The 144179-nt window shown below is 37.6% G+C and overlaps 11 protein-coding genes and 1 long non-coding RNA gene across 12 annotated transcripts; 5 read left to right on the top strand and 7 right to left on the bottom strand.

Moving 5' to 3' along the window:
- Nucleotides 1–15722: 15722 nt before the first annotated feature.
- Nucleotides 15723–17876, top strand: LOC142554755 (uncharacterized). Its single transcript, XM_075665432.1, has 3 exons — nt 15723–16590; nt 16693–17677; nt 17747–17876. Exons 1-3 carry the CDS (start codon nt 15723–15725, stop codon nt 17874–17876), a joined length of 1983 nt encoding a protein of 660 aa, XP_075521547.1.
- A 5127-nt stretch (nt 17877–23003) lies between these two features.
- Nucleotides 23004–24681, top strand: LOC142552531 (cyclin-D1-1-like). Its single transcript, XM_075662220.1, has 5 exons — nt 23004–23506; nt 23578–23664; nt 23745–24048; nt 24126–24235; nt 24331–24681. Exons 1-5 carry the CDS (start codon nt 23126–23128, stop codon nt 24586–24588), a joined length of 1140 nt encoding a protein of 379 aa, XP_075518335.1. The 5' UTR covers nt 23004–23125; the 3' UTR covers nt 24589–24681.
- A 27009-nt stretch (nt 24682–51690) lies between these two features.
- LOC142554754 (uncharacterized) lies at nt 51691–57023 on the top strand. Its single transcript, XM_075665431.1, is given in 10 exon segments — nt 51691–52154; nt 52156–52947; nt 53068–53328; nt 53330–53480; nt 53947–54470; nt 54561–54989; nt 55223–55245; nt 55838–56205; nt 56259–56404; nt 57009–57023. Coding segments are annotated over 10 exon segments (3132 nt in total). The 5' UTR covers nt 51691–51731.
- Nucleotides 57024–61595: 4572 nt separating this feature from the next.
- On the bottom strand, nt 61596–62112 carry LOC142552530 (uncharacterized). The gene has a single exon (XM_075662218.1). It carries the CDS (start codon nt 62003–62005, stop codon nt 61808–61810), a length of 198 nt encoding a protein of 65 aa, XP_075518333.1. The 5' UTR covers nt 62006–62112; the 3' UTR covers nt 61596–61807.
- A 14976-nt stretch (nt 62113–77088) lies between these two features.
- On the bottom strand, nt 77089–77784 carry LOC142552529 (uncharacterized). The gene has a single exon (XM_075662217.1). The coding sequence runs from the start codon at nt 77691–77693 to the stop codon at nt 77259–77261; it is 435 nt and encodes a 144-aa protein (XP_075518332.1). The 5' UTR covers nt 77694–77784; the 3' UTR covers nt 77089–77258.
- Nucleotides 77785–80374: 2590 nt separating this feature from the next.
- On the bottom strand, nt 80375–81406 carry LOC142554752 (protein ANTAGONIST OF LIKE HETEROCHROMATIN PROTEIN 1-like). The gene has a single exon (XM_075665428.1). It carries the CDS (start codon nt 81404–81406, stop codon nt 80375–80377), a length of 1032 nt encoding a protein of 343 aa, XP_075521543.1.
- Nucleotides 81407–88407: 7001 nt separating this feature from the next.
- On the top strand, nt 88408–89734 carry LOC142554751 (uncharacterized). The gene is made up of 2 exons (XM_075665427.1): nt 88408–89037; nt 89144–89734. The coding sequence occupies exons 1-2, from the start codon at nt 88408–88410 to the stop codon at nt 89732–89734; spliced, it is 1221 nt and encodes a 406-aa protein (XP_075521542.1).
- A 506-nt stretch (nt 89735–90240) lies between these two features.
- On the bottom strand, nt 90241–91734 carry LOC142552528 (uncharacterized). The gene is made up of 2 exons (XR_012821829.1): nt 91495–91734; nt 90241–90563 (listed from the first exon to the last, which is right to left on the bottom strand). It is a non-coding gene; the product is annotated as an uncharacterized LOC142552528 (long non-coding RNA).
- A 2379-nt stretch (nt 91735–94113) lies between these two features.
- LOC142554071 (uncharacterized) lies at nt 94114–97067 on the bottom strand. Its single transcript, XM_075664689.1, has 4 exons — nt 96739–97067; nt 95126–95358; nt 94778–94885; nt 94114–94384 (listed from the first exon to the last, which is right to left on the bottom strand). The coding sequence occupies exons 1-4, from the start codon at nt 96944–96946 to the stop codon at nt 94262–94264; spliced, it is 672 nt and encodes a 223-aa protein (XP_075520804.1). The 5' UTR covers nt 96947–97067; the 3' UTR covers nt 94114–94261.
- A 20581-nt stretch (nt 97068–117648) lies between these two features.
- On the bottom strand, nt 117649–118206 carry LOC142554750 (uncharacterized). The gene has a single exon (XM_075665425.1). The coding sequence runs from the start codon at nt 118204–118206 to the stop codon at nt 117649–117651; it is 558 nt and encodes a 185-aa protein (XP_075521540.1).
- A 1978-nt stretch (nt 118207–120184) lies between these two features.
- On the bottom strand, nt 120185–123161 carry LOC142554070 (pyruvate kinase isozyme A, chloroplastic-like). The gene is made up of 7 exons (XM_075664687.1): nt 122462–123161; nt 122260–122347; nt 121989–122179; nt 121765–121883; nt 121336–121579; nt 120989–121223; nt 120185–120727 (listed from the first exon to the last, which is right to left on the bottom strand). The coding sequence occupies exons 1-7, from the start codon at nt 123002–123004 to the stop codon at nt 120399–120401; spliced, it is 1749 nt and encodes a 582-aa protein (XP_075520802.1). The 5' UTR covers nt 123005–123161; the 3' UTR covers nt 120185–120398.
- A 4028-nt stretch (nt 123162–127189) lies between these two features.
- Nucleotides 127190–127894, top strand: LOC142554749 (agamous-like MADS-box protein AGL62). Its single transcript, XM_075665424.1, has one exon. The coding sequence runs from the start codon at nt 127190–127192 to the stop codon at nt 127892–127894; it is 705 nt and encodes a 234-aa protein (XP_075521539.1).
- Nucleotides 127895–144179: the final 16285 nt, after the last annotated feature.

Genomic DNA, 144179 nt, shown 5'->3' with positions numbered 1-144179 from the left:
AGCTCAAATTGTAGCCTTAACTGCTACGAATATATCAAGTAAGAGTGAGCTAAGATTTTGACAAAGTAACAGCAAGCTTTTTCAATAGTATTGACTCTCTCTTTTTTTAAGCTGTTCTTCTGTGATATTTATAAGCTTCTTTTCTCCAACGGTAACAAGAGATGAATTTGAATCTTTGTATCCGTTGATTTCTTCTTGATTGTTCCTTGGACATTGTTTGCTTCATTTATTGTGATGCGGCATCTTAATTGCTTTCGCCGAAATGCGTTTTTCTAAGCTGTATTGATTGAAGTGCGGCGTTGCAATCTTCTATGTCTCTTGACGGTTGAATGTTCTTTCCCGAGACATGTTCAGTTGACGGGTGCTTAGCATACGGCTGAATATATCAACTGATCAGTTTCCAACTGATCAGTCTTCTTTATTAGATCAGCTGATTTCAGTTGTTAAGTCCAGTTGTTGAGTTCAGTTTACTTGATCAGTTGGTTCGTATTTTCAGTTGGTTCGTATTTTGTCAAACGCCGGAATTTAGTTCCCAACAATTTCCCCCTTTATGGTGTTTGACAAAACTAAGTAAATATTAACTGAACATCTGAACTCATTGTAGATAAAATAATAGATTGAATTTCTTGAACTGAAAGGGATCTTGATTTAATAACAGTTGAATCTAATAATCTGATTAACTGCTTCTGCTGTTTCTCAAGATGCTCTTTGATCCTTGATTTCTTCCCCCTTTTTGTCAAACAAATCCATCTTCTCAGATAATTTTCGAACGTCAGTGGAAAGAATTTTGACATCTGCGGAGATACTTGAGACAGCAGTTTGTAAACAAGTCTGTAGCAATTCCATTTTATTAGAAACAGAAGTTTCCAATCGCTCAACTCGTTGACTGATTATATCCTGAGTTGTATAGAGACTTTGAGCTAGACCTCTGTTATTCTTCATCTCAAGTACAGTTCGGGTAAGAGACTCCATGTTTGCTTGAATGGCTTTCAGTTTTGCGGAGTCATGTTCAATTGAAGAATCCAATTTGACAGTATGAGAGAATTGTGTGGATTGAATTTTCTTGATTTCAGTAATCATCTGCTGCATATTGTGCTGCATATTCTGGATTTCTTCAAGAACAAGATCCATTTCTGTGGATTGAAGAGGAGGTGACTGATTAGATGTTATTGGTTCATGTGAGACTTGATCAAAGACCACCATGGTCCTATCAGATAATATCGTTTCAGAAACAGTCTGTGCTAGAATGTCTGTTGCAGCAATTTCTTCGTGAATTTGAGGTGGTGAAAGTGGATTTTGATCAACAAATAACGCTTGGTCAGTTTCCACTGGTGCCTCTTGTTGAGAGTTTACTGAACTTGGTTCTGGCTCCTTTGTTTGAGTGAGCAATCGACTCACCACATTTTCAGCAACTGCTTGACCTGGAGATTTTTCTAGATCATCAGTTTAAGTGACTTGTTCAGCAGAGATTTCTAGGCTGAACTGGTGCTTCTTGTTGTTCTTGCATTGAATCTGGGACTGGCTCTTCAGCAGTAAGTGGTTCAACTAGTTCTTCAGCTGGTATCTGAACTTCTTGTTCTGGTTGTTCAGTTGAAGGAGCAACTGATTCAGAATGTATTTCTTCTAGCTGAGCTTCCAGAGCTACAGCCTGAATGATTTCATCAATGTTTGCAAAAGATAGTTCAGTTTTAGAATACATCTGATGTTCAACCTGAGAAGATTGAGGCATATCCTGAACTGGCTTTTCATCAGCCGGTTGTGGAGATGGCTCGTTCTGTTGGGAGGAGGATGAATCTTTTTCTGCATTTGAATTGGAGGATTTCTCAGGAAGAACCAATTCCTGATCTTTTTCCCAAAATCTGATTTCCTTTTGTAGGCTACTAAGATCTGAGTCCAGTTGGGTGAACACATCTCTATCATTATATGCAGTTGGACCTATGGAATTGTAATTGGATTTCAGCTTTTCAACCATTCTTGTCAGCTTTTTGGCTCGAATTTGATCAAAGAAATATTTTTGTCTTTCCAATGCCTGGCCAATAGTAGCAGCTTTGACTATTTTCAGCACAATTGCTTCAAGTTTAATAAACTTTTTCAGTTGGGATTTGTGCTTCAACTCTTTGGCAAAAATTTCAGTCCTAAAACTCTTCCAGCTATCAAAAGATTTTAGTTTCGATGTGGCAAATGCATTTACCTGTTCCCAAACCAGGTCAATGTGAGTTTGGATGGTATTAGATGGCCTTGGTTCTTCAACTAGCTTGCCCTTTCCTTTTTCAGTTGTGAGAATGTGAGGAATATCCAAACCAGAGTGAGTGGTTTCCACTGGTTGCCTCAATATAACACCTTTAGATCTGGCCCGAGACAAAATGGTAGGTCGATTTACATGAGTCAAAGGAGCTCTTACCTTAGTGGGTGCCTTTTCTTTAATAACTGAATCATCAGGTGGGACTACCTGCAAAGGGATAGCCTGAATAGGCTGTTGGGCAGCTGGTTGAGTAATTTTCTCAGTTGGGATGACTTCCATCGCTGTTATTGGTTTAGTTCTTTGCGTCCTCGGTCTCTTGACAAGTTTAGGAGAAGGAGTTTTCTCCGAATCTAATTCACTGATAATCAGTTTTCGTTTTGCAGTCTTCAGTTGGGCCAAAGTTTTGGTCTTCTTGATTGGTGTTGGAGCAGGTGGTTGCATTCCAACCTCCTGTTTGGTTTTGAAAAACTGTTTGGGAGAAATGTCCAGTTTGGTCTTTGGCGGTAAGATGTTCTTGGCATTGAATATCTTGAACTTTGATGATTTTCCAGCATTGTCAGCTACCAATCCTTTTAGTTTCAGAAGATAACTGATTGGAATAGCAAAGCCTCTTGACTGTTTGGTAGATTGAAGCATATTCCTCAGAATATTGAAAATAATATGCCTCCAGTTTGCTTTCTTCTCTCCCATGATGATGGTCATTACTTGGAATTTTTCAAGAGTAAGGGCAGCATAGGAGCCAGCCTTAGCCAATATGCCTTTTGCCACAATGTCGGCTAATAATTGAATTTCTGATTTCAGCTCTTTCTTTGGATCGATAACTTTGATTTTCCGCCCATCAGCAGACAGCAAAGATTGCATTTCCTCAATGTCAGATGTTTTGACTTCAGAAAAACTGACGTACCCATCAGTTGGCAAAGAGAAAATTTCTCCAAAATCCTCTTCAGATAGGATCAACAGTTGATTATTGAAGGTTACAAAGATACTTCCATCAGTAGTGACGAACCCCTTCAGATAGAATTCATTTACTTCCTTGGGGTATATCTCCTGCGAAGATTGTCCCAAAAACATCCTGAGACCAGTAGATTCAATCTTCAGAAAAACGTTCTTAACTTCTGCTTCTTGAACTGATAAAACTGAGTCAAAATCGATGGCCATAGCGTTCAATATGTGAGCTGGGATTTGATTCGCCATTTCGACAGATAAAATGATCTGAAATTCGTAAACGATAAGCTCTGGAATTAGTATGCTATTAGAAACTGATTGTATGCGTAAGAAGATAACTGAATTGAAGCGGGCTTAGTACAGTTGTTTGTGACTGTTCAAATTCGGGACACGTGTCAGTCCATTAAAAATTTTGAGTAAAACTATGTGTACGTGTGCTGTGGACGTTTGTGAAAAAGATGAACGGTTTAAAATAGGCCACGTTATGAATCTGCAGTCACATCAGTTGATTTGGAATATAATAAGTTTTAAATTTGTTAACTTATGTGAGAAGATTTGTAAAATATCCAGTTGAACGATCAGTTGGGAAACTGATTCATTTCAGTTGAGAGTTCACAAACAATTGTCTTCTCAGTTAACCTCTTCAAAACTGATATTCCCCCTTAATCGATGCATAAAATAATTAAAGCGACGATATAAAATAAATTTAAAGGTCAGAAAGATTATCGTTTGCTGAAACGATAACGACCCTTCATCTTCCATGACTCTTGGCTATAAGTAGAAGTGACATGGTTAGTTTCAGTCATATTAAAAAAAACATATTCAAAGTAAAAAGAATGGCAGATGCTAGTAGCTTGTGTGCTTCGCCATTTTCTTTGGAGACTAGGAAGGCTGTGATAGAAGATGAAGTCTTCTATGAGAGTCTTCACTACTAGGAGAAGCTTCAGAAGCTTGAGTTCCTGTATAATACTAGCGAGGCTACCACTCCCGAGCTGATGGCAGAGTTGAGAAAAGTGCGGGAGCACTTGCACATAGCTGTGTGGGTGGATATCTTCACAGATGGTCATATCTATCAGCTGATGCTTCGAAAGGAGCTGAAGATCCTTAGGCGCATAGCTGGTTCTCACAGCTTTTCCAAGACATCTACTGGACCTTTATCTGCTTGGTTGAAGATGTGGATAATTGTTGTAGAAGAGAAATATAATGATGTAATCCAAGCAAATATTTATGGTTAAATGAAACATTTATTTTGGCTTAACTTTGTTTTTCTTTTTCCTGCAAATAATAAGTTTCATTAGTTATTATATATGAATTACGATCATAAACAGATGAACTGATGACTGGTTAAGCGTTAAATAATAAATGTCAAACTGATATCAGTTGATAATGATCAACTAATAGTTAAGAAGCCTCGGTAAATGAGAATGACGCTTCTGTTGATTTTAGACTCTTCAGTTTCTTCAACATTTAAATTTCATCTGTCTATAAATAAGATGATAGAATGTGAGACAATAACAGTTCAATATGTCGGATTCAAGTAACTCTGATGCATGCAGTAGTTTGCATATTCAAGTTAATGAGCAATTAAGTACTTATTTAGAAGAATTGAAGAAGACAATGGAAGAATATGTCTTGATGAAAGTGATGTCAACATGGTTCAAGATTCATGATTTGTAGAGGGTAAGTAGTAGTGGTGCTGTTCCTACTCGTGCTCAAGAAGCAACAGCAAGAAAATACATTGATCGTTTTGAAGTTAGGCATGTTACAGATCTGATTGATGACAAATGTCTGTTAGAAGCAATGTTATGGAAGGAATGACATGTGGTTGAGAAGATTTCTACAACTAGGTCATTTTCTAGAATCCAAATTTATGAGTTGAATAATTGGATTAGAGAATGGCAGGATTCAGTTGGTTCTATGATATCTTCTGTAAACTGTGATCGATGGTATTCTTAATAAAGTATCATTTTCAATTTGTTGTGTTCTTATTTTCTGCAGATAATTCTATTAGTAAAGCAACATTAGTAATAATTTTAAGATAGATCAATTAGACTAAGAATATTGCGAAAGAAAGAAAACTTAGTCTCGGGTAATGGTTTGGTGAAGATGTCAGCTGCTTGTTGCTCAGTTGATATATACTCCAGTCTAATGTCCTTCTTCAAAGCATGATCTCTAATGAAGTGGTGTCTGACATCTATATGCTTTGTCCTTGAGTGAAGAACTGGATTATAGGTGATGGCAATTGTACTCGTATTGTCACAAAATATGGGCGAATTATTTGTAATTACTCCATAATCTCTCAGTTGTTGCTGGATCCAGATCAGTTGTGCACAGCAACTACCAGCAGCAAGGTATTTTGCTTCAGTTGTTGAGGTAGCTATAGATGTCTGCTTCTTGCTGAACCAAGAGATCAGCCTGTCTCCTAGAAACTGACAAGATCCACTTGTACTTTTACGATCAAGCTTACATCCTGCATAATCTGCATCTGAATATCCAACTAAATTGAAAGCAGAGTCTTTAGAATACCATAACCCAACATTTTGTGTACCCTTAAGATATCTCAAAATTCTTTTAGCAGCTGAGAAATGTGATTGCTTAGGATTTGCTTGAAATCTAGCACACATATAGACATCAAATAAAATATCAGGACGACTGGCAGTTAGGTATAACAATGATCCTATTAAACCTCGATATAATGTCGCCTCAACTGATATTCCCCCTTGATCAGTGTCCAATTTTACTGATGAGCTCATGGGAGTATTTGCAGCTGAACATGATTCCATGCCAAATTTCTTCAGCAGCTCCTTTGTATATTTAGTCTGATTGATGAATATGCCAGTTTCCAGTTGCTTCACTTGTAGTCCAAGAAAGAATGTCAGTTCACCCATCATGCTCATTTCAAATTTATCCTGCATTAGCTTAGCAAATTTCTCGCATAATTTGGGGTTAGTTGACCCAAATATGATATCATCAACATAAATTTGAACTAATAAAATGTGATCATTCTTAGTAAATTTGAACAAGGTCTTATCAACTGATCCATCAGAAAAATCATGATCAGTTATGAATTTTGAAAGAGTTTCGTACCAAGCTCTGGGAGCTTGTTTAAGACCATATAAGGCTTTGTTCAAATGATATACATGATCAGGAAAGTTGTGATTTACAAAACCTGGGGGTTGTTCAACATATACTTCCTCTTGTAGTTGACCGTTCAGGAATGCACTCTTTACATCCATCTGAAAGATCTTGAAATTCTTGTATGATGCATAAGCAAGAAACATTCTGATTGCTTCCAGTCTTGCAACTGGAGCATATGTCTCATCATAGTCAATTCCTTCTTCTTGTCTATATCTTTGTGCTACTAATCTTGCTTTGTTGCGTCCAACTGAACCATCTTCGTTCAGTTTGTTCCTGAAAACCCATTTTGTACCTATGACAGTTTTTGAAATCGGTCTTGGAACTAAATTCCAGACATTGTTATGAGTAAACTGATTTAGCTCTTCTTGCATTGCATTTACCCAGTTAGGATCAGCAAGAGCTTTATCAGTTTTCTTCGGTTCTAGTTGTGAAACAAAAGCTGAATGGATAAATAAGTTTAGCATTTGATTTCGAGTTCTTACTGGATCTGATGGATTTCCTATTACCAGTTCAGGTGGATGTGATTTTTTCCATCTGTACTCAGTATTTTTTGTATCAGCAATTCCTTCAGTTGGTAACTGAACACAGTTTTCAGTCTCAGTTGGTGCTTCGTCAACTGATATTTGAATGTTATCATTATGCTCTATCAACTTATCATTAGCAACGACTTTCTGTGCATCTGATTTATCCAGTACTTCTGGTTCAGGTGTTTGAAGTATGTTTTGATTATTATGACATTCATTTTTGTCATCATCTTCCAAACTGATATCTGTAAATCGATCAACTAGCTCAACTTGATCAGTTGGCTTATCAGTTAGTTCAGTTTCATCGAAATCAACATGAGCTGATTCTTCAACATTTAGGGCTTTCTTGTTGAAGACTCTATAAGCTATACTAACTGATGAGTATCCAAGAAATATTCCCTCTGCAGATTTAGCATCAAACGCTTTTAAATAATTTTTACCATTATCAAGGATAAAACATCTGCAGCCGAATATTTTGAAATAAGTAATTATACTTTTTCTTCCATGCCAGATCTCATATGGTGTTTTCATATGATTCTTATTAATCATTGATCTGCTCTGAGTATAACACGCAGTGTTTACTGCCTCTGCCCAAAACCTTTGAGAAATACCAGAATCAGCAAGCATTGTTCTAGCAGCTTCTTTAAGGGTTCGATTTCTTCTCTCAGCTACACCATTTTGCTGAGGAGTTCTGGCTGCTGAGAGCTCATGCTTAATTCCAGCATTCTCTAGAAAATTTGAAAGAGTTTGATTGATGAATTCAGTTCCTTGATCTGATCTGATTCGATCAATTCCAACTGATTTTTCATTTAAAAGTCTTTTGAAGAGCTTTATCAGTTGTGAAGCAGTATGGTCTTTAGATTTGAGAAAAATAACCCAATTAAATCTTGAAAAATCATCTACGACTACCAAGATGTATTTCATTCCCCCTAAGCTCATGACTGGTATAGGACCAAAGAGATCCATGTGCAACAGTTCTAAGCATCGGGATGAAGATTTACAACCCTTGTTTTTAAAAGAAGATCGTACTTGTTTACCATACTGACATGCTGAGCAAAGTTTTTCTTTTGAAAAGTCTATTTTGGGCAAACCAGTTACAAGTTCATGTTTACTCATATAGGAAATGGTTTTAAAGTTTAAATGGTTTAGTCTCTTATGCCACAACCATTTTTTAGATGATTTGGAAGCAATTAAACAAACTGGTGCATAAGTTTGGTCATTCCAACTGATTTTATATGTGTTTTCACAACGTTTGCCAGTTAGTTTGATTTCATTAGTTGAAGTTTTGACTGAACATGAGTTTTTGTCAAAATGTACTGAGAATCCACTGTCGCATAACTGACTGATGCTGATCAAGTTATACTTCAGGTTTTCTACTAATAGAACATCTTTAAAAGTAAAGTTACCATGGATAAGCTTACCATTACCCACAATTCTACCTTTGGAATTATCCCCAAAACTGATATTTGGACCACTGTATTTGATCAGTTGAGATAGCACACTTGCATCTCCTGTCATATGTCGCGAACATCCACTGTCCAGATACCATATTGAGTTCTTGTTTGTACCTGTTACCTGCAGTCACACACATGATATAATTTGGTACCCATATCTATTTGGGTCCTGAACTGATTAGTTCTTTAAGAACCCATACTTGGATTAGTCTAACAGACTTTCCAGTAACTGTATTCCAAATGGTTTTTCTCGGCTTTTGTGTGCTTGTGTAGTGTACGGATGATACAATATGTGTTTTAGCTTTATTCAACTGATTGTTCAGTCTATATATCTTCTGAACTGGCTTGCAGTTATAGTATTTGGAATAGCCATTCGAATAGTTTTTGTAAAATCTCGTTGATGACTGACTTTGTAAATCAGTTGAGAATTTTTGACTATAACCAATCCCATATCTTCTAGCCTTGTTCATATTCTCAGTAGGTTGCTCAATCAGTTTACTGGGCTCAATTTGTTCTTGTACCACTGCTGATTTGACAAAGTGAATGTATTTCCCTTTGTCTATTGTTAGCTTTGGTTGAGTATTATTTGGATACATTTCTCCTTGAGTGTTGTACCCTAAACCAGTTTTATCAGAAACTGATTTTTGTGAAATTTGCATCTCATTTAGTGCAGTAGATGATTTGTTCCAAGACTGAATAAGCTCAGTTTGTTTTGAGTTTTCAAGCATCAACTTCTGTATTAATGACTGATTTTTGTTTCTTTCTGCTTTTAACTCAGCAATTTCCCTTTTTAGACTCAACCCATCGACTGATTCATCAGTTTTGGTTTTATTGTCTGTGGGATCAGTTTGCTTTGTTATGATTTCTTCAAATGATGATGCAAGCTTTTGATACTCATTTACCATGTCATGTAGTGTTAGAATGAGTTCTTCTCGTGTGAAATCAGTTGAGCTGAAATCAAATACATGTTGGTTAGATGATTCTTCTGCTGCATCATTAGCCATCAAGCACTTTACTTCCTCATCATCACTAGAACTGCATGAGCTTTCTGGTTCCGACTCTTCACTATCAGTTTCTGCCCATTTAGATTTGTTTTCTTCAGCTAAGAGTACCTCATGTTTCTTTCTGAAGACCTTCTTATCTTCCTTGGGTCTTCTTTTGTGTTCATATGATTTCTTTCTTCTATCAGTTGAGCCTTGACTGTCCTTCTTGGATTTAGGACAATCAGCAATGAAATGACCTGATTTGCCACAGTTATAGCAGGCATTTGGTTCATCTTTGGAATTGTTCCTTTGGTATGGTTTCTGGAAGTTCCCTTGATTCTTTCTCATGAACCTTTCAAATTTTTTGATGAACAATGACATAGCATCATTACTCAACTGATCAGCAGATTTTTCGACTGAACTGATTGGTTCAGTTCTGACAGCAGCTAGAGCAGTTGTGACTGCAGAGGTAGATGATTCTCCTTCTCTGGTCTGCAGCTCAAATTAATAGGCCTTTAAATCAGCAAACAGATCATGAAGTTCGATTTGGTTCAGATCTTTGGACTCCCTCATTGCCATGGTCTTGACATCCCATTCCTTGGGAAAACCTCTTATTACCTTTAGTGCAATCTCTTTGTTGGTATACACTTTTCCAAGTGCATTTAGCTCATTGATGATACTGCTTACTCTTTCATCATACTCGTGCATCGATTCTCCTGCTTTCATTTTGATGTTATCAAACTTTTGCACTGCAACAGAAAGTTTATTTTCTTTGGTTTGATCATTTCCTTCACACAGTTGGATCAGCTTTTCCCAAATTTCTTTGGCTGTCTTACACATTTTTATTTTGCTGAAGGTTACTTTGTCCAGCGTTTTGTACAGAATGTCTTTAGCCACATTATCAAGATTTGCTTTTCTTTTATCTTCAGTTGTCCATTCATCTCTGGGCTTTTCTATTCTTTGTGGTGCTCCTTCTGTAATGGCAACTGCTGTATTTGTTTTTAGAATCTTCATGGGTCCATCAGTTATGACATACCACATGTCATCATCTTGTGCAGCCAAATGAGCCTGCATTCTGATTTTCCAATCATCAAATTCTTCTCTGGAGAACATGGGAATTTTGTTGAATGAAGTCATGTTGGCAAGTTTTTAAATCAAAAGTATTCAAGAACAACATTCAACCGCTCTGATACCACATGATAGGATCGATTAACGTATCAAGAGTGTTTAGAAGGGGGGGTTGAATAAACACTCCCAGTTAAAACTGGTCTTTTCTAATTTTGAGTTCAGTTTGGTGACAAATTGATTATCGGAATCTTGTTGGTCAATGACAATCAGTTAAACTAAAGTAGTTGCGGAAAATAACTGACTGAAAGATAGAATACGAAACTGAAATAAAGTAGGCAAGGGTTGTTTCTGGATGTTCGGAGAATTTAATTACTCCTATGTCACCCCTTCTATCTCAAGGATAGGATATCCACTAAAAGACTTTGATCAAATACAAGAATTGTACTGACCCACTTCAGTTTGGACTTAACACTGCCAAAAACTGAAACTCTTAGTTTAACAGAATGTTCTCAGTGCGTAACTGATCTTAGCACTATCGAATTTCAACGATTATTACAACTTGCTAGTGAGCTCAAATTGTAGCCTTAACTGCTACGAATATATCAAGTAAGAGTGAGCTAAGATTTTGACAGAGTAACAGCAAGCTTTTTTAATAGTATTGACTCTCTCTTTTTTTTAGATGTTCTTCTGTGATATTTATAAGCTTCTTTTCTCCAACGGTAACCAGAGATGAATTTGAATCTTTGTATCAATTGATTTCTTCTTGATTATTCCTTGGACATTGTTTGCTTCATTTATTGTGATGCGGCGTCTTAATTGCTTTCGCCGAAATGCATTTTTCTAAGCTGTATTGATTGAAGTGCGGCGTTGCAATCTTCTATGTCTCTTGTCGGTTGAATGTTCTTTCCCGAGACATGTTCAGTTGACGGGTGCTTAGCATACGGCTGAATATATCAACTGATCAGTTTCCAACTGATCAGTCTTCTTTATTAGATCAGCTGATTTCAGTCGTTAAGTCCAGTTGCTGAGTTCAGTTTACTTGATCAGTTGATTCGTATTTTCAGTTGGTTCGTATTTTGTCAAACGCCGGAATTTAGTTCCCAACATACACACACACACACACCAGTCATAATCACTTCATTTGAACTCGTGACTTGTCATAAATCATCAAATCTCCTGTACCATCGCCTAGGTGCTTGTTTTATTTCGATTTTTTTAGAAGAAAAACCATGGGTTTAACCGTATCAGCTTCAAACATTTCTGGTTGTATCATATAAATCACTTCATCCAAGTCTCTATATAGGAATGCTATCTTCACATCAAGTTCCAGATCTTCTTTAACAACTATGGACATCATTGTTCTAATGGATCGATGGTTTATAACTTGTGAGGATATTTAATGATGATAATTCCCTCAACTTTAGCAAATCTTTTTGCAACTACCCTAGCTTTATACCTTGGTTGTTCAACCACGGGGATTCCATCCTTTCTCTTAAAAATACATTTTGCTCCCACAATTTTCTGCCCCTTGGGTTTAGGAACTAGCTCTCACATTTTATTCTTTATTAGGGAATTCACTTTATCTTGCATTTCTTGAAGCCAGTGATCTTTGTCTTTTGAGCTTAATGTCTAATTAACAGAAGTAGGTTCTGTTGGATCTCGGTTTTCTCATGTCCAAACGCAGCGGAAGTTTTAAAATTTTTATTTTATTTTGACATTCAAAATATATTTGTTTTGAGCACTCGTATGGTTTATTTAATCAAACAGTCATTGGACGTTAGAATTTTATACCTTTGGTGAAATGTTCACACGGCTCCAACTATTCCGGGGTTAGCGGATATAGCTCTTGATGAATTCCCTACGAACGTTCTTCAGAAACTCCTTTTACTATTCTTCTAATCAGGTCCACGGCTAGATGATTTGTTCCTCTTCTAATTTGCATTAAAAAAATTAGAAGAAATTTTTACGTTGGAGATCGAAATTTGAGAGGCGGCTCAAACTTCTTTTGCAAAAAAAGTGGCCGAAAATTTGAGGCTTGAGGAGTTCTGCTTTTCGAAAATCACAATGGGGTTGGAGGCTAGGGTTATGGCTTGATTACTCCTATTTATAATTAAGCCATGACCTTATATTTATAATTAACATTAATGAGCTTGATTAATTAATTGTGCTAGTCCAACTAGTTTAATTAATTAATCAAAGTCCATTAAAACTTTAATTATTTAGTATGTTGAACTTGTACTCCCACAAGCCCGTTAAACATACTTTCCACTATGTTTAATTTAATATCTAATAAACTCAACTTTTGAGCTTAATAAATTAAATTCATTATAAATTCAACAATTGAATTTAATATTTAAATTATAAATTCAATTCTTTGAATTTATCACCTGCAAAAATTTAATATTTAATAAAATCAACTTTTGAGTTTAATAAATTAAATTCTCAAATTTTATAAATTCAACTCCTTGAATTTATTCTCTCAAAATTTAATTATCATAAATTCAACTCCTTGAATTTACTATATCATAATATAAATTCAACTCCTTGAATTTATTCTCTCTCAACGGGAACAAACGATCCAGTGCTTGTGTGACCCTCAATGGTTCAGGGATATAGCTAGCCGTGGGTTCACAACTGCTTATGATTCAGGACATAATCCTTTATTCGGGCTTACCCATATTTGCCCCATTCTTTGTATCAACAATTGATCATGAGAATGTCAGAAATCATATTCCTGATTAAACCCATTGAATTATGGTAAGAGCGTACAGTAGTATCGACCCATTATTCCCTAGGTATCATTGATAGTGTCTGCAAGAACTAGTAGATTATGATTAGCGTACAGTACGGTCCCTTCATCTCATATATCCCGATCGAATCTGTAACCATTGGTTCATCGAGGGTTGCATATTAATTCGATGACTATGTGATACATATAATAGTGGCATCGCATGTACCATTGGAAAACTCCTTCTCCAATGTACATCTCATACTCTGGCCAGAGATTCCACGCACTATTATTTCATTAGATCACATAGGATATCCACACCCGTAGGTGAGCGGTGAATCCCCGACTACAATTCATTGGCTCCTATATGTGTCGCAATTGTACCCAACCTCGTCACCTGAAGACTCTCATGGAGTCGGTAAACGAGTCAAAGCACAGCCCTAGCATATAGAGCATCAGTGTTGTCCCGGGTCGTAAGGACTAATAATGTACAATCATAACCACGGACTTATCCTCTCGATGAATGATAACCACTTGGAAAGTCCGAAGGAGGGTAGTTCGATATAATCATCATATGACTACCCATCTGCATGTTTGGACCTCTCTATGCCCTTACCGAGAAACACAGTAAACAACATCACAGATTCTAGTCTCGAGCTCAAGCGGCCTTTATCCTTATTTTAGGCGGCTGAATCGACTAGTAACGAATTTAGAATATGCATTTTTTACAAATGAGTTTCAACATCAAATTACGATTCATTTGCATTAAAGCATAATCAAGGACTTTATCTATGCTGATTGCATGGGTATACAGATAAAGTAAAACGAAACCATTAAAAGTTAAATTAAATTAAAATAAAGATTGTTTATTACAACTGAGTCAATAAATTTCCTAGCCAATAGTTGGCTTACAAGGCATCTACTCTAACATGTTCATCTCCACAAATATTTGAAAATACTGGAAAAGCATAAGAGACCAAATCTGCATGTCCAAACCTCTTAGGTGATTTGATTATTCTTATGGCTCTGTCTCTTATTAATTGATAATCATTGCCTCAAGCCTCTCTTTGTAAGGATGGACCAGGAGATTCAGGGCCAACATTGCCATCTAAGCATCTTTCTTGATGACGTTGTTCTGAAGTAGTGAGATCCACCTCGACTAATGTACTCTTTTGAGTATTATATATGGAACTTGAAAAGATTGTGTGCTCTTTGTTTTGTAAGGGAAATCATCTTCTTTAAACACAATATCTCGGCTTATTATCGTCTTGTGCATATTTGGCTCTATGCACCACAATTAATAACCCTTCATGATCTCAGGATACCCTAAGAAGACATATTTGATTGCCCTTGCATCTGGCTTTCCTACTTTGATATGAGCATATGCTGCACACCCAGGGGTGGAGCTATATATGGGGCTGGGTTGGGCTCCAGCCCCACCTAAATTTTTTTTTAAAAAAATAAATATATTTATTTTAAAAATTTTGTTAATTAGCCCCAAGACTCAATCTGTGATACCAAACAATTTGACTAAAAACATTAAAATCTATGTTGGGATATCAAACAAAATCTGTGATACCTTGGTTAGGTCGATCTACGATGTTTTTTGGCCGACCGCATTTTTTGGTCAACCAGCTTTGGGTAGACCCAAGCTTTGGGTCTAAAGCTTTTGTCTACCAGCTCCAAGCTTGGTAGACCCAATTACCAAAGCTTTGGGTCGACCCAAATCCCCAATCTCTTAACCCTTCCCCTACTCCCGTCAGTGTTCTGCATCCCGACTCCAATCACCGCTGTGTGTTGTCCTGTCACCGGAGATCGGAGCGCAGTAGCCAGCAACCACGAGTTTTTCCCTCGTTTTCGGTGAGTGTGTCTCTCGATTTCTTTGTTATTTAGTGTTTTAAAATTTGGGTATTTTGGTTTTTTTGAATTCCGCTAATTGATATATATTAAATTGTTGATTGTATGTACTATATTTGAATCGATTGATGGTATTGATAATTTTTTAGAATTTATTTGAGCATTATTTCGAATTTTCAGATTTTATATTGAGGATTGTCGATTAATAGTGTTGATTATTTATTATTTGGATGTTTATATGCTATAGAAAATATAAATGCGAATTTATAGAATTTTGTAGGAATTTTTGAAAAATTGAGAATTATGTAAATGGGATTTTCGAACTTATAAGGCTGTAAAAATTTTATATTTAAATATATCATGCCTTAAGATTGTCAAATGTTAACTTCGGAATTATTTTGGAATAATTATAATTGTTCGAGGTTTATTGGATTAAAGTAACAATTATTTAGTGTTGGTAATGTTGATTTGATTCAGTTAGCCATAATAAGTTAAACTAAAGTTATATTTTATGGTGTAGACGACATCAAGGAGAAAAGAAACTCAAGAATGAAGAAAAGAAAAACCATCGACTCATTTTTTAAAACAAAAAGACCAGACATCGGCAATTCAGGACCATTCTCCGTCCAATATTGATTCTCAAATCCCAGTGATCAACAGCTTAACAAATCTCCTAGAATTGATGTTGATGTGAGTTCTCTTGAACCTGATCCGGCATTACGTACTCCGATATGGAAATATCATGTTAATCAAATGGATGAAATTATACGATCTTATATCAAGATGGGGCCATATCAACCAATTCAGAAAGAGTATCCACCGACCAAATTTGAAAGTCAAAATCGACGATTCCAAAGTCAGTGGTTCAAAAAATTTACTTGGTTAGAGTACTCTCCTTCGAAAGATGCTGCATTTTGTTTTCCATGCTTCTTGTTTGAACATAAGCATCCTCGTAATCCTGCATTTACAATTGATGGATTCAAATATTGGAAGCGAGTTAATGATGGCAATAGATGCGCATTTTTGATGCATATAGGATGCAATAATTCACCACATAACAATGCTGTGGAATATCTTGATAATTTGATGAATATACCTCGTCATATTGACAAAGTGATAAATGCACAATCTTCAGAAGAAAAAGAGAAGAATAGATTGCGCCTTACTGCAACTATTGAAAGCATTCGATGGCTCACTTTGCAAGCATGCGCATTTAGAGGGCGTGATGAATCTCCATCTTCTAATAATCATGGAAATTTTAACGAGATGATAAATTTTATAGGAAAAATGAATAAGAGTATTGGGGACATCGTCTTAGAGAAAGCTCCTAAGAATGCAAAGTATACTTCACCAGATATTCAGAAAAATATCTTGAATATCATTTCCAACCAAGTGAGAGCCAAGATTCGTAAAGAAATTGGGGATGCAAAATTCTGCATTTTAGTTGATGAAGCGAGAGATGCATCTAACAAGGAGCAGATGGCTATTGTATTAAGATTTGTGGATACTGAAGGCTTTTTACGAGAGCGATTCTTTGCCATTGTACACGTGACAGATACAACTGTTGCAACACTTAAGAAAGAAATATCTGATGCACTTGGTCGTTATGACTTGCATATTCACAACATGCGTGGACAGGGATATGATGGTGGTAGCAATATGCGCGGTTCTTGGAATGGATTGTAGGCTCTTTTCTTGAAAGATTGCTCGTGTGCATATTATGTACATTGTTTTGCTCATCGGCTTCAACTAGCATTAACTGCAGCTGTTGAAAAAGAGGTATCCATTTGGTTATTCTTTTCAAAATTGAATTCCATTTGTAATCTCATCCATGCATCTCCTAAACGGCACGGTGAGTTACATTCTGCTCAAAGAATTGAAGTTGTGCATATGGTAGCTACTGGTGAACGTGATACAAGTAGAGGATGTAATCAAATTGGAAATTTATTACGACCTGGAAAGACTCGTTGGAGTTCTAATTTCGACTCACTTTGTAGCATGATTGATATGTATAGCTCTGTGATTACCGTGTTAGAAAATATGGTTAATGATGGAGCTTCAAATTCCATTCGTGGTGAAGCTAGTGGTGCATTGATTGTGATGAAGTCTTTTGATTTCATATTCATATTACACTTGATGCATAAGATAATGGGAATAACAAATCTGTTTAGTCGAGCATTGCAAGAGAAATCTCTAGATATTTTAAGTGCAATGGATTATGTTTCAACGACTAAAACTTTGCTTCGTAATTTGAGAGAAAAAGGATTCGATCTCCTACTTAGTCATGTGAAAGAGTTTTGTGTCAAGTATGACATTGAGATACCTCACGTGGAAGCTCGTTATAAATCTGGTACAGGCCGTTCTTGTCAACATAATGATTCAATCACAGTTGAGCACCACTATCGATTTGATGTATTTACAGCTGCAATAGATTTTCAACTTGAAGAGCTTAATAATAGATTCAAGGATGAGGCAGTTGAACTTCTTAAACTTAGTTCTGCTTTGGAACCTAAAGAAAACTTTAAACTTCTTAATGTTGATCATATCAATCGACTTGCTGAGAAATTCTATTATCTTGATTTCGATTCACAAGATTTGCATCACTTGAGAATGCAATTGGATCACTATAAACTTGATGTTGCTGGCCATAAAATATTTCAGAATTTATCAACTATTTCTGAATTATGTCGAAGATTATTTGAGACAAATAAGTCAGGAACCTACAATTTGATTGATAGGTGATTTATATATTTTTATCTACGTCGTTTACTTAGTTATCGAATCTGATATATTTATTTAATTGACAGGATGATTCGTCTTGTTTTAACTTTCTCTGTTTCTACATCAACAACGGAACGAGCATTTTCAGCAATGAAACTTGTTAAAACAGCTCTTTGTAACAAGATGGAGGCAGAGTTTTCGGAGATTCTATGGTAATCTACATCGAACGAGATTTCGTTGAAAAAATTGAATGATTTAATAATTAATGAGTTTTATTCTAAGAAGAATCGAATAGCACAACTTCAGTAGTGTTTTAGCTCCATGTTTTGAAGGTATTAAATATTAAATACTCTTGTTCTATGTTTTCATGAAGTCAATCTTTACATATTTTTTATTTTAAATTTTTTAGTTAATTATTAATTTTATTAAATACAGTACGGAGCCAGCCTCAGGTAATTTTGAATCCTAGCTCCGCCCCTGCACACCCAAAGACTTTAAGGTGTTCCACTGCAGATGCTTCAGCAGACCAAGCGGGGAGTCTTGAAGCCTATAGGAACAGATGAACTTCTGTTGATTAGGTAGCATGCAGTCATTGCACTTTCTGCTCAGAATGACTTGGGCAATCCTGAAGAAGACAGCAAACATCTGACCCCTTCAAGTAATGTTCTATTCATCCTCTTCGAAAGGCCATTTTGTGAGGTGTCTCTGCCACTATCAGATGCCTTGCCTTTCCTACACTCTTACAATATGCAATGAACTCATTTGAACAATATTCAGGCTCATTGCCAGTATTAAGTTTCATTATTTTCCTTCATGTCTGGTTCTGAAGTAGTTTGTGTCATTCTTTGAACTTATCCAAGGATTCTCTCTTGTGTTTCAGTATATGTAGCTAAACTCTTCATGTGCAATCATCTATTATTTTCATGAAGAATTTGGCTCCTCCCAAGGTAGTGGTTCTTGATGGCCTCACAAATATAAATGAATGTAATCCAGAGGTACCTTTGATATATGATGATCCTTAGCAAATTTAACTCTAGTGGATTTTCCTTTAACACAATCTTCACATGATTCCAAGGGAGTGAAAGGCTTGCTCCCTAATATCCTTTGTTTGTGAAGTTCCATCGAGCCTCTTTCATTGACATGTCCCAGGTGAAGGTGCCATATCTTGGTATCACATAAGTCCCTTATGACTGATGCAGCTGATCCAAACATAGATTTTCCTGATAAAATATACAGGACATTTACTCTTAATCCTTTCATTATGACCAATAGACCTCTAGAGACAATTAACTTCCATTTTCTGCCTTGAAGGAGTATCCCAGTTAATCTAAAGTTCCAAGAGAGACTAGATTCCTCTTGAGCTCTGGAACATATATTACATTATGAAGAATTTGTTCTGTAGTGTCTTGCATTTTCAACTTTATGGTTCCACATCCAAGGACTTTGCAAGTCTTGTTGTTCCCTAGAATTAATTGTCCACCATCCAGTTCTTGAAAGGTTCTTGAAAGGATTCAAACCATGAAAAAGCAGCCATTGTCCATCACCCAGCATTCATCGTCCTTCGAATCCGAAATGCAAAGAACGTCTGAACTACTGTACCCATCTTCTGTAATATCTATTTCTCCCTTATCCTTGAACTTTTCAGATTGTTTCTTCCTTTCTAGACAATCTTTTGAAGTGTCCAATTTTATGACAATGAAGACACTTCAGATTCTTGAGTTTTCCAGGTGATTTGCTCCTTCCTCGCTATTTGTTCTTATTATTTTATTATTTTCCTTTAATTTTCAGACTATCTCCCCAATATTGGATGTTTGTGTAGAGTTCTGAGTATCAGTTTCTTTAGACTTCAGGGCCACTACAACATCATCGAATGATAAGGTTTTTCTTACATATTTCATGGTATCAACAAATGTGGAATAATACCTTGGTAAAGAACTCAATAAAATATTTTTTTTATCCTCATCTTCCACTTTTATATCAATGTTTTCAAGATCAATTATTAGCTTGTCGAAGTCATCCAATTTTTCCCTGATCGATCTTGATTCAATCATCTCGAAAGAGAAAAGTTTACCTTTCAAGTATATCCTATCTTTGAGTGATTCTGTCGCGTATAGTTATTCGAGAATTGCGCAGATTCCAGACGCACTCTTCTCATATGGCACCTAGCACAACACTTTATCATCAAGGTGGAATGTCAAGGAACTGAATGTCAACTCCATCATGTCACTCTTTTCATCATCAGTGAGATTTTCAGGGAGTTATCCTTCTACGCCATAGCCCAAAATCGCCATTTCCATCGAACCGCTCCACCCCAATCTTGGTTGTCATGTTTTTGTTTTCGATCGAGTGAATCTTGAACTTGGCTCTGATGCCAGTCGTTTGTGAATCAAATCTCCTTTTAGCCCTTTAGATTTCAGAACAACTCCAAGATTAGCCCTTAAATATCTTTTAGTATGTAATGTAATGATTTGTTCTCAATCGAATGTGAGAACAGTTGATTCAACATGATATATACATATATCAAGCATTCCAAGAAACAACAATATATAACACCTTCACTTTAGGTGGTTCGGCCCAAAAACACTGGCCTACGTTCACCAGAGATATCACTATCTTGATTCAATGAATGGTGTACATACACGTTGAGTTACAAAGCTTCATCTGGAATTCACTCTTGATCATTTTCACTCAATTACACACAAAAAGAAACTATCTTGAATTCTACCAGAAATAATCTGAAAGCTTTCTTGGAAAAATGTTGTATTGTTTCCTCCGGTCACACCACGCATTGACCAATTTTCTGAATTAACTACACTTTGGTTCAACTTAATCTATCCACTTCGTATATAAAATCTGAATCTAAGTATTTGTTTAAAGAGAACAAAAAAGAACATCCATGCTTCGTATCAGCTTGAAAAATGGGAACAACTCCGACTAGATCGACTCGGGACACAAAGCTAAAATAGTGCTGAAACAGCACTAGGTTGGAGCAAAGCTATACAGAGTTGCACTACGTAGCCGACCCCATAACTAACAAGAATGTGTCATGATGATAGATTGTTTCAATCAATTACTTGTTTTGATATTTTAATGAATGTGTGAATAAGTATTTAATGGAATAAATCAGTTTTTGTAGATAAAATAACAGGAAATATTTCTTTTAGCGTGGAGTTCAAAATTTTCGATTTGGTGCAGAAATTATACTATTTTAAAGTTAGTATTAATGCACTTAAATAAAGTAATAGGTTGAACATGACATGAAGCTAATATCAATAAGGTTCCGTTTGGACAAATACTTATAAATGTTTTTTTATAAAAGTGTTTTTACAAAATATTTTAAAAGTTGGTTTAAAAATAAATATGTGTTTGGACAACTATTATATAAAAAATTTATACAATTAAAGAATAATGTATTTCTAATTTCATCATTATCTCCATTTCTAAAAACATCGAACAACACATTTTTTAATTGTCCTTTAAAAACTATACTTAGATAACACTTCTTTTAAGAAAAAAGAAAAAAATTTAAATTTTTAAAATTTTTTTTATCTAAACACATAGTTTAATTCTAAAAATATTTTTCCAAAGTGAAACTAAGATCTACTTCACCTTTTAGCAATCACGTCCTTGTCGATCCTAAGTTGCATATTAGTCATTCGAGATGTTGGGAAATAGTGATATGTGAATCTCTTGATCATCAGCTGGGGAATCAATATTAGCTACGGGTGGGCGTTTTTTTTTTTTTTTTTGGATTCGGGTACCCAAATCGATCGGGTCCGAACAGTTTTTTTTAAAAAAAAAATGTTGGGTTCATGTAATTTCATATTGGTGTCGGGTTTTTTTTTCCGAAACCAGAATAGTTAATTTTTGGATTTGTGTTTTTTTATTTTAATTTTTTAAATTAAGTACCCCATTTGTTAATATTTAAATTAAATATCATGTTTAATTTTTTTTTTTTAAAAAAAAAGAAAACTACATAGTATCAACTATTGACCACATTAAATTTAGATTCTCACTTTTTTTTATTATTAGTATCTCACTTTTAATCACATGTATTTTTTGTTTATTTTATTTTTTTTAGTGGATATTTGCATTCTATTTTTTGTTTTACGTTCTATTTGTTGATAAATTTGACACATTTTAGGTAGAGTGTAAATGACACAAATTGAAATGTAAATATCAACTATTTTTCTTTTTTAGTTTATGATTTTTATCCATAAAATTCCAGGTGCTTGACAATACTTGAATTCTGAAGCTCAAAAGTTGGGTAGTGATTTTTTTCCTGGCATCTGAAAGTCACGATAGTAAGAACATTATCCGATTTTTCGGGCAATCCAACCGGAGAAAACTAACCCGACGCCCATTAACTAATGTTTTTTTTTACAAGAAAAACTTGTAGATTTTATTAAGAAGGCAAATCGTCATGTACAAGTTTTGTTAACCAAATAGCAAAATTCTCGTACACCCACAAAACAGAAAAGAAGAAGAAATAGAAAATTTTGTTAGAATAAAAAAAGGTCGAAACTGTCTGAACACCTAAAAATTTCTTTAATTTCATCCGCACAATAATAACAAGTTAACGTTGGAGCTCCAAAACGATAATATAAACTTCTCAATAAAAAAATTTATACAATATTTAATTAGTATTTGAGCTTATCGAAATCGATCCGAATTCAAATATATTTGAACTTTTTTTAATCGAACTCGAGCCCAATTTAGTTTGTTCGATAGTTCACGAACCGCTCGCGAGCCTTAATATTTTACTAATGTAATATAATTATCTATTAAATAAATTAATTTCAAGCATTTTGAGTATTTATTTTCGAACAATAATTCAAATAGTTCGCGAATATATTCGAATCTTTCAAATCGAACTCGAAAAAAAAATTTTAAATTCTCAAACTTTAAATCGATCTCGAATAAAATTAATTCGAATCAAAATCCAAATTTTCATAATATTTGGGTAAAAACTTGTATGAGACGGTCTCACGGGTCGTATTTTGTGAGACGGATCTCTTATTTGGGTCATCCATGAAAAAACATTATTTTTTACGCTAAGAGTATTACTTTTTATTGTGAATATCGGTAAGGTTGACCCGTCTCATAGATAAATATTCGTGAGACCGTCTCACAAGAGACCTACTCTAATATTTGAGGACAAAAATTTGTGTGAGACGATCTCACATGTCGTATTTTGTGAAACATATATCTTATTTGAGTTATCCATGAAAATCATTATTTTTTACGCTAAAAGTATTACTTTTTATAATGAATATCGATGTGATTGACATGTCTCACACATAAAGATTCGTGAGATTATCTCAAAAAAAATATATTTATATTTGAGTCGATTCAGATAATTTATGGCCCAGTTCGATTCATTGTACACGTATTATTAGACAAGAATATATGAAGAAAACAAATGTAACGTCACACGTAGTGAATGTGTGCCAGTGAGGGAGAGAATGTCCCCTCGAGTATTTCTCCACATACCGTCACCTGCCATGAGTTTACATTCCCGACCAAACTCCCCCTTGCCCCCCGCCGCCACCAATGCCGTTCATCTGCCGCCGTTAACTTCATCCTCTATCGCCACAACAATGACCGACCACTCTTCAGATAGCCTTTACTGCAACGAAGAATTATCCGACGCCGACTCCCCCACCTCCCCGCACCCGCCTACATATTATCCGGAAACGGCATCAGAATCCGATGATTCTTCACTCATCGCCAGGTTACTCGACTCCGAGTGCCACCACATACCCGGCCAAGATTACCTCCGCCTCTGCCATAGCCGCCCGAATCACCTCACATCTCGCCAGAGTTCCGTCAATTACATACTCAAGGTATGTGCATTAGAATCTGCACTCGCAAGATATTATTAACAAAGCTTTGAAATTCCATGGATCCCGTTCAGGTTCATGCAGCCTATCGATTCAAACCAGTCACCGCCTTCCTCTCCGTCAACTACTTCGACCGTTTCCTCTCTTCCCATACACTTCCGGTACTTTATATATCATCTCAGAATCTATGGCAGTTTCAAGTATTTATACAGGATTATTGAGTATTAATGGAACTTTTCAGGAAAGTATGTGGCCGTTTCAGCTTTTATCGGTGGCGTGCCTCTCCCTGGCCGCGAAAATGGAGGAGATGTACGTTCCTTTGCTAATGGACCTGCAAATTTCCGAACCCACTTATATTTTCGAGCCAAAAACAGTTCAGAGAATGGAGCTCTGCGTAATGGCGACTCTCGACTGGAGACTTCGCTCCGTCACTCCCTTCGACTACCTCCATCACTTCACCTCTAAGCTCCCATCCTCCTCCGCCGAATCTAAATTCGACTCAATCACATCACTCGCCTCCGATCTTATCCTGAACTCCACCCGTGGTAAATCTTGATGCATTTTTCATTTCGTAATTTGTTGAGGTTTTCTATGTGAGGACTCTGGTGTGGTTTAATTTCAGTCATTGATTTCGTGACGTTCCCACCGTCGGTGATGGCGGTGGCGGCCTTGATCTCAGCCGCCGGCAATAGCCTGAGCCGCTCAGAAACTTTGCACGAAAGCGTAGACAGAGTAGGTAATCTGAGTATGAACTATAATTATGAAATATTTGGGGCAGAGAATGTAATTAAAGAGCGACGTATTAATTTCTCCACTCTCGGGGACAGGAAATGGTGACTAGCTGTCATCAACTAATGGACCAATATTTAGTCGACACGTGCACCACGGGACACCTGCTGCTTCAGCGGGCCCCGCCACCTAGTCCCATCGGTGTCCTTGACGCGGCGGCGCGTGCCAGCTGCGAAACCGGCTCCGAAAACCCTGCCGGCGGATCCGGCATTGCGTCCGGGTTAGTGGCCAATGGCAGAGCGGAGCCCGGAATGAAGCGTCAGCGATCTTCTGCATCGGGTGTACATGAACCATGAGCATAGATAGAAATACTATACAATTAAGTTATTAATTAATGATATATTAATTGATATATTATTTATTAATGAATTGAAAAAAAAAATGGAAATTTTGTTCATGTAATTCTTTGTCACACGAGTTGCTAGATTGTTTTTACTATTCTTTATACCATAATCAATACTTATGTGAATTTTTTTATATATTCGTCTGTCACTTTATGAGAATAAACGAATTAAGTTGAATTCGTCTGGAATTGTAGTTTTAAAGACTTTTGAACTTGTAAAAATCAAAAATGAGATTCAATTGGATAAATTAAAAACGATAATGTTAAAAGCACAATCAATATATTATATATGGCAAAAACTTGTGTGAGACGGTTTCACGGGTCGTATTTTGTGAGACGTATCTTTTATTTGGGTAATCCATGAAAAAATATTACTTTTTAAACTAAAAGTATTACTATTTATTATGAATATCGGTAGGGTTGACCCGTCTCACAGATAAAGATTGTCTTACAAAAAAAATACTCATCATATAATGATATCTATATCAATTATAACTTAAAATTTTGCTATTATATCGTGAAGTTTTGTATTTAATATATCATGATATTTTGAAAAATTGAAATTTTCATGGTATAAAAATTATAGTACAAATATTATTATACATTCACCATAACTCAATTAAAATTCGTTATTCGATTCCTTTCGGTGGAAAGAAAAAGAAAGGTAAGCTTTCGAAACTTTATAAATATTTAATAATCATTTTACGTATCCATTTCTTTTTTAACATTATTTAATTAAAAACATATGATTCCAAAACTTGGGATTAGTGAATCAAACATTCAAGGTTTTGTTTATTCTATTTTTTGCGATAAAATCGAAATAATTCATGACTATATTGAACTGATCAAGAAAGAGCTTCTTAAACCTTAATCTGACTGGAATTTGTCCTTGTATGAACAAATCTCGATCTTTGGTTGCAATATCATACAGGGGGACTTATACAAAACTTATCATAAGCTTATTTTTTTTTTATATTTAAATAGCCAAAATTTGATGTTAGTTCAATAATTTTTTTTCTCGTTTTTAATCATTTTCATTATAATGTTGATGCAGTGATATGTGACATTTAAATGATAACACCATGTAAATGCTCATTAGGAAAAAAAAAATTATTACACTATAAACAAAGAGAAATTTGGAGAAAAATGCATCTGCAGATATATTATTTAGGATTCAGTCTCTAATTTTTGTTTTTTTGTGTTTTAATACCTGACAAAACTCAAATGATTTTTACTCCTCTTTCATCCATTTTTACATTTTTATCATTTTTCAATTATTTTTTTAAAATCCCAATTATTAATGAGTTTTCTCACACACGCTTTGCCTCCCTCTTTCCCTTTCGGATGAAACTCTCTCCTATGTACGCACTTGTTGTCCTCCCTTCTTCTCGCCATTTTTTCACAACCCCTTTCCCGTCCGTTTTTATTCGTTGTCGTCCAAAACAATTTTCTCGGCCCCAAAAAAAACCATCAGCACCCCTATCCCCGAGCACTAGTGACATTTTCGGAAGTGAAAGAGTTCAAGATGGCAGCAAGCAAAGTTTAGGGCTGCGATTTGCGCGAAGAATCTTGAATTTACGTCAGAAAATTTGCTCAGACAAACACCATTTGCGCAAAGAAGCTTAAACAAGTTAATATTCATCTCATTTAATATTTTTTTTGTAAAAAAAAATATACCCAACTAAGCATGAAAATTTTAAAAAACTTTGTTTTATTTGAGAAGTACCTAATTTCGGATTGCAAATACATGATTTGGTACATGAGATACTCATAAATAAAAATAGAATACTGCATATTTGAATATGCAACGTAAGTTCATTAAGTGTTGGTTTTTCCATGGAACGTGCATATTGGATGACTATATTCATTCAATTAAATATTTTTTTGTAAAAAAGAAAGAAAGAAAAAGAAAAATTCCTGACCAATTATGGAAATTTTAAAGTACTTATTTTTACTTGAAAGTGCCTAATTTCAGATTGCAAATACTTGATTTGGTACATGAGATACTCATATTATGTAATAAAATGCTGGATATTCGAATATGCAACGTAAGGTCATCAAGTGTTGATCTTTCCATGGAAGACGTATTTGGATGACATATTCATCTCTTTTAATTTTTTTTTTTTGCAAAAAAAAAAAAAAAAAAAAACCATATTTACAACTAAGAATGAAAATTTTAAAATACTTAATTTTACTCGATAAGCATCTAATTTCATATTGCAAATACTTGATTTGGTACATTAGATACTCATAATATATAATAGAATATTGGATATTCGAATATGCAATAGTAATTCAGCAAGTGTTGGTCTTTCCATGAAAGATGCATTTAGATGACATATTCATATCATTTAATATTTTATTGGGGAAAAAAAACAAATTCTCAACTACAAATGAAAATTTTTAAGTGCTTATTTTTACTTGAGAAGTACCTACTTTAGATTGAAAATATTTGATTTGATACATTAGATACTCATAATATGTAATAGAATAATGGATATTCGAATATGCAAAATAAGTTCACCAAATGTTGGTATTTCAATGGAAGATGCACTTGGATGACATTTTCATCTCATTGAATATTTTTTTAAAAACAAAAAAACAAAACAAATTTTCAACTAAGAATGTAAATTTTAAAGTACTTAGTTTTACTTGAGAAGTACCTAATCCGAGTTTCCAAATACTTGATTCGTTAAATGAGATACTCATAATATGTAATAGAATACTGGATATTCGAGCGATCATAAATTCAATCATCGTTGATCTTTCCATGTGAAATGCAATATAATGCATTTTCTATGTAATTGAAATTTTAACAAAAACATTATCCATCATCTAAAATCGTCCATACACAATTTGTTTCATTTGACGATTTTAGAGGATGTGGGCTGCATATTTGACAGGGAGAGATCCAAATGCTTATTTCATGGAAATACTAACACTTGGTGAAATTACGTTGCCTATTCGAATATATAATATTTTAATACATATTGTGAGTATCTCATTTTCGATATTAAGTATTTGCAAACTCAAATTATGTACTTCTCAAGTAAAACCAAGTACTTTAAAATTTTCATGCTTAGTTGAAAATTATTTTTTTACAAAAAAAATTAAATGAGATGAATATGTCAGCTAAATCCATCTTCCATAGAAATACCAACATTTTGTGAACTTACGTTACCTATTCGAATATCCAGTTTTTTAATACATATTGTGAGTATATTATTTACGAAATCGAGTATTTGCAAACTCAAAATAGGTACTTCTCAAGTAAAACTAAGTATCTTGAAATTTTCATGCTTAGTTGGGAATTCGTTATTTTTTTAACAAAAAAAATATTAAATGAGAACGTCCATATGTAACATCTCTGTACAAAAATAAAAAACAACACATGGTTCGAACTAAATTTTAGGTAATCAAACAAAACTTGCGTAATAATTAAATCAATCAATAACCACAAAATATTATCCAACAACATTCCTGAAAGGAATGTTGCTCATAAACGTACAGAAAATAAGTTAAAACATTATAATGTGTGTATCAGAAGTTAGTGTTATGCTCTGGTGTTGTTAACACGAGCACACAACATGCAGCGGAAATTAAGTATTAACACACAAATATAACTTTAATAAATTAACACCAGATTTAAATTATGCACAAGTACGAATACTTGTGCGATGCCTCATGACAAAAATTTCACTAGAAAAATATGTAAATCGTTTACACCAAAACAATACTAGTGAAAATAACAAAATTAAATTCCTTGACACTCCAAAGAAATTAAAACATGCATCAAAAACACAAATCAAATCTAGATACATAAAACAAACACGTATTGGTCAAAACCAAACGAAACCACTCTTTCGATCAGCACTCTGCGTCAGTGTTGTTCTTCGAGTGTTGGCAACACAAATCAGCAACACGGCAAAGTCCTGTGACTCAATAACACAAAGTCTTCAACATTAAAATATTCTTCAGTAATCTCTGTAAAAAGACTATGCACTAAATCCACTGAAAAACCACACAGAGATCACACACGAGAAAACTCACGAAGACACAAAAGAACACTCTTCAAAACCACGAAAGGAGACTCTCCAAAAGATCACTCAAAAGATCACAAAAAGGTCTCCACGAAGAGTCTGACTTCGCTCTCTCTCCAAAGCTCTTCTCTCTCTAAGCCTCTCTGCCACTCAAGCCTTTTCACTCTCTACAACCCCACTTGTCTCTCAAAAGTTTTTTTTTCTCTCTCTCAAAAAAATCTTGTACGGCTGTAAGGCTATACATCTTTATATCAATGGCTTGACCTAAAAGTTATTCCATAGAAGAGTCCTAGAAAATATGGAAACAATATTTTCATTAGTTATAAAACACTTTCAAACAAGGATAAAATATATTGGAGATAAAAATTATATTAAAAACAAATCTTATAATATCTAGATATAAATCAATCAATATCTTATAATCTAGAAATAAATCAAGTAAGATTTCATAATCTAGAAAGGCAAAATCGTAAAGGAATAAAATATTCCTTTCAATTCCCTCGTAGGTTCCTTGTCTTTAGCCTTGGCAAGCTGTTGAGGTGACATATCAAAAGAATTGTAGCATTCTTAACTTCAGCAACATTGACTGATGATACTCCGGGATGTACCGGGCCATGGATAGTGTCCGGATCAGGAAGATGGATTATCCCCGGGTCGTGGGCGACTCAAGGCAGCAGGACAGACCGGCAAAGGAAGCTCGGATCTCGGACGACCCGGAACCGTGGAGAAGTAAATTGACATGGAAAATCTGTGAAGAGGCTCATCGAAGGGCCGGGCCGTTGAACACTAGGGACGTAATCTCCCCGAGCTATTGGATGCCCGAGATCTCATGTGAATTCCCGGGAGGCATTCTACCCCAGCCGCTTCGATATGCGTGCCACATTTAATTACGCCGACAAAGTAGGGTGTGTGCGGTCGACCTATCTCTGACACCAATACAAGTGGTTGACAAAATCAGATAGGCTGGATGTGACTAGTATGAGATTTGCATTGTCAGAATAATAGGGTATAATCAGCCGCCCTACTATAATTAATGAGCAACACAAAAAACAAGGTCATCATTACATCATCTACTATAAATATCAGGTTCCCTCTTTGCATTTACTATCTATTCAGATATTGAATACACTCATTTATTGTACATTTACTACTCACCTTCCACACCAATCTCACAACCATCATCTGGTTACATTGGTTTATATCTTGGGTCCTCCACTGACTTAAGCATCGGAATGGTCATACCGGATACCCCTCCGGCGCCCATTCACGTGGTTCCTTTCTTGTCTGCAGATCTCCTCGGCTGCCTAAGGAAGAAAGCTTATGTTCCGAACACTTTGCTCATTTTCGTGAACAACATTATTGATTTGATCCGGTGGAGCACCCGACCTGGCTCATCCTTTTCACCTAGATCGCATCATTGGCGCCGTCTGTGGGAATTTGAGTTATAAGACGTTGATATGGCTCCTACTAGGAGGGCGAACCAAGACACTTCTCGGATCCAGGAAGTGAATAACACCAGACTTTCTGGTGTAGGTGGCCCGCCACCTAATGATCCCCAGCCTACCATCAATTTAACACCTGGGGAATTGACTAAGATTGTAACTGATGCTGTGAAGGCAGTCATGGCGAAGAAAGCCTCTACTCATCACTCCACCCATCCAGAGCAGGAGCGTGAGCAGCTGCAAGAGGATCGAGAGGAAGAGGTAAGAGAAGAAGAGAGGGAGTCGAGTGTTGGTTCTAAATCTCCTACTGTGGAAAAAGAGTTGGAAGAGTTGAGGAGGAAGGTGAAAGTGTTAGAGGGACAGGTCGGCTCTAAGAGCAGCGCTCAAGTTGTTACTAAAGGTTGCCCGTTCTCTTATATCATTGTCCGGGAACCGCTTCTCGGGCACTTCAAATCAGCCAGGATTAAGGACTATGATGGGAGTTCCGACCCTGTGGAGGATCTTGCCAGATTCGAAAATATGGCTATGCTACCTTGTTACGGGGATCAAATCAAGTGTAAAGTATTTCTGACCACCCTGGTCGACTCGGCCCAAATATGGTTCGAAAGGTTAGCACCTCAAAGCATTCAATCCTTCGAAGACTTCCAGAAAGTATTCTTGCATCAATTCAGTAGTAGAAAGAAATACAAGAAGACTGCTTTCGGCCTGTTTGAGGTGAAGCAAGGCCAAGATGAAACTTTAAGAGCGTATATCAAGAGATTTAATCGATTAGTTTTGGATGTCCCCGCCTGTGCCCCCGAGACAAAAAAATACTGCTTTTATGCAAGGGTTGTGGGAGGGAGATTTCTTTCGATCTCTGACCAAAAAATTGTCCGGGGACTTTGAAGATCTCTTATCCCGGGCAGAGAAATACATCAATATGGAAGAAGCCCAGAACCAAAAAAAAGGTGCCTTGAAAAGATCCAGGGGAGACTGGGTTGTCAGGCCCGAGGAGAGAGTTCCCAAGAAGGGTGGTTCAGGGCAGTTCTCTCATGTCCCTTTGAGAATTGCCCGGGATCGAGAAATTCAAGAATGTAGCTCGGATATGGCCCCTTGTTCAATGGCGCGACTGCCAAGACCAGAGAAGAAAAGGCTTTTCACCCTTCACAAAGAATGTTCCCATGACACTAATGAGTGTCGAACTTTGAAAAAAGAGTCACATCGGTGTTCTGCGCCAACACCTCGTACATATAGTGAGCCGAGGCAACCACCCTGGTTAATGCGGCGCCCGGGGCCTAACAACTCGAGAAGATTGGCAGATGTACCGAGTGGGAGCATGAGAGAGGAAGAAGGTTCCCGAGAGCAGCGAAATAAACCACCAGAGAAGAAAGACGCTTCTCCGATTCGGGGAGTAATAAAAATGATTTCTGGAGGATCCACTGATGATGACTCTAACCGTGCGAGGAAATCTAGGAGTAGGGGGGATTGCATGGAAGTGGAGGGGATAAGAAGGAATGAGACGGTAATCAGCTTTGACCTGGAGGATTTGAAGGGAGTAAATCTTCCCCATAATGATGCCCTAGTCATCCAAGCCCGAGTGGCCAACTATGATGTCATGAGGGTCTTTATTGACTCGGGAAGTTCTGTGAATATAATCTTTAAAGAGGGCCTCATACAGATGGACTTGCAGGGTTGTCATTTAGAAGCTGTGGAGACTGCGCTCTTTGGCTTTGCTGGTCATGTGGTTTATCCGAAATGGGAGATTGTCTTGCCACTAACTTTGGGCTCCCGAGATCTTAAAAAGACAGTGATGACCTCTTTCACTGTGGTAGACTCCCCATCATCGTATAACATCATTTTGGGGAGGTCGGCTATGAATGGGTTGAGGGCCGTGGCATCCACCTACCACCAAAAGATCAAGTTTCCGGTGGGAGCCCGGGTAGGAGAAGTCCGGGGAGATCAGTCTTCTTCTCGAAAATGCTATGTGGAAGCAGTTCGGGCTGATCAAAGTAAAATCAAGAAGGAGGGAAAAAAGGCAAGAGTTGATGAAGTAGGAGGGGGAGTAGTGGAGAAGGGGGAAGTGCATTGTGTGGCGGATGAAGAACAAGAAATGGTGGAAGTTGAGCCAGGGAAACATATCCGGGTGGCCCGAGACCTTGAAGTTTCCACCCGAATAAGTCTCTTAAACTGTTTAAAAGCTAACATCAATGTTTTCACTTGGTCTCAACAGGAACTAGTCGGGATCTCCCTCTCGTGGCTGAACATAAATTGAATATTATCCCGGGATCCCGGCCTGTGAAGCAGAAGCAAAAGGCATTTTGGTCCTGATAAGGACAAAGTCATTGATGAACAGTTAAGAGTTGTTGCGGGCCGGCCACGTGCGGGAGGTACAATTCCCCACTTGGCTCTCGAATGTGGTCCTTGTTCCTAAAGCTACCTGGAAATGGAGAATGTGCGTAGATTTCCTGGATCTGAACAAAGCTTGTCCCAAAGATTGTTATCCACTTCCTCGGATTGATCAATTAGTGGATTCAATGTCCGGGTTCGAATTATTGAGCTTTATGGATGCTTATCAAGGATACCATCAAATCTCCTTGGCCCGGGAAGATCAAGATAAAGCCATCTTTATCACCTCTGGGGGCACTTTTTGCTATGTGGTTATGCCCTTTGGACTAAAGAATGTTGGAGCCACATACCAACGTCTGATGAATCAGGTCTTTCAGAAGCAGATAGGCAGGAATGTGGAAGTTTATTTAGATGATATTTTGGTTAAGACCCGGGAAGTTTCTTGCTTTGTTGCTGATCTGACCCAGACCTTTGCCACCCTGAAACAATATGGATTGAAGCTCAACCCGGCCAAATGTGTGTTCGGGGTCAAAAGTGGAAAATTCTTGGGTTTCCTGGTAACAGATAGAGGAATTGAAGTAAATCCCGAGAAGGTTAAAGCAATAATCGACATGTTTTCTCCTCAATCTATCCGGGAAGTGCAGAAGTTAACAAGGAGAAACGCTGCCCTGTCTCGATTCATTTCCCGGTCTGCCCATAAGAGCCACCCATTTTTTCAAGTCTTGAGGAAAGCACATAAATTTGGATGGGATGAGAAGTGCGAATAGGATTTTCAAGATTTAAAGAAGCATTTATCCGAACTACCCGTCCTTGTCAAGCCTAAGCCTGGGGAAAAGCTGTGGGTCTATTTGTCCACCACGGAATATGCTGTCAGCTCTGTACTTATCCGAGAGGAGAGGGACCGACCAGAAACCAGTGTATTATGTCAGTCATACCCTCAGAGGAGCCGAGTTGAATTACAGTGAAGTAGAAAAAATAGCCCTGGCCCTGGTAGTGACTGTCCCGAAAGTTGAGACCCTATTTTCTCTCACATCCTATTGTGGTTCTCACTAACTCCCTGCTTGGGAGGATCATGACACATGCTGAAGTATCGGGCATAATGGTTAAATGGACAATAGAGCTCGGGGAGTATGACATTGAATACAAACCTCGAGTTGCTATAAAAGCCCAGGCATTAACAGACTTATTGATAGAGATGATTCAACCAAGAGAAGAGGAAGTATGAAGAGTTTTTGTTGATGGTGCGTCGAATTTGTCAGGGTGTGGAGTCGGAGTGGTTTTGGTTGCTCCATCTGGAGAGAAGATTAAATTGGCCCTGAGAATCGACTCTCGGGTCACCAATAATGAAGCTGAGTATGAAGCCGTTCTGGCAGGATTGCAAGCTGCCCGGGAAATCGGCGCTTCCCGGGTCATTATTTACTCTGATTCTCAAATGGTCGCCCAGCAGATAAAAGGAACATACGAGGCCAAGAATAAAAAAATGCTCAAATATCTGGGGCTCATCACGGCCCGGGCAGCATATCTAATCGACTGGAGCATCGAACAAATTCCTAGGGAAGAGAATGGAGAGGCTGATACCTTAGCCAAATTAGCCGCCTCTATGTCAGACATAAGCACCTGGGAAGTCATGTGTTTTACCCGGTTAGTGCTCTCTGTTAATGAAAAAGTGCCGGTTATTCGGGAAAATTCATGGATGACTCCTCTAATCTAGTATATAGTCCATGCTAAGCTTCCTGAAAATCGAGCTCAAGCTCTAAAAATCAAAAAACAAGCACCCAGGTTTGTCCTTTTAAATGATGTTTTATACAGACGATCATATCAGGGCCCTTTGCTCCAGTGTTTATCAGAAAACGAGGTAGACTATGTCCTTCGGGAAATTCACGAGGGGTGTTGTGGTGAACATCTCGGTGGGACTGCCCTGGCTCGAATAACAATATTAGCCGGATTCTGGTGGCCTCGGATGAATCAAGATGCTGCTCAACTAGTTCATACCTTTAAAAGCTGTCAGTATCATTCCACATTTCAACATAACCTAACTAAGAGTATGCAGCCAATCTCAGGATCATGTCCTTTTGATCAATGGGGCATGGATATCGTAGGCCCATTTCCCATAGCCCGGGCACAGAAAAATTCCTTCTTGTGGCTGTAGATTATTTCTCTAAATAGGTGGAGGCTGAACCCTTGGCCAAAATTACTGAGGAAGAGGTGATGAAATTTCTCTGGAAAAATATTGTTTGCAGATTTGGCATCCCGAGAAGATTAATTTCAGTCAATGGGAGACAATTCCAGGGAAAGAAAATCACATTTTGGTGTCAAGAAATGAAGATCACTCAATCTTTAACCTCAGTGGCCTACCCCCAAGCCAATGGCCAAACTGAGGTAATCAACAAGATCATTGTACAAGCACTAAAAGCCCTGACTTCATGGGAAAGGTAAAGATTGGGTAGAAGAATTGCCAAGTATATTGTGGGCATATCGGACCACACCTCGAACAGCTACCCGGGAAACTCCTTACAGTTTAGTATACGGTTCAGAAGCAGTCTTACCTGTGGAGATCGGACAATCTTCTACTCGGATAGAATCTTATCCGAGTAACAATTATCAGACCCGGGCAATTGAGCTTGATTTAGTCGAAGAAAAGAGAGATCAGGGCAGCCATTCGAATGGAAGCCTATCGAAGCCGAGTAATGAAATCCTACAATAAACACGTTCGAGCACGGGATTACCAGGTCGGAGATCTATTTATGAAAAAGGTGAAGTCAGTAGGAGATGTGGAGAAATTAGAAGCACGATGGGAAGAACCTTTCAAAGTAATTCAGCGAGTCAGCTCGGGTGCAGCTTACTACCTGGAAGATCCTCATGGGCACACCCTTAAGAGACCGTGGAATGCATTTCATTTCAAGAAATATTATGTTTAAAAGTATCTGTATCTGTTACTTGCATCAAATAAAGAAAATATTCAAGGAAATGTCTACTAAGTCCAAGGACCCGTACCCTGGACCGAGGACCCGCACCCCGATCATATGCTAAGTCCAAGGACTCGTACCCTGGCCCGGGGACCCGCACCCCAGGTCATATGCTAAGTCCAGGGGCCCGTACCCTGTCTCGAGGACCCGCACCCCGGTCATATGTTAAGTCCATGGACCCGTACCCTGGCTCGAAGACCCACACCCCGGTCATATGCTAAGTCCAGGGACCCGTACCCTAGCCCGGGGACCCGCCCCCTGGTCATCTATTCAACTCAGAAACTCATGCCGCAATTATTGAACCTGATTACATGTTCAAAATATTCTGAGTGTGAATATATGGGAAAATTTGAGCCGTTTTTAACAAGTATTCTCAATTACTTATCAAATGCAGGGAAAGTAAAAGAAATATATTTCATTAAAAAGAGAAAAATTTATAAGGAGCCTGGAAGCCCGGGAATAATAAAAGAAATATATTCTACCGGATCTTGTTTCTCCTCTTCCTCATCCTCCGGGAAAGAGGCTGCAGCTTTGACCAATTCTGGGAAGTCCTCCCGTTCAGATGGAACCAGTCCTGCCTCCTGGAACTGCTCAAGACATTTGTTGAAGCCCAGGTCAAAGTAGGGGAAGGCCTTATCAGCCACCATCTTCTTAAACTCCCGGGACTTCAAGAATTGGGCCATCTTCTCATCTTGAGCAGTCTTCACTGAGCTCCAAAGCAGTTATCGCCTCATCAGCTCGGGCCTGGGAGGATTCTGCTTCTTCTCTAGCCGCCTGCACTTCTAACTTGGCAGCTGCAGAGTGGTCATCCAGGGCTTTCCGGGGACTCGGCCAGTTCTCTCTGGACCAGGTGCACTTGCTGTTTCCAGCCAGCTTTCTCCCGGGCCAGGACATGTTCATGAACCTCCGCCATCCGGCTCAACTCTCCCTGGAGCTTATCAAGAATTTCCCGGGCCGTGGAGGCCTGGAGATTTGCTTTTTTGGCCGCCAGAGCCACCTGTTCATAGGCAGATATGAGCATCTGCAAGCCCTGCAATCGAAGGAAGGGTAAAAAATGGGAAGTACATAATCAAAAAAGAGAAGAGAAGAGAAGAACTTACGGAAAAGGATCGGGAAACCCTTCATACAATTTCTGGTTCGGATGAAGTCTCTTGAGATGATCCACCTCAATGGGACGAAAAAGACCTCGCACCATCTTGGTCAGATCCGTGCTTACCTCATCGCCAAAAAGGTTTGGCAAATCTAAGGGAGCTCCACCCGGGAGATTGGGGCCAGCAGAGGAACCGGGATGAATAGATGATTGGACAGGTACCTCGGGATTCTCCTCCACAGTGATTGTCTCTACGACTGGATCCATTGCCGCCTTCCTATCTCTGTGATTTAAAGGAGCTGGGTCCTCTTTGCTAACCAGGGGGCAGTCTCCTCCCTGGCCTCAGCCTCCTCCCGGGCTTGGCGTTCCTCTTGCTCTCGAGCCTCCCAAGCCTTCTTCTCTGCCCGGGCTTGCCTTTGATCAGCCTTTTTCTTGATAGCTGCTTCCAGAAGGCTGGCCTTGATCGTTTTTGCTTCGGCTGCATCAAAGAAAAAATTCAGAAAAATAAAACAAAAAAAAAATATAATAGAACTAAGGAGAGTAATTTACCAGCCTGGCCAAACTCATCTATCATCTGGTCCACAGGGTCTTCAGGCCGGTGCCCGATTCCATAATAAACCAGATTGTCCCCCCCGATCAATACTGAGGATAGAAAAGATTGGCCCTCTATGGCATCCCGGGCATGAGTAAAAGGGGGAAGAAGTTTGAAATCGCGTGGAAGCTCGGGTTGCGTGGGCATCGAGAGCAAAAAGCCTGTTGCACAGGTTAGGGAAATTGGGGGTCGCAGAAAGAAAAATTTAGTCTGCCACCCCTTCAGTGATGAAGGGATGTCAGTCTAGAATCGGTAATGCATCCGGGCCATGAAAAAAAAGACCACGTCATTAAACCGACATGAGTAGAAATAATGAAAGATGGAAGAGTTGATGGGGATGTTTTTCATACGGAATAAAATGAAAGTAGCGGCCATGATTCGAAAAGCGTTGGGATGAAGGTGATTGATCGGGAGCCCAAAGAATCGGGCAACCCCTTCGAAGAAATGGTGAACCTGGAACCAGAGCCCGCTCTTGAGTTGTTCCATGAAGAAAGTTTGAAAGCCCGAGGGTGGGGTGTCCGGGTGATCGCTAGGCTTAGGAATTACTATTTTGTAAGTGGAAGGGATTGAACCTAGTGACCTAATTTCGTCAAGGTTGCCCGGGAGAAGAGTGGAAGTTACAGTAGAGAAACACAAAGGCCATGTAACCTTCTCTTTACCTTTGCCCTGGGGTCCAGAAGGTCGGGAGGAAGAGGCTTTGGTTTTTAGTTTTGAGATAAGACGGGAAGAAGGGATAGGAATGCCTATGAGGATAGGGACAGAGGTTTCAGAGGGAGTCGGGGAATTATCCTCCGACCGACCTCTGACGTTTTGACCAGACGTAGAAGAAGTAGAATGGGACATGATGAAAAGGAAGAAGCTATAGGAAGGAAGTAAAGAAAACTAACGAGGTGAAGGAGGTAGCTAGTGGCTGGTAACAGAAAGATCGTCTAAGGTAGATTTGCGTCGCCGGAGAAGAAGAAGTTCGAAGTGAAAGCACAAGAAGTTAAAAAGTAAAAATGAATTTGGAGCAAGAGTATATATAGAATAGGGAAACTAATATGAGCCGTTGATCGTGAAACTAATGGACGGATAAGATTAGCCTTGAAAATCGCGCTAGTATATTTGAAAAGACAGGCGCGGGATTCGAGGCGCCATGATGATTTATCTTCTCAGAAAACGAAGAGTGTCTGACAAGATTTTAATTCTAGGGCTTACGTCAGCACCAATAGAGTGACATCATTCCTATCATCTCGGGGAGACTAAACGACAAACTATTTATCCTGACCGAGCATACAAGAATAATCGGGACAGCGAGTAGGACTCTAGCCCGACTATTTAAGTAGGGAGTGATGATACCCCGGGATGTCCCGGGCCATAGATAATGCCCGGGATGTCCCGGGCCATGGATAGTGCCCGGGTCAGGAAGATGGATTATCCCCGGGTCGTGGGCGACCCAAGGCAGCAGGACAGGCCGGCAAAGAAAGCTCGGATCTCGGACGACCCGAAACCGCGGAGAAGTAACTTGACAGGGAGAATCTGTGAAGAGGTCCATCGAAGGGTCGGGCCGTTGAACACCCGGGACGTAATCTCCCCAAGCTATTGGATGCCCGAGCTCTCATGTGAATTCTCGGGAGGCATTCTACCCGAGCCGTTTCGATATGCGTGCCACATTTAATTATGCCGACAAAGTAGGGTGTGTGCGGTCGACCTATCTCTGACACCAATACAAATGGTTTTCAAAAATCAGGTAGGCTGGATGTGACTAGTATGAGATTTGACATGTCAGAATAATATGGTATAATCAGCCGCCCTACTATAGTTAATGAGCAACACAAAAAACGAGGTCATCATTACATCCTCTACTATAAATATCAGGTTCCCTCTTTGCATTTATTATCTATTCAGATATTGAATAAACTCATTTATTGTGCATTTACTACTCACATTCCACACCAATCTCACAACCATCATCTGGTTACATTGGTTTATAGCTTGGGTCCTCCACTGACTTAAGCATCGGAGTGGTCACGTCGGACACCCCTCCGACGCCCATTGACGTGGTTCCTTTCTTGTCTGCAGATCTCCTCGGCTGCCTAAGGAATAAAGCTTCTGTTCCAAACACTTTGCTCATTTTCGTGAACAACTTTATTGATTTGATCCGGTGAAGCACCTGACCCGGCTCATCATTTTCACGCGGATTGCATCAATGACCGTTCCTGAGCCTCTCCCAAACAGCAACAACATTCATACCATTATTATTCAAAATTTAATGATTGTTCCTGTCTATGTACAAAATTTACCGTTTTGAAAGTATTGGCTTCAAACATTTCCAACTCTTTTAAATGATTCTACAGTCTTGTGATAATCTATCAAGTGGCTCAAAATTCAATCCTCTTAACTCTTGCTTTGACTTGAGGAGAAGAGAAGTTTACTGATTCACTCTACGAGGGACAAAGAAAGCAGTTGAAGTTCATAATAATCACGTAATGTTAACATTTCAATGTTCCCAAATGCTTCTACGTTAAAAAAACACTAACCAAAGCAATTGAAATATGGAACATAATTAAACTAACAGTTTGCACAATTTCCAAAACGTGACATCTGAATTAAAATCGAGATATGGTTGAAACGCAAAACAAAATCATAACAATAAAACGCAATCGGCTTAATTCGCTTCTCACAACTAAAACAAATTATCAAATATATAAAATGCATGAAATATGACCAACAATAGACTCATATTCCTGAAAATTACTTAAACAAAATCGGAATAAGAGATTGATATTTACCTTCAATCACTATTTTGAAAGGGGATCGGTTACGGTGACCGGAAGCGCAACGGAAGTTTAAAAATCGAATTTTTACAAGAAAATTTTGGCCACCTCATTGTTTGTGTAGCAAATACAATAAAACACCAATATCATACATAGGGTGTTGAGAAAATCGTTATCTATCAACCTCTTGAGGTTGATGATGGCACCAACCAAGTTGTAAACAACTTGGCTCTTCAAGGATGACAAATCTACAAGCTCTCCTTCCTTCAAAATTAGGCCCACCACTTGCTAGATAAATCCCCTCTTAATTTGCACTAGAAAATTAAGAGAATTTTTCAAGGAGAAGAATATTTCTTCCTCAACACTTGAAGAAGAAAAGAAGAGGAAAAACTTGGAGAGAAAATAGGCTCAAGATTTCGGCCAACACATGACATCAATGAGGGAGGATGAGTTGTCTAGGTTGTGGGAAAAGTTGATCCAAAAGGTTGCATGCCATGCCAATTTTTTAATCAAAAGTATTCCCCAACTCTTCACCTCCCAAGCATGCAATGTGATTTGGGCTTGTAACTATTACAAGGCCCATGGACTATTTAAATTGTCTCAAACATATTTGAGCCCAATTAGACTTTTCTTGATTTTACTCAAGCCCATTAGTTAAATAATATTTCCAATTGGGCTCTACAAGGCCCAATGTTATCTAATTAATTCAACACTTGAATTAATTTAATTATTTGGACTCTACTAGGCCCACTAGTGTTTAATTAATTCAACACTTGAATTAATTTAATTTAGTCCATAATAATGTTTATGAAAATCACAATTTTCAAATACATTATTTACTTGGCCTATTTTTAATTTAGTAACACATTCATTAATTAAAAAATTACATTTCTCTCATAGAAGTCATACTTCTATTTTTCTCAACGCTTATAAACTCATTTATAAGACGTTCAACACATTGAACTATTTTTACTTCTCAACGGGATCTAAAAAGCTAGTACTTGTGTGGCCCTCAACGGTTCATTGATACAACTAGCCGTGGGTTCACATCTCCATGTGATTCGGACTAAACATGTCCTTATTTGAGCATACCCCAATTGCTCCATTCTTACTTATCAACTCCTTGATAACAAGAACGTCAGAACTAAAGTCTGATAGTACCCAATCAATCATGTTAAACGCCTAGCAGCATCCGTAGGTATCAAATGATAGTGCCTGCAAGAACCATTCTATTATGGTTAGCGTACAGTACGGTCCCTTCAACTCATATATCCCGACCGATTCGACAACCATTGGTTTATCGAGAGTTGTCAATGAATCGATAATATGTGTCATGTCGTAGTTGCATCGATGGTGTAATCTATGAAACCCCTTTCATAATTACGAACATACTCTAATCAGATATTTCAACCTACATACACATGATAACACATAGAATATCCATACCCGAAGGTAAGCGGTGAATCCCCGACTACAATGCATCGACTCCTATATGTTTCGACAGAACACCCAACCTTGCCACCTGATGACCCCATGAGAGTCGGTAAACAAGTCAAAGTGTAATTCTAGCACATAGAGTCTCAATGTTGTCCCGGGTCATAAGGACTAATGGTGTACAACCATAAACTAGGACTTTCCACTCGATAAGTGAGAACCACTTGGAAAGTCCTTTTATGGAGGGTTGTTCAGTGCACTCTACAAGGAGCACCTATCTGCATGCTCGGACATCAAAATGTCCTCTACCAATGAAACATGGTACTCACATCGCAGATACTAGTCTCGAACTCGAGCGGCCTATATCCTTCTTAGTGGCGGCTGAATCGACTAGGAACTGTTTAGAATATACAGTATTCCAAATATGTGTTTCATGATACTCATCATATGAGCATCTCATATTCTTTCTACTATTTGTATATTCAATGACTTTATCTATGCAACTAGCATGGGTATACAGATAAAGAAGTGCCAAAATGATAAATTCAAATATTATTAAAATAAAGACTGTTCATACATAGAGTTTAATCATGAACCCTCGGCCAACACTTCGCTCGACGGGCACCTACTCTAACAATCTCCCACTTGCACTAGAGCCAACTACCCATATGCTTCAAACCCATCGATTCGCGATGCTTCTCGAACAATGGTCCAGGTAAAGGCTTAGTTAGTGGATCAGCAACATTATCTGCGGAGCCGACCTTGTCAATCGTGACATCTTCTCTTTCCACGATCTCTCTGAGGATGTGGTACTTTCTCAATACGTGTTTGGACTTCTGATGAGACCTCGGCTCCTTTGCTTGAGCAATGGCTCCCGTGTTGTCACAAAACACCGGGACAGGAGCAACTCCATTAGGAATGACGCCCAACTCTTGGACGAAATTCCTTATCCAAACAGCCTCCTTTGCTGCAGCTGATGCAGCAATATATTCTGCCTCAGTGGTGGAATCCGCTGTACTGTCTTGCTTGGAACTCTTCCAAGAGACAGCAGCACCATTGAGTATGAATATGAATCCAGAGGTTGACTTCGAGTCATCGATATCGCTTTGGAAGCTAGAGTCGGTATAGCCTTCCAATTTCAGTTCTCCACCCCCATAGACCAAGAACAATTTATTGGTCCTTATCAAATACTTGAGGATGTCTTTCACAGCTTTCCAGTGTGGAAGACCAGGGTTGGATTGATATCTACTTACTACACTTAGTGCAAAAGCCACGTCAGGACATGCAGATATCATCCCATACATGATGCTACCTATCGCAGATGCATAAGGAATGCTGGTCATCGCCGCTATCTCTGCATCAGTCTTGGGAGACATAGACTTGGATAGGGACACGCCATGACACATTGGCAGATGTCCTCTCTTGGACTCATCCATCGAGAACCGCTTCACGATGGTATCAATGTATGTGGACTGGGTGAGACCAAGCAATCTTTTTGATCTATCTCTATAGATCTGTATTCCCAATACAAAAGATGCTTCACCCAAGTCCTGCATCGAGAACTTACTCGCTAACCATATCTTCGTTGATTGCAACATTCCTACATCATTCCCAATGAGTAAAATGTCATCAACATACAACACCAGGAATGTCACAGCACTCCCACTGACCTTCTTATACACACAGGGTTCCTCAGGATTCTTAGCAAAACCAAACTCTTTGATTGTACTATCAAATCTGAGGTTCCAACTCCTAGATGCCTGCTTTAGACCATAAATAGATCTTTGAAGTTTGCATACCATATGCTCACTTCCGATAGATGTAAACCCTTCGGGTTGAGACATGTAAATCTCTTCCTTAATATCCCCATTAAGAAAGGCTGTCTTAACATCCATCTGCCATATCTCATAGTCATACCATGCAGCTATGGCTAGCAAAATCCTTATGGACTTGAACATTGCAACTGGAGAAAAGGTTTTCTCAAAGTCAACTCCTTGTCTTTGAGTATATCCTTTTGCCACCAATCGTGCCTTGAAGGTCAATACCTCCCCATCCGCCCCAAGTTTCCTCTTGTAAATCCATTTACACCCTATGGGAACAATTCCCTCAGGTGGATCCACGAGATTCCACACTTGGTTCGAATGCATGGAATTCATCTCAGATTCCATCGCTTCAAGCCACTTGGATGAATCGGCATCAGATAATGCTTCCTTGAAGGTCCTTGGATCACATCCATGGTTAGGCTCATCATGGCCCTCTTCAAGAAGCAGACCATACCTCATAGGTGGTCTCGAGACTCTCTCGGATCTTCTAGGAGCTTGTATCTCCTCTCTTGGCTCTTCGGGTGTGGGTTCTACAATTGTGGGTGTCTCTCGAACCTCTTCGGTTCTATCATCTCGCCTTTTCTATCTAATAGAAATTCCTTTTCCAAAAAGGTTGCATTCCTAGAAACAAACACCTTTGTTTCTTGGGGATGATAGAAGTAGTATCCAACCGAATTCTTTGTATATCCCACAAAGTAACATAAAATGGATCGACTATCCAATTTATCTCCCACTACCTGCTTCACATAAGCAGGGCACCCCCATATTCTAAGATAAGAATATTTGGGTGGCTTACCCATCCATATCTCATATGGTGTCTTATCAATTGCCTTTGTATGGACATTGTTCAACAACATTGCCGCTGTCTCAAGCGCATATCCCAAAAAGGATGGCGGCAACTCCGTGAACCCCATCATAGACCGAACCATGTCCATCAAAGTCCGGTTACGACGCTCCGAAACACCATTCAACTGTGGTGTAGCGGGCGGAGTCCACTGCGAGAGAATCCCATTCTCCCTAAGATACTCTTGGAACTCGGCACTCAAGTACTCACCACCTCGATCCGATCGAAGTGTCTTGATGCTTCGTCCCAATTGCTTCTCTACTTCACTTCTGAATTCTTTGAACCTTTCAAAGGCTTCAGACTTGTATTTCATCAAATACACATACCCATACCTCGAAAAGTCATCGGTAAAGGTGATGAAGTAGGCATGTCCATGCTTAGTGGTGATGCTAAGCGGACCGCACACATCGGTATGGATCAAATCCAATAACCCTTTGGCTCGCTCCACATGGCCCTTAAAGGGAATCTTGGTCATCTTTCCTTTTAGACAGGATTCACAAGTCGTGAGAGCATTAATATCAGACATATCAAACATGCCTACTCCCATTAACTTGTTCATCCTTCTTAGGGAAATATGTCCTAATCGAGCATGCCATAATTGTGCCGAATTTAGAGTATCTTGTTTGCGCTTGTTTGTTGTTATAGCTTGGACATTGTTAAGTGGAATATCTTTCAATTTTTAGGTGTAGAGATCGTTTTCAAGTTCTCCAGTACCAATTAAACATTCATTCTTGTAAATATTGCAAACACCTTTGCTAAATAAACAAGAAAATCCATCTTTGTCTAACATAGAAATGGAAATAATGTTTTTCACCAAGTCTGGTACAAACAAAACATCTCTTAACATTAACTTAAAATCATTGTTCAAAAGTAAAGTAACATCTCCAACAGCTTTGGCAGCAACCCTTGCCCCATTGCACATCCTCAAGAAGGTCTCACCTTCCCTGAGCCTCCTACTTCTTCCCATCACCTGCAAATCATTACAGAGATGTGAGCCACAGCCAGTATCCAATACCCAAGAAGTAGAGTTAATTGAAATGTTTACTTCGATATAGAACATACCGTTTCCAGAACTCTTCTGGGCAAGATATTCCCTGCAATTGCGCCTCCAATGTCCAGGCTTCTTGCAGTGATGACAGATGTCAACAGTCTTGTCAGCCTTCACTGGTGTGGCTGCCACTACGGGACCCGGAGTCTGCCACTTCAAGGGCACGCTCTTCTTGGGATGTTGGAAAGAACGCTTCTTTCCCTTCCCAGGTGGACCGGTCTTCATACCAGATGAAGAGCCCACAAAAAGAACCGGCTTCTCTTTCTTGATGGTGGACTCAAAAGTCACAAGCATGTTCACCAACTCCTCAAGGGTCGGCTCCATTTTGTTCATATTGAAGCTCACCACAAAAGGATCAAATGAGCTAGGCAGCGATAAGAGCAACACGTCGGTGGTCAACTCCGAAGGCAAAATCAGATCCATGCCAACGAGCTTGTCCACGAGCCCAATCATCTTCAAGCCATGCTCATGGACCGAGGCCCCATCTCGCATGCGCATAGTGATCAGCTCCTTGACAGTAGCACGCCTAAGAGGCCGAGTCTACTCACCAAAGAGCTCCTTGAGGTGCAAATGAATGTCAGCAGCATTCTTTGCATCCTCAAAACGCCTCTGCAGCTCATCGTTCATAGAAGCCTGCATATAACACCTAGCCTTCAAGTCATGGTCACACCAATCCTTGTAGGTCTGCAATTCCTCAGGAGTGCAGCTAGTCGGAGCCTCAGCAGGGGGCGACTCAGTCAGTGTATACGCAATCTTTTCCGAGTTTAGGACGATTTTCAGATTTCTTAGCCAAGTGAGATAGTTAGGTCCGGTTAACACATGTTTTTCGAGTATGGCAGAAAGCGGATTGCGAATTGAAGACATTGTCAAATTTTTGTACTGAAAAGTAAAACAGATAAATGTTAATGACTATTTTAAAATATTTAATAAGATATAAAGTTTGGACTTTAACTTTATAAATTTTCGCTCCCACTGTTTTGACATTTTCATTACCCTCTAGTGAAAACGGGAAACTCCTTTCCTCAGTAGGTACGTAAGGTCCAATTAGCGAATCATGATCCCAAATAATATCAGCCAATCATAATTCCTAAAAGGTAGTTTCCAGTTGCATCACAATGCAACCCTCTACGTAAACTTTTGTCTCACGTTTGATTAGGACCCAATAATATGACGTCGTTCATCTTTACGTGTCAAGTCCTTACCCATAGATGTTGAACCTTAATGGACGGTCGCCATGAGTTTCCTCAATAATATGAGCCGAAATCATGGGAGTTCCACGTAGTTCACATCACCATGTCAATGGATGTCACAGCTTTCCGGCACCCAGAGCTCCCCCAATAATATGAGCCGAGCCCCGAGTACGGGTAGCGTTCATCATGCACCCATTGTCGATGGAAGACAAGGAAATTATAAACAAATTTATAATTCCCCTTTTCGGGCTTAATATTAATTTTGAATCTTATTCAAAATGAGGGTTTTTAATTTTGAAAGGTCTCATCATTAATTTTATTTAAAAGCTCGCCATGTTTGATCGTATGTTTGCCGGATTCATGCAACTTTGTTATTATCATAATAATAACGCACATACTTATTATTTATAACATATCATGCATATATTATAAACAGTAAACAAAACAAGGATGATCAATCGCCCCAATACTAACGGACCGTGTAAGCTAAACACGGGCCTAGGTCCAATCCTAGGGAAATGCACGGAATGCAAATGCAACTATTACATAAGCTTCCAATATTTACATGTCTTCGATCTTCATAATCATCATGGCCACCATCTTCCAATCTTGATCATCCACTATACTAATATTTACAAATAAATATCCATGGCAAATAGGGATACATCTTATGGGGGTGGGAACGGGCCATAAACCAAGCCCACTTTATAAATTGATAATTATTACAATCATTCAACACAAAATATTCTAGCATACACCTAGCAAATTGGGCTTGGGCTTTTGATCATCCTTCATGCACAATATCACATATCATACACCATCAATTAATTATCACAATAATTAATTGATCCAATATTATATATCTTAGATCCAATCACTAACCGTCACGATTATAAACTAAATTAACAAAGTATACAAACACTTTGTCTACTTTCCAATTAATTTATTTATAACTGAATTTCTTGTAAATCACCATTTACTATAAATATTTAAAGTCCAAAACTTAAAATATTTATTTCATGAGAAAATATTTGCAACTTTTGTAATTTTAAATTTAAGGGCCCAAAAGCTTATTTTTCACTAAAAACATTTTGGCACATTCAAAATTCACAAATATGTTAGCCATCCAATGGCCCAACAACTCAAGGCCCATGACACTTTGATAATCCAAAACACTTTTGGAAACCTAGACGTCATCGTCGTCGCCGGAGCTCGACGGGCACCTACTCTAACATATTTTTCAAGCCACAAGGAAGGGTGATAGATCGGGCAGATGGATTTGCTTCAGTAGGAGCCGATGAATTTCGTTGAGGGGAGAAGAAAATTATTTAGGTAATTTGGTTGAAGGATAATATATTTATATATTTAGGTAAACAAAAAAAGTAAAAACGTAAAATATCTTTTGTAAAGAGTTAAAATTATAGTTTGGTTACTGTCAGGTCAATTCCCAAATTATATTTGAAAGGACTGAATTCCAAAACAAACTTTGACGGATGTATTCAAATACAAATTTTAAAATATATATTTATTAACCCACTAATTTCATTTCGTTACTTTCGATTGTTGTATTTTTTAGTAGCTACATCACAAATATCACTTAAAACTCGGGTACATAATTTTCTCAAGCAACAAGAAATTATATATATATATATATATATATATATATATATATTTTACATGTCGTAAATAGAATATCTTTTCTTTATAAAATGATTTATAGGAAATTAAAATAGAAAAGATATTCTATTTACGACATGTAAAATGATTTTTCAAATAAAAATGTCAAATATTAGTTCAACCACCAAATGGGATAGTAAAGGGTCCCTAAATAATCCCCGCATGACAGCGTTTCGACGCATCTGAATGATGGAAACCAACTGGGAAGACAAACCACCATTCTCTCCATTCTAGATAAGAATTAGAATATATATATATATATATATATATGATTTTGGTATTTGACTTACTAATCTTGCTCATTTTTGTACTCATTTCACAATACATATGCATATGCATCTACTAAGTGGGTACAGATGTGAACAAGATTTGTGAGCAGTATATCAAAATTATATATATACGATTTTGGTCTTTTCTTTCTTTTTCTTTTTAAAATTTAATTATTTTTACTTGGAAATGTTTGGACTTTTATTGATCACATATTGCCAAATTGCATTCACCGTCTCTGAAAAAAATGGAAACAATATAAAGCTCATATTTTCAAAGCAATAGTATTTTAAAATTCTATAGTTTTGAATCACAAGAAAAAATCCTTTAATTAGAAAATATAAATACGAATATAGTAATTGATACGGATAAGAAAAATAACTATTTTGTTATATATATTTGCATATATATGTTCTAAAAGAAAGGAGAAAATTTGAGGGAAAAAATTTGAAGTGTCAATTCGGGGTGGGTTCGGATTGAGTTGATGCACGATAGTATTAAAAAGTTGTTCAACTCGAACCCGAACCCAACTCAACTAGATTTTGATTTTTTTTAAAAAATTAAATAATAATAATATTTTAATTTAAACACATTATACAAAATCTTTCATATATAATTTAAATCTGAAAGTTAAATTGTAAAAAATTAAAAGTATATATTTACTAAATCAAATAAACAGTTGTTTAAAAAAAAGTACAAAATAAATATTAAATGATAAAAATTTATGATATAGATATATGATAATTTTTTTTCAAATATACAGTATATAAAATGTAGGTAACATTTATTAATTATAAAAATTTAAAATTTTCATGTCAACATGTTAGGTAATTGGTTTCTTGTGTCCAAAACGCATTGAAAGTTTAAAAAAAGTTTAATTTGACATTCAAATATTATCTTGGCCACTCATATAGTTTAAGTTAAAGACACATTCATAGGGAAGGATTTTTTCGAAAATCTGAGAGGCTTGGAGGCTAGGGTTTTTGGTCACATACCTTGATATATCAGCCCTTAACCTAGTTTTCATAATTTTGGATTTAGGTTCTTTAATTAAAGTTAATTAGCTTTGTTAATTAATTGGACTAGTCCAACTAGTTTAGTTAATTATATTAAAGCAAATTAAGAACTTTAATTATTTAGCATGTTGGACTTGTACTCCTACAAGCTTATTAAACATACTTCTCACTATATTTAATTTAATCTTTAGTAAACACAACCTTTGAGTTTAATAATTTAAATTCTCAAATTTTATAAATTCAACTCCTTGAACTTATTCTATCCAAATTTTAATTATCATAAATTAAACTCCTTGAATTCACTATCTCATATATTTATTCTCTCAAGTGTATTTGTGACCCTCAATGGTTCAGGGATACAGCTAGCCGTGTGTTCACAACTCTTTGTGATTTAGGACATTTTCATTTATTCGGGTTAACCATAATTTTCCTCATTTCATGCACAAACATTTGATCATGAGAATGTCGTAAATCATTTTTCTGATTAAACCCATCGAATTATGGTAAGAGCGTCTAGTAGCATCGCCTCATGATTTCATAGGTATCATTGATAGTGTCTGCAAGAACCAATTGGTTATGATTAACGTACAGTACAGTCCCTTCATCTCCTATATCCCGATCGAATCTGCAATCATTGGTTCATCTAGGATTGCATATTAAATTCAATAGCTATGTGATACAATCATGAAATATTCACAGTGTCATCGCATGCATAACTAGGAAACTCTTTCCCTAATGTACATCTCATACTCTGGCCAGAGATTTCATAAACTATTATTTTGTTAGATCACATAGGATATCCACAACCGTATATGAGCGGTGAATTCTAGACTACAATGCACTGGCTCCTACACACTTCGCAATTGCACCCAACCTCGCCACCTTTTGACCCTCGCGGAGTCGGTAAACGAGTCAAAGCACAATCCTAGCATATTGAGCCTCGGTGTTGTCCTGGGTTGTAAGGACTAATGATGTACAATAACAACCACAAAATTTTCATCTCGACGAATGATAACCACTTGGAAAGTTCGAGGGAGTGTTATACTGTACAATCATTGTATTGATACGAACACGGGTGGTCAAGCTCTAAGGAAGGCATGGGATCCTTTGCAGTTGCCGGAGGGACCAGTCACGAGGGGACGCCTAAAGAAGTTCAAGGAGGCACTACAGGGAGTCATGAGCAAGCATAAAGGGGTCGTGATGCATGGGAGTACGTCGGGAGGCCAAAGGAATATCATTCAAGCATTGTTGGAGACGGCCGAGACTCCACGGACGTGTACACGGACCTGTACACGGGGTCCGTGCCCTTTACAGCCGAGGATGAAGAATTCCAGTGTCTACGCGGACCTGAGCACGGACCAGTACACGGGGTCCGTGTCCTATGACATTTGCGAAGGCCGTGTGTACACGGACCCGTACACGGAGGTGGACACGGGGTCCGTGCCCCTTGTTTCCAGCTGAAGATGATTTTCCCGAGAGTACACGGACGCGTACACGGAGGTCTACACGGGGTCCGTGTCTGAGACGGCTGCGCGAGAATATTTTCCTTTCTAGAGTTTTAATTATTTTGGAGACTAGATTTTTGATATCTTTTTGACATATAAATATGTTTTGGACGAAATTTTACACACAATTCAGATTATCATTGATATTTTATCAAAGTTTAGAGTTTTTCTCTCAAGCTTTTCAAAGCTTTTGCTTTGTGTTCATTCAAAAATCAAACTTATCAAGATTCGTTCTTGTGGCGTTTGTCGATTGATATCATACGGATTGTCAGGGGCAAGTTTCTTGAAGGTTCGTCTGTTTCTCAATTGTTTAATCCGTGAATATTTATTGCTAAGTTTTTATAATTTAGAGGTGAATATCACACATTCAAACTTGATTCAAAAGATCGGGACAACAACGATTCTTTGTTCGTTATTGAATTGAGGGCGCGATTCGATTTTAATCGTGTTTGCTATTCGTTCGTACAAAGTTTCATATCATTTGGTATCAGAGCTTAGGTTCATTGAATTCTAGTAAGTTTATCTTGTTCTTAAATCTTCAGATCTGTGTTATTTCTTCGTCTTTTATCGATCTGTTTTTGTTCTACCATTCTTCATCAGTTTCTGAAATTTTGGTGATATTTTTTTGTTGGGATTTTCGAGTTTTTACTCAGCCTTAGAGTGAGTGAGTAAAAAAAAAAAAGAGTACCAAAAATCCGAAAATTCACCATCATTTCTTTTTGACATTTTGTTCTATTCCTTTTTGTGAGTCATAAAAAAGTGTCTCACACAGTCAAAAAAAATATTTATCTTCAAATTACTTGTCTACGCAGTCCAAGTGAGTCGATCACATTTGTTCACAAGTTTAAACTTGATTGTTTGATAAATTCAAATACAAAGCTTGAGCACCTTGAGAGGACTCTCGAACTTGAGTGGCATTACTTGAGTGTGAGTGAATTTTTTCTTTGGAGTGATCGGTGAGTATTTGTTGTGAGCAAAAAAAAAATAAGAGAGGAGAGACGAGTGAACTTTCTTTGGAGTGACCGTGAGCATTTGGGTTTTTTCTACTAATGTCTTCTTGCAGGTACAAATTTGAAATTAAATGGAGAGGGAGGTAGGAGATAGTTCGAATTCGGGGTTGTCCAAGGTCCAAATGGATGCGTTGTTTGGGCATTTTAGTAGGATGATGACGACCCAAATGGAGTCGTTACATGAAAGGTTGGATAAGCTTGAGGTTGGTGTTAGTGGGAGTAAATCTAAACCTAAGGATTTGGGTAGAGATGATGAGGAATGTGATTTGGGGGGAGACGAGGAGAGTCAAAATGAGAATTGGGGTAGGATTGGAAGAGGTAGAGGATTTGGTAGAGGAAGAAGAGAAGTCTTACGGGGTAGATATGATGGGAATAGGGAGGATGGTAATATGGGTAGTATTAAGATGAAAATTCCTTCGTTCCATGGGAAATCTGATCCGGAGGCATATTTAGAGTGGGAAAAGAGGTTAGAGTTTGTGTTCGAATGTCACCACTACTCCTGAACAAAAGAAGGTTAGGTTGGCGGTGGTTGAATTTCTAGACTACGCTCTCATTTGGTTGGATCAATTAGTGACCACTAGAAGGAGGTATAATGAGGGACCCATTGAGTCTTGGGATGAGATGAAGAGAGTGATGAGAAAAAGGTTTGTGCCCAATCACTATTATAGGGAGATGTTCAAGAGGTTACAAACTTTAAGGCAAGGGTTGAAGAGTGTTGAGGACTACTATAAGGAGATGGAAGTAGTCATGATTAGGGCCAATGTTGAGGAAGATAGTGAGGCGACCATGGCTCGTTTTCTTTGTGGTTTGAACAGGGAAATTCACGATCAAGTGGAGCTTCGGCACTACTTGGATCTAGACGAAATGGTGCAAATGGCCATAAAAGTGGAGCAACAACTCAAAAGACGTGGAGTTGTCCGCACCAATCAAACTGGAGGCTCATCATCTTCTTGGCGGTCAAATGTGGTGAAACATGAGGAGAATAAGTTGGTGACCAAGCCCAAGATTGAGACCAAACAAAAGGCGCCTAAACAAGGAGTGCAAGGTAAATCTGAAACTCCTTCTAATCGATCTAGGGATGTTAGATGTTTTAGGTGCCAAGGGTTAGGTCATATTTCTAGTGAATGTCCTAACAAAAGAGTGATGATCTTGAATGACTATGGTGAATATGGGTCGCATAGTGATGGTGAGGATGAGGATGATATGCCTGCATTAGAGGATCCTGACGAGGGTTTTGAGGCGGTTGTAGGAGAAGCACTAGTGACTAGGCGTATCATGAGTGCCCAAGTCAAGGAGGAGGAGACTAACCAAAGAGAGAACTTGTTCCATACTAGGTGCTTTGTGAATCAAAGGGTTTGCAATTTAATCATAGATGGGGGGAGTTGTACTAATGTGGCTAGTAGTGAGATGGTCGAGAAATTAAGTCTACCTACATTGAAGCATCCTCAACCATATAGGCTTCAATGGTTGAATGATTGTGCGGAGGTGAAGGTGAACAAACAAGTGTTAGTGACTTTTTATATTCGGAAGTATGTGGATGAGGTCTTGTGTGATGTGGTGCCCATGCATGCTTGTCATATCTTGTTGGGTAGGCCGTGGCAATATGATAGACGAGTGACACATGATGGGTACAAGAATAGGTATTCATTTATGTTGAAGAATGATTCCTATTGTTTTACTTCCTTTGTCCCCAAAGCAAGTGTTGGAGGACCAATTGAAAAAAAAGAAGAGAGATGAGGCCGAAAAAAAGAGTGAATTAAAAAGTGAGATGGCCTTTGAAAATAAAAATGAAATTGCTGGAAAAAAGAGTGACAAAAAAGGTGAGATAGCCATACAAAAGAAAAAAGAGAGGAAAGAAAATGAGAGGAAATAGGCCAAAAAGAAATCATATATGACCCAAAAAGGTGAGTTGAAACAATGTCTGCACACACATGAACCACTTGTGTTAATTGTTTATAAGGAGATCCTCCTCAACACAAGTGATATAGCCGGATCTCTTCCGAGCATTGTTGTTTCACTCTTGCAGGAATTTGAAGATGTATTCCCGGAGGAGCTACCTCAAGGGCTACCACCATTGAGGGGGATTGAGCACCAAATTGATTTGGTACCCGGAAGTGCATTGCCAAATCGCCCAGCCTATAGGAGCAATCCGGAGGAGACCAAGGAGCTTCAACGGCAGGTAAGTGAGTTGTTAGATAGGGGTTTTGTGCGTGAGTCCATGTCTCCTTGTGCTGTACCTATTTTACTAGTTGCCTAAGAAAGATGGCTCATGGCGTATGTGTGTAGATTGTAGGGCAATCAATAACATAACCATTAAGTATAGGCATCCCATACCTAGACTAGATGATATGTTGGATGAGTTGCATGGTGCTTGTATTTTTACCAAGATTGACTTGAAAAGTGGTTATCACCAAATTAGGATGAGAGAAAGAGATGAGTGGAAGACTGCTTTTAAAACCAAATACGGGTTATACGAGTGGATGGTAATGCCTTTTGGCTTAACTAACGCTCCTAGCACCTTTATGAGGTTAATGAACCATGTTTTGCGTGCACACATAGGAAAATTTGTTGTGGTCTACTTTGATGATATCCTAGTGTATAGCAAAAATTTGGAAGAGCATGTTAATCACTTAAGACTTGTGCTAATCACACTAAGGGCTGAAAATTTGTATGCTAACTTAAAGAAATGTGATTTTTGTACAAGCAAACTTGTCTTTCTTGGTTTTGTGGTAAGTTCACAGGGTATACAAGTTGATGAAGACAAGGTAAGTGCTATTCGTGATTGGCCAACGCCTACTACTGTTGGTCAAGTTCGAAGTTTTCATGGTCTTGCAAGCTTCTATAGGAGGTTTGTAAAGGATTTTAGCACACTGGCAGCACCAATGACGGCGGTGATCAAGAAAAATGTTCCATTCCAGTGGGGCGAGGAGCAAGAGAAGTCTTTCAATCTTATTAAGCAAAAGTTAATTAATGCTCCTTTACTTGTTTTACCTGACTTTGCTAATACTTTTGAGATTGAATGTGATGTTTCAGGTGTAGGTATTGGTGGAGTGTTGATGCAAGGAGAGCGGCCGGTGGCATATTTTAGTGAAAAGCTTAATGGAGCAGCGCTTAACTATCCAACATATGACAAAGAGCTCTATGCACTTGTGAGGACTCTAGAGATGTGGCAACACTACTTGAGGCCTAAGGAGTTTGTGATCCACACGGATCATGAGTCTCTAAAGCACCTTAAGGGCCAACAGAAGTTGAACAAGCGGCATGGCAAGTGGGTGGCATTCATTGAAACATTCCCCTACATCATCAAATACAAACAAGGTAAGGAAAATGTAGTGGCCGACGCACTATCACGGAGGTACGTACTAATCTCTACCTTGGAGTCAAAAATTTTGGGTTTGAACATGTAAAAGAGTTATATGTGTTAGATGATGATTTTAAGAGTGAATTTGAAACTTGTATGCATGGTCCACATGACAAATTTTACTTGCATCATGGGTTCTTGTTTAAAGAAGATAAATTATGCATTTCCAAGTCATCAATTCGTGAATTACTTGTTAGGGAGGCACATGGGGATGGTTTAATGGGGCACTTTCGGGTGGCTAAAACTTTAGGCGCATTGCATGAGCATTTTTATTGGCCACATATGAAACGTGATGTTGAGCGTGTGTGTGATAAGTGCATAACTTGTAAGCAAGCTAAGTCTAGAACACAACCTCATGGATGGTATACACCACTTCCTGTTCCTAGTGAGCCTTGGATTGACATTTCTATGGACTTTATTTTGGGGTTGCCTAGGACTAAGAAGGGGGGGGGGGATTCTATTTTTGTTGTTGTGGATAGATTCTCTAAGATGGCACATTTCATTGCTTGTCATAAAACGGATGATGCTTCTAACATTGCGGACTTGTTCTTTAGAGAAGTCGTTAGGTTACATGGCATGCCTAGGACTTTTGTGTCTGACCGTGATGTTAAGTTTTTGAGTTACTTTTGGAAAACTTTGTGGGCTAAACTTGGCACAAAATTGTTGTTTTCTACTTACATGTCATCTTCAAACGGATGGACAAACTGAAGTTGTTAATAGAACGTTAGGAACATTTTTGCGTGCTATTCTTAAAAAGAACTTAAAGAATTGGGAGAATTGTTTGCCATTTGTTGAGTTTGCTTACAATCGATGCGTGCATTCTACTACCAATTATTCGCCGTTTGAAATTGTTTATGGTTTTAATCCTTTGACTCCGTTGGATTTGATGTCCTTACCTGTGAGTGAAAGGTTAAACATGGATGGAAAGAAGAAGGCTGAATTTGTTAGGAGTTTGCATGAAAAGGTCAAGGCCAACATTGAGAGGAGAAATGAGCAATATGCCCGGCAAGCCAACAAAAGGAAGAAGAAGGTGACATTTGAGAAGGGCGATTGGGTGTGGCTACACCTGAGGAAGGAAAGGTTCCCTGAGAAGAGACGCTCAAAGCTATTACCAAGAGGCGATGGACCATTCCAAGTTCTTGAGAAGATTAATGACAACGCCTACAGACTCGATCACCAGGTGAGTATAACGTGAGTTCTACTTTTAATGTTAGTGATTTGTCGTTGTTTGATGTAGGTGACGAGCAAGATTTGAGGACAAATCCTTTTCAAGAAGGGGAGGATGATACGAACACGGGTGGTCAAGCTCTAAGGAAGGCATGGGATCCTTTGCAGTTGCCGGAGGGACCAGTCACGAGAGGACGCCTAAAAAAGTTCAAGGAGGCACTACAGGGAGTCATGAGCAAGCATGAAGGGGTCGTGATGCATGGGAGTACGTCGGGAGGCCAAAGGAATATCATTCAAGCATTGTTGGAGACGGCCGAGACTCCACGGACCTGTACACGGGGTCCGTGCCCTTTACAGCCGAGCATGAAGAATTCCAGTGTCTACACGGACCTGAGCACGGACCAGTACACGGGGTCCGTGTCCTATGACATTTGCGAAGGCCGTGTGTACACGGACCCGTACACGGAGGTGGACACGGGGTCCGTGCCCCTTGTTTCCAGCTGAAGATGATTTTCCCGAGAGTACACGGACCCGTACACGGAGGTCTACACGGGGTCCGTGTCTGAGACGGCTGCGCGAGAATATTTTCCTTTCTAGAGTTTTAATTATTTTGGAGACTAGATTTTAGATATCTTTTTGACATATAAATATGTTTTGGACGAAATTTTACACACAATTCAGATTATCATTGATATTTTATCAAAGTTTAGAGTTTTTCTCTCAAGCTTTTCAAAGCTTTTGCTTTGTGTTCATTCAAAAATCAAACTTATCAAGATTCGTTCTTGTGGCGTTTGTCGATTGATATCATACGGATTGTCAGGGGCAAGTTCCTTGAAGGATCGTCTGTTTCTCAATTGTTTAATCCGTGAATATTTATTGCTAAGTTTTTATAATTTAGAGGTGAATATCACACATTCAAACTTGATTCAAAAGATCGGGACAACAACGATTCTTTGTTCGTTATTGAATTGAGGGCGCGATTCGATTTTAATCGTGTTTGCAATTCGTTCGTACAAAGTTTCATATCACGTATGATTACTCATTTGTATGATTGAAAATCTCTATGTCCTAACTATGAAACACGTTACACAACATCGCAGATGCTAGTCTCAAGCTCAAAATGCATTTATCCTTGTTTTTAGGCGACTGAATCGACTAGGAACAAATTTAGAATATACAGTATTTAAAAATGAGTTTCAAGATCGAGTTACGATTCATTTGTATTAAAGCTTAATCAAGGATTTTATCTATGATGATTGCATGTGTATAAAGTAAAATGAAACCATGAAATGTAAATTATATATTAAAATAAAGACTGTTAATTACAATTGAGTCGAAAAATTCCTTAGTCAGTCGTTGGCTTACAGAACATTTACTCTAAAATAATTCGGATTGATATGAACCCAATTATTTTTTCGAATCAAATAATGTGTCCAACCCGATCCGATTGAACTAGAAAACCATCAACCAAACCTGATTTTAAAGCGTGGCAAGATTCCATGTCAATATTTGTAAAGTAGGACAAAAAATAACAGCCGAATCGAATTGGCATCAGTTCGGGCCAATTAATATGAAGTACGGACAGTAGTCGTAGAGTGTCAGCTGTGGACCTGAAAGAAAGACACTTATTGGGCCTTGATACCCAAATCTGTACTTTTGTCCAATTCAATATTTCAGAGATGGCAAAAAAAATAAATAGGCAAGTTATTATTATTTTATTTTTTTGTTAAAAAAGAAACTGTATTTTTTTAAATTGCCATTTTGTTGAATTTATAGTGATTTAATAAATTTAAACATTTTCAATCGACATCGACGTGTTATGTTTGCATTATTTCCTAAAAAAGTAATATGTCGGATTAGAGTCCATACTATTATTTTTAGTTTGCTTCTATATACTTGATAAAAATTTATGCTGATATGATACAAAATTTATGAAACTTAAGATGAAAGCTGAAGATTTTTTTATTTTATTTTTTTAACCTCGGAACCTGCGGTAGTAGTATGTAAATCGAGCTGATTAAGTAAACTACATTGGAAAAATTCTGTGTGACATGCTCAAAGTTGAGATGACAGATACAGTGAGGGATTGACCCTAACCTCTTGGCAGAGGTCACCATACACAACCATTGAAGCTATACTTTGAGGGCGAAACTGAAGATTTTTTTAAACTTAGCGATGGAGTGTCTTTTTCTCCGAGATGAATTTAATCGGATGCCGTGAATATGAGTCGTGTCAATCCCGCACCGTTACACCTAATGTTAGTGGCTATGATCTATCCTATATTTTGAGAATCCAATGGCTCCTATGTACTGTCATGGTATGGAATGATAAAAGGGAAAATACTTTGAAATTCTATTGATTAGAACATAACATAACTATTTTTAGTTTATATTATTGTAAAACTTTAGTCAAATTCGAGATGAAAAGTTATATCGTCATGAACCTTGTGTATTTTAATAATAACTTCAATATAAACATCTTTTAATATGTTCTAAAAATAAATTAAAATTTATTAATTTAATAAATGACAACAAAATTTAATTTTAGAAGAAAAAAATTATTTAATTGTTAAAAATTTGATAGACAAAATAATATATAATTTTTTTATATTTTTTTATCAGTAATAGTTTCACTCAATCAAGACAAAAAAAAATCATTTTAACGATAGAAAATTGCTAACTTCATTTAAACGTTATCTCAAATAATATAAACATTTTTTATATAAACTTTTTTATAATAATATTTTAAATTTAAATATATTTATTATATTATATCAATAATAATATTAATAATCATTAAACATTAATATTTATTAATTTTAATTAATAATTATTAATTATATAAAATAATATTATATGCATCGAACATACCCAAAAAAAATTTTTTAAAACTTTTTTATTTTTGAAAGCCATTGAAATGTGCCATTTAATCACTCGATGGCCCACGTACGATTTCACTTCATTTCAATGTCGGAAGCCATTGACATGGAAATGTGTAGAAGCCACCCCTCCACCGCTGCCAAACTCCGACACATGTGCACCACCGCGCACGCAACCGCACTCTCCTCCGCGGCGGCGTGTGAGTCGTACTCTTAAATCAATAATATATATCTCAATTTTTATTAAAAAAAGAGATAGAGATATAAAAAAAAAAAAAAAAACATTCTCAATATAATATAAATTAACCATTCAACGCGATGGAGTTGAGGTTTCGGAAAGGTCAAATTTATCACAAATAAAAAAAATTATTCTTTTATAAAAAAAATACACTTGGACGTCAGTGCGCCAGCTCAGCTAGCCCTTAGGCACCGCATTGGTAAGTGTTATAACATCCATCACCTCATCAAAAATCGTGGGATCCACATGTCACATACACATTACATTAACACATCTATTCTCTCACATTCATTTTAACATTAACACTCATTATTTGTAGGTCCCGCTGTCCACTCATTCATCTTATTCTTATTTTACATTAAATAAATTCAATTTCAAATTTTTTAAGAAATTTAAATTACTATTTTATATTATAATAATTTATATATATATATATATATATATAACAACGTTTAGCGACTGGTTTGAGACGCTTTTGAAGCAAATAGCGACGGTTTTTTCAAAGCCGTCGCTAAATGTTCAATTTTCATAAATAATTCAAAATACGTGGGACCCGCATGTCAGCAAATCGACGACGATTTCTATAAAGCCGTCGCTAAGTGTGCAATTTTTTAAGAAAAATAAACTGACACAGGTGCGTTCATACAGATGAACGCCCCACACCCTCTCTCATGTGAGTGTTAACTACCTAATGTGGGTACCCTTACACTGCATATTATTAGAGAGAAATGTATAAAAGAATTTTCCTACGCCAAAAGTCGGATGAACTTTCTTTTCATCATTAATAGATATAAATTTTAATAGGCCCAAAGTCCCAATAAATAAAAGCCTACTTTATGGTTCATTAGTTTAATAATAGCCACAATTTTAAAATTTAGAATATATTTTTTGAAAAGAAATTGTCTTAAATTATATTAACATTTTTTTATTTAAAGACTATAAATAAATATATATACAAATTGGTACATTCAAAAAACACTTTTATAACCGTCTTGATAATTATTTTAAGGTAAAAACTTGTGTGAGATGGTCTCACGGATCGTATTTTGTGAGACCGATATTTTATTTGGGTCATCCATGAAAAAATAGTACTTTTTTATGGTGAAAATGTTACTTTTTATTGTGAATATCGGTAGGATTGACCCGTCTCAAAGATAAAGATTCGTGAGATCGTCTCACAAGAAAACTACTCTTATTTTAAAACCAACCAAAATATATTCATTTCGGATTTTACTATATACTTTTTTTCAAACCAAAAGGATTTATAATTATTCAAACTTTCACTTGACCTGATGAAATAAAATCCAAATCATACAATAATTAAATAATTTTATTACGCTTAAACTTCAATTATACACGTTTAATTTTGTAATATCTAAACTTTAATCTCCATCTTCCCCAAAATTTCACGCTTGTTAGAAATTTAGAACCTTAACTAGGGTTAGCTTGAATTAACAAAGTAAAATCAAACAGCTGAATAGAACGTCATCATTAAAATTTGTGCTTCAAAATTTCTGATATATTCAGTCGAGTCTACATTGTCAGGGATAAATTAAGAAAAGTTATAAAATTCATCATATAAATTATGTATTTATTTTTAGTTATAAAAGTGGGGAAAATTATCTTAATACAATTAATCGATCTTCTTTTCATTTTGATCATTTTATCGACGTATTAACAAAACATCGATAATTGATAATGTGATGTTAAATATTACTGATATGATATAAGAAAATTGCTGATATGATATCAGACGTTAACATTTAGGTGTAAGAAGAGGAAAAGTGTAAATAAAGACTAAATCAAATTTTACCCAATTATTAGACCAATAACGAAAACATACTAAATTATAGGGATGAAATTGGTGAGGAATTTTTCACCATTTTTTTTATAATAATAAATATTTTTTTATATATAGTACGCACTTCGTTTCTAGTAAGAGATATGCACTTAATTTAAAACTTTTTCGCTAAAAATAACTTGTAATTAAATTATTATACTGTCAATTTATTAAATTAAAGTAAGATACCGAAATTATTAATAGGCCAATAATATTAATTTACACTCACATATTTATAATTCAAATTCGTCGTACTATATAATTGATGAAATAAATTATATTCTGAAATTTAAAAGATACACGAAGAGATATTCATAATATGTAAAATAAATAATATTATTTAGAAAATTTGAAAAATAGATAGGAGATTAAAACAAAAATAAAGGTCAATATATTGTTAATTTAATTCAAAAGATATGACTGCATGAACCCAAAGCATTGAGACGAGAGAAACCCGTAATCGGCCATAAAATCCAAAATCTTGCACACTTTCTTTATTTTACAGATGTGATTCGAATTTTACCAGTTCATAAAAAGTGAATCGATTCCCAGTACACATGACCATAATATATATATATAAATACATGTATATATATATATATAGATAGATAATATATATGTATAGAGATGAAGGGGATAAGATGAAAAGCAGGCAATAAATTATCAAGCCAAGTAAGATGGCTTGCCGGGGAGATCGGCGGATTTGAGGGTTTTCTCGATGATCTTCCGAGCTTTCCGACTTCGGATCTCGACCTTAACGCTCGCGCTCTTGTCCATCTTCAGGTATGGTTTCTTGGATTTCTTCAACGATCGAACCTTGGACTTTATGGACTCCACCAGATTCTCCAGCTGAATCGCCATTTTTGCGAGTCTACCAGCACCAAAAAATTACCAGTGAGAAATGAAAGGTTAAATGGTTTGCTTTTTCTTTGCTGTTTAATTAATTCGGGTTGAGAAGTCTATACTAGCATGAATTATATAGTAGGCTTGGTGGGAGTACCGGTCTTTGTGGTCTATTGGATTTACTTTAATTTACATATTTGACTAAAATTTGATTATATATATATTTAAAAAAAAAGATCGACTCGAATGATGTGTATGTTTTCTTATTTTCTTTATGAATTTGACTTATGCTAAAATCGTTTATTTTTTTTATGTAAAACTTTGCATGGTCTATAGGTAAAATACTTTCTTTAAATGTAATGTTTCTCTACCGTGATTTGTAAGCCAGAGGCAAATATTATTTAAAAGCTTACAAATTTCAACATGGACGTGGATGTGGAATTTTAACGTGATATGTCGGAAAAAATCATCAGGTGAAAATTGATATTGATTGTTCTCAAACTCAAATGTTGACATTCTGGTCTCAAATGAGTAACAATTATCAACTATTTAAATATTGTGAATCTAAATTTAGAGAAGAGACGATTAGATATTGTGTGATTGAACAATTTTAATTTGATTTTTGTAATAAATTATCCTTTGTAAATTAGCTTTCAATAAGTGTCAATCCTTCTCTATATTAAATGTATCTGATGAAACACACTAAAACGTATTATTAAAAAATTAGTTGTTGAACAAAAAAATTATTTAAAAAATTTAGTATTTTAAATAATGGAGTTTCTTTGTTTTCGGAAATTTGGAGTGATTATTGATAAAGTTGTTCGTATGAGTATTACATAATTGGATTGATAGTTCTTAAAACATTGAAAAAATATTGCTTGCATATAGATGTTTTAATGAACAACATACGGTACAAAATTGATACCACATGGATGGGCCCACTACCCTTGTCCCATCCCTAGCCCAGATGGTAGCCCAAATGGAAGACAAGCTCATCAAGGGTCCATGTATCCTCCTATAAATACCAGGTTTGAGTGTTCGGTTGATTCATTCACTATATTGTTTTCAGCAGCATCCTTAGCTGCTCCCCCCATATATCCTCAGTCTCTGACTTGAGCGTCGGAGGGGCTACGCCAGGACACCCTTCTGGCCCCCTCCTAACGATCTTATTTGTGATTTCAGGCTCGGGACAATTTCGAAACCCTGCGTCTGTACTAGTGACACTTGCTGGGAGTGGACTCTAAATTTCCCGTGGGTATCACTTGGCGCTGTCTGTGGGAAGTTTGAGCTGAGACGCAGAGATGGCAGCTAGAAGAGGAAGCAGAAGAACTAACACAACATCGTCGCATCCTCAGATGGGACCCGAACAACCGTGTCTTAAGACGAGGCAGGAACAACCTCGTCAAGAGACGAGAGCCGAGCAGCCCCTTCACGAGACAAGGGTCGAGCAAAACCCGTCCCAATGAGAATGTGGGGAACTTGACCCTGGAACAGCTGGGCCAATTTATCACCCAGACAATGGATGAGGCCATGAAGAGGAATCAAGAGTCTATGTTTGTAGAGGAACAGGTCGCCCGTCAGGAGCGTGAAGAAAATGTTGAAGTCCACCAGAGCAGGGTTGAAGAGACGCATCCCCTCCAAAGTGAGGAGATTAGTGAGATGGGGGAGATGTGGAAGAAGATACGGAGGTTGAGAGAGCAGGTAGAAAGCAGGGCGCCGGTACCCAAGAAAGGAAGCCCTTTTCACTAGCCATCTTGGAAGAAGGGCTTCCTCCAAATTTCCGACAATCAAACATTGGAGAATATGACGGACATACAGACCCCGAAGAACACTTGAGGAGATTTGAGAATGCGGCTCTGTTGCACCAATATTCGGATGGAGTTAGGTGCAGGGTGTTTCTGGGCACGTTGGTAAGGTCAGCCCAACAATGGTTTAATACCCTGCAGCCCAACTCCATACAGTCTTTCGAAGATTTTTCTGCAGCTTTCTTGCACCGATTTGCCAGCAGCAAGAGGCACCAGAAAAACTACTTGAGTTTGTTTGTAATGAAACAGCAAGAGGCTGAAACTTTACGGGAGTTTGTCCAGCGCTTCAACAGCGCAGCGTTAGAAATACTAGCGGCTACCCCCGACATCATGATAAGTGCCTTTACCCAAGGGCTGAGGGGGGAGAATTCTTCAAATCGCTGGTCAAGAAACCTCCGTCGAGCTATGATGACTTGTTAGCTCGGGCGGAAAAATATGTAAACTTGAAAGATGCCCAACGGTATAGAAGGATGGAAAACCGACCCAGAGGGAGTAGGGTGGAGGGAGCCGAGAGAGGCGGTAAGAAGAGAGGTGCAGGTGAGAGGGAGGGGACAGAACCAGAAGTAGAGGACAATTCTCATCACATGTTCCTCTGAATAGGAGTCGGGATAAGGTGAGGGAGTCAGGGGAGAGGGGGGAGAAGTCGCAGAGGTGTGAGAGCAGTGCTCGACCTCCGTCGCGGGGTAGACAAGAAGGATCCTCGTCCAGGAGTGAACTGAGATCTCGTCCATCTTCTAGGCGGGGTCGAGGCCCTCCATGGATACATCAGAGGATCAAGGAGCCGAGGAGAGAAGGTCGAGGTTAGGATGTCCCTCGGGAGCCCGCTGAACCGAGGAGGGGAACAAATGAGGATAACCACCTACGAGAGGAATGATTCACATGATCTCGGGGGGTGATACTGATGGAGATTTCGGGCGAGCGTGAAAGGCGTATGGCAGGAGGTTGGAGAATTTTGAAATATCTAGGGGTGCGGACTTACCCCAGGATCCTGTCATCAGTTTTGGACCATATGACCTCCAAGGCATTGTGGCTCCTCATAACGATACCTTGGTGGTAACGGCCACCGTTGTCAATTACGATGTGGCACGAATCTTTATTGATAATGGAAGCTCTGTTAATATCATGTTCAAAAGCACTCTGGATCAGATGAAGGTTGAGGGATTTGAGTTCGAGCCAATCTCTACTCCTCTATATGGATTTGCAGGACATGCCATCCCGCCGCTCGGTCAGATTGTCCTTCCTCTATCTTTGGGACATGAGCCTCGGCGGGTAACAAAGATGACAACATTTACTGTGGTGGACACCCCATCCGCTTACAATGGAATTCTGGGGCGGCCAGCCCTAAAGGATTTCAGAGCTGTAGCGTCCACGTATCATCAGAAGTTGAAGTTTCCTGTAGAGAAGGAGGTTGGAGTCTTATGCGGGGACCAGAGGGTCGCGCGTCGGTGTTATGAGGCAATAGTGAAAGAAGAGGGAAGAGGGCGCGTGTAGAGGTCAATATGATTAGAAGGGGGCGAAGCGGGTTGCCCGTAGTAGTGAGCGATGTTCATGAGGTGATAGATGAGAAGTCGGAGATCGTGACAGTGGGACCCGACAAGAAGACGCAAAGAATAGCCCCTGACCTTGACCCAGAGGTCAGGGATGAACTCATTACTTGTTTACAGGCTAATCTCAGCGGGTTCGCTTGGTCAGCCCAAGATCTCACAGGGACGAGCCCAGATGTAGCAGAACACCGATTAAACATCTTACCAAGTTCTCGTCCCTTGAAGAAGAAGAGAAGACACTTCGGGCCCGAGAAAGATATAGTTATAAAGAAGGAGGTGGGATAATTGCTCAATGCTGGGCACATTCGAGAGGTGCAGTTTCCTACTTGGCTCTCGAATGTCGTTCTAGTTCCGAAGAGTTCAGGAAATGGAGGATGTGTGTGGATTTCAGAGACCTCAATAAGGCATGCCCTAAAGATTGTTATCCTCTGCCTCGGATAGATCAGTTGGTGGACTCCACAGCGGGACATCAATATTTGTGTATGTTGGATGCTTATCAGGGATATCATCAAATTCCCTTAGCTGTGGAGGACCAAGATAAAGTGAGTTTCATCACCCTTGAAGGAACTTTCTGCTACGTGGTCATGCCCTTCGGACTCAAAAATGCCGGAGCCACGTATCAGCGATTGATGGATAGAGTCTTTTCTGAACAGGTGGGAAGGAACGTCGAAGTGTATGTGGACGACATCATGGTAAAATCTAAGGATTCAACCAAGCTCATACCTGACTTAGTGGAGACCTTTTCCACCCTCAGGTCTTATGGGCTAAAGTTGAATCCTCAGAAGTGTATCTTTGGGGTGAGGAGTTGGAAGTTTCTGGGTTATATGGGGATAGAGAGGGGGATTGAAGCTAACCCCGAGAAAGTTCAAGCTATCCAAGATATGGCCTCTCCCCGGGGACCCAGAGATGTTCGGCAGTTGACAGGGAGGATTGCTACATTGGCACGTTTTATCTCGAGGTCCGCCCACAGAAGCTTACCGTTCTTCCGAACTTTGAGAAAGGCGAAAAAATTTGAATGGGATCCAGCCTGCGAGAAAGCGTTTGAAGAGTTGAAAAAATACCTTGCTGAGCTGCCTGTCCTGGCCAAACCAGCGGCATGTGAGCCTTTGTGGGTATATTTATCTGCCACTGAGGAAGCTGTGAGTTCGGTCCTTGTCAAGTTGGAGGGATCAACTCAACAGCCAGTCTATTATGTTTCGCATGCTCTCAAGGGGGCAGAGATCAGATATTCAGGGTTGGAAAAATTGGCATTGGCTTTAGTGATGACAGCGAGGTGCTTGAGACCCTACTTCCTATCTCATCCAATTGTGGTGCTAACTAACAGTCCATTGGGCAGAATCCTCACTCATTCCGATATGTCTGGCCGTTTGGTAAAATGGACTACTGAGATGGGAAAGTATGACATCCAGTATGAACCAAGAATATCTATCAAAGTACAAGCCTTAGCCGATTTTCTGGCTGAGACTGTGCATCAGGAGAATGAAGACCCTTGGAAGGTGTATGTGGATGGTTCCTCGTCGAAGGATGGAAGTGGGGTGGGAGTAGTATTGATTTCACTAGCTGGGGAGGAAGTGAAGTTGGCTGTAAGGTTGAACTTTCGAGCATCCAATAATGAGGCAGAGTATGAGGCTGTGTTGGCAGGACTTTGAGCAGCCAGAAATGTGGGAGCTACCCAGGTACTTATTTTTTCCGACTCGCAGTTGGTAGCACAACAGATGAAGGGGATATATGATGTCAAAGATGAGAAGCTTATTGAGTATGCTCGAGAAGTGGACAGAGTCCGAGAGAAATTCACAGAGATTACATTTGAACAAATTCCCAGGAAAGAAAATGAAAAGGCAGACACTCTAGCCAAAATGACTGGAACAATGGGAAGTTGGAAGACTAGAGATGTGGTATTTCAAGTTGAACTCGCACATCACACGAGTTCACCCGTAGTTGAACAGGAGGGGGTGGATTGGAGGACTAGCATAGTTGATTACTTGAAAGAGGGAAAGCTTCCTGATAACCCTTGCAAAGCTCGTAAGCTGAAGACAAAGTGTTCGCATTATGTGATGATCGGAGAAGTGTTGTATAGAACGTCTTTTGCAGGGCCGCTTCTTCGGTGTTTGAGTTACCAAGAGGCTGATTATGTGCTCCGAGAAGTTCACGAGGGATGTTGTGGAAATCATTTAGGAGCTTATGCGTTGGCGAGAAAAGTGTTACTCGTCGGTTATTCTTGGCCCTCAGTGCTGCATGATGCTCAGGAGTTAGTGATGTCTTGTGATAGTTGTCAACGTCATGCCCGGTTGCATCACCGGCCGACCGCGATGATGAAGGCTGTCACGGCCGCATGTCCTTTTGACCAGTGGGAAATAGATATTGTGGGACCTTTTCCTATAGCTCCTGCTCAGAAGAAGTTCCTATTGGTAGCAGTTGACTATTTTTCAAAATGGGTGGAAGCAGAGCCTTTGGCCAGAATCACTGAGAATGACGTCCTGAAGTTCTTGTGGAAGAGTATAGTATGCAGATACGGAAGTACCTAGGAAACTGATATCCGATAATGGGAGACAGTTCCAAGGGGCCAGGATCCAAGCTTAGTGTAAAGAGATGAAGATCCAACAAGTCTTTACCTCTGTAGCTTACCCACAGAGTAATGGTCAGGTGGAGGTGACTAATCGGACACTGGTGCAGGGTCTAAAGTTTCGACTTGGCAAAGCTAAGGGCAATTGGGTGGATGAGCTACCAAGTTTCTTATGGGCATACCGAACCACTCCGAGGGAAGGAACCAAAGAAACTCCTTTCAGTTTGGTCTACGGTAATGAGGCAGTGCTCCCGGCTGAGATTGGGTTGGAATCGGCAAGGGTAGTGTTTTATGACGAAGACAATGATGCGAGATGCGCTACTGACCTTGATCTTTTGGAAGAAAAGAGAAAGGCTGCCAGCATTCACATTGAAGCTTATAAAAATCGTATTGCACAGTCTTATAATCGGAGAGTCATTCAGAGGAACTTCCAGGTAGGGGACTTGGTCCTGAGGAAGGTGCAAGAAGAGCAGAGAGGAAAGTTAGACCCAAAGTGGGAGGGTCTCTTCAAAGTTATTGAAAGGCTAAGCTCTGGAGCCTATTATTTGGAGAATGCGCAAGGCAAAACATTGAAGAGGCCCTGGAACGCTTATCATCTTAGAAAATATTATCCTTGATTTGATTGTTGATGTATTTCATTTCGAATTTTCCTATTTAATCATTTGGAATTCAATAAAATCAAGTTCTTTTTTTAAATCAATTAATGTTTTTGTATTGTGAGGGTGATAAAAAAATTTTATTTTCCTACTAAGGCATCGCCTAGTAGAGGAGTAGAGTCCAGGAGAAAAATTTTATTTTCTTACTAAGGCATCGCCTAGTAGAGGAGCAGAGTTTGGAAGAAGAGAAAAAAAATTTTATTTTCCTACTTAGGCTGTGCCTAGTAGTGGAGCAGAGTGGGGGCGGGGAGAATTTTATTTTTCTACAAGGCATCGTCTAGTAGAGGAGCAGAGTTGGGGCGAGGAGAAATTTTATTTTCCTACTTAGGTTGTGCCTAGTAGAGGAGCAGAGTGGGGGCGGGGAGAAATTTTTATTTTTCTACTTAGGCTGTGCCTAGTAGAGGAGCAGAGTGGGGGCGGGGAGAATTTTATTTTCCTACTAAGGCATCGCCTCGCCTAGTAGAGGAGCAGAGTTGGGGCGGGTATAAATTTTATTTTCCTACTTAGGTTGTACCTAGTAGAGGAGCAGAGTGGGGGCGGGGAGAAATTTTATTTTCCTACTAAGGCATTGCCTAGTAGAGGAGCAGAGTTTGGAAGAAGAGAAAAAAATTTATTTTTCGACTTAGGCTGTGCCTAGTAGAAGAGCAGAGTTGGGGCGGGGAGAAATTTTATTTTCCTACTTAGGTTGTGCCTAGTAGAGGAGCAGAGTGGGGGCGGGGAGAAATTTATTTTCCTACTAAGGCATCGCCTAGTAGAGGAGCAGAGTTTGGAAGAAGAGAAAAAAATTTTATTTTCCTACTTAGGTTGTGCCTAGTAGAGGAGCAAAGTTGGGGCGGGGAGAAATTTTATTTTCCTAATGAGGCTGTTTCTAGTAGAGGAGCAGAGTTGGGGGTGGGGAGAAATTTTATTTTCCTACTAAGACATCGCCTAGTAGAGGAGCAGAGGGCAGGAGAAGAATTTTATTTTCTTGCTAAGGTATCACCTAGCAGAGGAGTTAGAGGGTGGTAATGTTGAATTTTTATTTTCCTGCTAAGGTATCACCTAGCAGAGGAGTTAGAGGGTGGGGATGTTGAATTTTCAGTTTCCTGCTAGGGGTGCTAAGGTATCCCTTAGCAGAGGAGTTAGAGGGTGGGGATGTTGAATTTTCAATTTCCTGCTAAGGTATTGCCTAGCAGAGGAGTTAGAGGGTGGAGATGTTGAATTTTTATTTTCCTGCTAAGGTATCACCTAGAAGAGGAGTTAGAGGGTGGAGGTGTTGAATTTTTAATTTCCCGCTAAGATATTACCTAGCAAAGGAGTTCGTACCATGTCGATTTTATTCACCCTAGTGGTTTAAAGGCATCATAGATAAATTCAGAAGAAGCAGTGAATGCAAACACAAAATACTCAATACGACAGAAAACGAGTTTGTACATGCTAAAAGTGCGCGAAAGGAAATAATCAAATGTAAACATCACAAAAGTTGCATAGTATTACGGAAAGTAAAGCAGTGCAGAAAATAGCTGAATATGGCCCGAAGGCATACAATGTCTGCGTAAATGAAAAATAACACAAGTAAAGGAGCTCGGCCTAAGAATCGGGAGGGAGAATCGCTACGAAAGCATCAATGTCGATGAAGTCAGTAGGTGCGCCTGGCGAAGGATAGCCCTGAGCCTTGAAGAGGCCGACTGCACCCTCGAAACCACCTCCAGAAAATGACAAGCTTTAGGAGCGCAGATATCGTTGAACTCCTCAGACTTGAGGAATTCTTCCTTGAATGCAGAGGCTTCGGAAGCGTGTTGAGCCTTAGCGTCCTTGAGGTCCCTACGGATTTGTGCTGCTTCAACTCGAGCATTCTTTAACTCTTCCTTCAGCCTCTAGTTCTCCATCACATTGTCATCTGTCAGTCGCTGAAACTCTTGTTTTCTTTCATAAGCTCTTGTTTCTCCTTCAGAAGCTCGTCGCCTCGAGCTTGGGACTCCGAAAGCTCCTTAGCGTGTGTCGCTTTCATCTCACCGATAGTAGCCTGGAGCTGTTCACGAAGAGCCATGCCCACGCGTAAGTCTTGGCAGGCAGTAGATCGAGTGGCGTTGGCACGCTCAACCAACTCCCCTATGTACATCATGCCATGGATAAGTAGATAAGAGTGAAAAGGTGAAAAGAAAATCATACATGTATTGGACATCAATCTAGAGACTAGAAAGAGAAATATACCTCAGTGATGCTGCTGCATGTACGGCGAGTGAGGTCAGACCACCCCATTGAATTCATGAACGCTGCATCCGCGTCGAAAGGAAGCTGATACATTATCTTGTGAGCCAGCTGAGTCGGACCCCGCCCCACGATGGCCGAATCCGAGGTGTATAAAGGATGTACCCCCGATTCAAGGGGAGACCCCTCGTCTGACTCGGACCCTTCTGGAGAAGAGACCGATACGACTGAGATCTCAAAAATCTTGCGCTTACCATGCTGTGGGACTGATGGGCTAGGATCAGTGGACACCTTCTTCTTATCAGACGGAGGAGGAGGCCTGGCTTGGGGAGGTGGAGGTGAAGCTCACTTTGGGGCGGCTTGGGAAATCCTACTCTGGCTAGACTCACTAGACCCGCTGGACCTCTCGGAACAACTCGAGTAACTAAACTCGGAATCGGAAGAAGAGGTAAGTATTAAGGATAATCAAACAGGTAAAGGAGAGAACTGACCCGAGTAAGGCGCGGAAAAATACTCGAAAGATAGGACCGCAAGAACTTACAAGTGCTGAGCCCGGGGCGATCGTGCGCGCGCGGGCAGGCGCGCTGGCAAGGGCGAGCGTGGCACGGCGTGGGCGAGCACGCGGAGGGGGGGGGGGGCGAGGGCGAGCGTGGCAAGGCGTGGGCGAGGGCGAGGGCGAGCACTCGGCACTCGGGCGAGCGTGGCACGGCGGGGGTGAGCATGCGGCGTAGGGCGCTCGGGCGAGCGTGGCACGATGTGGGCGAGCACGCGGCGGGGGGCGAGGGCGAGCGTGGCACGGCGTGGGTGAGGGCGAGCACTCGGCGCTCAGGCGAGCATGGCACGGCGTGGGCGAGGGCGAGCACTCGGCGCTCAGGCGAGCGTGGCAAGGCGTGGGAGAGGGCGAGCACTCGGCGCTCGGGCGAGCGTGGCACGGCGAGGCGAGGGGCGAGCGTGGCACAGATGGACGAGCACGCGGCGTGGGCGAAGGCGAGCACGCGGCGTGAGGCAAGCACTCGAGCACTCGGGCGAGCGCGGCGTCGGGCGAGGGGCGAGTGTGGCACACGGCGTGGGCGAGCGGGCGAGGGCTCGGCATGGGCGAGCAGGCGAGGCTTCGTGGGCGAGCGTGGGGAGGAGGCGACGCTGCGATGGTGGAGCGTGTGTGAATTGCAGAGGAAAGTTTTGTGGGTGAAGTGAGAATGAAGTGAGGAAGGAGTCGATATATATAGGGGGAGCCCAAATCTTTCCTTTAAGAACAAGATTGTGATTTGATTTGATATCTTTTCTTTCAGAGCAGGATTACGATTTGATTTGTTTCCAAATCTTTGGAGACTGACAAATGGCAGAAAGAAAATGCACGTCCATCACCCTTGCGAATGATCCCCGTAATTTTCGCAGCGGTGGACATCGTTCGTTAACGGCAAACGAAATAAATTTTTCTAATACAGTACGTACTCGTCGCCGAGAAACCAAGGACAACACAACTAATCCAACTTTGAACCTACGATTCAGTTCGACTCGGGAGGGGGAGACTGGTGATACCCCATGGATGGGCCCACTACCCTTGGCCCATCCCTAGCCCAGATGGTAGCCCAAATGAAAAACAAGCCCATGACGGGCCCAGGTATCCTCCTATAAATATCAGATTTGAGTGTTCAGTTGATTCATTCACTATATTATTTTCAGCAGCATCCTTAGTTGCTCCCCCCATATATCCTCAGTCTCTGACTTGAGCGTTGGAGGGGCTACGCCAGGACACCCTCCTGGCCCCCTCCTAACGATCTTATTTGTGATTTCAGGTTCTGGAAAATTTCAAAACCCTGCGTCTGTAGTAGTGACACTTGCTGGGAGCGGACCCTAAATTTTCCGTGAGTATCAAAAATATTTATCAACTTATATTTGTTATTTTAGAATAATATGATTTAATTTCTCAAGTTTTTTCAATTTTTCATAATACTAGTGCAAATACTTCTAGGATTAGTGAACTTAGATATATATATATATATATATATCATCACTATGTAACAAATTTTTTCGTATTAGGTTCACATGTCATATTTTTAATCGTGTGTTCAAGATTAAAAAAATAAGAATCATCAATTAAACCAATCAAAACTGCAGTTCATTATTTATTGACATATCCCCAAGCATGAACGTTTTGAATGGGACGTTCCAACATGTTGAAGAGTAGGTCTCTTGTGAGACGGTCTCACAAATCTTTATCTGTGAGACGGATCAACCCTACCGATATTCACAATAAAAAGTAATACTCTTAGCATAAAACGTAATATTTTTTCATGGATGACCTAAATAAGAGATATGTCTCACAAAATATAACTCGTGAGACCGTCTCACACAAGTTTTTGTTCATGTTGAAATTCAACATATAAATTGTCATTATCTTATTTTGAATATAAATATTTATTATTTTTATTTTTTAATTAACATATTCAATCTCGTGATATTTATTTGTTTGCAAATCAATGGAACTTATGTACTAGTATTTGTGAAATTTTAAAAGTGTTTAATGATGCTAGTGACCAATTATCTGGTGTTTATTATCATATTGCTCATTTAGTTTTAACACATTATTGCAACATTGTATGTATTTTTAATTAATATATTAAATCTAGTTATAATTATTTAGTTCAATGTATTTATTTTATGAAATCAAAATATGAAAAACATTTTTTAGAAATTCCTAAAATATTATTATTTGTTTTTGTTTTAGATCATATACTTAAATTAGATAGTTAACAAGAAATGCTAACATAATATTATGATTCTTTAGAGTCTAATACTAAAACAGTTTCATTTATCTCAATTATTTTGTTTAATATTATAACTCATTTATATGATATTTATAATAAATATAACACCAAATATGGTGAAAAAATTGTTCTACATTAATCACAATTCACTAACAATATACCAGAACAAGTTGCGCTGAGTTGCATTCCAATCAAGATCTTTAGAATTGTTGAAGGGACCTATCACGAGAGGGCGAACGAAAAGGTTCTAGGAGGCACTGCATAGATTTATGAGCAATCAAGAAGAACTGACAAGCAAGGTGCCAAAAATTTAGAGAGAAATGAGCAGAAGTCCTCGTACACACACATATATACACACACACTCATATAATAGTTGCATCATATTTCATTTATAGAAAATAAATATAATTAATAACAACCAAAATGGGAAACACAATTATTAATTAATTGCAGCCGGGAATCATCCGTGCTACGTCAATTATATTATGGTAATAATATAATTCCGCCTCAGTTTTTATGCGTAATGGCAATCACCATAAGCTGCAATACATCAACATAAAAATAAAAATTAGGTTATCAAGAAAAACTTATGATGTATATACTAAAAAAAATTGTGTTACTCATTATCCCAAATACTGTATAAATGCTAACTAACGCAACAGAATTTCATATATGCTAAATCCCATAAAGAATTTTAACATCAAAATTAATCGAATTCAAGAATTTTCCAATTGATTTACACGAAAAGATTCTACAAATACTATATATACTAATTCAAAAAAAAATTAAGACATACAAGTTAATCCCATCAAACTAAAGTTCAAATTCAAGATTGTTCAAATTTGCCTATATTTTAAAATAACGATACAAAATGTATGCGATATCTTAGGATTTTTTAATTAAAATCCACGATGTATGATAATAAACACAATAACAAAATCGAAAGAGAGATTTTATTTTTTACATGGATTTAGAGACCAGTCCGTGACACCAAGTCCCTTCCAACAATCGCCGGTCACACGATAGTAGGAATTGAGTACGAAGGAGGCATGGTAGCGCAATTTGTTGGGCTCATAGCACTTTCCCCTGGCTTAATCGGGTCACAATTTACAACCGAGGAACACGCGAAGTTGATAAATTTTAGCAAATCACGGTCAGTGGCAAGGCGGTTCACCAAGCACCATGTACGTGCCTGAAATATAAATTTGAAATAATTATTTTATAAGAGTAGGTATCTTGTGAGACGGTCTGACGAATCTTTATTTGTGAGACGGATCAACCCTACCGATATTCACAATAAAAAGTAATAATCTTAGCATAAAAAATAATATTTTTCATGGATGATCTAAATAAGATATCCGTCTTACAAAATACGACACATGAGCAGGGGCGTAGCCAGAATTTCAAAATATGGGGGGCTAGAAAATAAAAAAAAAATTAATCTAGAAACCAATACAATATTTTCCACATGAAATAAAAATTAAGTGCAAACCACGATTTTCACAATATAATCATCAAATCTAGATAAATATTTTCGAAAAGTTCAAATATTAATCATATAATAGAGTACGCATAACAAAAAAAATACAACTTACGCCAAAAGAGGCTAAGTTTGAGTTTTTTGGTTTTCAATGTAGATCTTGAACTTGACGGAAGAGGATCATTTGAAGTTTTTGACAACTGCTCATTGTCTTTTTGGATGAAATAATCAGTAATACTTCTTTTTGACATTTTGATTCACCTATAAATAAAAAAAACCTATAAACGTCATTTTATTTCACCTAAAAGATAACTCTTCATTTAAATTAAAAGATTGAAAAAAAAAACAATTTTGTCTATCTTTTGAGTAATCAAACATCAAAAATACTAAACAGATAATTCATGATGATAGGATTTCATAAAAGAATACAATTAATTTATTGCAAGTTTTTAATTTTGAACCCAGAATAGACCAAACTCATATTCAAAAACACTAGAAACTACAAGAATCTTGGGGAAAACATAAATCAATCAACCCCAAATAATCTAAACTCGAAATCTAGCAAGAATCAAGAAGAATTATGCTTAAAAAAATATTAATTAAATTATTAGAAAGATACTTGACAAGTAACAAGAATTTAAAAGTAATGGGTAAAAAGAGCATAAGAAAGATGGAGAAAATTGGGGAAAAAAAGAAAAAGGGGCTGTGAGAGAGTTTTTTTACTCCAAGGAGATACCTGACAAGGATCGAAGGAGGTTAATAATTGGAAAGGAATTCCAATTTCCACGCCTAAACTGTGAAAGAGTTTTTTTACTTTTTCTTTTTTTTTTATTTTATTTTGTAATATATGGGCTTATGGCTATATATATATATATATAAAAACTAAAATCTCAAGCCCAGCCCAGTCCAGCCCAGCCTTTACTCTAGATACGTCTCTGTTCATGAGACCGTCTCACATAAGTTTTTGTCATTCTGTAATTGTGTAACCAGCAAAGATAGCTAGGAAGAAAGAAAAACACAAAAATCAAAGTAAGAACAGTAGTAACTTACTGGTTTTTGGGTATGACATCTTTCTGCAATGACTGGCGAGAAAGATTGAAACAAGAAGCAAAGATATATTTTTCTTTGCCATTTTTATTTGTATAAAGAATTGCAAGTTCTTTTTAATAAAAAAAGTGTTGCAAGTTATATGGGTTTTAATAGTTGCGAAATTAATTGCATAAATCTTTTCGAAAACCGATCCTTGAAAACTCTTTGAATTTCGAAATACCTTAATTAGTCCCTAACTAAAATCAATTTTCTTTCTGTGGGAATGAGATCATCTGCTAAAATGTGTTAACATGGCTGAAATAGTACTTTGAATATATATAGCAGAAGAATATATATATATATATATATATATATATATATATATATATATATATAAAAGTTAATTGAGTAGGTTTCTTGTGAGACAGTCTCACGAATCTTTATATGTGAGACGGATCAACCCTACCGATCTTCATAATAAAAAATATTACTCTTAGCATAAAAAGTAATATTTTTTCATGGATGATCCAAATAAAATATCTGTCTCACAAAATACTACTCGTGAGACCGTTTCACACAAGTTTTTGCCAAATTAATTAATTTACATAATCAGAATGTTATCTAACAAAATATCTTGAATTTTTTTTATTTTCCGAATCATAGATATTTCAAATATACATCATAGAGATTAATACTTCCATTCAAAAATTTAAATTTAGATACCAAAAGCTGACAAAAAATAAATTATGTGGCCAAGAAAACCATCTTCTTTTTCGTCATAATTTGCTGCATGGATAAGTGTTGGGCCAAACTCTGTTGGGCTTTGACTGGTGCTCCAAAGAAGATGGTCCCTCAAGACCAATACTCCGTTCATTCACTTCTCTAGTAGCGTTGGAGGAGCTCAAAACATGGTCCAATAGCAGAAGTTTAACGAGAGGACTGAGTTCTACTCTTATTTTTGTTTGTTGATTTCGAGCTCCAAAAACAAACATTATTTTAGTATCCATGAATTTGAGTGCAATTTGTAGAGATTAAATTAAAGATTTTGAACTTTAACAAATCAAAATTAGGCATATGAATACAGAAGTTTATAAAACATTCATTAATAATTACAGTGCCGTCGTTGTAAGATCGAATGGAGGCAAAAAAAACCAGCTTTACAAATTCCCATCGACGACTATTTCGACACACTAATCCCTCTGGGGCAAAACAACAAACACCTTCAACGCAACACTACTATCCTCGGCCATCGGCCTCGTACCCTCCGCCCATCTCACAGACTTTATCCCAAACGGCTTTCTCCACCGGCACAACTGACAATCTGGGCTGCCTGAACATACCGAATTCCATCCCTTTCAAGTCCCTCTTCATCTCTGCCAAGCCCACCGCCGTATTCATCTCCCCCACCATCTTCACATCCACAGCGCCGCCGCCATCGTCGTCCTCGTACCACTCGCGCACCACAGAGACCACCCCCACCACGCGACGTGACTTGGCGCCGGAATGGTAGAAGAAACACAGGTCCCCCAACCTCATGCTGTTCATGTTCTTCTGCGCTTGCCGGTTCTTCACTCCGTCCCACTTCGACAAGCCTCCGTTGGCAGCTTGGTCATCCCATGACCACTCGCCAGGCTCCGTCTTCAGCAGCCAGTAATTCCGAGCCTTCCCCATTTCTTCAGAATTCCTCTGGAATTTTCTACTAGTTTTGTTTTCGTCTGACAATGATTCTCGGCACTTTGATTATCTACCAGGCGGAAGTTGTAAGGGCACCCACCCACATTGGTTGATTAATGGGTGTTAATAATACCCATTAATTTTCGTCCACCAATGTGGGCGCAAGCATGTCAGCCAAGAAATTCATCAGAATGAACGGCGTTATTTCGAAATTTGCGACGGTTTTTCGTAAATCATCGCAACTTTGCGACGGTTTTTCGTAAACCGTCGCAAAGTGAAAAGCGTCTGTTTTTTTAAAAAAAAAGGTCGTTATTTGCGACGGTTTTTTAACACTCGTCGCTATGTGCGACGGTTTTTCAACCGTCGCTAATTATCACCAACGGCTATTTTCAAACGGCAAAATTATGCACCAACGGCTATATTCGATTATCGTAATTCGTTTTCTTTGTATTTTATGTTTTTTTTAAAGAGATTGTGTTGAATAATATTTTAAATAAAAGAGTCCAACTTTTTTTTCATTTCTTAATAATATTTTAATGAATATTGGAATTAAGTTATTTTTAAAATAATAATACTATTTATTTTTAGTAATATTTGTTGTAAAATTTTAAAAATATTAGAAAGATATTGAAATATTAAAAATAAAAAAAATGAGTAAGTGGACAGTGGGACCCATAAATAATGAAAGTTGAAATTAAATGAATGTGGGTGTGTGTTAATAATGGGCAAGTGTTAATGTAATGAATATGTGGCTCGTGGACTCCATCATTTTTGATGAGATGGAGAGTTATTAACATGGATTAATTCCAACGGATGCGGATGCCCTAAAAGCGGGATATGTTTTTGGCGCGTCTTACTAAAAATATTAAATCATTAACATCGTTTTTCAAAAAATCTTAAACTTGGGGATTATAATTTTTCTCGGGGTTAGGGTCCCCTCCGAAACCATACCCATTTGGTGATTAATTTTCGGGTTCGGGTTCGGGTTCGAGTTCAATTTTTTTTCCTAAATCCTCAAAATAGTTCATAACGAATACGATGATATTATATCAATCTTCCGACACACCTCCATAATAATATTAATATTATAATTAATAACAATAGTTATGTATCGTTTGGTTTGCTATATTATTTATTTATATTTTTTCATATTTTTATATAATTTAATCTCGTGTTTGCTAAATCATATTATTTATTTATCTAACAATCATTTATCTTATATCAATCAGTTATTTCACATCAATCATTGAATTGAAATTACAATATTAACTTTAATAAATAATATTATAAATATTTTCAAAATAACAAAACGTTAATATCAAATTATCTCAAATTTAATTAAATTAATTAATCAAAACAAATATTATATTAACTATCTTTTTTATATATTTTATTATTAAAAATATTACTTATTTTTATATTATTTGTCTTATGTCACAAAGCAAAGAGTACCATGCAATAACAAGTTTAGGTTCGGGATTTCTCGAATCCCAAATTATTTTTGAAGTAGTGATTTGGACAAAAATTGAATCTTGATGAGTTCGGATTCGAGATTCTCCAAATCTAAATGACAAGCCGCACCTCATTGTCAGAGATTCTTCCCAGAGAAAATCGTGGCGCATTTCTTCGATATAAGATATATGTATTTCATTTAATATTTATTATTTTATTATTCATTATTTGGTTCGAGATAGATAAAATTATATTAAAATTACGTTTGATAGGAAAATAAAATAATTAAAAAAATGATAAAAAATTATTGAAATAGATAAAGATAAAATAATATCATATTTATTATTAATAATGAGATAAATAATAATTTTTTGATAAATTGACAAAATTACCCTTCCAGTTTTGTGGCGGTGGTCGGCGGCGGCGGCGGTGGTCGGCGGCGGCGACGGTGGTCGACGGTGGTTGGCCGGCCGGAAGCGACGGCGGTGGCTGCGGTCGGCGGGAGGCGGCGGGCAACAACGGTTGGCGGTGGTCGGTGGTGACGGCGGCGGCGGTCGGTGTAGGGAAATGGTGGTGAGTTTGAATTTAAGAAAATGGTAAAATTGAAAAAATAGTATGTATTAAGAGATGGATAAATAATCTTAGGGGGTGAGGAGTGATTATTTTATCACACCTAATATAACCTAATCATTCATAAGAGGGATATTATTGATTAAATAATCACCTTTACTATACATGTGATTAAGTGGATAAAAAAAATTAACTCACCTAATCACCCTGCAAACGCACCGTAAAAGTTAAATCATATATTGTTTTTTTCTTTAGCTTCAGATAAGAGCAACATCCACCACCTCATCAAAAATCATAGGGTCCACATGCCACATACACATTACATTAGCACATATATTCTCCCACATTCATTTTAACATTCACACTCATTATTTGTAGGTCCCGTTGTCCACTCATTCATCTTATTTTTACTTTAAATTAAATAAATTCAATTTCAAATTTTTTAAGAAATTTAAATTATTATTATTTTATATTAATAATAATATGTTTTTATATATTTAGTACGTAAAATAATTAATTTTATGAGTGTCACTTATTTAAAATTAAAAATTTATTATAAACCTAAAATAAAACGGTACAACATATAATAATAAATAACACTTGCATAAAAATAAAAGAAAATAAATTAAACTTAAGAGAAGATGAAAAATACTAATTCAAGGATTGTTGTTGTATTGTGACCAAATATGTTCAACTAAGTCGGCACGAAGTTGGTGATGCAAATGAGTGTCACGTATTTCGGAATTTGTTCGGAGATATTCATGAAATCCTCGGTTTGAGCCCTGGACGGGTTGTGCAGGTTCGTCACCTTCATCGTTGTACCAATTTGTCACGTGAACCCCCTCATCTTCGACAATCATGTTATGTAAAATAATGCATGCTAACATAATATATTTTAACTTTTTTCTGTACCAATAACGAGCTGGACTTCTGACAATTGCCCATCGAGCTTGGAGCACCCCAAATGCTCGTTCAACATCTTTTCTTGCAGACTCTTGTTTTTCCTTAAAAAGCCTCCTCTTTGGATACTCCGGGCAAGGAAAAGCCTTAACGAAAGTGGCCCATTCCGGATATATTTTATCTGTTAAATAATATCCCTTCGTATATTGAGTCTCGTTGACCATGAAATTAATTTCTGGTGCATTTCCTTGCAAGACGTTATTGAATATGGGAGATTCGTACAACACGTTAAGATTATTACGTGAACCGACGACACCAAAGAATGTATGCCATATCCACAAGTCTTGAGACGTGACCGCTTCAAGCACGATTGTCGGTGACCCATGGCCTCTTGTAAACTGGCCTTTCCAAGCAACTGGGCAATTTTTCCATTCCCAATCCATGCAATCAAGACTGCCCAACATTCCAGGGAACCCGTGCCTTTCTTCATGCATTTGAAGAAGACGTTGAACATCATCAGCATTTGGCCTTCTCAAATATCGATCACTAAATAGTTCAACCACATATCCGCAGAACTTGAAAAGACACTTGATGGCAGTTGATTCACCCATGCGTAGGTACTCGTCAAGATGGTCGGCCGGGACTCCATACGCCAATTGATGACTTGCAGACGTGCATTTTTGTAGTGGTGACAAGCCTTTTCTTCTCGCAGCATCGTCCCTTCGCTGAAAATACGGTGAACGATCCTCAAGTTCATTCACTATTCGAAAGAATAACTCTCTTCTCATGCGAAATCGTCTTCGAAATATTTGATCTGGATACACCGAGTTTGTGGAGAAATAATCATTGAAGAGTCTCGCATGCCCGGCTTCACGATTTCTTTGGATGAACCTTCTTCTTCGCCGCATCACGTTATTACTTTGATATGCTTCAACTATTTGTAGACTTTGTTGAAGTATCAATGACATTAGCTCTTTCCCCGGATCATAATCTTCGTCATCAACTTCAACTTGGACTTCGTTTTCACTTGTCGAGCTAGATGTTGAACTACTGGAATATTGAGACATTTTGGAGTAAACAAATTCAAGTGTATGTGTTTGCCAAATGGTATGTTTGTAGAATGAAGAATTGTATAGTACAAGGTGTCTATGTATATTGAAATTTGCAACGGCTACTTTCCAACGGCTATATTCCAACGGCTACTTTAAACCAATACATTAAATAACATTAAATAAGGAAACAACGTTTAGCGACGGTTTGTGGAAATTCGTCGCAAAATATAATTAAAATATGTCCAATTTTATTAAAAAAAATAACCAGAAAGAGGGGCTGTGGGGACCCGGACGCTAATTAATTCTTAATCGTCATCAGGATCAATTTACTAATCAAGTAATTAGGGTCATAAATTTTTTTCTTTTTAAAATGCGGAATATAGTGAAATCAAACTAATATACAACTCAGTATAAAATAAAGTACAAGTCCTGTACCGTCTACAAATCAGTAAAAACTAAGGTTCAACATCTAAATATCAAGTGTCAAAACTCTATATACATCAAAGTCTGAAGTCTCCACTCTATCACGATCTCTCCTCATCTCCTGGACCCTGATCTTGTCCCACCTGTTGCCATGTACACATACAAATAAGACAACAGCCGGATAACTCCGGTGAGAATAAAATCCCAGTATAAATCAACGAACATGCAATCATATAAACAGTATAAAAACATGTAACAAATATCAGTAATATGTATCAAAATCAGAAACATAATCAATATCAAACTGTCGACAATGCTCGTGACTCCACGACTCAGACTAGACTCGATCCTAGTCTAGGGATCCCGGTTTCCAGATGTGGTATTCCTATATCGACCAACAGTAATAGAAAAGACTCAAGTTCTATCCACGTCGATATAACCAAACATCCAGTGTCCTGACCTAACCGTCATGGACTGTGGCCCTATCGCCAATATCTTATCTTGTGACATCGTGCAATGTGCCAGTGGCGATCCCGCCACTATCAGGCACATCCGTCCCAAGATTCCTATACTATCTTGTGACATCGTGCAATGTGCCCGTGGCGATCCCACCACTATCAGGCACTTCTGTCACAAGATTACTCGTCTATTACCTGCTATCTATAATTCAAGAGAACAAGTACATCAATCAAATCAATGCAAATATCAATGCAGTAAAGTAAAGTATGTGATTTAGGAAAACTCAAGTACATCCTACTTGAGTCGATGTCCCAATACCACATTGACTTATACCTTTCGTTTGTGGTCTTGGTCTGAAGCAATATCAGTTCTGAACTCAAGACGGTCTCTGTAAATCTGAAACGACATATCGAGAATCATAATATCAATGTTCCATTCTCAATTCAATACTGGATCTAATTAATCTGGATTTAATTCAAATCATCGGCATAACAGTACAATCCCGATATCCCGGTTAATACAACATCACCGGATAATAATTTCCTCAATTCATAATCAATACCACTACAATCTGATATCATATCTCAGTCCGTTAACTTCAAAAAATCACAACAATTCCATAATCAATCTGTTTCTTAATCTGAATTCGATTCTATGATATCTAACATGTCAAGAACATCATATATGAATTCCATTCAATTCTGACAATATCATAATTTCAAGACATGTCAAAACGTAGTAAAACTTACGTCCAGTTGTAGCCTGCGTTGATAGGAACATTGTATCGAAGTCAGATTCAAAATCTAACGGACGGATCGAAATATAAAAGCGTAAGGATTTCTGTAGCTTTCTCTCGTCCCTTTTCTTAATTCTCAAATGCTGAAGCTTGTATATATATATATATATATACACATTGCATGATAGAGAAACGTGTCTCGTTTTCAAGCATTTCAATCGGCGCTCGGGCGGTTGCAAGTTACCGCTCGGGCGCGGCATGTTCTGCCCGAAACATTTTCTTGTTATACACTGGCGCTCGGGCGGTCAAAAACTACCGCTCGGGCGCCGTACTTTCTGTCCGAATTCTCTTCTTATGGTGCATTGGCGCTCGGGCGGTTATTTCCTACCGCTCGGGTGCCAGATGTTCTGTCCAACATCTTGGCTTGAATGCACTTACGCCCGGCTTCATCACTCGAGCTCCTAAAACCTTCATTGATTGCAGTTCTGTCAATTAATCAATTTCAGATTACAGTAATCACATCTCGGGCATTACAAGGGCGTTCATAAAATATAAAATATAATTAAAATAATTCAAAAAAAATGGGGCCCGCGTGTCAGCAAATCAGCGACGGTTTCTAAAAGCCGTCGCTATTTTTCAAAAACCGTCGCTCATTGTCCAATTTTTTTTAAAAAATAAACTGACACAGGGGCGTTCAAATAATTGAACGCCCCATACCCTCTCTCCTGTGAGTGCGCCCACTCACAATGGAGAGAGGTGTTAAATGGGTGTTATACCATTTAACACCCCATTGTGGGTGCCCTAAGAGCACCCGCATTGGTGGGTGTTATATCACCTACCACCTCATCAAAAATCGTAGGGTCCACATGCCACATACACATTACATTAACACATCTATTCTCTCACATTCATTTTAACATTCACACTCATTATTTGTAGGTCTCGCTGTGCATTCATTCATCTTATTCTTACTTTAAATTAAATATATTCAATTTCAAATTTTTTAAGAAATTTAAATTATTATTATTTTATATTAATAATAATATGTTTTTATATATTTAGTACATAAAATAATTTAATTTTATGAGTGTCACTTATTTAAAATTAAAAATTTATTATAAACCTAAAATAAAACGGTACAACATATAATAATAAATAACACTTGCATAAAAATAAAAGAAAATAAATTAAACTTAAGAGAAGATGCAAACTACTAATTCAAGGATTGTTGTTGTATTGTGACCAAATATGTTCAATTAAGTTGGCACGAAGTTGGTGATGCAAATGAGTGTCACGTATTTCGGAATTTGTTCGGAGATATTCATGAAATCCTCGGTTTGATCCCTGGACGGGTTGTGCGGGTTCGTCACCTTCATCGTTGTACCAATTTGTCACGTGAACCCCCTCATCTTCGACAATCATGTTATGTAAAATAATGCATGCTAACATAATATATTTTAACCTTTTTCTATACCAATAACGAGCTGGACCTCTGACAATTGCCCATCGAGCTTGGAGCACCCCAAATGCTCGTTCAACATCTTTTCTTGCAGACTCTTGTTTTTCCTTAAAAAGCCTCCTCTTTGGATACTCCGGGCAAGGAAAAGCTTAACGAAAGTGGCTCATTCCGAATATATTCCATCTGTTAAATAATACCCCTTCGTATATTGAGTCTCGTTGACCATAAAATTAATCTCTGGTGCATTTCTTTGCAAGACGTTATTGAATATGAGATATTCGTACAACACGTTAAGATCATTATGTGAACCGGCGACACCAAAGAATGCATGTCATATCCACAAGTCTTGAGACGCGACCGCTTCAAGCACGATTGTCGGTGACCCATGGCCTCTTGTAAACTGGCCTTTCCAAGCAACTGGGCAATTTTTCCATTCCCAGTGCATGCAATCAAGACTGCCCAACATTCCAGGGAACCCGTGCCTTTCATCATGCATTTGAAGAAGACGTTGAACATCATCAGCATTTGGCCTTCTCAAATATCGATCACTAAATAGTTCAACCACATATCCGCAGAACTTGAAAAGACACTTGATGGCAGTTGATTCACCCATGCGTAGGTAGGGATGTAATCGAGTCGAGCCGAGCCAAACTCTTGAATGTTTGAGCTTGGTTCGTTTATAATCGAGCCGAGCTCGAGCTTTATTTAACGAATATATGCATGACTCACGAGCTTATTCAAGTCTTTATCGAGCCTAAACAATCTTAATAAATATGAATTATACATTTAAATTTTCATTAAATTAATTAAAAAGTAAATTATATATTTAAAGAAAAATATATTATTCTTATTAAAATTTATAAATTTAATATAATAAATAAATTTAATAGATTTTTCTATATATTTCATAAATAATATGCAAAATCAATAAATCAAATATCAAAACTATTATTTTTTCATCTAAAAGATTACTCATTAACTTACCAACGAACATGTTCACAAGATAACGAGCCGAATACTGTAAAGTTTGAGTTTGGTTTGTTTATCTTAATGAGCCTCATTAAACGAGCTCAAACGAGCTTTTATCGAATCGAGCTTCGAATAGCTCACGAACGGTTTGGTTCGTTTACAACCCTATGCGTAGGTACTCGTCAAGATGGTCGGCCGGGACTCCATACGCCAATTGACGAATTGCAGTCGTGCATTTTTGTAGTGGTGACAAGCCTTTTCTTCTCATAGCATCGTCCCTTTGCTGAAAATACGGTGAACGATCCTCAAGTGAATTCACTATTCGAAAGAATAACTCTCTTCGCATGCGAAATCGTCTTCGAAATATTTGATCTGGATACACCGGGTTTGTGGAGAAATAATCATTGAAGAGCCTCGCGTGCCCGGCTTCACGATTTCTTTGGATGAACCTTCTTCTTCGCCGCATCACGTTATTACTTTGATATGCTTCAACTATTTGTCGACTTGATTGAAGTATCAATGACATTAGCTCTTTCCCCGGATCATAATCTTCGTCATCAACTTCAACTTGGACTTCGTTTTCACTTGTCGAGCTAGAGGTTGAACTACTGGAATATTGAGACATTTTGGAGTAAACAAATTCAAGTGTATGTGTTTGCCAAATGGTATGTTTGTAGAATGAAGAATTGTATAGTACAAGATGTCTATGTATATTGAAATTTGCAACGGTTATATTCCAACAGCTACTTTGCAACGGCTATATTCCAACGGCTACTTTAAACCAATACATTAAATAACATTAAATAAGGAAACAACGTTTAGCGACGGTTTGTGGAAATTCGTCGCAAAATATAATTAAAATATGCCCAATTTTATTAAAAAAATAACCGGACAGAGGGGCGTTCATAAAATATAAAATATAATTAAAATAACTCAAAACACGTGGGGACCGTGTGTCAGCAAATCAGCGACGGTTTCTAAAAAGCCGTCGCTATTTTTCAAAAACCGTCGCTAATTGTCCAATTTTTTTAAAAAAATAAACTGACACAGGGGCGTTCAATTCTTTGAACGCCCCATACCCTCTCTCCTGTGAGTGGGCGTTGTAATGCCCACTCACAATGGAGAAGGGTGTTAAATGGGTGTTATAACACCCATGTAACACCCCATTGTGGGTGCCCTAAACATGCTAAAGCTTCGATAAGTTTAAATACATCATCATCAAGCAAGTTTTTCGTTTTTCGTGTCACAATGATTTTTATGTCACACACCCTAAAACGTAAATGTTTCTTTTTCTATTATGTAAATAAAATTTGATATATATGATAAAAATATTAAAATTTTATCATATCGTAAAAAAAAATTTCAAAGTGTAGAAATACGTTTTCACCAAATATTTGGCAAAAACTTGTGTTAGATGATCTCACGAGTCATATTTTGTGATACATATATTTTATTTAGGTCATCCATGAAAAATATTAATTTTTATACTAAGAATATTACTTTTTATTGTGAATATCGGTAGGATTGACCATTCTCATAGATAAAGATTCGTGAGATCGTCTCACAAAAGATAAGACTCCTTAGTTTTTGAACATAAAGTCTTCTGAAACAAGGTTCTTTCGGAAAATAGTCATAAAATCTCTTAGGTTGACTTTTAGTACCCTTTAAAAATATTGTTTAACTGGAGTAAGTTGATAATAAAAAAACGAGATGATAGATTGCAATATAAATGTAACATATTATTCTTTAACTTAAAATAAAATACAAAAATATGATTCAAAGGAAAGTGATTGACTCAATTTATTGCAAATTGAGAAGTTGTATGTTTCCTGAGATTCAATTTTTTAAAATTCAAATTATTTGTGAGATGATTTTACAGAATTTTATCTATGAGACGAATCAATCTTATTCATATTTATAATAATGAAATAATATTTTTGATATAAAAATTATATATATTTTTTAAGAGTGATTTAAATGAAAAAAAAGTATCTTTAATAATTGATTCGTAAAACTTAGTTAAAGGCCAAATTATCTTATGCTTCTAATGCATCCACCCACACGTTTCCTATATCTTACACACGTCGGCCAGACCTTGTTGAATGTTGAAGATGGGTGACACCTCTTGATATCACGGCCGATAATCAAGATATGGTCGGTGTCCGACACCGAGAACCTGAGATCCTAGGTCCTATCAATTTTTAAGTTCTCGAACTAGTTTCAAATAGTATTTATATGAATTTATTTTAAATATTTTCAAATTTTTAATTATTGAAATATTTGAAAATTATATATAAAAACTAAAAATTATTTAAATTTTATTTTTCTCGTGTTAACGACATATTTGTATTTTTAGTTATGGACATGAATGCTGACATGAATTTTTGGAAATAAAATTATATAGGTGTTGTCATTTTTATAAAATATTATTTGAAAGAAAATATGATAGACTCCATTAAAAAAATTAAAATTGAAAAAGTAAAATAAAAATTGCATGACTAAAAATAAAAATTCATCGTTAACATAACAAAAAATTACAATTTACATGATTAAAAATACAAATTTATTATTAGGCAGCTGGAATCCTTTAATAAAGCTTTGCTAGCAAAACAATTGTGGAGAATAATCAGTGAACCAGAATCTGTAGTGGCGCGTGTTCTCAAAGCAAGATATTTTAAACACCAGGACATTATGCATGCTTCCCTTGGATCAAACCCTTCGTATATCTGGCGATCACTTTTATGGAGTAGGCATCTATTAAAGGAGGGGCTCCGCTGGCGGGTTTGTACCGGTGAGAAAATCTCAACATTCCATGATCATTGGATCCCCGGTATCCAGTCCCTGAGTCGGCCTCTGGGATACCAATTTGACCTTGAAACTGTTAACACTCTGATATTGAATGGATCTTGGAATGAAACCCTGTTGCATAAGGTTCTTCCTTCCTATATCGTCCAGGATGTAATGGCACTTCCATTAGCTACAGGGTCGTCTAAGGACTCTAGATACTGGTTTCACGACGTAAAAGGGAAATATTCGGTGAAAGATGGGTATAAACTCGACATTGGATTCTATAAACCTCCCACTCATAGCTCGGTTCTTCAATCTAAGAAGTGGTGGAAATTTCTTTGGTCAATGTTCGTGCCGTCTAAAGTCCGTATTTTTTGGTGGCGTGCTCTCTCTAATATAATTCCGACACAAGCTAATCTGATGGCGCATCATGTTCCTGTCTCGGCTTCCTGCCAATTATGCCACCATCATATGGACTCAACTTGCCATGCTCTTTTTTGGTGTCCGGTGGCAAAACGAAGTTGGAAGGATTCGGTGTTCATGACGACTCTGAAGTTACTCCAATATTCTGACCTCATCGAAATATTCTTGCGGATGAAATACGTGCTTCTTAAAACTGATGAGGACATGGGCTGTCTAGCATGCCAGAACTCGTCTTCTTCATGATAGGGGCCTCAAGTATGATCGGTTGGATGTTGAATGGAGTGAATCCTTGCTTCGAGATTACCAATCGGCTCAAGAATCTCTGAACTCTGGCCATAAGCGACGTCTGGCAACTCCTTTGGCATGTTGGACGAGACCACAAGTGGACCAAAGGCGATTGGAAGTGGATGCAGCGGTTAATGAGGCTACTGATAATTACTCAATCGGTGGGACAGTGCAAGATCATGAGGGACACATCCTAATAGTCTTTGGGAGGAAAATTTCTAAGCCATTATCGGTGGTCCATGGGGAATTGGTGGCCATTCGAGAAGGATTACCGGTGATCCAAGAACAAGATTTAAATATTCATGAAATCACAACTGATTCTCTTCTGGCGGTGCAAGCAATCACCAAACCAGCTGAGAATTTCAGTTACACAGGTGCAATTGCTTTGGACATTAATAGATTATTGCTCGGACAACATAAAATCACTCTGCATCATGTTCGTCGTTCGGAGAATGTTGTTGCTTCGTTTGCTATTTCTTCTCAATCCCTTTTTGTTTGGGGCCACGGGAATTTTCCTTATTGATTGGTTGACCTTGTAATGAACGATCTTACTGTCTCGTAATAAAGTTACAAGCTTTACCGTAAAAAAAGTAAGTAATTTTCTCATTTTTAAAAAATACGTACTTTTCCCTTAAAAATCCCCATTTAGTGGCTTATGTGCACAATACTAATTTTCATCAGGATTGATATACATTAAATTATACACACACACATATATAGACTAATTTGAAGACAATTAAATTTCTTGTAAATTCTAATTGTATTAATTTAAAACTTTTCTCAAAAAACATTAGATTGGATTTTTTTTAATATATTTTCTTTGTTTAATTTTTTTCCATAAAAAAGAAATATGGTTGGAGATAAGAGTATTTTTGGGAAGAAAATATAGTAGACTTTAGAGGTCATTTAATATAATCACCTTTGACATTAAAATTGTCTAATTTAGATAATAATTAAAATTCTCAAGCCCCTTCTTCCATTTTTCATTTATATTTGAATGATCACAATATATTTAAATAAAAAATTCAATTAACTTATTTATTTACACGCACTATAAAATGATAAAATCTATTACAAATAAATAAAAATATGTTATTTAAATCATCCCATTCCATGTATCTAAAACCTAGGAGAATTACAAATCAACACAAATAATATACAACAAAATTTCTTAAATTAAAAAATAATTATTGACTGGATATTATTAATAAAAAAATTAAATCTCAGGGTTGCTTCTTTTGGGTGTATATATAATCAAGATGAGCTTCAAGTGTTCTTCTCATCATGCATTCATCTTCTCGCAGGCCATCACAGCTATCTTTATCTACATCTACTTTTGGCACTTCATTATCCTGTTGCCATAATTAAAAACACAAATTTAAAAAAAAAAAATCAATTCACTTCAAAAATTTTAAAATTAAATAATAAAAAAACACACACAAACATATATAGATATATTTCAATTGGCTAGGTGACGTCGACCCGATTAATATTCAGATTGAAAAAATAATACTTTTCACATAAAATATTTTTAATGGTCAGAAAGAGTAAGAGAAATATCTCAAAAAATTGACCCGTGAGATGATCTCATAAGAAATTTTGTGTGTTCGCTTTGACCTATTGCATTTTATTTAGTCCTTGTTATATGCGATGTCTCAAAGAGGTTTCTTGACTTTTGAAGTTTAGGCGTTTTTGCTGTCAGCAATAAATGATGAGTAGGTCTCTTGTGAGACGGTCTCACGAATCTTTTAATACTTTTTCATGGATGACCCAAATAATAGATCCGTCTTACAAAATACGATCTGTGTGACCGTCTCACGCAAATTTTTGCCGTAAATGATCATAAAAAAACACAACGGATCTCCAACTAAACCGGTTCATCAAAAATTATTATATTTTTAGGAAAAAAAATTTAATTATTTTTGTAAATATGAATCGGATTAATTCATTTCAGTAAATGAAAATTGACATATGTAGTTCCACATCTCATGTAATCAGGCACATGCACTCTATAGATTGAAAGGGAAAAGGCTGGTTTACTTAAATTTCGGTGAAAGTTGGTGGAAAAAAACAAAAATGATTTTCCGAAAGATTATGTAAATTTCAGAATTTTCGGAAATTATGTTTTTCAAACGAATCAAATCAGAAATATTTTGAGATTTTTGGTTTTTTTAATGAAAATGTATGTTACAATCAATATCTACACAAAATAATAAAAATAAATATAATTATTTGATCAAAAGAAACTCGAAAACAAAATCATGTCAATCAAACAAAACTTACCCCACGATAAGTTTCCATCGGAGTAACGTCGTTGAACGAAGGCTCCGGCCGGGCTTGGACGCGGGACAATGCAAGAAACAGGAGGATGGCTGCCAAAGAAAGGGCGACGATCTTAGGCATGTTTCTCTGTGTTGTTGTTCAACAAAATTATGTAGTTTATATAAATTATATAGTTACACAGGGACATTTCCGTCATTACAAAATATCGATTGGTCAACTAGAAAAGTAAGACGGAATAGAATTCGGACAACCCAACGTAGATTTTATCTAAAAGAATGGTTGGCCTCTAGAAGTTCGGATTAATTTAGGTTAAAAAAATTAAAATAAAATCCACGTGTCACATTTTTAATCCATGTGTATAGATAAATATCCACTTTTAAACTTATTTCAGATTTATTTTGTGGTTTGTTTAATAAAAAAATAATCTAATTTGGTATAAAATTCAAATATTTCGAAATAATTTTATCGTTGATTTCAAATATCGAGTTGATTTTAGATACATAAAATTTACAAAATTGATTTTTTAAGTTTTATCGGTACTCAGCATCTTTTCGCACTTTTAGTTCTTTTTCGTAAAAAAACAAAGTTATTGCGATTAGAGTTAATTTTAACTAATGAAATTATCAAAATTAAATTTTGGTCATGTTCCATAGTGGAAGATTTCCAATGTCCCAAGGAAAACAATAAAATAAAATTTTGAGTATCGAAGAGACAAAGATTTTGTAGTTGAAGCAATGAAAAGTATGCATTGACAAAATCGTGTTTTTGTTAATGATGTGGTTTGGTTTGAAAGAGAGAAGTAAGACATTTTGGCAATAAACAGGTGAGAAGCTTCTATTATTTGGGTAATATCTTCCACAAATTAAGTTATTAATATCATTTCATATTTCAAATATTACAAGTTTTGTTCTTTATTTTTGATTCACCAAAACGCCATGTTTTGATCGTCCAGCATGAATAATTATTCATCTCCAACAATCAACTTCACGATAATTGTGGTATCTTATCATCGATGAGAATTGAATAAAACAATTTTCATTTTATTCAAAACTATAATTGACGATTATTATAATTTGAATTTTCAAACGACACAACAATTTGATCAATCTCTTAATGAAGACAATTATTGCTCCGACATAATAAACATCATATATGCATGTAATAAAATATAAGAATTTTTAAATGTAACCCCATGTTCTAAATTATTACATATGATCACATCTTACCTACTATGAACACATCAAGAAACATATGTAATTTTTCCTAATTTATCTTGTCAAACCAAAGCCAACTTTATATATATAAATAGGTCTCTTGTGAGACGGTCTCACGAATCTTTATCTGCGAGACTGGTCAACTCTACCGATATTCACAATAAAAAGTAATACTTTTAGCATAAAAATTAATAATTTTTCATGGATGACCCAGATAAGATATCCGTCTGACAAAATACGACCCGTGAGACCGTCTCACACAAGTTTTTTATTATTCATATATATATATATACATATATATATATATAGAGAACTGCTACGCTACACACCATGAGTGTGTACCATGATGGGCGCCGCCCCAACCCCACATCATTTTTAATTTTTTTTGTTTTTTAAAAATTAAAATTACAGCTAGCATTAAATTTAAAAACTCTACAAAATTGCCAAATTAGACATGAGCTTTGTGGGTGCCGCCGCCAGCCCACACCATAATTTTTTTTTTGTTTTTTAAAAATTACAATTACTAAAATCATCGGATTTCAAACTCACGGCAAAGAAGATATATACAAAGCTTAAGATTCAGAAATAGTCGGCAAACAAGATACTCTTTCTCTTCCGAAACTCACCTTCCACCCAGTCTCTCAATCTTCGCTGCCTCCCGTTCAAGCTCCGGTGAAACTTTTACCAAGGTATGCTTCGTATCTCGTGAATTTTACAATGATTTTTTTAGATTAGGGCTTCTAACCTTACATTTACGGTATCTGCAATTCCATATTTATAAGAGACCATTAGTTTTCATGTGTATAATGTCACATCCCTAGTTTGAAAATTTTGAAATTTTGGCACTAAATAACAAGTAAGGCATATATAAATGTATGATATGATAGGACGTCATGGGACCGTATGAACAAAGTGTGAATCTCACGAGAATTCAGAGTCAAGTTTGAAAATTTTGTACTGAATAATGAATATATATAGTATTTATGTAAGTTTGACTACTATTCTCAAATCAATGGTTCACACAACAATTTATTTCCAATTGAAAAAACTAATTCATTTTAAATTCTAACGATCAAGAGAAAAAAAGTACAGTTTCCAAACTAATTAAAAATTAATTATTTGATAATTACATTACAAAATATTATGGATATTCAGCTTTTTTATTATAAATAAATAAAAACAAAATCAAATTTAATTTTTATAATTTAAGTAGGTAATTGAGAGGGAAGATTTGCAAAACAGACTTAGTTAACTATTTATTTAAGAAAATGACCTCCTCAAATTCAAATACATTTGAGCAAGTGGACCAAGATTAAAAAAAAATCCCAATTGAGAGTTAGTTTAAGAACCGAACCAAAAAAAAAACGTTCCGGTTCAGTTTTGGAAAGATGGTGCCAGTCGGGTATTTATTCTGAAACTTAAGAGGATGATCTTGAATTTATATAACAAGCCCTGGTTCTATCAAATAGAATCCCATTTCTAACAGAACAAGAATTACGTAATGATCCAATTTCACAGTGGGTAATAGTGATACACGAAGGTGTTTCAGTCCTTCAATTTAGAAGTGGAGCTGTTTTGTATTTCCTTTCTTCTTCGAGCAGTTCATATGGGTCGACATACGGGGGTGGAGCCATTGAAGTTTTACTTCCATCATGAACGAATTCAGGTCCAAAATACTGCAGAAAAGAGAGGAGAATTAGTTAAGGCTTGACTAAGTTTCAGGATATCCATATCCGAATATCTAAAACCGATCAAACAAATTTAACTAGAAACAACGAAGACACGAAAATGAGATAATTCACAATGCATGTATCCAATGATCATTGTTGCAAACTTGCAATATGATGATGAAACACGAATTTAGGATAAAAAAAACACCCAATAGACGATATAAGCCCAAGTAACCTTAAGTTCAGCTATCACTCTTTACGTGGTTAGTTTGAATAGCACGAAGAACCAAAAGTGAAGTAAGTATTCCCACCACATCTGATTCCATTGAAATGGTAATAATGGAGTGAGTATTTACAAATAGGGGCAACAAATATTGCAAGTTTACCAAAGAAAATTACCAGATACAAAGCACAGAAGAATGCAATAGTTGCAAGAATCAACGGCCAGAATGCAAGAAAGAATGTTCCTCCCAGGGTAAGCAAAAGTTTAGCCCGCGGGATCAAGCCCTGTATCATAAAGCAAAAGTTATATACAGATCCCCAAACAATTTTTAAACGAAGAACCTTCACTGCTTCAAAGAAAATGAGCTCAAGGGGTAGACTGAGAAGGATTGGATCCATATATAAAACCCAAAAATAAATTTTAATATTATATATCTATTCAGTATAAAATGAAGTTCCGCACAATAGTAAATTTCCTAAAAATCCCATGATAATCAATAAATCAGAAAAAGATAGTCATCCAACCTCTAGGCCTTCACTATTGATTGCCATCGACTTTTCTCTCTGATTAGATATGCTTCTTTCATCATCAGTTGTAACCCCATTTCTTCTTTTGTAGCTCCAACCCCCATCTTCTTCCCTGAATTTTATCTCCTTGTCTCTGTCGATGTTTCTATTTTTTTCCTCGAGCAAAGAAGAAGAATTCATCCCCCGCCTCTTCAATTCTTTCATAAATAAAGACTCGGGAGGTTCCTCACCTAACATACATAGTAATTAGCATGTGGAAACTTAATCGATGACAGCAACTAAAGGAACACATAAGCAAGGCAAATCTTTCTGCAGGGTGTATCAATTTATCCGGTGCAAAGAGTTCATATTTACACTATGCCTCAAGAAGGAAAGATTTATAGCAACAATCTTCCCATATGAACTAGTCCGGGCGTTTACATTCAGTGAAGTATTGCATCAAGTAGTTATGGTCTATGGGGAAAGTTATAAAAACTAAACCAGTTTATTTAAAACATAACATGATAAGTTAAAATATCACAGAAGTAAACTATTAAATCAGGTAACAGTTTTCCGGTGCAAAGAGTTCATACTTACACTATGCCTCAAGAAGGAAAGATTTATAGCAACAATCTTCCCATATGAACTAGTTCGGGCGTTTACATTCAGTGAAGTATTGCATCAAGTAGTTATGGTCTATGGGGAAAGTTATAAAAACTAAACCAGTTTATTTAAAACATAACATGATAAGTTAAAATATCACAGAAGTAAACTATTAAATCAGGTAACAGTTTTCCGGTGCAAAGAGTTCATACTTACACTATGCCTCAAGAAGGAAAGATTTATAGCAACAATCTTCCCATATGAACTAGTTCGGGCGTTTACATTCAGTGAAGTATTGCATCAAGTAGTTATGGCCTATGGGGAAAGTTATAAAAAAGAAACCGGTTTATTTAAAACATAACATGATAAGTTAAAATGTCACAGAAGTAAAAAGTTAAATCGGGTAAGAGTTTTTCCGTTCAACGTTTTTAACCCACAGGAACTAGTACAAAATTCTGTTGGAATTCGCTGGAAACTGGGCCAATATGCAGCAGAAAAATAAAATGTTTTGGTTAATCGTCACCGGCGAATCAGTGGCTTTTGATACATACAGAACTAAAACATTCATAAATGGATTTCTGTGTAGTTAAACCACTGAAAGATAATAATATTCCCTTATGCAAAATCTGTAAGCAATTTGGCAATAGATTATCGCCATAAAAGCACTTTTAAGGTATTGAATAAGCAAAGAGCGATCACTATTCCTAAATTTTTAAAATTTTTCTACAATATTTCAAAAATAAATCCTCATTTCACCCAAAATACATAGCATCGCCCCTTTTATCTCGATTCATCTTCCGTCACCAGAATTTTCTGGGATCCCCGGTCCTTACAGATATTTTATAAATCTAGAATTTTCATCATTATACTTCTCGTGTGCTTAAAAATCAACATACATATCAAAATCAAATTAGGCAAAATAACCAAGAACTTCACGGAATCAGCTGTAAAAACTGAGCAATTTCAAGTAATTTTACACGGCAAATTGCATAATTTTTTTCAAAAAAAAAAAAAACACTCGTACTCACCTTTGTTTTGATCATCATTTGCTCCAGCTTCACAAGTAATCCAAAACCTCCTATAATCAAATAAGATCCCAGAATTCTGAAGCCTGAGATTCCGCCTTACAGATGATTTCGCGTTAATTTCCAAGCAGGTACACCCGAATTTCGCGAGCAAATTCGACGGACTGGATTTCAACAGCTGAAGGCAAGAAGCCATTGCAGTCGAAACCATCCGTTTCCAAATATCAAATTCGTTTTTTCTCCTTCTTCAAATTCAATCACGGAAGCTAATTGTGAAAGAGAGAGCTCGAACCAGTGCAACCAGAAATTTTTTACTACAGAAGGAGTGGCGGAACTTACTCCAGTAAATGTGACGCCCGTGGCGTATGTTAGAAATGGCGGGTTCTCGGTCACTATTCTGCGCGAGATTTGTGGCGGCTTTCTGTGGGTGGACGGGGTACCGGGTGGGGCTAGACCGTTGGATGCTAATATTACGCTTGGCAATATCTTACTCGTTGATACAAATATAAGAAACCTAGATTTTCTACACTTATTATTATTATTATTATTATTATTATTATTATATATTATTATTATTATAAAACAAAAACATATTTGTTTACCACCTGCCCCCTCGTTTAAAAGAAATTTGTTATCCATACAATTTCAAATAAAATAATAAAAATAAAAACGTATTTATTAAACATCTAATATTTTTCCATAATATCGATTTTTCTCAAATACGAGACCCTAATAAAAAGGACACCCGGCAAACAACTTTACACAAATTTCAATTCATAATAATTGTCCCCTAAATTAAATAGGTGTGTCACAAGCTTCAAATTATGTAGTTTTAGTCAAAAAAAGGTAAAATAAACAAAAATATTCGATTTTGAGTGAACTTTGGTTCTTAATGAGTGCACGACATGCTGTGATTGTGAGACCAAATTCAATTACATCTGGTACATCAGAATAGATCGCATCGAATGATATCTTTGAATCCGTCTCCACAATTACTTTTCTTGCCCCCGACTAAATGCCTTATATATTGTTTTATTTTGATTTCTAGTTCTTAAACATATTGACATGTGCGACATTTGTTTTTTTTTCCACCTCATTTGTATATAAGCATTTCACCCATACTATCAACCTTCAATTTCGAATCAATAAATTTTAATGAAAATATTGATATCCTAATTTCTTCTAATTTTTAAATAATTTATTTTGAATCAACATATTTATTTTATGCATTTTCATTTTACTATATTTATATATATTTTTTAAAATTAATTTTTATTACAGATATATACCAGATGCATGTAAGTATTATACTGTGAGCAATTGTGAAATTGCTATATTCATATTTTTTTAAAAAATTAATGATTATTTATTTTGAAAATGAAATTTCGCCCCTAAATAAAATGTCTACCTTTGCCTCTACTGCAACTGTAAATCATTCTTAGATTTTAATATATTTTAGTATACATAGACACTTAAATTATACAATTAAACTATTAATTAATTAATAAATTAAACTCAAAACCCTTATTTTCATTTATTTTTTTGAATAAAACTAAATATTAATATTATTATTATAGTTGTATTGTATCTTATTTTCTTTTTGCCCTTCAAGATTTTTTTTTTTATATAATAGGAAATGAAGCCATCGGTTTTGGAATCGTGGTTAGCCTTACCATTATATTCTAAGTTCATGATTGATATACTGAATATGAATGAAATGATATGTTTATTTTGAAATGACTAGTAAAAAATTATTATTATGTGATCATAAAGTTATTATTTTAGTTATTAATATTATCATTATTATTTTTTATATATAAATGATTGTGAATTTTTTTGATAATATTATTATTTTAATGGTTATTATTTTGGTATTTAATTTTTATAATAATAATGTTATTATTATTATGATATAGATTTATGTTGGTTAAACTAAATAAAAAAACATTTTATAAAAATAGAAAATGAGGAGTAAATTAGGAGGGAGAATGATCATTCTCACTGTCCTAAATAACTCTTACGATTAGTAAAAATATTTTTGTAAAATATATAATTTAGATTTGTAATAAATCATAAATGTTGTTTTTTTTTTTCGCTTTTTTCAAAGTTATATATATATATATATATATATATATATATATATATATATATATATAATTGCACATTTATATAATGTTTTGTGTTAATTACGATGTATTTCAAATTCATTCAATAATGATGTCATTTGGAATTCATTCCAATTTTTGTAGTTGATGTGATCTCGTTGAAATTGATGAGTTAGGTAAGAAGCTCCAACTGTGACGGAAGAGTTGTTAGAGTTGAGACAGCAAATGTAGGTGTTGGAGGGGCAGTTGAAAAGTCGGGGCACTTCCCGGGTAATCACTTAATAGCCCGGGCCACCTCGAGAATTGCACCACATTCGAGTGTGATTGATACAGGATGTCTAATCTGTCAGAGCAACTTGGGTTTGGAGTGTCCTATAAGTCATCAGAAACTATAGTATGGGCAACCGACTTACCATACCTTAGTAGGTGGCACTGGAATCGAGGTACCTACCCCATTTTCTTCCTATAAATAGCAGGTATTAATGTCATTTATAAGGGGCTGAACATAAAAAAACTTTCAAACACTTACATATATTCTCTCATTTATTTACTTGTGTTCATCTTCACCTGCTGACTTAAGCATCGGAGTGGCTACGCCGGACACTCCTCCAGCGCCAATTCACGAGTTACCTTCTTGTTTGCAGGTGTTAATCCTAGCCATTACCTTCACTCAAATTCCTAACACTAAAAATTACTGATTCGATCCGTTGGAGCTTCTTACCCAGCTCATCCATTTCAGCGAGATTACATCATTGGCGCCATCTGTGGGAAGTTGAGATTAAGACATTGATATGGCTCCAACTCGAAGAACTAACCAGGACAACTCCCGGGCTCCTGGAGATGGTGCTGGTGCGCAGACTTCAGGACAAGTAGTCTAGCGCCGGGTCCAAATCTCCAACTGTGGCGGAAGAGTTGTTAGAGTTGAGGCAGAAAAAGAAGGTGTTGGAGGGGCAGTTGGAAAGTCGGGGTACTTCCCGGGTAATCACCTAATAGCCCGGGCCACCTCAAGAATTGCACCACACTCGAGTGTGATTGATACATGATGTCTAATCTGTCAGAGCAACTTGGGCTTGGAGTGTCTTAGAAGTCATCAAAAGCTATAGTATGGGCAACCGACTTGCCATACTTAGTAGGTGACACTAGAATCGAGGTACCTACCCCATTTTCTTCTTATAAATAGCAGGTATTAATGTCATTTATAGGAGCTGAACCTAAAAAAACTTTCAAGCACTTACATCTATTCTCTCATATATTTGCTTGTGTTCATCTTCACCTGCTGACTTAAGCATCGGACTGGATACGCCGGACACTCCTCCGGCGCCCATTCACGAGTTATCTTCTTGTTTGCAGGTATTAATCCAAGCCATTACCTTCACTCAAATTCCTAACACTAAAAATTACTGATTCGATCCGTTGGAGCTTCTTAACCATCTCATCCATTTCAGCAAGATCACATTAGTAGCTAATATATAAATAAGTATCGTATGAATTAATCAATTGTTTTATTATTAGAATAAAACTATAATCATAATTCATCTCCTCAAACACACTTAAAGAAATATATCTTAGAATAAATGTCTAATAAATATTAGTGATTCCAAACCAATTAATTTTTAATTTATTTGATTTGATTGGTGAGAAGGTAGATAATTATTGGATGAGCTATTAATTAATTATTTAGAGTAATTAATATTTGAACAATAAAAAACTATTTTGTTGAATGATTTAATTGTTTGATTTAATGTCTGATTTCACATGATACATGAGATTATAACAGTATCAATTTATAATTCATGAGATTGACATTATATTAGTTTAACTTTGTTGTGTGTGTGGTGGTTTTAGCCATGTCTGTACGAGATTATATACCCATATGTTTATTTTTGAAAAATAATTTTTAATAAAAAGGAAAAAAAAATCGCATTATCGTTTTGACATCTAACTTTTAAGTTCGACTCAGGCTCTTAAAATCTCGGGGACATTGATAAGGACAAAGGAAAACAAAGGAATTGTTTTTGTTATAAGGGCATCCACAACTGTGGATATTTTTCCGAGCCATGTCATCAAAATATCTTCTCAATTGAAATATTCATCCATTGAACACTATTGATTTGTGTGCCACAACAATATCCGGTTACAAATTTGTAACCGGGTATTGTAATTTTTTTTTAATTTCTTAAAACAAGCGTGATTGAGACGCGCTTGTTTTTGGGTCGAGTTTTTATTTTTAAAAATTTTTTTTTTGGTCAGGTTGGATCTCGCCGGCTCTTCACACTTCACAATTGTGAAGAGCTTGGGGGTGAAGAGCTTCACCTCGACCCAAGCAGTTTTATTTTTTTTCCACTTTTTTTATTATTTATTTAAATATATTTAATTATTATGTGAAATATAAATGGACAATTGAATGGAATATGTACAACGTTTTTTTCTCTGATCAATTAAGAACGTTGGATTTTGAACGTTGGGTAATATTCAAATTTTAGTATATAAATACATAAGTTTTTACGAAATTAAAATTCATATTTTCAACATCCTACATACATATTTCTCTCACGAAAATTTTTTGGAATGGATAATAGTTCCAATAATTTTTTTAGTGATCTTTTGAACTCTCCAAAAATATAATACTAAATAATAGATAAAAGTAATTAAAGTGGTTAAAAGATTTTATTTAAATGAAAAAAAAATTAATTAAAATGACAGTGAGACCCATAAATATTTGGTTGGTGTGATATTTGATTGTGAAATATGAGATATTTGAGTAGAGAAATATTTGATTGATGATGTGGATTATGGGGTTGTGGGGACCCAGACGCTAATCAGTTGTTAATCATCATCAGGATCATTTACAAATCAAGTAATTAGGGTCATAAAATTTTTTTCTTTTTAATGCGGAATGTAGTGAAATCAAACTAATATATAACTCAGTATAAAATAAAGTACAAGTCCCGTACCGTCTACAAATCAGTAAAACTAAGGTTCAACATCTAATTATCAAGTGCCAAAACCCTATATACATCAAGGTCCGAAGTCTCCACTCTATCACGATCTCTCCTCATCTCCTGGACCCTGATCCTGTCCCACCTGTTTTCATGTACACATACAAACAAGACAACAGTCGGATAATTCCGGTGAGAATATAATCCCAGTATAAATCAACGAAACATGCAATCATATAAACAAATATAAAGCATGTAACATGTAACAGCAATATGTATCAAAATCTGAACATAATCAATATCAAACTGTCGACAATACTCGTAGCTACACAATTTAGACTAGACTCAATCATAGTCTAGGGATCCCGGTTTCCAGAAGTTGGCATTCCTATATCTACCAACAGTAATAGAAAAGACTCCAGTTCTATCCACGTCGATAAGGTATCGATCACCAGAAATAGAAAAAGGTCTGATTCTATCCACACCGATATGGTATCGATCACCAGTAATAGAAGGAACTCTAATTCTATCCACACCGATATAATATCGATCACCAGTAATAGAAGATGCTCCAATTCTATCCACGCCGATACGACATCGATCAACAGTAATAGAAGAAACCCAAATTCTATCCACATCGATAGCCAATCATCCGGTGACAGACTTTGGCACTATCGCCAATACACTATCTTGTGACATCGTGCAATGTGCCCGTGGCGATCCCGCCACTATCAGACACTTCTGTCCCAAGATTACTCGTCTAATACCTGCTGTCTATAAATCAAGAGAACAAGTACATCAATCAAATCAATGCAAATATCAATGCAATAAAGTAAAGTATGTGATTTAGGGAAACTCAAGTCTAAACCGACTTAAGTCGATCTCCCAATACCACATACATTTCGTTCGTAGTTTCGGTCTGGAATTCAAACTCTGTCAATCCTTCGATCTGGCAATGGCAATATCAATGATATCATATCAATATACCGTTTAAATCGATACCAATCCGATCAATAATTCAAAATCAACGGTATAACCGCACAATCCCGATATCTCGGTCAATATAACATCAACAGATAATAATTCCCTCAACTAATAATCGATACCAATACAATCTGATATCATATCTCAGTCAATTAACTTCAGAAAATCATAACAATTCCATAATCAGTCTGTTTCTTAATCTGACTTCGATTCTATGATGTCTAACATGTCAAGAACATCATATATGAATTTCATTCAATTCTGACAACATTATAATTTCAAATCATATCAAAACGTAGTAAAACTTACGTCCAGTTGTAGCCTGCGTTGATATGAACACAGTACTGCAGTCAGATTCAAAATCAGACGGACGGATTTTACACAATCGCGATCCTAAGATTCAAGGACAATTTTTCCCCAAAGTTTCCCCTTCGATTTCTCGTTTTCTGAAGTTTACGTATTTGCTTATATATATATATATATATATATACACACACACGTAACATGCATCAAGGCAAATGGCTCATTCTACGTGCAACACGTCTCGCGCATATGCGCGACCTAAATCGGCGCATATGCGCGAGACCTTCTGGTCTTCGCATATTTCTTTTCGGCAGCTCGCGCATATGCGCGACACCTTCCCCGCATATGCGCCAGACTCTCTGGAGTTGTGATCGAACCTTCACACAGCTCGCGCATATGCGCGCCTTCCTGTCGCGCATATGCGCGAGACCTTCTGTCCAATTCGCGCATGTGCGCGTCTCATGTCGCGCATGTGCGCCGATGGTATTGTCCTCGCACATACATTTTCACACGTTACTTCAAATCGTGTCTCGGTTAATCCTTTCATAATCATATCAAATTATAAATCAATAATTACAGATTACTAGGATTAAATTTTCCGGGCATTACATTTCTCCCCCCCCTAAGAGATGATTTCGTCCCCGAAATCACAGGCAATCCATCATATCAATAAGAAGGTATGTAATAAAACTAAACAGAAATTTACATCAGTGAAATAATGCTGGGAATTCTTGTCTCATATCTGATTCAGTCTCCCAAGTGGCTTCTTCAACGCCATGACGAGTCCATTGTACTTTCACCAACGGAATTATCTTCGTTCTGAGCTGTTTTTCCTTACGATCGATAATCCGGATCGGTTTCTCGACATAACTCAATGTCTCATCCAGCTCGATTTCGTCTGGCTGAATAACGTGAGAATCATCAGGGAGATACTTCCGCAGCATTGATACATGAAAGACATCATGTATTGCAGATAATGAAGGTGGCAATGCTAGTCGATAGGCACGATCTCCTATCTTTTCAAGAATCTCATAAGGACCGACGTATCGTGGAGACAACTTCCCTCTCTTCCCAAATCAGACCACACCTCTAAAAGGAGAGATCTTCAGGAACACTCGGTCTCCTGCATCAAATACCAACGGTCGTCGCCGAAGGTTGGCATATTTGGCTTGTCTGTCCTGGGCTGCCTTCATTTTTTTCTGAATCAATTTCACTTTTTCAGTCATATCTCTGATCATATCAGGTCCAGTCTCAGGAACTTCAGAGATATCATCCCAATATAATGGGGATCTACATTTCTTTCCGTACAACGCTTCGAATGGTGCCATCTCAATACTCGTTTGATAGCTATTGTTGTACGAAAATTCGTAAAGAGGCAACGCATCTTGCCAATTAGTGCTAAAATCCAGCACCACAGCTCTCAGCATATCTTCCAATATCTGAATCGTCCGTTCTGACTGTCCGTCAGTCTGGGGGTGATATGCGGTACTCAGATGTAACTTCGTACCGAGAGCCTGCTGCAAACTCTGCCAGAAGTGCGAAGTAAATCGAGGATCTTGATCTGAAACAATCGACTTCGGCACTCCGTGCAGTCTAACCACTTCCTTGACGTAGATATCGGCCATCTGATCATATCGGTACGTCATCTTGTATGGAATAAAGCATGCGAATTTGGTCAATCGATCAATCACGACCCAAATCGCATCACAACCTCGGGAGGATCTCGGTAACTGTGTCACAAAATCCATGGAAATGTGATCCCATTTCCATTCAGGAATCGACAAACTTTGCAATAATCCTCCGGGTTTCTTCCTCTCAGCTTTCACCTGTTGGCAATTCAGACACTTGGCTACAAATTCAGTAACATCATATTTCATTTGCTTCCACCAATACTGTGTCTTTAAATCATTATACATTTTCCTGCCACCAGGATGAATGCTAAAACCACTGTTGTGCGTTTCTGTCAGTATTTGCTGTCTCAATTCTGAAACATTTGGCACAACAATACGATTATTCACATACAAAACACTATCTCGAACCTGATATTCCGATCGATGTCCAGCTCTGACCATAGCAATCGACTTCTGTATATTCTGATCAACTTTCTGAGCTGCTTTAATTCTCAAAATCAGCTCTGGTTCAGCTTGAATCGCATATAATTTTAGAGGCCGACAGTCTGTTTCATAGGCTAATCCCGACAAACAGCAGTCTTCAATCAAATTCGAAACACCCCTAGTCGATAAGGATAGAGAACATACCTTTCGACTCAGTGCATCAGCTGCTGCATTAGACTTTCCTGGATAGTATTTGATTTCACAATCGAAATCTTTTAGCAAATCAAGCCATCTTCGCTGCCTCATATTCAGCTCGGATTGTGAAAACAAATACTTCAAGCTCTTGTGATCAGAATATATCTCAAATTTCTCGCCGTACAGATAATGTCACCATATCTTCAATGCAAAGACGATGGCTGCCAATTCAAGATCATGAATTGGGTAACGAGATTCATGGGGCTTCAGTTGTCTCGAGGCATAAGCAATAACATGTCCTCGCTGCATCAACACACAGCCCAATCCTCGGTGAGATGCATCACAATAAACCACGAAGTCACCAGTACCTGAAGGAATCGTCAACACAGGCGCACTGGTTAATCTCTTCTTCAATTCGAGAAAACTGGTCTCACATTCCTCAGACCAAACAAACGGAGCATTCTTCTGAGTCAACTGTGTAATCGGTTTGGCAATACTCGAAAAATCTTTAATAAATCGGCGATAATATCCTGCCAAACCCATAAAGCTGCGTATCTCTGGTACAGATGTCGGTCTCGGCCACGAAATCACTGCCTCAACCTTACTGGGATCAACTGATATCCCGTCTCCAGATATAATATGCCCCAGAAATACCACCTGTTTCAACCAGAACTCGCATTTCGACAATTTAGCATACAGTTTCTCCGGCCTCAAAATTCTTAACACAGTCCTCAGATGATCAGCATGTTCAATCATATTCTTTGAATAAATCAATATATCATCAATGAATATGATAACAAAATCATCCAAATATTTCTGAAAGACGCGGTTCATTAATCCCATAAATACCGCCGGTGCATTCGTTAACCCAAAAGGCATGACAATAAACTCATAATGTCCATACCTGGTTCTGAATGCTGTCTTTGAGATATCAGACTCCCTGACTCTCAATTGATGGTATCCAGATCTCAGATCGATCTTGGAATACACCGAAGAACCCTGTAACTGATCGAACAAATCATCAATACGAGGCAATGGATATTTATTCTTTACCGTTGCCTTGTTCAGTTGCTGGTAGTCGATACAAAGTCTCATCGACCCATCCTTCTTCCTCACGAACAGTACTGGAGCACCCCAAGGAGAAACACTTGGTCTGATATATCCCTTGGCCAGTAAATCCTCCAACTGTTCTTTCAACTCTTTCAACTCAATCGGTGCCATCCTGTACGGAGTCCTCGAAATCGGAACTGTTCCTGGCATCAACTCAATGCTGAAGTCTATCTCTCGAATCGGAGGCAATCCAGGAATCTCATCTGGAAAGACATCAGCAAACTCACACACCACTGGCAAGTCCGCCAATGATGGGCTCGACTTCAGTAAATCAACTGAATATACCAGGAATCCATCCGCTTCTTTTTGCAATAATCGAGTCATATTATTGCAGATATCAAAGGAATTCTAGCTCGAGACCCCTTACCGTAAAATTTCCACTCCTCAGCCATTTCAGGTCTGAATCGAACAATCTTGTGGAAACAATCGACGGTAGCCCTGTACTTGGTCAACGTATCGATACCGATAATACAATCAAAGTCAGATATCCCAAGCACAATACAGTCTAACTCAATTTCATGCCCATCATACTGCAGTATACACGATCTAACAGATTTCACTGATATCAAACCCGTCCCCAAGGGAGAAGAGACAGACACTACTGCAGATAATGACTCAATAGGCAAAGAATGCATCAAAGCAAATCGCTCAGATATAAATGTATGGGAGGCACCAGAATCAATCAATACATAAGCAGGATAACTAGAAATAAAACAGTTACCTGCAACAACATCATCAGGTGCATCTTGTGCCTGCTCCTCAGTCAAGGCGAACACTCGGGCCTGCTGTCTAGGAGGCTGGCTCGCTGTCTGGCTCCCTCCTGGCCTCGGCTGTGACTGAGTAGGCGGTGCTGGCTTGAAGGAATGAACGGCAGCAGATCGTCTCCCTGTCTGAGTCACTGATCTAGATGACTCAGCGACCTGGGATCCCTGGACGCTTCGCTGTGGACACACTCGGGCAAAGTGTCCATGCTGTTTACAAATGCGGCAGTTGACGAACATTCCTCGGCACTGTTCTGTGGAATGCTTCCCTCCACAAGTATTACAGTATGGTCCTGTGTAACTCTGGCCCTGACCAATCTGTCTAGAGCCACTCGAACTGGATGAGCTACTTCCAGCTTTCTTGAATTTCTTCCCCTTAGCTTTCAGGAAGTCTTTCTTCCCACTACCACTGCCGCTCTCAAATCGGGGAGCTGGTGGAGGCATCTGTGATCTCGGAGCTGAAGGCACAAACGAAGCCTCTCTCTGTCTCATTAAACCGGCTTCGGCTCCCTTGGCTCGATTCAAGGTATCAGTAAAATTGTTTGGCCTCCCGGTATTCACCAAGGTAAAGATTTCAGGATTTAGGCCATTTATGAACTGGTCCGCAACGGCCTCATCATGTTCAGCTACGTGGGGAGCAAATCGAAGTAGTGTAGAGAATTTGGCCACATATTCCTCAATGTTTAGCTGGCCCTGCCTCAAGTTTGCAAACTCGGCTCCCTTGTCCTTTCTATACGACACTGGAAAGAACCTTTGATAAAATTCAGTTCTAAAGACATTCCAGGTGATAGTCGTACCTCGTTGTTCCAAGGCCCGCTTTGTGGTAATCCACAAGTTCTTTGCCACATCATGTAACTGGTGCCCTATCAGTTTCACCCTCTTCTCATCAGTATAGTCCAAGGACTCAAACAACATCTCGATATCATCTAACCAACTCTCGCATTCCACTGAATTCTCCGTACCCTTCAGAGTTGGTGGATGGAACGACTGAAATCTCTTTAACAAGGTCTCCATGGGAGTAGCTGTCATATCCATGGGAGGATTTGAAGTACTACCCTGTTCAGGTACTCTTCTCGGAGGCATATCTGATAATCAAAAGGATTAGTAATCCCAATACACAAATATGTTTCAGTCCTCCTCCGATCATCTTACTGCTGATCCAGAATCGGTGCTGATCCATTCTCAATAATACATGTTTTCAAATCAAGTCAGATAAACAGATAAACATGCATTATAAAGCAGTAAATCATGCTAGCAATCAAAAGCAGGAAAGAAAACCTCAATCTACCCTGCTCACTAGCTCCTATCTCAGTCTCAAGGATCTATCGCTCTGATACCACCTGTTGTAGGGACCCGGACGCTAATCAGTTCTTAATCGTCATCAGGATCAATTTACTAATCAAGTAATTAGGGTCATAAATTTTTTTTCTTTTTAATGCGGAATGTAGTGAAATAAAACTAATATATAACTCAGTATAAAATAAAGTACAAGTCCCGTACCGTCTACAAATCAGTAAAACTAAGGTTCAACATCTAATTATCAAGTGCCAAAACCCTATATACATCAAAGTTCGAAGTCTCCACTCTATCACGATCTCTCCTCATCTCCTGGACCCTGATCATGTCCCACCTGTTGTCATGTACACATACAAACAAGACAACAGCCGGATAATTCCGGTGAGAATATAATCCCAGTATAAATCAACGAAACATGCAATCATATAAACAAATATAAAGCATGTAACAGGTAACAGCAATATGTATCAAAATCTGAACATAATCAATATCAAACTGTCGACAATACTCGTAGCTACACGATTTAGACTAGACTCAATCATAGTCTAGGGATCCCGGTTTCCAGAAGTTGGCATTCCTATATCGACCAACAGTAATAGAAAAGACTCCAGTTCTATCCACGTCGATAAGGTATCGATCACCAGAAATAGAAAAAGGTCTGATTCTATCCACACCGATATGGTATCGATCACCAGTAATAGAAGGAACTCTAATTCTATCCACACCGATATAATATCGATCACCAGTAATAGAAGAAGCTCCAATTCTATCCACACCGATACGACATCGATCAACAGTAATAGAAGAAACCCAAATTCTATCCACATCGATAGCCAATCATCCAGTGACAGACTTTGGCACTATCGCCAATACACTATCTTGTGACATCGTGCAATGTGCCCGTGGCGATCCCGCCACTATCAGGCACTTCTGTCCCAAGATTACTCGTCTAATACCTGCTGTCTATAAATCAAGAGAACAAGTACATCAATCAAATCAATGCAAATATCAATGCAATAAAGTAAAGTATGTGATTTAGGGAAACTCAAGTCTAAACCGACTTAAGTCGATCTCCCAATACCACATTGACTTATACATTTCGTTCGTAGTTTCGGTCTGGAATTCAAACTCTGTCAATCCTTCGATCTGGCAATGGCAATATCAATGATATCATATCAATATACCGTTTAAATCGATACCAATCCGATCAATAATTCAAAATCAACGGTATAACCGCACAATCCCGATATCCCGGTCAATATAACATCACCAGATAATAATTCCCTCAACTAATAATCGATACCAATACAATCTGATATCATATCTCAGTCAATTAACTTCAGAAAATCATAACAATTCCATAATCAGTCCGTTTCTTAATCTGACTTCGATTCTATGATGTCTAACATGTCAAGAACATCATATATGAATTCCATTCAATTCTGACAACATCATAATTTCAAATCATATCAAAACGTAGTAAAACTTACGTCCAGTTGTAGCCTGCGTTGATATGAACACAGTACTGCAATCAGATTCAAAATCAGACGGACGGATTTTACACAATCGCGATCCTAAGATTCAAGGACAATTTTTCCCCAAAGTTTCCCCTTCGATTTTCTCGTTTTCTGAAGTTTACGTATTTATTTTACACAATCAGGCGCGCACAGTGCTCTGCCGGAACAGTTCCGGGCAGCCCCGATTTTTTTTTTGATTTCTGGAAAAAATAAACTTTTTAATGGTGCTAAATTTTCTGAAAAATTTTCTTGTGTAGTTAGAAATAAATTATTCAATATCAAAATCATACGATTTAGAAAAACCTTGGCTCTGATACCACTGTTGGATCTCGGTTTTCTATACGCCCAAACGCAACGGAAGTTTAAAAATTTTATTTTATTTTGACAATCAAAATATGTTTTGCTTTGGGCGCTAGTATGATTTTAACAAAAACATTCATAGGATGTTAGAATTTATACCTTTGGTGAATTAATTCATTTGGCTCCAACTAATACGGTAAAGGCGGATTTAGCTCTTGATGAATTCCCTACGAACTTTCTTCAATCTCCGAATCAGGTCCACGACTGGAATATTCGTTCCTCTTCTAAATTGCACTAATAATTTAGAAGATATTTTGCGTTGAGATGGTACACGAAGAAGAAATCGACTCAAGCCGAATTTTTCTTGCATAAGAAAATAATTTCGAGAGCATCCTTTTGGGAATTTGGGAAGAAGCGAAAAACCATTGAATTCACGCTCAGCAATTCACGAAGGAATCATGTGGAAAAAATGGAATAAAGAAATCTTAATATTTCTTTTAACCATCATTTACTTAATTAATCTCATTAATTAAGTAAACTAAAAATATGGAGGAATAATTATTGTGATTCTCGAAAATCACAATCACATTAGTGGAGGCTAGGTTTTTAGACCTTTTATGAATACCTCTCTTGTTAACCCTAAGCCTAATATATATATAATTAACATTAATGGGCTTGATTTAATTAATTGGGCTAGTCCAACTAGTTTAATTAATTTAATCAAAATCCATTAAAACTTTAATTATTTAATAAGTTAGACTTGTACCCCTACAAGCCCATTAAACATATTATCCACCATATTTAATTTATTAATTAATCAACTCAACTTTTGAGCTTAATAAATTAAATACATTATAAATTCAACATTTGAATTTATTATTTAAATTATAAATTCAACTCCTTGAATTTTTATCACCTCCAAAATTTAATATTTAATAAACCCAACTTTTGAGTTTAATAAATTAAATTCTCAAATTTTATAAATTCAACTACTTGAATTTATTCTCTCCAAATTCAACTTCTTAATCATATCTCATAAATTCAACTCCTTGAATTTACTATATCATAATATAAATTCAACTTTTGAATTTATTCTCTCAACGTTTAATTATCATAAATTCAACTCCTTGAATTTACTATATCATTATATAAATTCAACTCCTTGAATTTATTATCTCAACGGGAACAAACGATCCAGTGCTTGTGTGACCTCAATGGTTCAGGGATACAGCTAGCCGTGGGTTCACAACTCTTTGTGATTCAGAATAATATTTATTCTTATTCGGGCTTACCCTAGTTAGCCCCATTCTTTTCATCAACACCTTGATTAAGAATGTCAGAACTCATTTCTGATTGCACCCATCGGATCATGGTAAGAGCGTCTAGTAGCATCGCCCCATGATCCCCTAGGTATCACTGATAGTGCCTGCAAAAACCAGTCGATTATGATTAACGTACAGTACGGTCCCTTCATCTCATATATCCCGATCGAATCTGCAATCATTGGTTCATCGAGGGTTGCATATTAATTCGATCATAATGTGATAACTTTAATAGTGGCATCGCGTGTACTATTGGAGAACTCTTTCTCCAACGTACATCTGATACTCTGGCCAGAGATTCCATGCACTATTATTACATCATATCACATAGGATATCCACACCCGCAGGTGAGCGGTGAATCCCCGACTACAATGCACAGGCTCCTATATGTGTCGTAACTGTACCCAACCTCGCCACCTGATGACTCTCCTGGAGCCGGTAAACGAGTCAAAGCACAGCCTTAGCATATGGAGCCTCATTGTTGTCCCGGGTCGTAAGGACTAAAGGTGTACAATCATAACCACGGACTTATCCTCTAGATGAATGATAACCACTTGGAAAGTCCGAGGAAGGGTTGTTCGGTATAATCATCATATGACTACCCATCTGCATGTTTGGACATCTCCATGCCCTTACCAAGAAACGCGGTACACAACATCACAGATTGCTAGTCTCGAGCTCAAGCGACCTTTATCCATGTTTAGGCGGCTGAATCGACTAGGAACAGATTTAGATAATACAGTGTTTACAAATGAGTTTCAACATCGAATTACGATTCATTTGTATTAAAGTATAATCAAGGTCTTTATCTATGTTGTTCACATGGGTATACAGATAAAGAAATAACAAACCATGAAATATTAAATTATATTAAAATAAAGATTGTTTATTACAACTGAGTCAATAAATTTCCTAGCCAACAGTTGGCTTACAGGACATCTACTCTAACAGTGTGAACTTGAAATTTCATACCAGACAGCACAACACATCATAGCAAAAAAATTCAAAACCATCCTTCCAAACCACAATCAATAAAAGAAGCCAAGTGAAGTTTAATTTGCACAAAGGAAAAATACCTGGAATGGGCACATAATGCAAATGCAAACCAATATGAAGAAAGTCCAAAGAGCTCGCCATAAAAATATGCACATTTTTGGTGGGATATGAAGACTCCATAAAAATGTTTTGGTTTAGACATGACAACTCTTACACTAGAAGAACGGTCTTTAAAGGACTCATCTATGTAGTTTTTTCCATTTTCTTCTGATATGATTTTTCTTTTATTTTCTTCATCATTTTTGTTTTTCACCAAACTGCTCAAGTTTTTCAAGACACATTTTCATATTAGACGTGATCAAGAAGATCTTAAGATTTCTCAAATATTTGATGATTGAGATTGAGCATAAAACACCTACAAAACTTGATTGGAAGATTGATCTATGTCAGGATGCACACCGGGAGATTGCCATCACTAGTACACATAGCACACTTAAATAGAATGATTATGATTATGCATAGCATCTTAAAAAGAGAAATGCAAAAATGGTGTTGTCATCCGGTGTTTGCAACACCAATGACAACATTGGTGTGTGATTATTGTACCCACAAGCTGAGAGACTTCCGAAGATTGAAAAATCTCTCAAAGTCCAAAGATTTCGTGAATATATCAGCCAGCTGATTTTTAGTCCTAACAAATTCCAGTCGAATTATGGCTTTTTCAAACAATTATCGAATAAAGTGATATCTTATGTCTATGTGTTTTGTTCGAGAGTGTTGAACGTGATTTTTAGAAATGTCTATAGCACTGGAGTTGTCACAATATACAATCATGATGTCACTATGAAAACCATAATCCTCAATAATTTGATTCATCCAAACAAGTTGTGAGCAGCTCTTAGCGGCTGCTACATACTCGAATTCAGCTGTGGACATAGACACACAATTTTGCTTCTTACTGTACCAAGACACAAGGTTATTCCCTAGGTAAAAACACCCACCTGATGTGCTCGTTCTATTATCTTGGTCTCCAGCCCAGTCAGCATCAGAAAAACCTACCAGATTTGTGTTTGTCTCTTGTGTGTACCACAACCCTAACTCTAGTGTACCTGCAATATATCTAAGAATGCGTTTCACAGCTTTTAAGTATGATATTTTTGGATTTCTTTGGTACCTAGCACACAAACAAACGCTAAACATAATATCGGGGCGAGTGATAGTTAAGTACAAAAGACTACCGATGATACTGCTGTACATGGTGTTGTCAACACCTTCAGCAACATCATCTTTAGACAATTTTTCACTTGACCTGATGAGAGTTTTCATATTCTTAGAACTATCATTCGAGAAATTTTTAACCAGATTCTTAGCATACTTGGATTGACACAGAAATATACCAACATGCAGTTGTTTAACTTGCAATCCAAGGAAGAAATTCAACTCCTCTACCATGCTCATTTCAATTTGTAATGACATGCACTCAACAAAGTTATCAAAAAGTTTTTGTAATGAAGCATCAAAGATAATATCATCTACATAGAATTGACAAATCAAAATATCACGCTTCAATTTTTGAATAAAGAGGGTTTTATCAACCTCACCTCGTTTAAAGCCCAAATTGATCAAATAATCATCCAACCTACCATACCATACTCGTGGAGCTTGTTTCAGTCCATATAGAGCCATCGTCAGCTTGTAGACATGGTCCATGTGATGTGGATTTTCAAATCTTTTTGGTTGGCTTACATATGATTCCTCATTCAAAATTCCATTTAAAAAGGCACTCTTTACGTCCATTTGATCTAATTTGATGCGCCTATGGCATGCTATGACAATCGGCGGTTAGATTGACTCAATTCGAGCTACATGAGCGAATATTTGATCAAAATCCACCCTTTCAACCTGCGTATACCCTTGAGCTACCAACCGAGCCTTGTTTCGAACAATGTTACCAGATTCATCTGTTTTATTTTTAAAAATCCATTTGGTTCGAATAACATTGGTATTCGAAGGTCTAGGAACCAAATCACAAACATCATTGCGCACAAATTTTTCAAGTTCTTCATGCATTACATTGACCCAGAATTCGTCTTTTAGTGCATCGTTAATGTTCTTAGGTTCAATATGAGACACAAAACAATAGTGACTTCCCTGAGAAAATGTGGAGCTCATGCAGACTAATCAAATCATTTTTCGGTACTCCACTTTTTCTTTCTTTCTTGTTTGAACATCTTCATGCACCTCACCAATAATTTGTGATGATGGATGATTCTTCTGAATCTTTCTTGGAATGTTCTTTCCTTAATATTAACCTTATCATCATGGTCCTCATCTTCTAGTGTTTCTGTTCGTTTCAGAGGCGGTGTTGCCTCATTGGTCTCAATATCAGACTCAACACCATTTCTGGTCAGTGGCTCATTTACATCCAGCAGTCCTTCAGTATCATCCTCATTGGTTTTTCCTGTTAGGTCTGCAAAAATTATCAAACACGACATTAATTGATTCAATAGTCGTCCTAGTTCTCAAATTAAACACACGATAGGCTCGAGTATTCATTGAGTATCCAAGAAATAAACATTTATAACTTTTAGAGATCAAATTTTGCAAGATGGTCTCGATCATTTAAAACGTAGCAAACACAACCAAAGATATGAAAATATTTAAGGTTTGGTATCTTTCCCAAGACGATTTCATAGGATGTCATGGTAGATCCACTTCTTAAAAATACAAGGTTGGAAATGTGACATACCGTATTTAAAGCTTTGGCCCAAAAATATTTTGGCACATTCTTGGAACTTAGCATGACCCGAGCCATTTCTTGAAGGGTTCGATTTTTTCTTTCAGCTATGCCGTTTTGTTGCGGGGTCTTTGGGGCTGAAAATTCATGAGAGATTCCTTTCTTATTGCACAAAAGTAAAATGAGAATTTTTGAACTCCTTATCATGGTCAGTTCTTATTTTAACCACCTCCACTTCATGCAAATTGGTTATTCTAGCATGCAATTTCTTAAAAACATAAAAAAGTATTAGATTTTTCTCTAAGAAAACTCACCCAAGTAAAACGAAAAAAATCATCAACACAAAAAAATATTTCTTACCACCCAAGCTCTCAACATCAATTGGACCCATTAAATCTATGTGCAAGAGTCCAAGGCATCGTGTTGTCTTAAAGTGTTGCAACACCAGATGCACAACACGAGTTTGTTTACCTTTCTGACACGGACCACAAACATATACATTACCTGAACTTAAGTTCGGCATACCTCTCACAACATCAAACTTACACAGATTCTTCAAAGTCTTGAAGTTTACATGTCCTAATTTTTGGTTTCATAGGTCCAAGTCACTTACCTTGGCACTTCGACAATCATTACCTTCTCCCAATTGATAGCAATTGTCAGTAGACCGAGCTCCTGACATTACACAAATATCGGAATAATTAAAAACTTCACAATTAATTTACTGAACCTAAAATGCAAATCATCATCAAAAAGTTGATTTATGCTTATTAAGTTAGAATAAGTCCTTCAACATGTAGAACATTGTGAAGTTTAGGAAGCCCATCAATATTCATGGTTCTTTTGCCTAAAATTCTTCATTTAGCACCAACACTATAGGTTACACGCCCATTTTTACTTCAACATAATCCGTGAGGTGTTCTTTAGATCCGGTCATGTGGCGTGAGCACCCACTGTCAAAGTACTACGTACCTGCAATGTTAGTTTTTAAAGAAGTATAAATGATATTGCATCAAATAACAATCTTGGGTACCCATATTTTCCTTGTCAAATAACTTTTGACTGCGGTGTTCTGCTTAGTGTTGTAGAACATCTTGTGCAACACCCGATTTGATTGCCAATTCAGGTAGTCATCTCTTAGTTTGTAGCATAAGGGTTTGATGTGCCCAGGTTTATGGCAGTAGTGGCAGATAAAATATCTCTTTCTTTGCTTTGGTTTAAAAGTTGACACTGGCTTCTTGGTTTGTGACATCTTCACTAGAGGATCGACTTTCAAAAGATTCGAAGAAACTCTGATTTGTTTCGGCCTTTGTTCCGAGACTAGCTTTGATATTTGTAGAGTCTTCACTTCCCTTTACAAACACAATTGATTTTGATCCGGAGTTGGAAGATTCGTCATATTCATATCAACATATCCAAGACCAGCTCTGCTATCCTTTCCCATTGTTAGCATTGAGTCAATGTTTGATGAACTTGAGTTGAATTTTGCAAGAGTTTTTGAGGCATTCTCAAGATCATCATTGACTTTTTAAAGTTCAAGATCCTTTCTACTCAATAAAATTTCAAGTCGAGACAAACTGCTTTTTAACTCAGTATTTTCTTTTCAAAGCATCGAATTTGTCTCATTCTTTTAAGCCAATCATCATCTAGCTCTTCATACATCATATGAACAGTCTCTACAGTAAGCTCTTCTTGGTCATATTCCTGTATTTCTTCACAGTCGGAGTTCATAAGAGATTTGGTTAACCCATAGTGACTTTGAGATGGTGTTGCGGCCGGTGTTGCAACGCCAAGTGGATGGACTTGCATCTTGCATGTATTCTTCAAAATGACAGACAGAGAGGTGAAATCATCTCTTTTACTGGATTCAAGTTCTTCATCAGAATCTTCATCACTCAAGGAAATTGCCATGCTTTTATTTCTGCGAACTCGATTGGCACACTCATTTGCATAATGCCCATATCCAGAACACTCTTTACATTGTACGGAGTCCAATCTTTTAGTATCTGGTCAAGCCATCACTTAATTTCTCGGTTTAAAATATCCTTGGGCAGGTGTATTCAATCTAAAATATCCTTGGGTAGGTGTATGAAGGGCCAAAAGAAGGTTTCTGTGGTTGCATAGTTTTCTTTTTGTCACTCATCCTCTTCAAATAATCACCAAACTTCTTAGTAATCAAAGAGATTGACTCCTCACCGACATCAGATTCAATTGCTTCTTGAATTAGGTTGTTGAAGGAGTCATCATAAGCTTGTAATGCAATAGCCTTCCGCTTATCTCTTCTTTGTAGATCTTAATTCATCTCAAATGTCCTGAAAGAGCTTATCAAATCTTCCAGATTCAATGTAAACGTGTGATTTGACTTATCAATGGCACAGATCTTGATGTTAAACCGTTCTGAAAGGGATCTCAGTACCTTGCTGACAAGCCTTTCATTTGAAAAAGGGTTACCAAGACTAAAAGCTTCATTAACTATGTCTCGGAGTCTTTGATCATATTCAACAATGGTCTCATTTTCTTCAATCCTAAGGCTCTCAAACTTGGAGGTCAGCATCCTAAGTTTAGTTCTACAAACACTTTCTGATATTTCACAGTGTCTTTGAAGAATGTCCCAAGCATCTTTGTCAGATGTGCAAGTTGTAATAAGGCTGAACATGTTGATATCAACAGAGGTAAAAATGGTATTGAGTGCCTTTGAGTTGAAATTTGATGTTTGAACATCATCATCAGACCATGCACTATCAGGTTTAACTCGGCTGCCACCATCAGCATCAACAGTTCTAGGTGGTGACCAACTGTCTAGAACTCGTTGCCAAGCTCTTTCCTCGATTGATTTTATGTACATCCTCATCTCGACTTTCCAAAACTAATAATTCGATCCATTCAAGGTCGGTGGTCTAAAGGCAGCCGTTTAGTGGTCCAATAATGTTAAACTAAATGAATTTCACAAAAATTAAGTTTCAATTTATTTAATTTTATTTTTAAGAAATTTACGTAATTATTGGATGATTTATTAATGTTTTTCATTTTATTTCGACAGGAAGAGTGCAGAACAATACTCGACAATATGATAATGCTTTTTACTAATGATGTAGTCAAAAAATTGTGATTATCCGGACTACTCTGCAGGTTCGTAAACGAATTCAAGCAATCGTAGACGAGTATTCTAGCTAGCTCGTAAAAGTGTCCAAGTAGCCGGTGGAAAGAAAATTTTGTGGGTTATCACACGTGGCACAAACAAATATCAAAGGCGCATGGATGTGCCCAGAGTATATACTTCGACGCTCAAGTCAGGAAACAATTTAAAGATATTATCTGAAAGCTAAAGAGTTTAAGCATAAAATCATGAGAGTCTTGAATAATGAAAATCATTCCCTATTTATAAATTTTTTGGAGTATATAGCGGGCTTGAACTTTTATAATTAATTTGAACCTCAATAACGAATTGAATAATTAAATTAGATCGTTACCCATCAATCATTATCATTAATATTTTTATTTAATTAAAAACATGAAGTATTTGTGGTTAGAAGGTTGTGTGTTGTATTGTAAATCACCTTCGTTTACCGAACCCACATCGAATTTTCGAAAAATAGTTTGTTCTTTACTAATCAGTCTCCAAGAACACTCAGTCTCGAGAGCCTGTAACTTAGCAGGGGCAAGGCAATCGAGACGATAACCCAACTCCCTCTAAGGGTTTGGAACTTTCCTCAATCAGAGTGCAACTGTCAATTGGGCATGATTCTTTGTTCTTGTTCTACTACAAAAAAAATTGGCGACGGTACCGTCGCTATAATTAACGACAGTTTATCGCTATTTAAAAAATTGTGAAACTGTCGCTATTTAAAAAACTGCGACGGTTAAAGCACAACTGTCACTAATCTACGACGATTTTATAGGTTTTGCTTATACCGTCGCTATAATTAACGACATTTTTTGTGAAACCGTCGTTATTTAAAAAACTGCGACGGGGTTAATAAAACCGTCGCGACGGTTTAAGCACAACTGTCACTAATTAGCGACGGTTTTATAAAATCGTCGCTAATTAGCGACGGTTTTGATTAATTAGCGACGGTTTTACGCGCCGTCACTACATTTAGCGACGGTTGTATTAAAACTATTGCAAACTTTTAAATATAATTAACTATATTTTTTGTTTAAACCGTCGCTATTTAAAAAATTGTGAAATCGTCGCTATTTAAAAAACTGCGACGGGTTAATAAAATCGTCGCGACGGTTTAAGCACAACTGTCACTAATTTGCGATGATTTTATAAAATCGTTGCTAATTAGCGACATTTTTGATTAATTAGTGACGGTTTTACGCGATGTCGCTACATTTAGCGACTGTTGTATTAAAACTGTCGCAAACTTTAAATAGAGACGGTTTTTGTTTAAACCGTCGCTAATTTTAGCGACGGGTTTTCAAAAAACGTCGCTAACACATTTTTTTTTGTAGTGTTCCCGGCACAACCCATCCTGTCTTTGGGTGAGTGTGTTTTTAATTTGGTGCTTTCTTATATATTTGAATGAATGCAGCAGATATTGGAGGAATGTCAAATTCAGCAGAAGAGTGAGTTCTTCTCAATATTTCTTTCCGTACGTTCTTAATTTAATTTGAATAATTTTTGGGGCGTTACATTTTATAATAAAAACATGAATTATCACGTTTTTGGATGCATTAATAATAAAACTTTAGCCCATTCATGGATATGAAAAATTATTTGAACCAAATTGGTTTATGTATCTGTGAGTATCTTCTTCTTTATTCAGATACTGCTGTGGTGCTTTTCTTAATAAAGTTATGTTCTTGAATAGTGTATTCAAGTTTCTGCTGCAATTCTTGATAAAATTCTATACGCTAAAGAACAACAGTATCCAATTTGATACATGCATTCTTGAAACAAGTATATTGTTGAACAGAAGTACGATCCATAGATGCGTTAAGGAATGTTTCAATCGCAAGAATAATCATGTATGAACATACAAAACTTCATCATCTACATGAAGTTTTCGTAAATTTTTGTCTCTCCATATGAGACCTCTACATGATAGTTTTCACTTGAATAGATTGAAACACAGTTCGTGTAGCAGAAGTTGGAATGATATCCGAGACCACTAAGACTGTATCGTCCTCCTTGATAAGCACTTTCGTCTTCATAAGGTCGATGGATTTTTGGATATTAGCTTCCATATCATCAGAAAGATCGACGAGAATCGCAGTTACACCCCACTGCAAATTAAGCATCATCCTGGTGTTGCTGTCGTTTGTAAATGCAAATATAGGAGAGTTTGGACGGTTTCGTGAGATAAGAGATGCCATCTGCCCGTGTCTTGTGTACACGAATATTGCATCGAGGCCTAAATTGTTGGCTGCAGATGTAACAAATTAGTCAGCAAGAACAAGCGTGGATGTATATAAAACAGTGCATCTAAACAAATTCTTGATTTCTGATTTCGACAATTTACATTTTCCACCTGTTTTCGACTTACTGAAGTCCAGAATTTTATGTATTTTGAGTGCTAAAATAGGACTATATGTTTGTTTGGAAGCGTAGAAATACTCGGTTACTTAAAGTGCAACAGCAGACTTTGTAACTGAAAGCCTTCAAATATAAATAACAGCAGACATACCCATTTGTGCGGCACAATTGCAGATTTGTTCAGCGATTTGATCAGGAAAAGACGCGCCAAGATAGTGTTGAAACAAGACATTTTGCTTATTCTCTTCGCGGTTACATAGTTCCATTCTACTACTACTCATACTCAGGACGGAAAGAGCCTTTAGCCCGTACGGTCCGATTGCCGACTCTCCAGAGAGCATCAGCGCGTCTGCGTACTGGCTAACAGCTTCAGAAACATCAGCAACCTAAAGAAATAAATCACGGGTCAGTTTTTTTTAGGACAAAGAGTACCTTCAAAGTGAAGAAGAGCAGTAGCATTGTGGTTCCACAAGAAAGATATTTAGGCACCATTACTACCTCGGCTCTAGTTGGGGTAGGATATTCGACCATTGATTCCAGAAGCTGAGAAGCAACAATGACCGGCTTATTGAGCTGTCTGCACAGGGAAGTAATTTTTTCTTGAATCGCGGGGATCTGTTCGGGTGGGATTTCAACTCCAAGGTCTCCTCTTGCTATCATGATTCCGTCAGAAGCCTTGACAATTTCTTCCAGTTTATGAAGGGACTCTAAACTTTCTATCTTTGCCAAAACTTTTATTGATCTGTGGATCGGAGATCAGCTTTCATACACGATTTATACTCTAGACGAATGCAGTCTAACTTGAATCTATACGGGATACAAGATTAGATTGTAGAAAATGAAACAATAGAAATGATACTATGCCATATGTCGGTACTTTGACATGCTTTGAGGAAAACTAGACAGGTAACTACTCACTACACTTACTTAGAAGCTTGAGAGGAAATGTAATTCTTCAAGTGCGTTACAACATCTGCAGAGTTCACAAACGACATGGCAATGAAATCAATGCCTTCCGAAATTCCAAACTGGATGTCAGACCAATCCTGCATGTCAAAATGAAAGATTGATAATTATATTACCAAACATAATGTTTCCGAACATATCCCTAATATCCATCAACTCAAATAAATCTTAAAATGGTGCCTAACCTTGGTTGACAGAGTTGGAAGTTCATAATTCTTCCCTACTAGCTTTCCATCTCTCCGGAAACTCAGTTTAGCTCGAGGCAAGAGTAAACCGGGATCAGTGCACTTGCAACGCAGATCATTCCCAACCTTTTCCACCACTTCAAACGACGCCATTCCTCCGTCAATGACAAGTTCATCTCCCACATCAATACCTAAATCAACAGCATACATATAAAAAACTTCTGAAGCGGAAGAAATAACTTAGAAATTCACTTTCATTTAATCAACCAACCTTCAGAGAAACCTTCATAGCTAGCTTGAACCGTAAAAGGACGCGAGCCCTCAAATTTCTCATTCGTAAAGTACCAAATAGACCCATACTAACAATGAAAAATAAACAGAAACACCACAAGATTTCACCAAATTTCTTGCTTATTCGAAATAAATCGCCCAAATCAACAGCATCATTTTGGAAAAGAACATATAAAAATTACCTCTGCTTTGACAGAGGAGGGAGCACAATGATCAACCACAAGAATCTGGCTACCTTCTGTATCAATCATAAGGGACACACAATACCCCATTTCTTCATTCAACATCTTGATCTTCCTAATCACATCTTGGTGCCACTCCCTTGTATTGTGACACATATTAAGCCTAGCCACAACCATCCCCCCCATAGCCAACTTCTCCAAATCGTCCAACGAGCAACAAGCCGGCCCTATCGTACACACGAGCTTCGTTTTCCTTAATCCCAAGAACCCCTTCTTTCTCAATTCTTCTTCTGAAACAACATCAATCCCCCGAGCCTCTTTCAAATTCTTCCTAGAGATTTCAGCACTCTCCGCTCCAACCTGCATCACGGCCTGAACTCCAATTCTCAACTCACCGCTCCTAAACTTCCTAGCATTAGACCAAACCTCATGTCTTAAAATTGGAACACCAAATACCCCCTTTTTGAAGTAAAAAATCGTATCTTTAACCATAACCGGGGTAATCTTAGAACCCAAATCTCCTACAGCAGTCATGAATGACATCTAGAACTATGAACCACAAAAACAAAAGATTTCCGGTAATCAAGAGAATGAAAGGACTAAGCTACAAGAACCCAACTCCCTGATGATCCGGCAAAGAGTATTTGGAAAAACCCGTCGAGAATTTCTATAAAATCAGGAAAATTTTCGGGTTTTACAAGAAAATATATATATAATACGGTATATTCCAACCAATGATACTAGTGTTTTGCGAGAGACCCTTAAAAATATTTGAAAGTGGGGACAGCTGAAAAGGGTGGCAGCACCGAGTTGTCGAATTTAACGGTCAACTACCTTTTCGCTGCTGGCGTTGGCCGTGGCGTCACGGTCGCCGACACACCATTTGTTATTTTCCATAATATTTATAGCAGGCAAATGACATTTAGCGCCTTCTATGCGAAATTAATGATATTTTAAAACTCGGTGTTTACAAAAATCAGAAGTAGGATTTTTGTGAGATGGTTTAATAAATTTTATCTATGAGACGGTTTAACTCTACCGATATTCAAAATAAAAAGTAATACTCTTAACATAAAAAGTAATAATTTTTTATGGATGACCCAAATAAAAGATCAGTCTCACAAAATACGACTCGTAATATCGTCTCACATAAATTTTTGCAAAAAATCATACATAAAATCCTGCAATTGTGACAAATGTATTTGACTTTTCAAAACACAAGGTTGAAAAGACAATTAATTTTTCATAAAAAGTTTTATATTTTCTTGTTATTTTACATGGATGATAAATGCAAATTTCACTATTTATATATTATCTAGTAAGTGGGATGGATGCTTTTAAAAATTTTCAAAAGTAGTTTTTCACAAAATCAATCTTATCAAACCTTAAAAAATCTTAATCCTTGAAACATGCAACAACCGATACATATTTATTTTACATTAGGTCAAATTAAATAGACATCAAGAAAAATAATTAAAAAAATACATTTATTTTACATTAATATTTATCAAATAAAAAATATTTTCAAAACACCTTGTGCTCCAATATAATATAGTTGTGCACAGAGTTTGACAAGAAGAGGTGACAACTATTCATGTGGGTTTTTTTTTAAAATAATAATTTCAAAAATAAGTTAGATGATGAAGTTTTGCAAAATTAAAGCAAAATACCACCATGAATGACGGACACATAATATATTTTGTAGTGTCCGTCACTGATAGCATCGGATGCTCCAAGCGTCCAAGCTGTCACGTGCAGTTTCCAACATGCTGCTTCTGGAATTTTTTTTATTATTAATTTTTTTATTGAATATAAATATATATATTTATTAGTAAAATAAGAATATTAATGCAAAAAAAAATGATAGTTAAAACTCAAGTTCAATAATTTGAAAAATATATTACTTTAAATAGTAAGTTAGTTGACCGATTTTTTTTTAAAAAAATTCTTTATTTGTAAAATATTAATTTATTTAATTTTAAAAATTGAATTTGTTTTTTATTAAAAAAATTATCTTTTTAAATAGGTGTTGGTTTAATTTTCGAAGAAAAAATGTATATATGTATCCATGCATCCACTTGTTTTTATTTTATTATTACTAGTAATATAATTAATAAATAATAATAATAATAATAATAGTTGGAATATAACAATTCTTGAATTTCCGTATGTAAAATTTTTGAATTCATACTCTTGTTATTTTTCTAAACAAAATATTTTATTTATTTAAACATACGTTGATCTAGTTTTCAAAAAATACAATAAAATAAGTTGTGTATATGCATCGATCTACTTATTTTTTATTTTTTAAAATTAATGAATTCGAGCTCCGACATCCATTTTTTGCAAATAGACTAATTTGAAAGATAAATAACTTAAAATTGTGAACCGATCAAAGATTTAGAAAAATATTTATTTTAAAAATATTAAGAAATTTATCTTTCGAAATTTTTCACCAATCCAAAAAAAATTTCCTACGAAAAAATAAAATAAAAAGTGATTTATCTTTCAAACTAATCTACATACAATAAATGGAAGTTAAAGCTCAAATTCATTAATTTAAAGAAATAAAAAAAGAAGTGAAATGACAAACATACAAAACATCTTTTATTATTTTTTGAAAGCTAAATCGATGTATATTTTTAAATAAATAAAATACTTTGTTTTAAAAAAATAAAAGTAAAAATTCAAAAATTTTGTATAAGAAAATTCAAGAATTTTCATATTCCAACTATTGTTATTATTATTTTATTAATCATATTAATAGTAATAATAAAATAAAAAATAAGTTGACGTATACACATAAACATTTTTTTTTTGAAAACTAAACCAACACGTATTTAAATAAATAATATTTTTACAACAAAATTAAGTTTAATTTTTTAAATATAAATTTATTAATATTTTATAAATAAAGATTTTTTTTTTAAAAAAATGGTTGACTAACTCACCATTCAAAATGATCTATTTTTCAAATTATTGAACTTGAGTTTCAACTCTCATTTTTTATATGTACTCTTCTTATTTTCTAATAGATATGGGTTTAAATTCAATAAATAATAATATTAATAATGAAAAAATTATATATAAAAAATACAGCATCCGCTACCCTGCCCTGTGTAGTTGCACACGTTAGCTTGGTCGCTGCAATTTTGCAGCGTCCTCTACGATTAGTGGCTGACGCAACAAAATATTAGCTTAGTTTTGCAAAATTCCACAATCTACATTATTTTTGAAATTATTTTAAAAAAATTATTTAAAAATATCCATTCATGTGGCTATTTTTATATTTATAAATATTAAAATTAAATTAATGTTAATCGTAGGATTTTAATAGTACTAAACATTATAACAGATGTTATTCCAGGTTGCTAAAAACTTTCAAACTAATTGTTCCAAGTTTATTTAACTTGCTGGAGAGGAGGAAAAACTCATTCAAGTCCATTTAGGTAAATTTCAAAATTTTCTAGAGTGGTCTCTTGTGAGACTGTATCACGAATCTTTATATGTGAGACGTGTCAACACTACCGATATTCACAATAAAAAGTAATATTCTTAGCATAAAAAGTAATATTTTTTCATGGATGATCAAAATAATATATCTGTCTCACAAAATACGACCCGTGAGACCGTGTCACACAAGTTTTTGCCATCATTTTAATTAGTAATTGTCTAGTATTTTAAATACATTCGATATATATAGGTGGCATTCGAAAAACAAATTTGAATTTTTTTTCTCAAGACAAATATCTATATCTAAATCAAATAGATACATCCAAATACATTAATTTTTGGAACAATATATAGATTATAGACAAACTTTTGAATCACTTCATGATCATATATCCATTCTTGGAAGACACTGTTTTTTGGACATTTGAGAAGGGATCGAAGTGTTTACACGAGTCTCGAACTTAAGACCTTATCGTATATTTTATGTTGGTACATTTGGGTGTCACTTGATGAAGAAGGTCGTGACAGATGACACAATTTTATGTTTACAAGGTCACATATAATCCTACGCACGAATGAACATATTAATAATTTCTTGCTTACACAACAAGAAAAATGATTTTCCGCAGCACGTCATCAACAGCGTGCATTAAAATAACGCTGCGAATATTGCTTTTAACGACGTGCACCCATATGTGCGCTGTTAATATTGTTGCACTTGACAGAAATAACGGCGTGCATTAAAATCACACTGCGAATAGTAATATCCACATCATGAATTTATGTGTGTTGTTAATAAATTATATAAACGACAGCGTGCATTTGTCGTAGTGTTATTTGATGACATTTCTACTTTTGGTTATATATTATATGAAAGAAAATCGTTTTCGTTCCAAGACAAAACACTCCAAATTATAAATCCAAAATCAATACAAGAAATGAAAATTCCAAACTTGAAAAATGCTATCTTTGATATTTTCAACACATGTACATTGTACTTGCTTATGAGGATTTATTGTTTTTTATATTTTTCTCAAAATATGTAATTTATTACGTATATATAATTCGAAATTAAGAGGCAATGTGTATTAAATAGATAATGTTCATGTTCCCAAATACAATGAATATAAAACTTAAAAGGAAAAATATCAAACATTTTCAAAAGGGAAATTAAAATGGACATATATAGTATTACGAAACACCAAACCCTATTTATTTTCTTATTATTTATCTGCCTTTGTTTACGATTTACGAAGGAAGTCAAAACCCTCAGGCATGGCCGGAAAAACCAGGGGTCGTCAAAAGATTGAAATGGCGAAGATGTCGAAAGTAAGAAATCTCCTCGTTACCTTCTCGAAGCGTCGAACCGGTCTGTTCAAGAAAGCGAGCGAACTATGCACCCTTTGCGGCGCGGAGATTGCTATCATCGTCTTCTCTCCGGGCAAGAAAGTGTTCTCTTTCGGGCATCCTTTTGTCGATTCAATCATAGATCGCTACTTGTCGTGGTCATCAAATGCAGATACTCTGCCTAGCGCCACCAGTTCCATGCAGCTCGTGGAGGCTCATCGTGTTGCGTGTGCGAGGGAACTTAACATGTACTTGAACGACATGGTCGGTGAGTTGGAGGCGGAGAAGCGGCGGGGAGAGGAAGTGAGGCGGCTGAGGAAAGCTACGCACGGGGTTGGGTCGTGGTGGGAGGCTCCGGTTGGGGAGATGGGGATGAAAGATCTGGAGCAGTTGAAGGCGGCGATGGAGGAGCTTAGAAATAATGTTCGCCGACAGGTAGGGAAGGTGGAGGCGAAGCAGGTAGTGGTGGAGAGCTCTTTGTTTTCGCCAGCTCTTGGGGTGGCACCACCTTGCTCTGGAGTTGGAGACGGTGGCTTTATCGGGGATAATAAGGCACCGGCGGCTACTGGGATTGGGCAGCTTTCTTTTACTCCACGGGGATATACGCTTGTATTTGGTCAACCATTGTTCTAATTTAATTCATTAAATGAAATTATAACAAGATTTTGATATTATTAGTTCTAACATTATAATTTGGTTTCATTAACCTTTTCGTCCCATGTTTTGTCACGTCCCAAAATTGGGGTGGGGTCGGGTGATATTCAGCGTTGTTTCAGAATCATAAAATCCTAAAAAAATGCCTCATAGTAAATCAAATTACTAAAATCAGTCTATTTCCTAAAATAGATAATCATCGGTACAAATGATCGAAATCAACAAAAGTGCAGAAGCGTACAATGATTAAAAAAATAACCAGAAGAAAACTTCTTTTCTTCACAGAATGAAGCTTAAACACCATCCCAAAACCGATCTTGTTCTTCATCCTCCAATTGTTCCACCGTATTAGGGACACACTACAACAAAAATGACTTTTCGCAGCGCGCAAAATTCTTTTCCGCAGCGCACATAGCATGCTGCACAACTGCAAGCTGTTGAAAGTTCAAGATTATCTGCGCCGTTAATACTATTATCCGCGGCGCACATGCGCACGCTGTGGATAATAGCATTAACGGCCGCATAGGCTCGCCGCGGATAAAAGTATCCGCGGCGCGCGTACGCACGCCGCGGATACTATTAACTGCGGCGTGCATATGCACGTCGTTAATATTGTTATCCGCGGCGTGCGTACGCACGCCGCGGATACTATTAACTGCGGCGTGCATATGCACGTCGTTAATATTGTTATCCGCGGCGTGCGCACGTGCGCCGCGGATACTTTTATCCGCGGCGCGCGTGCGCACGTGCGCCGCGGATACTTTTATCCGCGGCGCGCCTCCGCACGCCGTTAATTCTATCATGCGCACGCCGTTAATACTTTTATCCGCGACTTGCATTTGCATGCCGTTAATACTATTATCCGCGGCACATACATGCACGCCGCAGATACTATTATCGATAGCACGCGCACGCACATGCCGTTAATTTAATATCCGCAACATGTAAACATATTCTACATCGTTCGTTTGCAAGCCGATAAAATCAAATTCGTTAAATAAAAACAATCGATTGGACAAAAAAAAAAACCAAAATTTTACAAAAAATTTAGTGCAACTTTAAGTTTAATTAACACAATTGTTCATCCTCCAATTGTTCCACCGGTACATATAATGATTATTCTTACCCACCTGACAGTATAGATGTTACTCTTCTTACCCACTCAATTAGGGCCATCTAGTGGTTAGTCTTATCTGCCGCACTAGCGGATCCCATGCTTTTTTAGGAGCTTGCCCACTTCGAGGCTCATCCATGATCGTATCAAACAAGTTTATGCAAAAACAAGTATATATCAATCTCACTCTTTTGTACCATCAATTTATTTTTCTAGCTCCAAATTATGTTCATTCTGCAAGAAAGTTAGTAGAAATAACAATAATATGTAACTCACCCAAATCATCACAGTCACTCCAAAGAAATTTTACTAGTTTTTTTTTTGTCCTAGCTAAAAATATCTCACTCTCCTCTCCAAGAAAGAACACTCGGACTCAAACATTTTCACGCAAATTTGAGAACTCTCAATTAAAGGTACACTTAGGTTTTGTAGCTTGTGTGCATCAAACTCAAAAATTAAACTTCACGACACTTGTAAATTGACTCATTTGGACGGCACATAAACAAATGATTTTAAGACTCGAATATGACTCACACAAAAAGGAAGAATTTTCTATGTTAAAATGCGAGCAAGAAAATTTGACATACTCTTTATTTTCATTTTTTGTACTGATCGATCTCCTCTTCTTCTTTTTTGATTGATTCTTTTTTTACAATACTTATACGACAAGAACCGATGAAATTTGTGTGACAATAAATAATGAAGAATGACTCAAGAATTTTTTAGAATCGCAAGATTCATGAACAAAAGACAACGACATAACAAGATTCTTAATATAATTCTTGCGACGTAAGAGAAATAAAGAACTCAAATAGTAGAACGAAGAAAACTCAAAAAAATCACACACGAGATAACTTACTTGTCTCTAAACCTAGCCCTAATTATCAAATGATATAATCAAAGCAAGCCATGACTTTGATACCAAATGATGTGAATTTGACGACACATGAAAGTCAAACACGATCTAGACTCAGTCGTGCCCTCAATTCAATAATATGTTCAATAATAAATGTAAAAACTTGATGGTCATTGGAGATGAAGTATCAAACATTCGAGTGTAAAATGACACGATACAAAGAGTGAGTATTATTAATACTTGGGGATAATCTTTGAGGGTTCTCGTGTATGGTTTGTGCATAGGGAGATAACAAGCAAAGATACAAAGAGTTGTGTACACCATTGTTGTACTCCGTCGATGCACAATAAAAGAATCTACTCCTTCTTCCCGTGGATATAGATCGGTTTTCGATCGAACCACACTGCTTCTGTTTTCTTTGCATTTGATATTGAATCATATATTGTGTTCTTGGCTGACAGCAAGAAGTAACCTGCAAATACAGTCCATATTAACTTGGTTAGATCACAATCATTCTTAACAGAACACAAAAAATGACATAATAATTTATAATCATTGATATTACCTGAGTTAATCAAACTAATAATAACAATTTCTTAATTAATGGAGATTTTAAAAATAAAATAAATTATCCAATTGGATACATAAACCAATTTGGATCAAATAATGGTTATAATTAAATACTTCTGTTGTAATGCTCGAGATTTTGATTATTGTAATCTAAAATGATTTGTTGATAAATTGATGTGATTATAGACGGAACGGATCAGACCGGGAAAGCCGAAAAGAGGATTGGAATTATGTGCGAGGATGAGCCCTCGTGCATATGCGCGACCCGGCCGGGCGCATATGCGCGAGATAGGCAGAGGACCTCGCGCATATGCGCGATATTGACCAGCGCATATATATATAAACCTTCAGTTCTTATAATCCGACAAGAAAACGAAAAGAATAGCCGGGGAATGCTTAAGTTTCTTTAAAACAAAGATTTGTGATTTGCGAGAAATCTGTCCGTTCGATTTTCAATCCGACTTCGATACTGTGTTCCTATCGACACAGGCTTCAACTGATCGTAAGTTTTACTACGTTTTGATATGATTTGAAATTATAGTGTTGAAGGAATCAGATGTGACTCATATATGGTGTTCTTGATATAGTAGACATCGTATAATCGAAACCAGATTGAAGAACGGATACCGTATGAAATTGTTATGATTTTCAGAGTTGATTGGATTGAGATTTGATATCAGATTTGTGTTGTTATTGATTATGAGATGTTGAGATTGATATCTGACTGATATTGTATTGCTGGGTATATTGGGATTGTGCTGTTATGCCGTTAAAACAGAATTAGATTGAGTTCTGATTATATCCAGTATTGATTTGAGTGGTGTATTAATATTATACTCCTCGATATTGTCATTGCCAGATTGAGTATTGACAGGCTTCGCATTCGAGACATCGACTTCGTCAGATCGACAAGCGAAAGGTATAAATCAATGTTAACCGGGAGATCGACTCGAGTCAGATTGGACTCAAGTTTCCCAAAAATCACATACTTTACTTTATTGCATTGATATTTGCAATTCATGAAATTGATATGCTTATTCTATTGATTTATAGCAAAGCATGAGATAGAATTTTAGACAGAGCCGCCAAGTCTTTGGCAGAACCGCCAAGACATTAGACTTTTGGTGTATCGATGTGGCATAGGAGTAGATCGACTTCTATTGCAGAAATTCGATACAGAATGCCAAAGTCTGAGTTAGACCGGGATCCCTAAATTAGAGATGAGTCGAGTCTGAGATGATGAGTCCTGCGTTTATTTACAGCTTTATATCAATTCATGTCTTTCAGATTTGATACATGCTATTGATATCTGTTTTATGCCTTATATCTGTTTATATGATTGCATGTACACGTTGTTTATACTGGGATTATATTCTCACCGGAGTTATCCGGCTGTTGTCTTGTTTGTATGTGTGCATGACAACAGGTGGGACATGATCAGGGTCAAGAAGAGGATGAGAGAGGACAGTTAGCATGGAGATCCGGACTTAGAAGTAGATCTGTTTCATCACCTGACATGTAGTGAATGAACAGTAGTTGTTATGATTTACTTTTGTACAGGACTTGTACTTAGATCGGGATATTGATCTTGTAAATGAAATAAGATTTATTTCATATGTTGCATACTCTTGTATTTTAAAAAAAAATTTAGACCATGTTGATCATAATTGATTTAATTATCCCCAAAAATGATTAAGCAATTAATTAGGTTCGGGTCCCCACAGCAGGTGGTATCAGAGCAGTAGGTTCCAGAGCATTAGGTTCCTTAGACTGAGATAGAAGCTAGTGAGCGGGGTAGAATGAGTTTTCTTTCCTTGCTATTGATTGCTAGCATGTGTTACTGCTTTATATTATACATGTTTACTTGATTATCTGATTTGATTGGTAACGTGTATTATTGAGAATGAATTCAGAATCGATTCTTGGTCAGCAGTAAGATGATCAGAGGAGGACTGAAACAGGTTTGTTGCAATTGGTTGCTAACCCTTTTGGTAATCAGATATGCCTCCTCGAAAAGTACCAGAACAGGGTAGTACTTCTGCAAATCCGATGGATGTGACAGCTACACCGATGGAAACGCTACTGAAGAGGTTTCAGTCTTTCAAACCGCCAACCCTGAAAGGAACATAGACTTCTGTTGACTGTGAGTGTTGGTTAGATGATATTGAGATGCTGTTTGATTCCTTGGATTACACAGATGAGCGCCGAGTCCGATTGATTGGACACCAGTTGCATGACGTTGCAAAGAACTAATGGATCACGACAAAGAGAGCGTTGGAGCATCGAGGTACGACTATTACTTGGAATGTCTTTAAAGCTGAGTTTTATCAGAGATTTTTCCCAGTGTCGTACAGGAAAGACAACGGGGAAGAATTTTCCAATCTGAGACAGGGTCAGTTGAACATAGAGGAGTATGTGGCCAAGTTCTCTACTTTGTTACGTTTTGCTCCGCACGTGGCTGAGAATGACGAAGCTGTTGCTGATCAGTTCATCAATGGGCTGAATCCCGATATTTTTACATTGATGAACACAGGGCGATCGAATAACTTTACTGATGCCCTGAATAGAGCCAAAGGAGCGGAAGCCGGTCTGATAAGACAGAAAGGAGCTTCCTATGTTCCTCCAGCACCGAGACCACAGCAACCACCTCCCAGATTTGAGAGTGGCAGCAGCAGTGGTGGAAAGAAAGATTTTCTGAAAGCCAGAGAGAAACAGTTTAAGAAGTCTGGCAGCAGATCTTCTAGCTCCAGTGGTTCACGACATAGCCAAAGTTATACCGGGACTTATTGTAACACTTGCGGAGGGAGACATCCGACAGAGCAATGCCAAGGAGTGTCTGGTAGTTGCAACATCTGCAGACAGCAGGGAAATTTTGCGAGAGTATGTTCACAAGGAGGTTCCCAAAGATCCCAGGGAGCAGAATCATCAGGATCAGTGGCTCAGACTGATAGACGATCATCAGCTGTTCACTCCTTCCAGCCACCACCGACAACTCCTCAGTCACAGCAGAGGCCAGGAGGAAGCCAGACTGTGGGCCAGCCTCCAAGACAGCAGGCCAGGGTATTTGATTTGACAGAGGAGCAAGCCCAGTAAGCACCAGATGATGTTGTTGCAGGTAACTGTTTATTATGTGGTTATCCTGCTTATATATTGATAGATACTGGTGCTTCTCATACATTTATATCTTAACGATTTGCATTGAGTCATGCATTGCCTGTTGAGTCGTTATCTGCTGTAGTGTCTGTCTCTTCTCCTTTGGGGACATGTTTGATATCAGTGAAGTCTGTGAAACATTGTATGCTACAGTATGACGGGCATGAGATTAAGTTAGACTGTATTGTGCTTGGGTTATCTGATTTTGATTGTATTATCGGTATTGATATGCTGACCAAGTACAGAGCTACCGATGATTGTTTCCATAAGATTGTGAGATTCAGACCTGAGATGGCTGACGAATGGAAATTTTACGGTAAGTGTTCTAGAGCTAGAATTATTTTGATATCTGCTATGTTTATGACTCGATTACTGCAGAAAGGAGCAGATGGGTTCCTTGTATATTCAGTTAACTTACTGAAGTCGAGTCCATCATTGGCTGATTTTCCAGTGGTATGCGAGTTTGCTGATGTTTTCCCAGATGAGATTCCGGGTTTGCCTCCGATTCGAGAGATAGACTTCAGCATTGAGTTGATGCCAAGTACAGTTCCGATTTCTAGAACTCCGTACAAGATGGCACCAATTGAGTTGAAAGAATTGAAAGAGCAGTTGGAAGATTTACTGGCCAAGGGATACATAGGACCGAGTGTTTCTCCTTGGGGTGCTCCAGTACTGTTCGTGAGAAAGAAAGACGGTTCAATGAGACTTTGCATAGATTACCGGCAACTGAACAAAGCTACGGTAAAGAATAAATACCCATTGTCTCGTATAGATGATTTGTTTGATCAGTTGCAGGGTTCTTCTGTATATTCCAAGATCGATCTGAGATCTGCATATCATCAACTGAGAGTAAGAGATTCTGATATCTCGGAGACAGCGTTTAGAACAAGGTATGGACATTATGAGTTTATTGTCATGCCGTTTGGGTTGACTAATGCTCCAGCTGTATTTATGGGTCTGATGAACCGTGTGTTTCAGAAATATCTCGATGATTTTGTGATTATTTTCATTGATAATATTTTGATTTATTCAAATAATATGATTGAGCATGCTGAACACTTGAGAACTGTGTTGCGAATTTTGAGGGCTGAGAAATTATATGTAAAACTGTCGAAATGTGAATTCTGCTTGAGACAGGTGATATTTCTGGGTCATATTATATTCGGAGACGGTATTTCTGTTGATCCTAGCAAGGTTGAGGCTGTGATCAGTTGGCCGAGACCGACATCTGTGCCAGATATACGCAGTTTTATAGGTTTGGCAGGGTATTACAGGCGATTTATTAAAGATTTCTCGAGTATTGCTAAACCTATTACTCAGTTGACTCAGAATAACGCACCATTTGTGTGGTCAGAAGACTGTGAGTCCAGTTTTCTTGAGTTGAAGAAGAGACTGACCAGTGCTCCGATCTTGACTATTCCATCAGGTACTGGTGACTTTGTCGTTTATTGCGACGCTTCTCACAGAGGGTTGGGTTGTGTTCTGATGCAGCGAGGACATGTGTAGAACCCGTAAATCAGTAGACGTATAAGCCATGCATAATTCTAGATTTTTAAAAATTAATTGACTTCATTGCATGATTATTTTAAATGCATTTCTTTGAAGTTAATTATTTATTTTTTTCAGTTCAGTAGTTTGATTTTTAGCATTTCAGTTATTTCATTGAGGCCGGACTGGAGTTGGAGTTTTGAGATAGAATTTAAGATTTGAGAAATATTTCCAGAAGTTAATTTAGCTAGCAAGTAAGTTCATTTAAGTTAAAAAGAAGGTGTGAGGATTTAATTTAAGTTGCTTGAGGTGATTAAGAAATAAGCTCATTTAAGTTGCTTAATTAAGGGGTTAGCTCACTAAATTAATTAAAGGATTAGTAAGGCTCTTAAGGATTATTAGTTGACTAGATAATCAACATCTCCCCTACCTTTTTTTTTAAATTTCGGCCCCCCTTAGATTTTTGATCAACTCATTTGCCAACTCACCCTTGACCAATTCTTTGCCATCTTTTAGCATGCTAATAATTCCAATTATCTATCAACCTCCATTTATTAATTAATTAGCATGATCCTAGTCTAGATTAGAGTGGAAATAATCGGCCACTACACCTAGCAAGCACCAACAAATCAATTGATATCAAACTAGAATTCAAAATTAAAATGAGAAGACTTAGTCTTGATATGATCCTATTATAGTGCACCCTTCTCCTCACCTTCATAACCATCATTTCTCCCCTCTCCTTTTCGAAATTTAGAGTGTATTCAGATTAGAAAATCGTGAGCCATAGCTAGGGAGAAAGGCAAGAAAAATCGAGAGCCAAGAAAGGTAGAGAAGCAAGCAACTCCGTCTCCTCCGCACCGTCTCGTCTCTTCTTTTCGTTTCTATTTCAAACGATAACCAAGGAATGTCTAGATCCTTTCAAAACCTCAATCAATTCCTATTATCATATTTTTAACGTTACATGATCATCATTTTATAGCATAACCGAAATATATCAGGAATTTTCAGAAAAATACAAAGTGCAGATTTCGGCCCCTTCATGATGCTCTTCACGGTTGTGCTTGTTTGTGTATATTCAGGTGGATGGTTCGACTCCAGGCTCCCAAGGAGACATCTATACACGTAATAGGATGCATTAGGATCAGATTTGTCCATTCGTTCAAGCCCCTGGTTGCTGGAAATTCAGAAATGGACAGCAACCTCTCATTTGGTCCATTATGAGTTTCGAAATTCAGTTTTGATGGCAAGGAGGAAGGATTTGATCTCGGCTGCCCCAAGGGCCTATAGCCATGGTTAGATCAATCCCCTAGCATGTCTAAGATGTGACTAAGTTGCCCTTTTTGGTGGCTTGGTCCATGGCTCATCGGTTTTAATAAAAGCATCACAACAGCCCCATGTCCCTTCCGGCCCCTTCAAATTTCAGCATATGCATTTCGGTTTTGGGTTGCTTGGTATGGATCTTGGTTGGCCTATGGCCCATAGCCACGGTTCATACCATGCTCTTAGATGTCTAGATCGTGCCATGGTCAATCAAATGGCCACTGGAACGACGCAAGACATCGATCAAAGCAAAACACTACACTACACACACATGCACGTTGGTTCTCGGTTGGAGTTTCGGTTGAGTTATGGTGTGACGCGGATTGTGGCTGGCCTAGGGCCCTTAGCCATGGTTCAAATCACTCCTTGGGATGTTGGTAAGAGTCTCTGGTTGGTGGTTCACGCCTCCAATGGCCGGTAGTCTCGAAAACAACACAAGTTACGCAATGGTACAGTTGCTGGAATTTTACAGCAAGTTGCTGTGTCGGTTCGGTGGCTCGTTCGAGTTCTCGGTTGGCTTTTAGACTATGGACTTGGACTGGACAGTGCCCCTTTGAGTTGGGAAGGTCAAGTTTTTGACCGTTCATGATTCGGATCATTTTTGAGGTCGTACGAGAATTTACGGTGCGATGTGCCAAATTGACTCTCGAAAGAGCGTCTCATGTTTTGGCCTCCATTTCACCTAGATTTCGACCCTCATCATTTTAGGAGCATTAGTTCATAATTTTAAACGTATTTTAAACATGATTATACGTCAGTTCAGTGTTGGTTTGGGTTGGTTCGGAGTCATGATTAAATACGAAGTCGGTAGACGTAATTGTCGCATTTTCAAACGTAAATTTGCATAGTTGGGAAAGTTTAAGCTATTGCATATTCTTCATGACAGTTAGGTTGCAGCGAGCCTGGGGACGATCCAACCCAATCCAGTTGGTAAAATTACAGGATTTTTCATTATGTCAATTAATTATATTACGTGCATGAAAATAGAAAATACTTATTTTTGAGATTTATGCGATATGGCTTGTGGTCAATTCACTATTATGGGAGCATTATTTTATACGGTCGCCAGTGACCGATCAGTTCAGTTTGGTACCACCCGGTCGTCAGTGACCGGCCAGCTCAGTTCAGTTTGATACTCCCCGGTAGCCAGTTACCGATCAGTTCAGTTCAGTGCAGGGGCCACAGGCGTAGACCATAATCTCAACAGAAAATTTTTATCAGTTATTTCAGTACAGGGCTCCAAGGAGCAAACATTTTCACTATGATTTTCAGTTCAGTTATGCACGTATTATAATTGCTCAGTACAAGTTATTTTCATTATGCCTCATGACATGATATTTTATCCCATGCACATTTTACTTCAGTATTTACTCGTTACCTACGATATTTGCATGCTGAGTCTTTAGGCTCACTAGACTTGATTGTTGTAGGTACTGATGAGGCCAGGGCCGAGGGCGGGGACCAGTGAGCCAGCTTGGGTCGGCAGTAGTGGCACCCGAGGACCTCAGTTTCAGCACTTGCCACTTTTTATGCTCAGACATTTTATCAGCTGTTGAATATTTTTAAATTGTTATTTTCGGCAAACTTTATTTTCTTCCGCTGCTATAATTTAAACATTGAACTTGAGTTATCAGTTGATTTTATGAATGAGGCACTCCATTTATTTTTAAAAAGAAAATTTTTAATTTTCCGCAAATTTTTCAAGCAAGGAGTTCTAGGGCCTTTGCAATTGGTATCAGAGCGGTGGTTCTGTATAGGTTTACACTACTACTGACCACGAGAAGCTCACGAAGCCACGCCTTCGGTCTGTAAGTTTTACAGTTCAGCATTTTATTTATAGCACGAATTATTTTGACAGCATGCTTCCATGAAATAATTTCAACCAGATTTTCAGCATTTCAGTGTTCATTTAAAATAAATTATGGAATTATGCATGTTAGTTACGTATGGGTTATGTTTGGAACAGTATGCCCCCTAGACGTCAAGTAGGACGCCCGAGAGGTAGTGGCGAACACCGTCGAGAGGACGATGACGATCAGAGACAAGAAAGGCAGACACCTCCTCCTCCTCCTCCACCTCCACCACCGCCCCCACCTGACATGAGTGCCCAGATGCTAGCTGGGATGACACAGTTCTTCGCACAGTTTGCGGGGAACAATGCGGTGGTGACTAGGCCGACAGGGCCAGAGGCTGTTTACGAGCGATTCATGAAGATGCGTCCAAAGGAGTTTTCTGGGACGTCTGACCCCATGATTGCCGAGGGATGGATCAAATCCCTCGAGGTTATCTTCGAGTTCATGGAGCTGGGAGATGCAGACAGAGTCCGTTGTGCCACCTATCTGTTCAGTGGAGATGTCCGCTTATGGTGGGAAGGAGCGTCGGTAGCCCTGACCTTGGCTACACTGTCATGGACGCGCTTCACGGAGGTATTCTACTCCAAATATTTTGCCGAGGAAGTGCGCACCAGGTTGACCACTGAGTTCATGAGCCTGAGACAGGGAGATATGACGGTTACGGAGTTCATCCGTAAGTTCGAGAGGGGCTGTCATTTTGTGCCCCTGATCGCGAATGATGCCAAAGCCAAGTTGATGCATTTCCTGGTGGGTCTACGGCCGATCTTGCGCCGGGATGTTAGAGTGTATGACCCCGCTACTTATGAGATTGCTGTCTCCAAGGTCCTAGCTGCAGAGCAGGATCTGCGGGATATCGAGAGGGATCGCCAGGGCAAGCGCCCAGTCCAGGTACCACACCGCCCTCCTCCTCATCAGCATCAGCATCAGCAGCAGAACAAGAGGCCTTTTCATGGACCGCCTAGAAACAGAGGCCAACAGCAGCAGCAGCAGCAGCGGGGACGCCCAGCCCCGAGGACTTATGAGCACCCAGTCTGTCCCAAGTGATCACGCCGCCATCCTGGAGCATGTATGTCTGGCTCAGGAAAGTGTTTTAAGTGTGGCAGTCCAGACCACATGTTGCTGCAGTGCCCTCAGAGGAATCTGCCTACCCAAGGCAGAGTTTTTGCTCTCCATGCCGCGGAAACCAACCTGGAGACTATGTTGTTGACATGTACCTTTAAGCTTTAAGTTATTATTTGAATTTCGTGTTTTGGGAATAAGGATTAAGATTGAACTTAGAACTGTGATAGGATTGCATGCTCTACTCAGTAGTATTTTGGAGATTTAAGTTAGAAGAACTTTGACCATTGAATGTCTATAAGTTTAGTTCTTGTAGCTACTGGATTCAACTTAGAGCTCCGCTCTTTCAGGGAGAATTTTTATATCTGGTTCCGCTACCAAGGCCTTAATAGATTCAGGGGCCACTCACTCGTTTATTTCGGAGGTCTTTGCAAACTTTCTCAAATCAAGACCATTGGGCTAGACATAGCCTTTCAGTAGTGTTGCCGTCAGGTGAGAAGATGGCAGCCACCAATGTTATCCGAGATATAGACCTTGAGCTGCACGGTAATCTTGTTTATGCGGATCTGATTGTGCTACCGATACCGGAATTTGACATCATCCTATGGATGGACTGGCTATTGAGGAACAGAGTGTTGATAGACTTCCAGCGGAGATCTGTTCTTGTCTGACCGCCTGGAATGGAGCAGTTCTTATTTGAGCCGGACAAGTACTTTCCTTTACCGCGCATTATTCCTTATGTTCAGGCCAGGAAGCTCATGCATAGAGGGTGTCGGGCATTTCTAGCGACCTTTTTATCTGTCCCCGAGGAACCCAGCCAGTCAGCCTCAGATGTTCCGATTGTCAGAGATTTCTTAGACGTTTTTCCCGAAGATGTCTCTGGTATGCCACCGGAGAGAGAGGTGGAGTTTTCCATTGAGCTTATGCCAGGTACGACTCCGATATCCAAAGCGCCGTACCGACTAGCACCGACAGAGATGGCAGAGCTTAAGAAGCAGATACAGGAACTTCTGGACAAGGAGTTCATTCGCCCTAGCTTCTCACCTTGGGGCGCACCGGTCTTATTTGTGAAAAAGAAGGATGGCTCGATGAGGCTTTGCATTGACTATCGGGAGTTGAACAGGGTTACAGTGAAGAATAAATACCCACTTCCGAGGATTGAGGATCTGTTTGACCAGTTGCAGGGAGCTTCGATTTTCTCCAAGATTGATCTGCGCTCTGGTTATCACCAGTTAAGGGTGAGAGATGCTAATGTTTCCAAGACTGCTTTTAGGACTCGTTATGGCCACTACGAGTTCCTTGTGATGCCGTTCGGACTGACGAATGCGCCAGCGATCTTCATGGATCTCATGAATCGCGTATTTCAGCCATACCTCGACCAGTTTGTGATAGTGTTCATAGATGACATTCTCGTCTACTCCAAGAGTCGGGAGGAGCACAGCAGACATCTGACCACAGTGTTGCAGACATTGCAGAAGCACAAATTATTCGCAAAGTTCAGTAAATGCGAATTCTGGTTAGAGAAGGTGGCGTTCTTAGGCCACATCGTTTCTAGCAGTGGTATTGAGGTACACCCAGCAAAAGTTGCAGCAGTCAGAGATTGGGTTGTGACTCAGAATGCATCAGAGATCCGCAGTTTTCTTAGCTTAGCAGGATATTATCGGAAGTTCATTAAGGGGTTCTCTTCGATTGCAGTTCCACTCACAGCACTGACCAAGAAGAATGTGAAATTTGTTTGGAGCGAGGAGTGTCAGAAGAGCTTCGATACTTTGAAGCAAGCTTTTATCTCAGCACCAGTTTTGACCGTGCCGTCAGGGTCCGGTGAGTTTGTACTGTATACCGATGCTTCGAAGCTCGGTCTTGGCGCCGTATTGATGCAGCATGGGAAGGTAATAGCTTATGCTTCTATACAGTTGAAGACTCATGAGAAGAACTACCCTACCCATGATCTAGAATTGGCAGTCGTAGTTTTTGCCTTGAAGATTTGGAGGCATTATCTGTATGGAGAGAAATGCCAGATCTTTACCGACCACAAGAGCCTCAAGTATTTCTTTACGCAGAAGGAGCTGAACATGCGTCAGAGGCGTTGGTTGGAGCTTGTGAAAGACTACGATTGTGACATTAGCTACCACCCAGGTAAAGCTAATGTAGTTGCGGATGCATTGAGCAGAAAAGTCGCAGTGATGGCTCATTTGACGATTCAGAAACCTCTTCAGTTTGAGATACAGAGGTTTGATCTCGAGACTTATCCTCGAGGTAGAGTTCCTCGTCTATCTACCTTGACCATTCAGTCTTCCCTTTTGAACCGTATTCGCAGTGGTCAGTCAGCAGATGAGCAATTGGCACAGTGGAAGAAGAGAGATGAAGCCAAGGGCAGTGTCTTGTATTCAGTCAGTGATGGTATTGTGAGATACCGAGACAGGATATGGGTTCCTAGCAGTGATTCTATTCGAGCAGATATCTTATCAGAAGCCCATACGTCGCCGTACTCTATTCATCCAGGGAGTACGAAAATGTACAAGGATCTGCAGCTATTGTATTGGTGGCCTGGTATGAAGAAGGACATCAGACGTTTTGTGTCCGAGTGTCTGACCTGCCAGTTAGTGAAGGCCGAGCATCAGAGACCAGCAGGTTTGCTCAAGCCTCTCCCTATTTCCGAGTGGAAGTGGGAGAATGTTACCATGGACTTTGTGACCGGATTGCCGAGGTCAACCAGAGGATCGAATGCTATCTGGGTGATTGTAGATCGTCTTACCAAGTCAGCGCACTTCTTGCCTATTAAGACGACTTTCACCATGGTTCAGTATGCAGAGCTGTATATCCGAGAGATAGTCCGACTCCATGGTATTCCAGTTTCGATCGTATCTGACAGAGATCCCAGATTTACTTCCTCATTTTGGAAGAATTTGCATTCGACTTTGGGTACGAAGTTGCTGTTTAGCACAGCTTTCCATCCGCAGACAGATGGGCAGTCAGAGCGAGTTATTCAGATCTTAGAGGATCTTCTCCGTGCTTGCGTCATTGATTTCTCCGGGAGTTGGGAGTCGAACTTACCATTGGTAGAGTTCACCTATAACAACAGTTTCCAGTCGTCTATAGGTATGGCTCCGTATGAAGCGCTGTATGGACGCAAGTGTAGATCTCCTGTTCATTGGGATGAATTAGGAGAGAGAGCAGAGTTGGGTCCAGAGATTGTTCAGCAGGCAGCAGAGGTAGTAGCCAAGATCCGTGATAGGATGAGGACTGCTCAGAGCCGACAGAAGAGTTATGCCGATCAGCGGAGGAGAGATTTAGAGTTTGCAGTGGGCGATCATGTCTTTGTGAAAGTGGCACCTATGAAGGGTGTCATGAGATTTGGCAAGAAAGGGAAGCTCAGTCCGAGATTCATTGGACCGTTTGAGATCCTCAACAGAGTTGGGACGCTAGCGTATCGTGTGGCTCTTCCGCCGAATCTGGCCGGAGTACACAATGTGTTCCACGTCTCCATGCTGAGGAAGTATATGGCAAATCCTTCGCATGTGCTGAATTTCGAGCCGTTGCAGCTTACTCCGAACTTATCTTATGAGGAGAGACCCGTGCAGATCCTAGACAGGCAGGAGAAGAAGCTTCGGAACAAGCTGGTTAAGCGAGTCAAAGTCAAATGGCTTAACCATTTTGAGGAGGAAGCTACGTGGGAGTCTGAGTCAGAGATGAAGGAGCGTCACCTCGAGCTATTCGGTGAGTTCTAATTTCGAGGACGAAATTTATTTTAAGGGGGGAAGGATTGTAGAACCCGTAAATCAGTAGATGTATAAGCCATGCATAATTCTAGATTTTTAAAAATTAATTGACTTCATTGCATGATTATTTTAAATGCATTTCTTTGAAGTTAATTATTTATTTTTTTCAGTTCAGTAGTTTGATTTTTAGCATTTCAGTTATTTCATTGAGGCCGGACTGGAGTTGGAGTTTTGAGATAGAATTTAAGATTTGAGAAATATTTCCAGAAGTTAATTTAGCTAGCAAGTAAGTTCATTTAAGTTAAAAAGAAGGTGTGAGGATTTAATTTAAGTTACTTGAGGTGATTAAGAAATAAGCCCATTTAAGTTGCTTAATTAAGGGGTTAGCTCACTAAATTAATTAAAGGATTAGTAAGGCTTTTAAGGATTATTAGTTGACTAGATAATCAACATCTCCCCTACCTTTTTTTTTTAAATTTCGGCCCCCCTTAGATTTTTGATCAACTTATTTACCAACTCACCCTTGACCAATTCTTTGCCATCTTTTAGCATGCTAATAATTCCAATTATCTATCAACCTCCATTTATTAATTAATTAGCATGATCCTAGTCTAGATTAGGTTGGAAATAATCGGCCACTACACCTAGCAAGCACCAACAAATCAATTGATATCAAACTAGAATTCAAAATTCAAATGAGAAGACTTAGTCTTGATATGATCCTATTATAGTGCACCCTTCTCCTCACCTTCATAACCATCATTTCTCCTCTCTCCTTTTCGAAATTTAGAGTGTATTCAGATTAGAAAATCGTGAGCCATAGCTAGGGAGAAAGGCAAGAAAAATCGAGAGCCAAGAAAGGTAGAGAAGCAAGCAACTCCGTCTCCTCCGCGCCGTCTCGTCTCTTCTTTTCGTTTCTATTTCAAACGATAACCAAGGCATGTCTAGATCCTTTACAAACCTCAATCAAGTCCTATTATCATATTTTTAACGTTACATGATCATCATTTTATAGCATAACCGAAATATATCAAGAATTTTCAGAAAAATACAAAGTGCAGATTTCGGCCCCTTCATGATGCTCTTCACGGTTGTGCTTGTTTGTGTATATTCAGGTGGATGGTTTGAC

Source organism: Primulina tabacum, chromosome 8 (assembly GCF_025594145.1).
Source record: "Primulina tabacum isolate GXHZ01 chromosome 8, ASM2559414v2, whole genome shotgun sequence".
Classification (NCBI taxonomy): Eukaryota; Viridiplantae; Streptophyta; class Magnoliopsida; order Lamiales; family Gesneriaceae; genus Primulina; species Primulina tabacum.
The sequence above is the reverse complement of the archived record's forward strand: the minus strand, read 5'-3'. Positions and strand labels throughout refer to the sequence as shown.

What these genes read in the sequence shown, in the direction of transcription:
- LOC142554755 (XM_075665432.1), top strand. Translation starts at nt 15,723, where the DNA reads ATGGGGCCATATCAACCAATTCAGAAAGAGTATCCACCGACCAAATTT. An exon ending in TGGACAGGGATATGATGGTG is followed by an intron (nt 16,591 to 16,692) that starts GTAGCAATATGC and finishes GGCTTCAACTAG; the next exon opens with CATTAACTGCAGCTGTTGAA. An exon ending in ACCTACAATTTGATTGATAG is followed by an intron (nt 17,678 to 17,746) that starts GTGATTTATATA and finishes TTTAATTGACAG; the next exon opens with GATGATTCGTCTTGTTTTAA.
- LOC142552531 (XM_075662220.1), top strand. Translation starts at nt 23,126, where the DNA reads ATGTCCCCTCGAGTATTTCTCCACATACCGTCACCTGCCATGAGTTTA. An exon ending in CCGTCAATTACATACTCAAG is followed by an intron (nt 23,507 to 23,577) that starts GTATGTGCATTA and finishes GATCCCGTTCAG; the next exon opens with GTTCATGCAGCCTATCGATT. An exon ending in TGCACGAAAGCGTAGACAGA is followed by an intron (nt 24,236 to 24,330) that starts GTAGGTAATCTG and finishes TCTCGGGGACAG; the next exon opens with GAAATGGTGACTAGCTGTCA.
- LOC142552530 (XM_075662218.1), bottom strand. Translation starts at nt 62,005, where the DNA reads ATGGCGATTCAGCTGGAGAATCTGGTGGAGTCCATAAAGTCCAAGGTT.
- LOC142552529 (XM_075662217.1), bottom strand. Translation starts at nt 77,693, where the DNA reads ATGGGGAAGGCTCGGAATTACTGGCTGCTGAAGACGGAGCCTGGCGAG.
- LOC142554752 (XM_075665428.1), bottom strand. Translation starts at nt 81,406, where the DNA reads ATGAGAAGAGAGTTATTCTTTCGAATAGTGAATGAACTTGAGGATCGT.
- LOC142554751 (XM_075665427.1), top strand. Translation starts at nt 88,408, where the DNA reads ATGCATGCTTCCCTTGGATCAAACCCTTCGTATATCTGGCGATCACTT. An exon ending in AACGAAGTTGGAAGGATTCG is followed by an intron (nt 89,038 to 89,143) that starts GTGTTCATGACG and finishes TGGGCTGTCTAG; the next exon opens with CATGCCAGAACTCGTCTTCT.
- LOC142554071 (XM_075664689.1), bottom strand. Translation starts at nt 96,946, where the DNA reads ATGGTTTCGACTGCAATGGCTTCTTGCCTTCAGCTGTTGAAATCCAGT. An exon ending in AAATGATGATCAAAACAAAG is followed by an intron (nt 95,359 to 96,738) that starts GTGAGTACGAGT and finishes TATGTATGTTAG; the next exon opens with GTGAGGAACCTCCCGAGTCT. An exon ending in TCAATAGTGAAGGCCTAGAG is followed by an intron (nt 94,886 to 95,125) that starts GTTGGATGACTA and finishes TTTATGATACAG; the next exon opens with GGCTTGATCCCGCGGGCTAA.
- LOC142554750 (XM_075665425.1), bottom strand. Translation starts at nt 118,206, where the DNA reads ATGAGGATGTACATAAAATCAATCGAGGAAAGAGCTTGGCAACGAGTT.
- LOC142554070 (XM_075664687.1), bottom strand. Translation starts at nt 123,004, where the DNA reads ATGTCATTCATGACTGCTGTAGGAGATTTGGGTTCTAAGATTACCCCG. An exon ending in CTATGAAGGTTTCTCTGAAG is followed by an intron (nt 122,180 to 122,259) that starts GTTGGTTGATTA and finishes CTGTTGATTTAG; the next exon opens with GTATTGATGTGGGAGATGAA. An exon ending in ATTTCCTCTCAAGCTTCTAA is followed by an intron (nt 121,580 to 121,764) that starts GTAAGTGTAGTG and finishes TCCGATCCACAG; the next exon opens with ATCAATAAAAGTTTTGGCAA.
- LOC142554749 (XM_075665424.1), top strand. Translation starts at nt 127,190, where the DNA reads ATGGCCGGAAAAACCAGGGGTCGTCAAAAGATTGAAATGGCGAAGATG.